At 45.2% G+C, this 144,179-nt stretch overlaps 1 protein-coding gene and 1 long non-coding RNA gene across 2 annotated transcripts; one reads left to right on the forward strand and one right to left on the reverse strand.

The window, feature by feature from the left end:
- Positions 1-26,200: 26,200 nt before the first annotated feature.
- On the reverse strand, positions 26,201-66,409 carry LOC141085555 (uncharacterized). Its single transcript, XR_012231329.1, has 3 exons — positions 66,258-66,409; positions 29,633-29,821; positions 26,201-27,830 (listed from the first exon to the last, which is right to left on the reverse strand). It is a non-coding gene; the product is annotated as an uncharacterized lncRNA (long non-coding RNA).
- Positions 66,410-66,468: 59 nt separating this feature from the next.
- On the forward strand, positions 66,469-98,912 carry LOC141085554 (GTPase KRas-like). Its single transcript, XM_073571002.1, has 7 exons — positions 66,469-66,632; positions 73,253-73,383; positions 78,698-78,876; positions 83,518-83,677; positions 85,773-86,450; positions 95,985-96,144; positions 98,237-98,912. Exons 2-5 carry the CDS (start codon positions 73,273-73,275, stop codon positions 85,881-85,883), a joined length of 561 nt encoding a protein of 186 aa, XP_073427103.1. The 5' UTR covers positions 66,469-66,632; positions 73,253-73,272; the 3' UTR covers positions 85,884-86,450; positions 95,985-96,144; positions 98,237-98,912.
- Positions 98,913-144,179: the final 45,267 nt, after the last annotated feature.

Consider the following 144,179-nt stretch of genomic DNA (forward strand, 5'->3'; position numbering starts at 1 on the left):
TCAATCAAAGAGGTTCAACCGCTAGAACCACCACCGATGTCAAGAGCCAGGACTTTGAGTGGCCCCATATGAAAGCAGCGGTGGTCGATCATACTCTCCAGCACTCCTTTCATTCTTAATGGGAAATAGCTGTGCTCTGTGCTCGGCTAATCTTTAGCAACCCCTAAAGAATTAAAGGTGTTGTTCATGACTTTAACATTAATGACCTATCCTTATGATAGGTCACAAATGTCTGATTGGTAGCGGTGTGACAACCAGCACCCCCGCTGATCAGTTGTTGCCAAAGTCGGCCGGATCTGCTTAGTTGCACTGATCCGTTGATGGAATAGTGGTCACAACCATGTACTGTACATCCTATCCCTATTGATTTGAATTGGGGTGTATATGTAGAACCTGGTGGCGGCCACTTTACAGTCAATGGATCTGTGCTGTGCAGCTCCGTAACTGAGCAGTTACAGCCACCGCCGACACAGGGAACAGCTGATCGGCGGGGGGTAGGGTATCGCACCCACACTGATCAGGCATTGATAATCTACCCTAAGGATAGGCCATTAATGTTAAAGTCATGGACAACCTCATTAATATAGCTGCAGTGAGCATGACTGACCACTGCTCCGTTTACAAGAGCCTCTTCATAGTCCAAGTTCTCGGGACCAGTGGGGTCCCAGTAGTCGATCCCCATCAACTGAGAATTTATCCAACAGACAGCAGATAACTTCAAAAGTTCACAATACCCCTAGTGAATTAGATGATAAAGAAACTAAATGGTGGATTTTATATTAACTACAGAATTTACAGATCTAGGAAAAATTTACCCGACTCAAAGAAAATGGCATTGGAAAAAAACAGCACACAAAAGCTTAATTTGACACCTAACTTAACATCAGGCAATGGTTATGATATCTTATTCCTCTTAAGAGAGATACTCTTCCATGACAAGTTATGAGGATGTGACGTTAGAACCATTAATCCATCTGGTGACATTCAAAATACCCAAGTCAACTTTTTGTACTTTTGCTACCAGCATCCATGAGCTTCACGTGTACAACTGATCAAAGCGAATGGCTATCGGCCAACAATACTTGAGCTATCTTAGTCACACTATGAATCACTTTGGGGGAGGATACCCCTAATTGATTATACACATTACCACATTACATCCTGATTAGTCAAACTGCTAAATTACTATAATTTTACTGCAGTTCAATAGGATTGTAGCTGTCATAATTAGTAAGGATTCGGAACTTAATTAAAAGATGTGCATTGCATGAGATCTATCAATAATGCGCTTCCATTGTGCGGAAATCCAACCATACAACTGAGTGATATAATTGAGAAGGGCTGTTTGTACAAAGCTAATAGAGACAACCAAAAGACATAATTGCTAGATGATACTCTAATATATACTATATATATATATATATATATATATATATATATACACATACATACATACATACACACATGGTATATACAGTGGGGGAAATATGTATTTGATCCCTTGCTGATTTTGTAACTGTGCCCACTGACAAAGGCATGAGCAGTCTATAATTTTAAGGGTAGGTTAATTTTAACATTGAGCGATAGAATATCAAAAATAAAATCAAGAAAATTACATTGTATAAATTATAGAAATTTATTTGCATTTTGCAGTGAGAAATAAGTATTTGATCCCCTACCAACCATTAAGAGTTCTGTCTCCTACAGACCAGAATGTTGCCTATGACCCAAAGAACACCATCCCCACTGTCAAGCACAGAGGTAGAAACATTATGTTTTGGGGGTGTTTCTCTGCTAAGGGCACAGGACTACATCACTGTATCAATGGGAGAATAGATGGAGCAATATACCGTAATTTCTTGAGTGACAACCTCCTTCCCTCCTTAATGATTTAGAGATTATCTGCAAAGAGGAGTGGACCAAAATTCCTCCTGACATGTGAGCAAACCTCATCATCAATTATAAAAAACTTTTGACTGCTGTGCTTGCCAACAAGGGTTTAGCCACCAATTATTAAATCTTGTTTGCCAGTGGGATCAAACACTTATTTCTCACTGCAAAATGCAAATAAATTTATATAATTTATATTACGTGATTTTCTGGATTTTAATTTTTGATATTCTATTTCTCAATGTTAAAATTAACCTACCCTTAAAATTATAGACTGTTCATGTCTATGTCAGTGGGCAAACGTACAAAATCAGCAATGGTTCAAATAAATATTCCCTTCACTGTGTGTGTGTGTGTGTGTGTGTGTATATATATTATATATACATACATACACACTGCCCAAAAATTAAAGGGAGCACTTAAACAACAGAATATAACTCCAAGTAAATCAAACTTCTGTGAAATCAAACTGTCCACTTAGGAAGCAACACTGATTGACAATCAATTTCACATGCTGTTATGCAAATGGAATAAACAACAGATGGAAATTATTGGCAATTATCAAGACACACCCTCAATAAAGGAATGGTTCTGCAGGAGGGGACCACACACCACATCTCAATACCAATGCTTTCTGACTGATGTTTTGGTCACATTTGAATGTTGGTTGTGCTTTCACACTCGTGGTGGCATGAGACGGACTCTAAAACCCACACAAGGGCTCAGGTAGTGCAGCTCATCCATGATGGCACATCAATGCAAGCTGTGGCAAGAAGATTTGCTGTGTCTGTCAGCTTAGTGTCCAGAGGCTAGAGGCGCTACCAGGAGACAGGCCAGTACACCAGGAGATGTGGAGGGGGCCGTAGGAGGGCAACAACCCAGCAGCAGGACCGCTACCTCAGCCTTTGTGCAAGGAGGAACTGGAGAACTGCCAGAGCCCTGCAAAATGACCTCCATCAGGCCACAAATGTGCATGTGTCTACACAAACAGTTAGAAACCGACTCCATGAGGATGGTCTGAGTGCCCGACGTCCACAGATGGGGGTTGTGCTCACAGCCCAACACTGTGCGGCCCGCCAAAGAAATGCCACCCCTCACCATTACTGACCCACTGCCAAACGGGTCAACCTGGAGGATGTTGCAGGCAGCAGATCACTCTCCACGGCGTCTCCAGACTCTGTCACGTCTGTCACATGTGCTCAGTGTGAACCTGCTTTCATCTGTGAAAAGCACAGGGCACCAGTGGCGAATTTGCCAATCCTGGTGTTCTGTGGCAAATGCCAAGTGTCCTGCACGGTGTTGGGCTCTATATATATACAGCTCTGGCAAAAATTAAAAGGCCACTGTAAAATATTCAGCTTGTCCGATTTTTCTCTTTATAGGTATATTTTTGAGTAAAATGCTAATTGTTCTTTTACTCTATAAACTACTGACAAAATGTCTATGATTTTCCAAGCACTACATTTTGTATTTATTTTCAGAAAATGAGAAATGGTCAAAATAACAAAAAAAATGCACTGCTTGCAGACGTCAAATAATGCTAAGAAAACAAGCTCATAATCATTTAGAAACAACAATACTAATGTTTTAACTCAGGAAGAGTTCAGAAATCAATATTTTGTGGACTAACCATGATTTTTAATCACAGCTTTCATGCGTCTTGGCATGCTTTCCACCAGTCTTTCACACTGCTTTTGGGTGACCTTATGCCACTTCTGGTACATAAATTTAAGCAGTTCTTCTTTGGTTTATGGCTTGTGACTATCCATCTTCCTCTTAATTACATTCCAGAGGTTTTCTATGGGGTTCAGGTCTGGAGATTGAGCTGGCCATGACAGGGATTTGATGTGATGGTCCTTCATCCACACATTGACTGACCTAGGTTTGTGGCATGGTGCATTGTCCTGCTGGAAAAACCAGCCTTCGGAGTTGGGGAACATAGCCTGAGCAGAAGGAATCAACTGTTTTTCCAGAATAACCATGTGCGGCTTGATTCATATGGCCTTCGCAAAGATTAACCTGCCTAATTCCAGCTTTGCTGAAGCATCCCCAGATCACCACCGATCCTCCACTAAATTCACAGTGGGTGCAAGACACTGTGGTTTGTACGCCTCTCCCTGTCTCCGTCTAACTATCAGATGACCAGGTGTTGGGCAAAGCTGAAAATTAGACTCATCAGAGAAGATTAACTTACTCCAGTCCTCTACGGTGCAATCCTTATGGTCTTTGGCAAACTTCAGACTGGCTCTCCTTTGCTTCTCATTGATGAAAAGCTTTTTTTTCTAGCTTTACATGACTTGACCCCTTCCTCTAGGAGCCTGTTACAAACTGTTCTTGCCGTGCACTTGACCCCAGCTGCCATTTGCTATTCCTTTTATAGATCACTTGATGTCATCCTGTGGTTGCTGAGTGACATTTGAATAAGATGACGGTCATCATGGTCAGTGGAGAGTCATTTTTGCCCTCTGCCAGTCTGTAGCTTTGTTGTCCCCAATGTCTGCTGCTTGACCTAGTTGTAATGGACTGCCATCTTAGAAATTTTAAGGATGGAGGCAACATGACGCTCACTGTATCCCTCTGCTAGTAAAGCCAGAATTGAGCCCTTCTTTTCCTCACTCAAGACTTTACTTTTCAACTCCTTTAGCATGGTTAAAAGTTATTTTTTCATTCCTATTACTTTTGGGATATTACTAGCACTTGTTTTGCCATCCAGCTTGTGCTATTGCAAGAGGATTGTGAACACCACAGCAGGTTTTTTTTTTATACTTTCCTTCGTTAGATAAGATTTGGTTCAGGTGATCACCTAATCAGAAGCACAGTAAGTAGAATGAGGTGTACTCTGGATGGAATTCAACTGACACTGGAATGGAATGGTTGTCAGACATGTAGGGAAGCTGCCTTTTATAAAACTGTGCAGTGGTCTCTTAATTTTTGCCAGATTATATATATATATATATATATATATATGTACACACATATTTTGCGGATTATAAGACGCACGGGATTATAAGACGCACCCCAAATTTTGAAAAAAATTGGAAAGAAACCTTTTTTTAATAAAATGGTAGTGCTTCTAATAATTCTTCTGTCTTATTGCTTACCAGGGGTGGTGGCTGCGGTGAAGCGGGGTCCCAGAGTCGCTGCTGGAGGAGGCAAGAGTGGAGCGCTGAGTGGAGATGAGGGAGTGTTCCGATGTGCGCCGCTGCGGGTGTTCAGTGGTGACATTTTGTGAAAGCCTAGAGCCCTGGCACTTACACGGTTTACTGTGTGGTGGACTCCGGGAAAATGGGGGCAGCGCATGCGCAGATGGAGATCTCGGCACCTGACCGTAGTTTTATTTTTACAGAGCTCCAGATTTTCCATTGGTTAATCACAGTTTGAACGCTGCTGACTGGCATTATCAATTCATTAGATATCTTTTTGTATCCCTTTCCTGTTTTATACAGTTCAGCTACCTTTTCCCATAGATCCGTTGACAATTCTTTTGCTTTCCAATGAATCACAATCCAGATCCCAAAAACTCACTCAGCTTTTATGCAAACACACTGATTACAAGCAAACAGGTCACAGGTGAAGATGTTACCTTTAGTAGACAGTCAAACCCATTTGTGTCAACTTCTGTGCATGTTATGAGGCCAAAATCACCAGGGTATGTGAACTTTGGGTTTGTCATTATGATTTAAAAAGAGAAAACACAGTAGTTTGATAATAAATGGCTTCACCCAACCACTAACCATGAGTGGAGATAAAGTTTTGGTGTTATCATTCATATTCTCTGGAAAAAGGCCAAGAAAGCAAAAATTCTGCTGGGGTATGTAAACTTTTGAGCATAATTGTATCATAGAGACACATCCGAGCTACAGATAAAAAACATACACACAATCCTATGGGTCCATAAAACAAACAAAAGAATACAGCAGCACTCTTTAACCCCTTTCTGACATGAGATGTACTTTCCCATCGCAGTGTACCGGGGGATTAGGGAAGCATCGGCAGGGAGGGAGCTCCCTCTGTGCTTCCCTGAGACCCTCAGCACAGCGCGATGTGCTGCGCTGCTCAGGGGGCCTCCTTCCCTGCAGGCATCTGGATCCATGAAGGCGGCGGCTTCCTCAGAGCCTGCAGAGAGCTGGCAAGAGGAAGCCCGCAGCAGCGCCTGTTAGATCGCTGATCTGACAAACTGTCAGATGAGCGATCTGACACATTACAGTCATGTCACCCCTGGGACAATAAAAGAAAAAAAAAAGTGTAAAAATAATTTATAAAAAAAAAAAAATCGCTAAATAAATTAAAAACAAAAAAATATTCCCTAATAAATTCATTTTTTGGAAATAAAAAAATAAATAAAAGTACACATATTTAGTATCGCCGCGTCCGTAACGACCCGCCCTATAAAACTGTCCCACTAGTTAACCCTTTCACTGTACCCCTTAAAAAAATAAAAATAAAAAACAATGCTTTATCATCATACCGCTGAACAAAAAGTGCAATAACGTGCGATCAAAAAGACGGATATAAATAGCAGTGGCATCGCTGAAAATGTCATCTTGTCCCGCAAAAAACGAGCCACCACACAGCATCATCACCGAAAAATTAAAAAAGTTATAGCTTGCAGAATAAAGCGATGCAAAAATAATTATTTTTTATATAAAATTGTTTTCATTGCATAAAAACGCCAAAACATAAAAAAAGACAAATGATGTATTGCTGTAATCGTACTGACCCGAAAAATAAAACCGCTTTATCAATTTTACCACACGCGGAACGGTGTAAACGCACCTCCCAAAAGAAATTCATGAAATGCTGGTTTTTGTTCATTCTGCGTTCCAAAAATTGGAATAAAAAGCGATCAAAAAATGTCATGTGCCCGAAAATGGTACCAATAAAAACGTCAACTCGTCCCACAAAAATTAAGACCTCACATGACTCGGTGGGTCAAAATATGGAAAAATTATAGCTCTCAAAATGTGGTGATACAAAAACTATTTTACAATAAAAAGCATCTTTTAGTGTATGACAGCTGCCAAACATAAAAACCCGCTAAAAATAGTATATCAAACCCCCCTTTATCACCCCCTTAATTAGGGAAAAATAATAACATTAAAAAAAGTGTATTTATTTCCATTTTCCCATTAGGGTTAGGGTTAGAGTTAGGGCTACGGCTAGGGTTAGAGATAGGGCTAGGGATGAGATTAGAGTTAGGGGTGTTTTGGGGTTGGGTTGGAGATAGAATTGGGGGGATTCCACTGCTTAGGCACATCAGGTGCTCTCCAAACACAACATGGCGTCTGATCTCAATTCCAGCCAATTCTGCATTGAAAAAGTCAAACGGTGCTCCTTCCCTTCCTTATTTTCACACCTGGGCGTTATAAATTTCTGTGAAGCCCTTGGGGGTTCAAAGTGCTCACCACACATTTAGATAAGTTCCTTGTAGGGTCTAGTTTCCAAAATGGTGTCAGTTGTGGGGAGTTTCCACTGTTTTGGCACATCAGGGGCTTTCCAAACGCGACATGGTGTCCGATCTCAATTCCAGCCAAAAAAGTCAAATGGCGCTGTTTCCCTTCCGAGCTCTGCCATGCGCCCAAATAGTCGTTTACTCCTACATATGGGGTATCAGCGTACTTAGGACAAATTGCACAATAACTTTTGGGGTCCTGTTACCCTTGGAAAAATAAAAATTGGGGGTGAAAAGATAATTTTTGTGGAAAAAATATGATTTTATAATTTTATGGCTGTACGTTATAAACTTCTGTGAAGCCCTTGGGGGTTCAAAGTGCTCACCACACATCTAGATAAGTTCTTTGGGGGATCTAGTTTCCAAAACTGTGTCATTTGTGAGTGTTTCCACTGTTCTGGCACATCAGGGGCTCTCCAAACGTGACATGGCGTCCGATCTGAATTCCAGCCAATTTTGTAGTGAAAAAGTCAAACAGCGCTCCTTCCCTTCCGAGCTCTGCCATGCGCCAAAACAGTGGTTCCCCCCACATATCAGGTATCAGCATACTCAGGACAAATTGCAGAATAACTTTTGCAGTCCAATTTCTCCTGTTAACCTTGGTAAAATAAGAAAAATTAGACCTGAAATAATTTTTTTGTGAAAAAAAGTTAAATGTTCATTTTTTGTAAACATTCAAAAAAATTCCTGTGAAGCACCTGAAGGGTTAATAAACTTCTTGAATGTGGTTTTGAGCACCTTGAGGGGTGCAGTTTTTAGAATGGTGTCACTTTTGGGTATTTTCTATCATATAGACCCCTCAAAGTGACTTCAAATGTGATGTGATCCCTAAAAATAAAATGGAGTTGTAAAAATGAGAAATCGCTGGTCAACTTTTAACCCTTATAACTTCCTAACAAAAAAAAATTTTGTTTCCCAAATTGTGCTGATGTAAAGTAAACATGTGGGAAATGTTACTTATTAAGTTTTTGTGTGCCCTATCTCTGTGATTTAAGGGCATAAAAATTCAAAGTTGGAAAATTGCGAAATTTTCAAAATTTTCACCAAATTTCCGTTTTTTTTCACAAATAAACGCAAGTTATATCAATGAAATTTTAACACTAACATCAAGTACAATGTACAACCAAAGATAAATTCCAAATGGCCAGGTGGAAGAGACCTCTAGACCAAAGACATGAAAACCGAAAAAAACTCAAATGGATCAAGGACAAAGAAATTTCTCAGGTGAATGAAATAATATAGTAACTTATGGGTTAAATGCCCAAAAGGTCTGTATCATTCACCATGGTATTGTCAATAATATAAATAGATTTCAGTAATACTCCTTGATGCAATATAGAGGCTCAATAAAGAGTGCCAGAAATACTATATAGAAATTTTATTGAAAATAGTACAAAAAATGGTGACAACATGCATAACACTACAAGAAAGCAAGGGGTGGCAGTTAAAAGGGAGTACAAGGTGTCATGTTATGTCATACAGTATGGGGAAATTACAACCTCTTTCACACAAAATATATGAGTCAATTCAGCTAACACAAAAAAATGATATTTTAGAAAAATAGATAGTATAGCTGAATATAAATGTCAGATGCGTAGCAGATATACATATTCCCCCTAAAGTGATGGGCAGATGCAGACATAGACATCTAACAGGGAAACAAAAGTCTGCTGAGTCTGGTAGCGTGTGTGGGACACCGGGAGGCTCGACGCGAGTTTCGCCTCCCGACGAAGCCATAGGCGAAACGCGCGTCGAGGCTCCCGGTGTCCCACACGTGCTCTCTGCTTCCAGACTCAGCTGTATTATGACTGAAGGTAACGACCTTACTAACACACCTACCCCTCTTCTGTAGTCACTAACCGACTGGTGATTGAATGGCCACTTCACTCTATTGTGGGTGGAGGATCGTGTCTAACTTTCCTTACTAAGCAGCTGAAGTCATGCAATTATGTGCGTTGTGAGACTTTTTGTTTCCCTGTTAGATGTCTTGGCTTATACTCGAGTCATAGACCTGGGGGTCGGTGGGGGAGGGGGAGAGCGGCTGCCCAATCATACTCACCCCCGCCTGGCACATCTCAGCAGCCCCTGCTTCTCAGATTGTCTCCGGAGCCAAAGCTCTTCCTGTGTTCAGCGGTCACGTGGTACCGTCCCTTAAAGGGAATTTGTCACCCTTTTTTTTGGCTTGCGGCTGCCAGCATAGACATCGGGGGCTTATCTACAGCAGTCTGTAATGCTGTAGATAAGCCTCCGATGTAACCTGAAAGAGAAGAAAAACACGTTATATTATACTCACCGGGGTGGGCGGTCCGGTCCGGTGGGCGTTGTGGTCCGGTCCGACGCCTCCCTTCTTCATGCGATGACGTCCTCTTCTCCCTTCCATTTATATATACATACACACACACACACACAGTACAGACCAAAAGTTTGGACAAACCTCATTCAAAGAGTTTTCTTTATTTTCATGACTATGTAGAATCACTCTAAAGGAATCAAAACTATGAATGAACACATGTGGAATTATATAATTAACAAAAAAGTGTGAAACAACTGAAAATATGTCTTATATTCTAGGTTCTTCAAAGTAGCCACCTTTTGCTTTGATTACTGCTTTGCACACTCTTGGCATTCTCTTGATGAGCTTCAAGAGGTAGTCACCGGAAATGGTTTTCACTTCACAGGTGTGCCCTGTCAGGTTTAATAAGTGTGATTTCTTGCCTTATAAATGGGGTTGGGACCATCAGTTGTGTTGTGCAGAAGTCTGGTGGATACACAGCTGATAGTCCCACTGAATAGACTGTTAGAATTTGTATTATGGCAAGAAAAAAGCAGCTAAGTAAAGAAAAACGAATGTCCATCATTACTTTAAGAAATGAAGGTCAGTCAGTCCGAAAAATTGGGAAAACTTTGAAAGTCATCAAGCGCTACAAAGAAACTGGCTCACATGAGGACTGGCCCAGGAAAAGAAGACCAAGAGTCACCACTGCTGCAGAGGATAAGTTCATCCGAGTCACTAGCCTCAGAAATCGCAGGTTAACAGCAGCTCAGATTAGAGACCAGGTCAATGCCACACAGAGTTCTAGCAGCAGACACATTTCTACAACAACTGTTAAGAGGAGACTTTGTGCAGCAGGCCTTCATGGTAAAATAGCTGCTAGGAAACCACTGCTAAGGACAGACAACAAGCAGAATTTGGGCTAAAGAACACAAGGAATGGACATTAGACCAGTGGAAATCTGTGCTTTGGTCTGATAAGTCCAAATTTGAGATCTTTGGTTCCAAGCATCGTGTCTTTGTGCGACGCGAAAAGGTGAACGGATGGACTCTACATGCCTGGTTCCCACCATGAAGCATGGAGGAGGAGGTGTGATGGTGTGGAGGTGCTTTGCTGGTGACACTGTTGGGGATTTATTCAAAATTGAAGGCATACTGAACCAGCATGGCTACCACAGCATCTTGCAGCGGCATGCTATTCCATCCGGTTTGCATTTAGTTGGACCATCAATTATTTTTCAACAGGACAATGACCCCAAACACACCTCCAGGCTGTGTAAGGGCTATTTGACCAAAGAAGGAGAGTGATGGGGTGAAACGCCAGATGACCTGGCCTCCACAGTCACCAGACCTGAACCCAATCGAGATGGTTTGGGGTAAACTGTACCGCAGAGTGAAGGCAAAAGGGCCAACAAGCGCTAAGCATCTCTGGGAACTTCTTCATGACTGTTGGAAGACCATTTCCAGTGACTACCTCTTGAAGCTCATCAAGAGAATGCCAAGAGTGTGCAAAGCAGTAATCAAAGCAAAAGGTGGCTACTTTAACCTCTTCACTCCCAATGGTGGTTTGCACGTTAATTCCCGAGCCAATTTTTACAATTCTGACCACTGTCCCTTTATGAGGTAATAACTTTAGAACACTTCAACGGATCTAGGCGATTCTGACATTGTGTTCTTGTGACATATTGTACTTCACTTTAGTGATAAAATTTCTTCGCTATAACTTGCGTTTATTTTTGAAAAAAACGGAAATATGGCGAAAATTTAGAAAATTTTGCGATTTTCAAACTTTGAATTTTTATGCCCTTAAACCAGAGAGTTACGTGACACAAAATAGTTAATAAATAACATTTCCCACATGTCTACTTTACATCAGCACAATTTTGGAAACAAAATTTTTTTGTTAGGAAGTTATAAGGGTTAAAAGTTGACCAGCGATTTCTCATTTTTACAACAAAATTTACAAAACCATTTTTTTAGGTACCACCTCACATTTGAAGTCACTTTGAGGGGTCTATATGGCAGAAAATATCCAAAAGTGACACCATTCCACAAACTGCATCCCTCAAGCTACTCAAAACTACATTCAAGAAGATTATTAACCATTCAGGCGCTTCACAGGAGCAGAAGCAACATGGAGGGAAAAAATTAACGTTTAACTTTTTAGTCACAAAAATGATCTGTTAGCAACAATTTTTTAATTTTCCCAAGGGTAACAGGAGAAATTGGACCCCAAAAGTTGTTGTCCAATTTGTCCTGAGTACGCTGATACACTATAGGTGGGGGGACCACTGTTTGGGCGCACAGCAGGGCTCGGAAGGGAAGCAGTGCCATTTGACTTTTTCAACCTAAAATTGACTGGAATTGAGATTGGATGCCATGTTGCATTTGACGAGCCCCCAATGTGCCCAAACAGTGGAAACTCCCCACAAGTGACCCCAAAAGTTGTTGTCCAATTTGTCCTGAGTACGCTGATACCCTATATGTGGGAGAAAACTACTGTTTGGGCACACGTCGGGGCTCAGAAGGGAAGAAGTGACGCTTTGGAATGGAGACTTTGATGGAATGGTCTGCGGGCATCATGTTCCGTTTGCAGAGCCCCTGATGTGGTTAAACAGTAGAAACCCCCCACAAGTGACCCCATTTTGGAAACTAGACCCCCTAAGGAACTTATCTAGATATGTGGTGAGAATTTTGACTCCCCCAAGTGTTTCACTAAAGTTTATACTGCCCAGGCATGAAAATAAAAAATCCTATTTTGTGCCCACAAAAATGATCGTTTAGTCCCCAATTTTTAATTTTCCCAAGGGTAACAGGAGAAATTGGACCCCAAAAGTTGTTGTCCAATTTGTCCTGAGTACGCTGGTACCCCATATATGGGAGATAACTACTGTTTGGGCACACGTTGGGGTTCAGAAGGGAAGTAGTGACGCTTTGGAATGTAGACTTTGAAGGAATGGTCTGCGGGCGTCATGTTCCGTTTGCAGAGCCCCTGAAGTGGTTAAACAGTAGAAACCCCCCACAAGTGACCCCATTTTGGAAACTAGACGCCCTAAGGAACTTATCTAGATATGTGGTGAGAACTTTGACCCCCCAAGTGTTTCACTAAAGTTTATACTGCCCTGGCGTGAAAATAAAAAATCCTATTTTGTGCCCACAAAAATGATCATTTAGTCCCCAATTTTTAATTTTCCCAAGGGTAACAGGAGAAATTGGACTCCAAAAGTTGTTGTCCAATTTGTCCTGAGTACGCTGGTCCCCATATGTGGGAAAAAACTGCTTAGGCACACGTCGGGGATCGGAAGGGAGTGACGTTTTAGAATGCAGACTTAGATGGAATGGTCTGTGGGCGTCATTTTCCATTTGCAGAGCCCCTGATGTGCCTAAACAGTAAAAAAAAAACAAGTGACATTGTTTTGGAAACTAGATCCCCAAAGAACTTATCTAGATGTGCCCCTACTAATCTAATGTTTCCGGTAAAGTAATTTAGTAGTGCATTGAGGTGTGGTACAATTTGAAGCAATCCTTCATACACAGGCCAGGTTTTTCGGGGCAGGGGTCGCATTGATAAATAGTGTCCTTGCGTATTCCGTTTTTGTAACACACTAGGCACCTTTTTGGCGATTTACCTCTTTTTCCAGTTTGCGGGACCTCCCCCGGGAAATGCTGACCTGGTACAATACGAGCACCTTCAGTTCTGGAAGTTCTGGGGCCCACTCCTTCCAGAGTGCCAAACATCAGGGCCTTAACCACTACCTCCTGGATCTCAAGGTACGACATATCAGTGTGGTGTGCACATTGTGACAGCAGAAATGCATTGAGCATTGCCAATTGGACGATGTGCATGGCCAGCTTTTTGTACCACACCTTGGCCTTTCTCAAAGCATTGTACGGTTGGAGGAGTTGATTGGACCGATCAACACACCCCATGTTTTTATTGTACCCCAGCACACCTTCAGGTTTGCTGACCTGTGCAGAGGTACCCCGTACAGTGCTGAGGGCGCTGCCATCACCGTGTATGGTGGTCAAGAGAAGGACATCCCTCTTGTCCTTGTACTTGACCACCAGCAGGTGGTCGCTACATTGGGCCCTGCTCTCACCTTTTTGGAGCATCTGCCCAAGTAGCGTCTTCGGGAGGCCTCTCTGATTTTTGCAGACAGTACCGCAAGCTGCGGTACCTCCGCGCAGAGAGGCATTTGTAGAGTGGGACACTGGTATAAAAGTTATCAGTGTAGAGGTGATAACCTTTATCCAGCAGTGGGTGCACCAAATCCCACACAATTTTCCCACTCACTCCCAGGTCAGGAGGACACTCAGGGGGTTTAATCCTGGTGTCCTTTCCTTCGTACACTCTAAACCTGTGGGTGTACCCTGAGGTACTCTCACACAGCTTATAGAGTTTGATTCCGTACCTGGCCCTCTTACTAGGCAGGTATTGACGGAATCCGAGCCTGCCCTTAAAATGGACCAAGGACTCATCCACGCAGATGTTCCTTTGGGGCACGTACACTTCAGCAAACTTTTTGTTGAAGTGTTCGATGACCGGCCGAACTTTGAACAGACGGTCAAAGTTGGGGTCATCTCGTGCGGGACACTGTGCATTATCGTTATAATGCAGAAACTTGTGGATGGCCTGAAAACGCGTCTGGACCATGACCGGTTCGATGTAAAATATCAACACTCCAATATTGCCGAATTTCAGGCTTCTTCAGGATACCCGTGTGGAGGACCAGGCCCCAAAACTGCGTCATTTCAACTGCGTCCACAGGAAACCAGTTAGTATAGGATGAACGCGGGTTTTGCTTCAAAAATTGCCGAGCGTACAAATTAGTTTGCTCCACCATGAGGTTAACAAAATCCTCAGAGAAAAAGACTTTGAAAAGGTCAATTTCTGTGAGGCCAGTGGTGTCAAACTTGATTCCTGATTCTGCCACAAAATCAGGAATCAGTTGCTCGTAATTTTCGGGGGGCAAATCAGCTGCGGGCATGGTGGGCGCTGCCTCATCTTCTGTCCTGGAGCGTCTGCGTGGCGGTTCCGCAGGACCCGAGGAGGACGATGAGGAGGGGGAAGAGGATGAAGAATCCGAAAAATAAAGAAAAGTCGGATCGTCATCCTCGCTATCAGTGTCGGAGGCAAGTAAAGCATATGCCTCCTCCATTGAATAGCACTGTTGGGAGGAACACGATGGGCGGGGCATTTTTTTGTGTAAATATGGTGCTTGAGTGTACTTTATTTATAACTGTGCATGTGGTGGGGGGCTAGTGATTGGTGCACACTATCCTGTAAGAAAAAGCTAAAAGGAAATGGGGAGCAAAATACCTGTGAAAAAAAGTCTAAAACAGCAGGTCTTAGATATGATAAGTGAACGGCGTCACTTATCAAAATTTAGTGGCTGCTGGATGTGTGCACAGGGGTGGCTCAAAGGAGGGGAAAAAGAAAAATGGAAAACAGCCGGCACGAACTTTGATAAGTGAATTGCGTCACTTATCAAAATTTGTCAGCTGCTAAATGTGCACACGGAAACGGCGCAAAGGGGGGTAAAAAGAGGGGGCTGGGGGATTGGGGTGGATGAAGAGATCGGGCAGGGATCAACAGTTAGGGTTGTAGTTAGGTGGAACAAAAAGGGGTGAAAAAAATGAAAAACGGCAGGCACAAGCTCTGATAAGTGATGTGCGTCACTTATCAAAGTTTTGCGGCTGCGGGATGTGTGTGTGGAGGTGGCACAAAGGGGGCTGAGTGAAGAAAAGTGGGCACGAGTGTTGATTTATGAACTGCGTCACCAATCAAGGCTCGGCGGCTTCGAACGGATGCAGTGCAAAAGGGGGTGGATGGAGGGGGGTAAAAGGGGGGTGAAGGGGGATTGGTGTGGATGTAGAGAGATTGGGCAGGGATCAACAGTTAGGATTGTAGTTAGGTGGCACAAAAAGGGGTGAAAAAAATGAAAAACAGCAGGCACAAGCTCTGATAAGTGATGCGCGTCACTTATCAAAGTTTTGCGGCTGCGGGATGTGTGTGCGGAGGTGGCGCAGAGGGGGCTAAGGAAAAAAAAGCAAGCACGAGTGTTGATTGGTGAACTGCGTCACCGATCAATACTCGGCGGCTGCGCACGGAGGTGGCGCAAAAGTGGGGTGGAGAGGGGGTAAAAATAGGGGGAAGGGGGATTGGGGTGGATGAAGAGAGATTGGGCAGGGATCAGTTAGGGTTGTAGTTAGGTGGCACAAAGGGGGGTGAAAAAATTGAAAAACGGCAGGCCCAAGCTCTGATAAGTGATCTGCGTCACTTATCAAAGTTTTGCAGCTGCGGGATGTGTAGGAGGAGGTAGCGCAAAGGGGGCAGAGTGAAAAAACGCGAGCACGAGTGTTGATCAGTGAACTGCGTCACTGATCAATGCTCGGCGGCTGCGCACGGAGGCGGCACAAAAGGGGGGGTGCAGGGATGAAGATAGATTGGGGGTGAAGATAGATTGGGCAGGGGATCAGGGATCAATTAACACTTACAGTTGTAGTGTTCTTTCTTCTGCAGGGATTGTGATGCTACAAGCTGTGGCACCACAATAACCAGCACAGGAGCTCTTGCTGCGTCCAACCTCTCTGCAGGAATCCTCAGCTAGAGTGAGGACCCCTGCAGACAGGTCAGAGGCAGGTCAGGGGCAGGTCACAGAGCGGAGGATCGGAGCTCACAGCTCCGATTCCTAGGCATGTCATGGCCAGGTCATCAGCAGGGTACAGAGCGGTCACAGCGCCAACCACTTCCTGCAGGCCCTGTTGGGCCTGTCCTAGGCTCCAGCCTAGGATCGGTGCTATTACAGCACCGATCCGGGCCGGTACCAGCAGGGCACAGCGGCGATATTGCGCCGCTGTGCGCTGCGATTGGCGCGATCGATTAGATCGGCGATCGCACCAATCTGGGGGCTTTTCTCCGGTGCCTGGCATTGCCAGGCACCGGTCCTAGGATTGAGAACATCGGTACTCGATCCTAGCCTAGGATCCTGTTGTTTCAGCCAATCTGATTGGCTGAAACAATGAGAAGCGCTGTGTTTGGCTGTTCTGAATTGAACAGCTAATCACAGCTCACAGAGGGGGGGGCCAGGGCGGAGACTGCCCGGGATGCCGAGGCCATCTATCCTGAGGTAAGATGGCGTCGGCATCACCGCGACTTAAGTCGCGATGTCGCATTAAAGGGCATGACGTACTATTCCGTCCATGGGACTTAGGTCCCAGGTTACATGGACGGAATAGTACGTCCATTGTAGGAAAGGGGTTAAAGAACCTTGAATATAAGACATATTTTCAGTTGTTTCACACTTTTTTGTTAATTATATAATTCCACATGTGTTAATTAGAGTTGAGCGACTTTTGGTTTTTTAGGGTCGCGTTTCGTTTCGTGAAACCCGACTTTTCCAAAAGTCGGGTCGAGCAAGATTGTCCGATTATAGGGAAAAGTCGGGGTCGTCCCGAAACACGAAACCCAATGTAAGTCAATGGGGAATAAAAGTCGGCGGTGAGAGGAGGACAGGAAACACACCTACAGTGCCCATTTGAATGCCAAAAGCATCAATTCTTCTTACTTAAACTTGTCAACCTTAATTAACTTTATAATACAAGTTACGCACTGAAAAATGGGGGTTATTTGGCTAAAGTTGTGTGGGGGGGGGAGGGCTGGCTGCAGGTTTTCATGTGCCCTGGGCGAAAGAGCGCTCCTTTAACACATACCACAACTCATCATGCTCCGATACGGCAGATAAATAGCGGTATAGTACAATGAAAAATACCTCACTTTTTACATCTCATGACGAGGCCCATCTGTTTCTCCATACAGAATCATTGGTCCCATATAATGTTTGAAAGTATATGATGATCTCCACATAATGCTACAGTATTTGTTGGTCCCCATGGATGAAGCTCCACTGTCTTATGGGCCCAAATAATGCTCCAAACATAATGGGCCCCATTTCTAATGCTCTAGTGTATAATGGGCCCTGTAAATGCTGCTCCAGTGTCTGATGTCCACCTTTGGAATGTTCCAGTGTATGGTGGGCCCCATCTATCATTCTCCAGAGTATAGTGCTCCCCAAAAATTGCTGTCCCAACATTGAAAACAATCAAATAAGTCTCCTCGCTAGGGAAACCCTGTACTTGTCTGGACAGGTGCTGTAGCTTGCTTAACAGCTCGCCAGCCGTTCTCACGCCCAGTATGGATTGCACGTGATTGCACAAAGGTTAGAAAGGGTACCGTATCCCTGGATAACATGTATGGATAGCGTACACATTCAAAATATATGTCTCAGGAGGCAGGCTCAGACGGTGTCAGGCCCAGTATGGATTGCACGTGATTGCACAAAGGTTAGAAAGGGTACCGTATCCCTGGATAACATGTATGGATAGCGTACACATTCAAAATATATGTCTCAGGAGGCAGGCTCAGACGATATCAGGCCCAGAATGGATTGCACGTGATTGCACAAAGGATAGAAAGGGTACCGTATCCCTGGATAACATGTATGGATAGCGTACACATTCAAAATATATGTCTATACAGCATGAGGCAGGCTCAGACGGTGTTAGGCCCAGTATGGATTGCACGTGATTGCACAAAGGTTAGAAAGGGTACCGTATCCCCGGATAACATGTATGGATAGCGTACACATTCAAAATATATGTCTATACAGCATGAGGCAGACTCAGACAGTGTTAGGCCCAGTATGGATTGCACGTGATTGCACAAAGGTTAGAAAGGGTACCGTATCCCTGGATAACATGTATGGATAGCGTACACATTCAAAATATATGTCTATACAGCATGAGGCAGGCTCAGACGGTGTTAGGCCCAGTATGGATTGCACGTGATTGCACAAAGGTTAGAAAGGGTACCGTATCCCCGGATAACATGTATGGATAGCTTACACATTCAAAATATATGTCTATACAGCATGAGGCAGGCTCAGACGGTGTTAGGCCCAGTATGGATTACACGTGATTGCACAAAGGTTAGAAAGGGTACCGTATCCCTGGATAACATGTATGGATAGCGTACACATTCAAAATATATGTCTATACAGCATGAGGCAGGCTCAGACGGTGTTAGGCCCAGTATGGATTGCACGTGATTGCACAAAGGTTAGAAAGGGTACCGTATCCCCGGATAACATGTATGGATAGCGTACACATTCAAAATATATGTCTATACAGCATGAGGCAGGCTCAGACGGTGTTAGGCCCAGTAACGATTGCACGTGATTGCACAAAGGTTAGAAAGGGTACCGTATCCCTGGATAACATGTATGGATAGCGTACACATTCAAAATATATGTCTATACAGCATGAGGCAGGCTCAGACGGTGTTAGGCCCAGTATGGATTGCACGTGATTGCACAAAGGTTAGAAAGGGTACCGTATCCCCGGATAACATGTATGGATAGCGTACACATTCAAAATATATGTCTCAGGAGGCAGGCTCAGACGGTATCAGGCACAGTATGGATTTGACGGCCCAGATTACACAGCAGAGGAGCAGGGAGAGGTAAAGATTGCAAATGCTGGGGCCCTGCCCAAGCAAGGGGGGCCCACTCGTGGGCGTCGGTACTGGCACTGGGCCCCTCATAGTACAGCGGTGTGTCTGACGGCGGGTGTGCACCACCACCGTCAGACACTTGATTGCACTATGAGGGACCCTGTGCCAGTGCCCGCGCCCAAGAGTCGGCCTACCCACCTGTCCAGGGCAACGGCACTCGCACGGTGTCGTGCGGTAGGTGGTGACCCCGGCCATGGGGGGGAGGCAGCACAGTTAGGGAGTTTTAGAAAGTGGCATATGTTGATGTTGGACATTCAGCTGATGCAAAAGGTGAAATAGGTGAAGTACCAGGAAGAGGTTGACCAAAGCAAGCCATTTTTCTGTCACCCTATGTGTCATCAGGGGAAGGTGGGACAAAATCCTTGGAAACCCATGCGTGGTTCATTTTAATGAAGGTTAGATCATCCACATTTTGGGTTGACAGACGGGTCCTTTTTACTGTCAGGATTGATCCAGCTGCACTGAAGACTCTTTCCGATAGCACACTTGCAGCTGGGCAAGCGAGCTCCTGTAAGGCATATTGGGCCAATTCAGGCCAGGTGTCCAGTTTAGCGGCCCAATAGTCAAAGGGGAATGACCTGTGTGGGAGAACATCGACATGGGAGGAAAAGTAGTTTGTAACCATAGTTGACAACTGCTGTCTCCTGTCACTTTCCATCGATGCAGTATTACCAGTTGTGTGAGCGGTATTTGAAAAATCAGTCCACAACATTGTCATGAAACCCCTGTCTCCAACGCCACTTCTGCTGTGTGCACCACGAACACCTCTGCCAAGCTGCCCCCGGCCCGTACGGCTCGTGTGAGAACCATCACCGCTGCTGTGTGCTGGGAATGCCTCAAGCAACCGATTTACCAGAGTTGCTTGTTTATTAGCGCATATTAGGTCAAGGTTCTCCTGTGGCATGATGTTTTGTAATTTGCCTTTATAGCGTGGATCCAGGATGCTGGCCAACCAGTAGTCGTCATCGTTCATCATTTTGGCAATGCGGGGGTCCCTTTTTAGGATCCGCAAGGCATAATCTGACATGTGGGCCAATGTTCCCGGTGTCAATGATGCACTGCGAGTGCTGGGTGGAGGAGCACTTTCTGGCAAATCCACATCCCTCCAGTCACGCACAAACCCTGTACCAGACCTTGCCACGCCAACATTTTCACTTGCCCCACGAGATGCATCCTCCTCCCCTAAGTAATCATCCCCATCATCCTCCTCCTCCTCCTCTTCTTCCTCCACCTCATCCAGGAGAGGTCCCTGAGCAGACAATGGCTGAATGTCATCAAGGATTCCTTCCTCCTCTTCCTCCTCATCAACATTGGCTGCAGACGCCTGCTCCTTAAGGTGCGTCAAAGTTTGCATGAGCAGACGCATAAGTGGGATGCTCATGCTTAGGATGGCGTCATCTGCGCTTACCAGCCGTGTGCATTCCTCAAAACACTGAAGGACTTTACAAAGGTCTTTCAGCTTCGACCACTGCACGCCTGTCAACTCCATGTCTGCTCTCAAAGTGCCTGGCCGTGTATCCTCCCACAAATGCATTATGGCCTGCCTCTGCTCGCACAGCCGCTCCACCATGTGCAGGGTGGAGTACCACCTTGTTGCAATGTCGATAATGAGGCGGTGGTTGGGAAGGTGGAGCAATCGCTGCAGCTTCTGCATACGAACGGAGTGTACAGGCGACCGGCGGATGTGCGCGCACAGTCTTCGCACCTTCTGGAGCAGGGCTGTTAACTCCAGATAATTTTTGAGGAAGCACTGCACCACCAGGTTCAAGGTTTGAGCCAAGCAAGGTATGTGGCTGAGTTTTGAAAGGGCTATGGCTGCCACAAAATTACGGCCGTTATCACTAACTACCTTGCCTGCCTCAAGATGTACACTGCCCAGCCATGACTCAGTTTGTCGCTTCAAGTACTCGGCCAGCACCTCGGCGGTGTGTCTGTCGCCCAAACACATCATCTGCAACTCAGCCTGCTGACGCTTTCCACTAGCTGCTCGATAGGGGGACACATCGTGTGCAACAGTGGCAGCTGCAGATGGAGTGCTCGTACGACTGCGCTCTGTGGACGAGCTTTCGCTTCTGGAGGAGGAGGAGGAGGAGGGTCGAACGCCTACAGCCAACTGTTTCCTATACCGTGGGCTAGGCAGCACTGTCCCACCACCGCTGTCCCCTGTGGACCCTGCATCCCCCACATTAACCCAGTGCGCAGTGATGGACACGTAACAGCCCTGGCCATGCCGACTGGACCATGCATCAGTTGTGAGGTGCACCTTTCCGCTCACTGACTGCTTGAGTGCATGGACAATGCGGTCTTTCACATGATGGTGGAGGGCTGGGATGGCTTTGCGAGAGAAGAAGTGGCGACTAGGTAGGTCATAGCGTGGTACTGCATAGGCCATGAGTTCCCGAAAGGGCATCATCTCAAACAAGATTAGTTTGGCAATGTGGGCGTTCAAACCCAGTGTACGCGGATGAGAGACTGAGTACTTTCTTGACCTACTCATAGTGTCTGGGAGGGTGAGCTGGACTTGAGAGCTGCATATGGTGGAAGTAGCGGTGGACAGGGCGGACTGAGAGAGGGTTGATGATGGTGATGGAGTTGGTGTTCTTTCTGATGGCCTAGAATCAGTCTTTCGTTGATATAACAGTGGGATTCCCTGACTGCTGTGGTCTTGCAACGACACCTCAACATTTGCTGCTGTGCTAACCGGTGGGCTTACAGTGGGGGAAACAATGTAGCGTTGCTGACTACCTTCGTTGTGATCAGTTGCACATGTGGCACTTGAGGTTTGGTGTTGTGTCCACGCTTGCAAGTGCATGCTGGTTAAATGTCTAAGCATGCAACTGGTATTCAAATTTTTCAGATTTTTCCCTCGGCTAAAGGTCTTTGCGCACTTCTTACAGATAACCTTGGCCTGATCATGAGGATTTTGTTCAAAAAAGTGCCACACTGCACTCTTCCTACTTTGGCAGACATTTTGCGGCCTAGCCCGCTGTGATCTTTTGACCCTCTGGACAAGCTGTCCAGCAACTCTTTTGATGTTTGGAACCTGTCTTTGGAGTGCTCCGGGCCTGCCAGATAACAGCTGTTGCGATGTCGATGTCTGCTGTGGATGCTCCTCATCTGAGCTATTGGAAGCAGCACCCTCTTCCCCCAATGGATGCCAATCTTGGTCAACTACTGGGTCATCCATCACCTCCTCTTCTATGTCATGTGCACCTTTCTCTGTGTCACCGTGTATGGTGGTATAGTGTGCGGGAAGGGGCACCTGAGTCTCATCAGGGTCAAAATCTGGCTCTGTACACTGCGAGGACAATGTAGTGCTCTGAGTGAATGTACCAGCAGAATCATCCATCAGCGGCTGTGCATCAGTGCACTCCATGTCAGATTCATCTTGGCCTGGGTAATTCACCATTTCACTTGATAATCCAGGCATGGTATGTGAAAACAGCTCCATGGAGTAATCAGTAGTATGGCCTGCGTCATCCTTCAATCTTGGTTGGGGTGAAGGACACAAGGAAAGGTGTGGTTCATGAACATGAGCCTCCAATGACGACTCAGTGCTTTTACTTTTTACAACTGAAGAAGAGGAGGCGATAGAGCTGGAGGCTGAGTCAGCAATGTAAGACAAAACTTTTTCCTGATGCTCTGCCTTTAAAAGCGGTTTGCCAACTCCTAGAAAACTAAGCGTTCGAGGCCTTATGTAGCCAGACGATGACGCAGGGTCAGCACCTCCTGCATTCGGTCCTATTTTGCTCTTGCCACTACCATCAGATCCACCACCAACACCATCATTACCAGCTGCCAACCCCCGCCCAATTCCACGGACTCTTCCACCAGCCTTCCTCATTTTTGGTAGAAATGTAGACAAAATCCAACAAACTATATAGTAATGTAAAACAAGGTACAAGGTGTCTATAGGACAGGGGAGATTTAGAATTTCTGCACACACTTGTGGACAGTGGACACTTTTGGATTGTGTGAGGCCCACTGATATCTGAGCGCTATGTGACACGCTTGATGGCACAGCTGCCTGTGACCAAAGTGACGAGAGGATAATGGAGATTTTGAATCTCTGCGCACACTTTTGGACACTGGACACTTGTGGATTGTGTGAGGCCCACTGATATCTGAGCGCTATGTGACAGGCTCGATGGCACAGCTGCCTGTGACCAAAGTGACGAGAGGATAATGGAGATTTTGAATCTCTGCGCACACTTTTGGACACTGGACACTTGTGGATTGTGTGAGGCCCACTGATATCTGAGCACTATGTGACAGGCTCGATGGCACAGCTGCCTGTGACAAAAGTGACGAGAGGATAATGGAGATTTTGAATCTCTGCGCACACTTTTGGACACTGGACACTTGTGGATTGTGTGAGGCCCACTGATATCTGAGCGCTATGTGACAGGCTCGATGGCACAGCTGCCTGTGACCAAAGTGACGAGAGGATAATGGAGATTTTGAATCTCTGCGCACACTTTTGGACACTGGACACTTGTGGATTGTGTGAGGCCCACTGATATCTGAGCGCTATGTGACACGCTCGATGGCACAGCTGCCTGTGACCAAAGTGACGAGAGGATAATGGAGATTTTGAATCTCTGCGCACACTTTTGGACACTGGACACTTGTGGATTGTGTGAGGCCCACTGATATCTGAGCACTATGTGACACGCTCGATGGCACAGCTGCCTGTGACCAAAGTGACGAGAGGATAATGGAGATTTTGAATCTCTGCGCACACTTTTGGACACTGGACACTTGTGGATTGTGTGAGGCCCACTGATATCTGAGCGCTATGTGACACGCTCGATGGCACAGCTGCCTGTGACCAAAGTGACGAGAGGATAATGGAGATTTTGAATCTCTGCGCACACTTTTGGACACTGGACACTTGTGGATTGTGTGAGGCCCACTGATATCTGAGCGCTATGTGACACGCTCGATGGCACAGCTGCCTGTGACCAAAGTGACGAGAGGATAATGGAGATTTTGAATCTCTGCGCACACTTTTGGACACTGGACACTTGTGGATTGTGTGAGGCCCACTGATATCTGAGCGCTATGTGACACGCTCGATGGCACAGCTGCCTGTGACCAAAGTGACGAGAGGATAATGGAGATTTTGAATCTTTGCGCACACTTTAGGACACTGGACACTTGTGGATTGTGTGAGGCCCACTGATATCTGAGCGCTATGTGACAGGCTCGATGGCACAGCTGCCTGTGACAAAAGTGATGAGAGGATAATTGAGATTTTGAATCTCTGCGCACACTTTTGGACACTGGACACTTGTGGATTGTGTGAGGCCCACTGATATCTGAGCGCTATGTGACAGGCTCGATGGCACAGCTGCCTGTGACCAAAGTGACGAGAGGATAATGGAGATTTTGAATCTCTGCGCACACTTTTGGACACTGGACACTTGTGGATTGTGTGAGGCCCACTGATATCTGAGCGCTATGTGACACGCTCGATGGCACAGCTGCCTGTGACCAAAGTGACGAGAGGATAATGGAGATTTTGAATCTCTGCGCACACTTTTGGACACTGGACACTTGTGGATTGTGTGAGGCCCACTGATATCTGAGCGCTATGTGACACGCTCAATGGCACAGCTGCCTGTTACCAAAGTGACGAGAGGATAATGGAGATTTTGAATCTCTGCGCACACTTTTGGACACTGGACACTTGTGGATTGTGTGAGGCCCACTGATATCTGAGCGCTATGTGACACGCTCAATGGCACAGCTGCCTGTTACCAAAGTGACGAGAGGATAATGGAGATTTTGAATCTCTGCGCACACTTTTGGACACTGGACACTTGTGGATTGTGTGAGGCCCACTGATATCTGAGCGCTATGTGACACGCTCGATGGCACAGCTGCCTGTGACCAAAGTGACGAGAGGATAATGGAGATTTTGAATCTCTGCGCACACTTTTGGACACTGGACACTTGTGGATTGTGTGAGGCCCACTGATATCTGAGTGCTATGTGACACGCTCGATGGCACAGCTGTGACAAAAGTGACTAGAGGATAAGGGAGATTGGATTGCTTTTAAAAAAGCAGTTTGCGGAGCAGTGGGTAAACAGCAATGCCAGCGTGTCAGGAAGCCTTAAAAGGCAGCCCAACAACCAACACCACTGATACACCACAATATAGCCTCCCCTTGCACTGCACACACAGTGACTTGTGTGTTGTGCAGGCCAAATCGCTAGCAGCAAAAGCAGTTTTTTTGTCTTCTTCCCTGCCTAACGCTCTCCCTACAGAATCAGCAGCAACCTCTCCCTATACTAAGATCGGCAGAAGTAAGATGGCGGTCGGCGTGCACGCCCTTTTATACCCCCTGTGAGGCCCACCAAAGCAAGCCAATCACTTGCATGCCCTTCTGAAAGATGGTGGTGACCCGTGCCTAGGTCATCACGTTGCCCACAGTGTCCGTGGATCCTGATTGGCTGAAAAAGAGCGCAAAACAAACTTTTGAAACGCGACTTTGGCGCGTAAGTCGCCGACCTCGTGGCCGACCTCATCCTAGGGTCGGGTTTCGTTTCATGAAACCCGACTTTGCCAAAAGTCGGCGACTTTTGAATTTTTTCGACCCGTTTCGCTCAACTCTAGTGTTAATTCATAGTTTTGATGCCTTCAGAGTGAATCTACAATTTTCATAGTCATGAAAATAAAGAAAACTCTTTGAATGAGAAGTTGTGTCCAAACTTTTGGTATGTACTGTATATATCAGTACACACACATATGCAGGTGCTTCTCACAAAATTAGAATATCATCAAAAAGTTTATTTATTTCAGTTCTTCAGTACAAAAATTGAAACTCCTATATTATATAGAGTCATTACAAACAGAGTGATCTATTTCAAGTGTTGATTTCTGTTAATGTTGATAATTATGGCTTACAGCCTATCAAAACCCAAAAGTACAGTGTCCATTTTAAGACATAATCGTATACCAAAGTCAAACATCAGAAATACTCTGATAACTGATTCTGATACATGTCTTTGATACCTGATATCTGATTCTGATACCCGAGTCTGATTACTGACTCTGATACCTGATTCTGATACCTTAAGGCCCCGTTACATTTAGCGATGCACCAGCGATCCCGACCACGATATGACCCGTCAGGATCGCTGGTGCATTGCTAAATGGTCGCTAGTGAGCTGCCAAACAGGCAGATCTCACTAGCTACGCAGCAATGCTCGGCGGTCGTTACTCACCTGTCAGACGTGGTGAGGGTGACGTCTTCTGCCCGCGTCCATGGCTCGCTTGTCGGCGCCAGCAGGAAGCCGACGACGAGAAATGGACCAGGCTGATCTCGCCCGATCAGCGATAGCCAGCGGGGGGGTGGCGGTCGGAGGTGTGTCACATGTACAAAATCGGTGACGCTTTAGCGATATCGCTAGTGATATCGCTATGTGTAACAGGCCTTTTACTCTGATACCCGACTCTGATATCAAAGTCAGGTATCAGAGTCAGGTATAAGTATCATGTATCAGAATAAGGTATCAGAGTATTTCTGATGTTTGACTTTGATATAGGATCATGTCCTAAAATGGACACTGTACTACAGTGTCCATATGGACACTGTACAAAACATTATCTCAGTAAATTAGAATTAACAAGAAACATCTGCAAAGACTTCCTAAGCATTTGAAAAGGTCCTTTAGTCTGTTTCTGTAGCTCCACAATCATAAGGAAGACTGCTGACTTGACAGATGTCCAGAAGGTAGTCATTGAAACACTCCACAAGGAGGCTAAGCCACAAAAAGAAGCTGGCAGTTCACAGAGTGCTGTATCCAAGCATATTAATGGAAAGATGAGTGGAAGGAAAAAGTGTGGTAGAAAAAGGTTATCAAGCAACCAGGATAACCAAAGCCTTGAAAGGATTAAGAAAAGGCCATTCCAAAAATTTTGTGGAGATTCACAAGGAGTGAACTGCTGCTGGAGTCACCGTTTCAAGAGCCACCACACACAGACATATCCAGGACATGGGCTACAAGTGTCGCATTCCTTGTGTCAAGCCACCCATGACCAATAGACGACAGAAGCATCTTACCAGGGCCATGGAGAAAAAGAACTGGACTGTTGCTCAGTTGTCCAAGGTGTTGTTTTCAGATGAAAGTAAATTTTGCATTTCATTTGGAAATCAAGGTCCCAGAGTCTGGAAGAAGAGTGGAGAGGCCCACAATCCAAGCTGCTTGAGCTCTAGTATGAAGTTTCTACAATCAGTGATAATTTGGGGAGCCATGCCATCTGCTGGTGTAGGCCCACTTTGTTTTATCAAAATGGAGAACTTGGAACATTCAGTGAAAAATACAATTCCTCTAAAGTCATTAGAAGATGGAGGAATAAATGATGGACCATTAAAGGATTATGGAAATGATGTACCAATGACAATTCACATCTGGATAATTAAGAGCAAGGTTAGTAGAAGTTTGATTCATGATGGTCTTTGAGCAAAAGGTCAACTGTTCCTCAATCCATCACTGGCCTTTTATTAGAGGCTACTGAAGAGAGTAAGGACAACCACAGAATGAATTAATTGGGTCCATTCTTCACTAAGATCTTTTATCTTAATGGTGCTTTTTCAATAAGTGGCCACTCTGTTCAATTAAAGGCATCTTGTAAGCCTAGAAAAAGGAACAAACACAAATGAAGGACATAATTATCCAGGTAATTTCCCCAATGGCTAGTAATGATGATTAAGAAAGTAGATAAATCTGTTTAAAAACATGTAAGGACAGCAAATCCTACATCAACTGTTATGAAAGAGGTTGCAAGATACAATCCATAAGTGCACAAGGTACAAAGTACAGGGTAGAATCAGGCAGATTACAGGTAACCCAAAAAAGGTATACAGCACTGTGCAAAAGTTTTAGTCAGGTGTCAAAAAAGCACATTTTTCAAAATAAGAAGTGTTAATAGTTTATTAGAAAAATCTAAATTTCATCAATTTTTGGTGTGACCGCCCTTTGCCATGAAAATTTGTAAGCACACAGTTTTACAAGGAACTTAACGGGAGGTTGTTTTTAACATCTTGGCTCTTCCGTGGATGTCACTCATGCAAATCCTTCGGTCTCTTCATGTAATCCCAGACAGACTCGTTGATGCGAGATCGGGAGATCAGTGCTCTGTGGGGGCCGGACCATCACTTCCAGGACTCCTTCATCTTCTTTACGCTGAAGCTAGTTCTCAGGGACATTGGCTGGATGTTTGGGATCGTTGTTATGCCGTAGAATAGATTTAAATCCAATCAGACGCCTTCTCCATGGTATTGCATGAAAGATAAGTATCTGCCAGTATTTCTCAGCATTGAGGACACTATTAATCCGGATCAAATCCCCAATTCAGTTTGCTGAAATGGAACCGTAAATGTGCAGGACCCTCCACCATACTTCATTGTTCCTGCAGACATTCAATGTTGTGCCACTCTCCAGCCATTCAGAGAACAAACTTCCTTCTGGTACAACCAAGTATGTCACATTTAACTAATCAGTCCGAAGCACCTGCTGCCATTTTCTGCACCCCAGTTCCTATGTTTTTTTGTGCATAGTTGTGTGACGTGACCTTGTTTCCATGTCAAATGTATGGCTTTTGGCCGCAATTCCTCCATGAAGACCACATCTGCTCAGACTTCTCAAAAGGTAGATGAGTGTAGCCGAGTCCCACTGGTTGCTGCCAGTTCTGAGTTGATGGCGCTGGTGGACATCTACTGATTTTGGAGGCAACTAAGCATGATGTATGTTTTATTTGCTGCAGTATTTTTCCATGGACGACCACTATGGTCCACAATGTTGTAATTTTCTTGGTGTTACATCAGAAGAGCTTGAACAGAACATCTCGATATCTGATACCTCTGTCTGCTTTGAAATCTTTGCCTGGGAGAGATGTTGCTGATCTGATACACTATAACTACCGTTTGCCTTGCCATGGTATATTACTTGTGACACACAGCTTTCTTGCACAACCTCACCTTTGCAGCAAAGTTTGTCTGTTCCTCGCCCAGTTTTAAGCCTCCAACACAATCGGTAATGACTGTTTCTCAACCTACTATGAATATAATGATTATTATCATCTGATTGGTATAATTGTTTACTCATACAACTGAATATAATTTTACAACATTCCGGACTAAGGTTATTTTGAAAGCAAAGGATGTTATTTAGATTTCTCTTTTGTTCATTCACTTTGCATTTTGTTAACTTATAAAAATAAACTCTTTAACACGTCTATTCTTGAAACTATTCTTACTTTGCAGCATTATTTTCACACCTGCCTAAAAATTTTGCACAGTACTGTATATTCCTGGACCCAGGTTAAAATAATCATAGATCGGAATACAATTTTCCATATATCCCCCCACCCCAATATAACATTCTTATAAATATTTAAGATCAGAAGTTACGTGTATATAAATTATTGCTCTTCTTACCTCTCTAAAGTTCATTAGAAATAATAAAATCGATTTTTCTTCTGTAGGTCCACAAATACTCTATATATATTTGATTCTTCTGGGTGGCATTATGGCGTAGACACAATTGTCACTTTTCTTCTCCCCCTTGAACAAGAACAACTTGAATCCTGATAGTCCTAACCATTATTAGTGGGATGTAACATGGATCTAGGATCACAAATAAACAGGACACAGTGTGGGATATAAGACAAATGTGATGACACAGAATTATTAGTCTTTAACCCCTTAACCCCCAAGGGTGGTTTGCACGTTCATGACCGGGCCAATTTTTACAATTCTGACCACTGTCCCTTTATGAGGTAATAACTCTGAAACTCTTCCATGGATCCCACTGATTCTGACAAAGTTTTCTCGCGACATATAGTACTTCATGTTAATGGTAAAATTTCACTCAAATAACTTGCGTTTATTTTTGAATAAAACGGAGATTTGGCAAAATTTTTAAAAATTTTGCAATTTTCCAACTTTGAATTTTTATGCCCTTAAATCACAGAGATAAGGCACACAAAAACTTAATAAGTAACATTTCCCACATGTTTACTTTACATCAGCACAATTTGGGAAGCAAAATTTTTTTGTTGTTAGGAAGTTATAAGGGTTAAAAGTTGACCAGCGATTTCTCATTTTTGCAACACCATTTTATTTTTACGGACCACATCACATTTGAAGTCTCTTTCAGGGGTCTATATGATAGAAAATACCCAAAAGTGACATCATTCTAAAAACTGCACCCCTCATGGTGCTCAAATCCAGATTCAAGAAGTTTATTAACCCTTCAGGTGCTTCACAGGAATTTTTTGAATGTTTAAAAAAGAACATTTAGCTTTTTTCACAAAAAAATTACTTCAGGTCCAATTTTTTTTATTTTACCAAGGGTAACAGGAGAAATTGGACAGCAAAAGTTATTGTGCAATTTGTCCTGAGTACGCTGATACTTGATATGTGGGGGGAACCACTGTTTCGGCGCATGGCAGAGCTCAGAAGGGAAGGAGCGCCGTTTGACTTTTTCACTGCAAAATTGGCTGGAATTCAGATCGGACGCCATGTCACGTTTGGCGAGCCTCTGACGTACCTAAACAGTGGAAACCTCCCACAAGTAACCCCATTTTGGAAACTAGACCCCCCCCAAGGAACTTATCTAGATATGTGGTGAGCACTTTGAACCCCCAAGGGCTTCACAGAAGTTTATAACGTACAGACGTACCATTAAAAAAATCACAAGAAACGATTTTTTCACCTCCAAGTTTTGCTTTCCCAAGGGTAACAGGACCCCAAAAGTTATTGTGCAATTTGTCCTGAGCATGCTGATACCCAATATGTGGGGGTAAACCACTATTTGGGCGCATGGCAGAGCTCGGAAGGGAAGCAGCGCCATTTGACATTTTTGGCTGGAATTGGGATTGGACGCCATGCCGCATTTGGAAAGCCCCTGATGTACCTAAACAGTGGAATCCCCCCACAAATGACACCATTTTGGAAACTAGACCCCCCAAGGAACTTATCTAGATGTGTGGTGAGCACTTTGAACCCCCCAAGGGCTTCACAGAAGTTTATAACGCCCGGGCGTGAAAATAAAAAATCATATTTTTTCCACAAGCATGATATTTTAGTCCCCAATTTTTTTATTTTCCCAATGGTAACAGGAGAAATTGGACACCAAAAGTTCTTGTCCAATTTGTGCTGAGTACGCTGATACCCCACATGTGGGAGAAAACTACTGTATGGGCACACGTCAGGGCTCGGAAGGGAAGTAGTGACGTTTTGGAATGCAGACTTTGATGGAATGGTCTGCGGGTGTCATGTTGACTTGGAGAGCTCCTGATGTACCTAAACAGTGGAAACCCCCCACAAGTGACACTATTTTGGAAACTAGACCCCCTAAGGAACATATCTAGATGTGTGGTGAGGACTTTGAGCCCCCCAGTGCTTCACAGAAGTTTATAACGTCCGGGCGTGAAAATAAAAAAAATCATTTTTCCACAAAAATGATTTTTGCCCCAAATTTTTTATTTTCCTAAGAGTAACAGGAGAAATTGGACCCCAAAAGTTGTTTTGCAATTTGTCTTGAGTAGGCCGATATCCCATATGTGGGGGTAAAACACTATTTGGGCACATGGCAGAGCTTGGAAGGGAAGGAGCGCCTTTTGACTTTTTCAACGCAGAATTGGCTGGAATTGAGATCAGACGCCATGTTGCGTTTGGAGAGCACCTGATGTGCCCAAACAGTTGAAACCCCCAATTCTAACTCCAGCCCTAACCCCAACACACCCCTAACCCTAATCTCAGCCCTAACCCTAGCCCTAACCCTAATGGGAAAATGGAAATAAATTCATTTTTTTAATTTTATTATTTTTCCCTTACTAAGGGGGTGATAAAGGGGGGTTTGATTTACTATTTATGGTGGGTTTTTATTTTTGGCAGCTGTCGCACGCTAAAAGACGCTTTTTATTGTAAAAATAGTTTTTGCCATCACATTTTGAGAGCTATAATTTTTCCATATTTTGACCCACCGAGTCATGTGAGGTCTTGTTTTTTGCGGGACGAGTTGACGTTTTTATTGGTACCATTTTCGGGCACATGATATTTTTTGATCGCTTTTTATTCTGATTTTTGGGACGCAGAATGAACAAAAACCAGCATTTCAAGAATTTCTTTTGGGGGGGGTGCGTTTACACCGTTCCGCGTGCGGTAAAATTGATAAGGCGGTTTTATTCTTCGGTTCAGTACGGTTACAGCGATACCTCAATTACGTCTTTTTTTATGTTTTGGCGCTTTTATGCAATGAAAACAATTTTATATAAGAAATAATTATTTTTGCATCGCTTTATTCTGTGAGCTATAACTTTTTTATTTTTTCACTGATGACGCTGTAAGGCGGCTCGTTTTTTGAGGGACAACATGACGTTTTCAGCGGTACCATGGTTATTTATATCCGTCTTTTTGATTGCGCGTTATTGCACTTTTTGATCGGCGGTATGATGATATAGTTTATTTTTTGTTTTGTTTTTTATTTTTTAAGGGGTTCACTAAAGGGGTTAACTAATAGGACAGTTTTATAGGGCGGGTCGTTACGGACGCGGTGATACCAAATATGTGTACTTTTATTGTTTTGGTTTTTTTATTTCCAAAAAATGAATTTATTAGGGAATATTTTTTTTTTTTTTATTTATTTAGCGATTTTTTTTATAAATTATTTTTACACTTCTTTTTTTTTTAACTTTATTACAATGTTCCAGGGGGGGGATATAACTGTCATGTGACAGATCGCTGATCTGTCACATCACAGATCGCTGTGACAGGCAGTGCAGAAGGCTTCCTCGTGCCTGCACTTTGCAGGCACTGAGGAAGCCGGCTCCTTGCAGGCCCTCGCCGCCATTTTGGATTCGGGGACCTGCAGGGAAGGAGACCGCCGCAGCAGTGCTGCAAACAGGGAAGGACGGAGGGAGCCCTCTCCCTCCTGATGCCTCCCTAAACCCCCGGTACACTGCGATTGTGTTTGATCGCAGTGTGCCAGGGGTTAACGAGTCGGGAGCGGACCGTGACCGCCCCTGACTCATAGTGCCGGGTGTCAGCTGTGATAATAAGCTGACACCCGGCCGCGATCAGCGGCGCTCACCACGTGGGTGCTGCTGATCGCTATGATGTACTATCCCATCCCTGGGAATTAAGTCCCAGGGCACATGGACGGGATAGTACGTCATATGGCAGAAAGGGGTTAAAGGAGATATCTTTTTTTTTTTTACAATTTTGAAATATACTTAGGATATACTCACACAAAGTTTTTTTACATGGATTTTTCTGGTTGAAAAATCAACATCCCCAAGAAGTTTTTTTGGATAATTTTTTTGGTGTGACTTAAAGCAGTTAAATGCATGTAACGAATGTGCTCCAAAATACACTTCAAAAAGAACTCTGTGCAAACATACACTTAGGAAAAAGGGGGCTACACAATAAAGCTCCCTGTTACATTTAATCTTTGGTGTCTTCAACTATACTAGTGTGGAGCACGAATAACTAATGTTCTTTGCTTTTCTGCATGCTGGCGAGTGATATCAGCAGGATGATCACACGATCTGATCACGCTGCTGACGTCACTATGACCCAGCGGTCACAGCTTCAATTGTAGTCACGCTCACTAGGAGCCGGTGCGCTGCATGTTCTGTAAGCCGGCTGTCAGCTTGACAGCAGGCTCAGAGAATGGCCAACTCACAGTCCGGGGGGGTGGCCAAATGCAGCCACCGGGGAGACACTTTAGACCGCCACATTTGGCAGCCCGACTGCACCCCCCTGCCAGTCGGGTCCAAGGCAAATGCCCAATTGGAGGATTGGTTCCTATACCAAAATCAACCAGATACACAAGTGTCCAGCCAGGGGGCAGTTTTATATGATGAGGGGGAGTAGGAGTATGAGAATAAGGAGGCTGAGGAACAACTGTGTTCACAGCAGGGTGCCACTCAAACCAGTTCACATTCATCAATGGGGCATGGCTGGGGGATAGAGATGATTCAGAGGATCCAGACGATACACCTCCCACCGAGGACAGCTTGCAATTGGGTCTGGACAGCCTGGCACACCTGAAGCAATACATGCTGCTGTGCTACCAAACGGATTGTTACAAGTGCTGATTATCTGGTGGCCACCCTGCTGGATCCCCACTACAAGCACAACGTGCCATCCTTACTAGCGTGAGATTGAATAATGCAGGAGTACAAGCACACGCTCATAGACGTACTACTGACGGTGTCCTCACCTGAGAGCCGGGGCTCAGTGAAAGCAAAAGACAAAGAAAGTTGTCAAAGCAGCTGGAGCACTGGCACCACCTTGGAAGGGATGGTTAGCATGGCAAAAATGTGTAAAACCTTACTTAGCACGTGGCAAAATTCAATTCTACCATCTTATAAGGCCCCTTTTTTCTACAATACAAACAGATGTTTTTTGGTACAGTACTTCCAGAGGCTTTTTGACACAGTACTCCCAGAAGATTTTTGGTAAAGTTGAAACAGACGGTTTTGGGCACAGTACACACAGATGCTTTTTGATAAAGTAGAAACAGGGTTTTTAGGCACATTACAAACGGATGTTTTTGGCACAGTACTCCTAGAGGCATTTTGGCACAGTACTCCTAGAGGCTTTTTGGCACAGTACTCCCAGAGGCTTTATGGTCAAGTAGAAACAGAGGCCTTTGACACTCTGCACACAGAGGCTTTTTTCCAAAATATTCCCAGAGGCTTTTAATTAAAGTCAAAACAGAGGCTTTTTGGCACATTATACATAGAGGCTTTTTGGTAAAGTCGAAACAGGCTATTTGGCACAGATTTCCCAGAGACTTTTTGGTTAAATAGAAACAGAGGCTTTTGGGCACAGTATTCCCATAGGCTTTTTGGTAAAGTCAAAATAGAGGCTTTTTGGCACATTACACAAAGAGGCTTTTTAGCACAGTACTTCCAGATGCTTTGTGATAAAATGGAAACAAAGACTTTTGAGCACAGTATTCCTATAGGCTTTTTGGTGAAGTAGAAACAGAGGCTTTTTAGCACAGCAGCCCAGCACAATGTCTTTTTGACTCACAAATGGGAGATTGCTGCAGAGTAGAAACATTATTTAGATACATTACTGGTATAGACACAGCTGTAGGATAAAATAATTATTTGGGCCCGCAAATGGGAAAAAGACGGCTGCACAGTAGAACATTTTTTAGACACACTGTTTACAAAAAGTCAGCTGGAGGAGAAAAATGTACTGGAAAAAAAACACTGCAGAATACAATTTTTTTCAGACACTCTACTTGCAAAGAGACACTGCAGAATACAATTATTTTTACACACACTACTCATATAGACACAGCGGTACAGTAAAATTATTTTTTTGGCCTACAAATGGCAGAGACGGATGCTGAATTTAGTTATTTGCCACACTACTAGAAAAGACATAGCGGTTCAGAAAAATTATTTGTTTGTCATAGAAATGGCAGAGAGAAGGCTGGTGAGTAGAATAATTTTTTATGCACACTGCTCATATAGATACGCCTGCAGAGTACACTCAGCGGCTCTTGACACAGTTATCCCACAGATATGGGTTGCAGAGTAAACACAGTGGCTTTTGGCACAGTACTATCACAGACAGGGTTGCATAATAGTAGAAAGATTTGTTTAAACGCACATCACTCCCACTTATATGGTTGCAGATTATACACACTTTTGGATATGTACAGTGCTATCATAGACATGGATGCAGAGTACACAGAGTGTTTTTGTAAAACTGCACATACTCAAAACTTAATACCGTCCCTCACTATAGCTGCGTCCTGTCCCTATGCTAAGCAGAGCTGAAACAAAAAAAAATAATATTGACCCCAGAGGAACAGGTCCAAGTGGATGTGAAGGTGGAAGTGGCGGTATAGGTGGAAGAGGAAAGGGAGGAGTAATGGAACTGACTTAAAACAGCCTACAATTAACAAAATTCAAACTTGCAATCTAAAACCAGGAGAAGCAGGTTCAAGTGGAGAAAGTGATTGAAGTGGTGGTATAGGTTGAAGAAGCAATGGAGGAATAATCAAACACTTTCTTTTGCATTGTTTGTATTTTTTTCCCTTTATTCCAATTTTTTTAATTTTATTCTTTAGGGAGCTGACTCAAAAGAACATAGAATGAACCCAACTAGTGGGCAGAGGTCAGACTGGAGGAGGAGGTGGAGTAGGCGGATGTGGCAGTGTAGGTGGAAGAGGCAGAGAAATTAGCCAACACAGTTTTTTTTCTTAATTGGTGAGAAGGCATCCAAATGAAACCAATGGCAAACAGAGTGGAAGGATAACTAGGTGCGGCTGATATAGTTTTCTAGTCATCCAAAGGTACGGACAATTCCTGTGAGATCCATGCCTGGTTAATTTTCAGGAAAGTTAGCTTCCCCACATTTGATGTGCACATTTAGATGCACCTGTCTGTGATCACACCTCCTGCCGTGCTAAAAACGTTCTGACAGTACACTTGCCACAGAGCAGGCCAGAACCTCCAAGGCATAAAGGGCAAGCTCAGGCCATGTGTCCAGTTTGGAGACCCAGAAGATAAATGGGCAGACCCATCAGTTAGTATGTGGAGATGTATGGACATGTACTCTTTCTTCATGTTGTTGTAATGGTGCCTGTTGCTAATACGTACCATATCAGATGGCGTTACCGAATGTTGTAGTGTGCTGAGAATGTCTTGCCACATTTCGGCCATGCTAACCCAGCTTCCGAGGTGCTGGTGACTTCATTCTCTGCCTTCTTCTTCCACTGAGCCCCCTTTGTCAGGTGGGAAAACCAGCAGCAGTTTCTCTACCAGTGTGCTTTTGTAGTCATGCAGTTTGCGATCACACTTCAGTAATGATGGTACGTTGTCCTTGTAGCAGGGATCCAGTAGGGTGGCCACCCAGAGCTCAACACTGGTAACAATACAAGCAATTTGTCAGTCATTTAGCAGGCACAGCAGCATGTATTGGCTCTTGCATGCCAGACTGCCAGGAGGGAATGACAAGTCGTCCTCTGTGGGAGGTGTATTGTGGTGGGCCACTGGGGAGGCACCAGATGCTGCAGAAGGGCCAGCTGGGGCAAGTAGTCCCACTGGCAGCAGATAATGATGTCACGGTAGCTGAAGTGGGTTGCTGGACCCCTCAACACTTCCCTCGTGTCCACAATTGTGAATAGCAGGAGGTGGCACTTGTGGATGATATAGGACCCCCCCGGGGGCACTCCTGTAGCGGTGGTGTCTGGGTGCAGGTTTTGGAGCGCCAGTGGTGTTTGTCCAATCTCAAGCAGCCAGACACGCATATGAACTTGTAAAGATGACAATTTTACTTAAAGAGATCATGGGGTAGTCTCTCTCTTAAAGGCAAAGTTCACAGTATATTGTGCATATGAAAGTAAAGGTTCTCTCCTCATGAGACAAGCGAGGTTATGGCCACTCGGGGTGGCTGGACTCATAGTTCTCTTCACTTGCTATTAAAGGAAATGGTATGCGCAGTCCAATAAATATTACACTGATAGAGGTGCCTTCACAGATTGGCTCTCCGCGTGGAAACACACTAAAGTGTGGAATTACTCACAGTTTGGAGCCCACCATTCAGTATCGCAGAGGTAAGCTAGTCAAAGTTCATGGCGTGGTGGCAGTCACATGGATCTGGTCCTGGCTAGAAGCAAACAGGATAACCAGAGAGCAGGAGAACACATGTGCAGCGTTATCTCTCCTGACTGGATGAGACTTCACTTCCTTGTGGAAGAGATTATGTGGAGAAAGATGTCACTTCAGGGTGGACTCGCATGGAAAAATTTTGCTGGGAGCAGTAGTGTCTGTTTCCTCAAGCAGCTTGAACCACTCAGAAGAACTGGAAGTTACCTGAGGAAGTGTGAGAGCCCTGAGCTGGGAGGCTCCTCCCAGCCGTTTCTATGGCAGCTTGTTGTGAGGATAATCACTTAACTTTCATATACACATTGTAGATGGCAGCAAAGCAGATTTATGCAATGTATTACATCTCCTAACTCACAGTGCCCAACTAATTCTGACACTCTGGAACAAATCTACTGCCACACAACAAATGTCTCATTCAGCAGCAGTAGAATGGGTACTGGGATACCACAGTATGGTCTGTGTTCTCTGCTTCCCACCAGCAATGCTCTAATGATGCCCCTGAGCTGATTTGAGTGCCACCCTGTTGTGAATATGGCTGTTCATCCTCTACTGTTCCCTAGCTGTACAATTGAGTATCTGGCCGCTGTTGGGACAGTAACCCACACTTTGAGTCATGAATGGACGAGAGGTCTGATAACTGTATATTAGCTGTGCTCCTCTTCTTCCTGTGTTACAACATCATCCATCACTGCCTGAATTGTTTTTTCCAGCCGGCATATAATTGGTATGGTAACGCTGATGATGGTGTCATTAGCGCTGGCCATATTGGTGAAATATTTCAAGCAGCACAACATGACACACACGTCACTTATGAAGGCCTACTTATTGATGGTGAAGTAGTGTTGCTCCACTGAGAGATTCAGCCGTGCGTGTTGCAGCTGATATGCCACTATTGCCTGGCCAGTGGACACCGCATCTTGAGGCACGTTTGCCCCTCTCCTATATACTGACAAGCTCATTACCTTAGAGAGATCATTCTCCTCAATGCCTAAAGCACCATCGTCCTTTCTGATAGATGCCTATAAGCTCTACACAATCTATATACCACACGTAACTGAAGAAGGTCACATTGACCGAAACGTCTTTTTTCGTGTACTACAATAAACCGCCTTACAAATACCTTTGAGTTGAGTGCTAGGTTCATATTTGTTGCTTTAACGGTTTGGGAACCTACCCTTAGCACCATTTTGAGTTGTGCTCACGGTGTTCTTTCTATATTATTGCCTGATGCTGCTTGCACAGTCTCTCCAGCATATGCAAGGTGGAGTTCCACCTTGTTGGTACATCGCCTATGAGGTAGTAAGCGGGAAGGCAGAAGTGACAATGCAGCACAGACAGGTGAGCAGCAGCAGGGTGAGGCCGAAAGCGAGCACACTGTCTGCTGTTTGATCCCAGTCCACAGATCCTGTGCATTGTAGGATTTGTTCCCTAAACAGGAGTATAAGAACAACCTTCAGTCCTTTCCTCCTGGCTGTGCTGCAGTTGGTGGAGCAGGTCTGACCGGATGATGAGGCAATGGAGGAAGTAGAGTAGGATGAGGAGGCAAACTGGACAGATAAATGTCCAGTAATCCTAGGTGTTGAGCTAGAACGCCTTCAGCCACTGTCCCAAACACCACAACATTTAGCCAGTGGGCAGTTAGGGAGATGTAATGTCCTTGGTCCTGCTTACTTGTCCATGTATCTGTTGTCATGTGGACCTTGCCACTGATGGCGTTGGGCAGTGCACACCTGATTTGGTTGGCTAAATGTGTGCGCACGGCAGGGTTGGCCTGCTTTGAAAAGTAGTGGCGGCTGGGAACAATGTACTGCAGGAAAGCCACTGTTATCATTTTTTTTAAAAAACTGCCCATCTCCACCAACCGGAATAGCAGTATTTAAAAGGCTAGTAATTTGGAAATTATGTCATTCAGAATCATGACTGATGGATGGCTAGGGGAGTATCTCCTCTCTCTCTTTCTCGGTTTGGGGGATGGAAATCTGAACACTTCCATGGGATGGTGTTGAGATGCTCAGTGACACTGGTGATGGAACTGGAAGCCACTCTCAGCCATCCAATCTAGCACCTTTTCAATACATAACATAACGCATAACGTTCTATTGCCTACGTGCACAAGAGGAAGGTGTTGTATTTGGGCACATAGCAGGTATAGAATGATCACGTCCTCTCCCTGCAGCAGCTACACCAGTACCACAATGGCCATGTTCCCTATTTGATGCCCTCATTTTTGGAAGTAGTTTTTCTGCACACTACTCGCAAAGAGATGACAGCAGAGTAGATTTATTTATTTGCAACAGTACTAGAAAACACACAGTGGTCCTGAAAAATTATATCTTTGGCCTATAAATGGCAACAAGATGGCTGATGCCAATTATTTATTTCTAAGACAACTAGAAAACACACAGCTGTCCTGAAAAATTATATCTTTGGCCTACAAATGGCAACAAGAGAGCGGATGCCAATTATTTATTTGAAACACTAATAGAAAAAATACAGCGACCCTGAAAAGTTATTTCCTTGGATTACAAATGGCAATGAGATGGCTAATGCCAATTATTTATTTCTCAGACTACTAGAAAACACACAGCAGTCCTGAAAAATTATTTCTTTGGCCTGCAAATGGAAGTGAGATGGCTGACGACAATTATTTATTTGCAACATTACTAGAAAACACACAGTGGCTTAAAGGAAAAGTACCCCCACAGGCTGGGGAGTGCAGAGTACAAACAGCAGTTTAAAGGAACAGTGCTCCCACAGAGAGGGGGTGCAAAGTGCACAGAGTGGCTTAAAGGCACAGTACTCCCACAAGTGATGTTGCAGAGTACACACAGCAGCTTTTGGCACAGTACTCCCACAGATATGGGTTGCAGAGTACACAGAGCAGCTTTTGGCACAGTAATCCTACAGATATGGGTTGCAAAGTACACACAGCGGATTTCTTTGCAGAATGCGCAGTCAAAATCTGTCCCTCACTCCAGCTGAGTCCTATCCCTAGACTAATGAGAGATAATGGTGGTGAAAGTCATGATGTCCTTTATACAGGCTGGGACACGTGGTGTGCAAGCCAGTCACAGCTATGCCAATACTTGGCATGACTGTGATGTCTCTGGAAGTACCCAGTCTAAAAGCTTTCTGATTGGCTGTGCTGCAGCCTTTCTACAAGTTTTATTAGACTAGCGAACCAGAACAGGATATCGGACATGCAGTAAAAAGTTGATACTTGGGGTTCGGTACCGGACTCTAGGTGTCCGGTACAGATCCCAAACTTTACCGTTCTGGTTTGCTCATCCCTACTGATGGACTCATTTGTATAGCTACATAATCTTCCTGCACAGTTACTACCCAAATAAAAGATCTTGAGCTAAGAATAAACTATAAATAACAGTGGATGATTTTAAGGGCCATGAATGGCTAGTTGGTCTGAATGCATTCCAAAGTGCACCTTCAATACATCACTCACGTTCAGAGGTCAAGAACACTGAATTTTCTTGAAGCTAAAAAGATTATATGAAATGTCTATGAATTCAGAAATGTGATGCACTAAGAGGGTATTGAATGTGTAAGTGTCCAAATATTTTTACACTATTCTGGTAAATTGATAATGATGACTGGATCGATCAGTAGAGTATCAAGTTCCGAAACTTTCCCAGCTCCATTTCGCACACTGCTGAACCATAGTAAAGTGGGATAATTTCTTTTTGTGTCGCTGTGCATGTATCCCCATAATGCCCTGCAGCTATGACATCTAGCAAATTATCACACCTTGTACAGTGGTGCTCAGTATCGGGGCCACCGCAAATCAAAGGTTCCCAGTGGAGCACAGTTTGTATGCCAGAGTCATTTTCCATCTCCAGAGTCACTGGGTAAGTTTCTCTCCTGTAGAGTGTAAGCTCTTATGGTCAGTGAGATCCTCTCTCTCTCTCCTCTAGAGTGTAAGCTCTTATAGTCAGTGGGTTCCTCTCTATCTCCTGTAGAGTGTAAGCTCTTATGATTTGCGGGGCCTTCTTTCTCTCCTGTAGAGTGTAAGCTCTTATGGTCAGCGGGGTCCTCTCTCTCTCCTGTAGAGTGTAAGCTCTTATGGCCAGTGGGGTCCTCTCTCTCTTGTAGTGTAAACTCTTATTCCTGTAGAGTGTAAGCTCTTATGGTCAGTAGAGTCTCTCCTCTCTTGTAGAGTGCAAGTTCTTTTGATGAGCAGGGTCCTCGCTCTCTCCTCTGTAGAGTGCAAGCTCTTATGATTAGCAGGGTCCTCGCTCTCTCCTCTGTAGAGTGCAACCTCTTATGATTAGCAGGGTCCTTTCTTTTCTGTCCTGTAGAGCGTAAGCTCTTATGATCAGCAGGATGATCTCTCTCTCCTGTAGAGTGTAAGCTCTTATGGTCAGAAAGATCCTATTTCTCCTGTAGAGTGTAAACTCTTATGATTAGAAGGGTCCTCTTTCTCCTGTAGAGTGTAAGCATTTATAATCAGCGGGGTCTTCTTTCTCCTGTAAAGTGTAAGCTCTTATGACCAGTGGGGTCCTCTCTTAACTGTACAGTGTAAGCTCTTATGCTCAGCAGGGTCCTCTCTCTCTTTCCTGTAAAGTGTAAGCTCTTATGTTCAGCGTGGTCCTCTCTCTCCAGTAGAGTGTAAGCTCTTATGGTCAGAGGATCCTCTCTTTCTTCTGTAAAGTGTAAACTCTTATGATTAGAAGGGTCCCCTTTCTCTGTAGAGTGTAAGCTCTTATGGTCAGTGGGGTCCTCTCTGTCTCCTGTAGAGTGTAAGCTCTTATGGTCAGTGGGGTCTCCTCTCTCTCCTGTAGAGTGTTAGCTCTTATGGTCAGCAGGGTCCTCTTTCTCCTGTAGAGTGTAAGCTCTTAAGGTCAGTCAGGTATTCTCTCTCTCCTGTAAAGTGTAAGCTCGTATGGTCAGTGTGGTCCTCTCTCTCCTGTAAAGTGCAAGCTCTTATAGTCAGCGTGGTCCTCTCTCCTGTAGAGTGTAGGCTCTTATGGTCAGCTTAGTTCTCTCTCTCTCCTGTAGAGTGTAATCTCTTATGGTCAGAGGGGTTCTCTCCCCTGTAGCGTGTAAACTCTAATTTTCATCTGGATACTCTCTCTGTCCTATAGAGTGTAAGCGCTTATGGTCAGCAGGGTCTTCTCTCTCCTGTAGAGTGTAAGCTCTTATGACCAGCAGGGTCCTCTCTCTCCCCTGTAGAGTGTAAGCTCTTATGATTAGCAGGGTCCTTTCTCTTCTGTGGAATGTAAGCTCTTATTTTCATTTGGATACTCTCTCTGTCCTGAGAGCTTATGGTCAGCAGGGTTGTCTCTCTCCTGAAGAGTGTAATCTCTTATGGTCGGTGGGGTTCTCTCTACTGTAGAGTGTTAGCCCTTCTTTTCAGCAGGGTCCTCTCTCTCCCCTGTAGAGTGTAAGCTCTTATGATTAGCAGGGTTCTTTCTCTTCTGTAGAGTGTAAGCTCTTACTTTCATCTGGATACTCTCTGTCCTGTAGAGTGTAAGCTCTTGTGATTAGCAGGGTCCTTTCTCTGTAGAGTTCAACCTCTTATGGTCGGTGGGGTTATCTCTACTGTAGAGTGTCATCTCTTTTCAGCAGGGACCTCTCTCTCTCCTGTAGAGTGTAAGCTTTTATTTTCAGCAGGGTTTTCTCTCTCTCCTGTAGAGTATGAGCACTTTTGGTCAGCAGGGTCCTCTCTATCGACTGTAGAGTGTAAGCTCTTATGGTGAGTATTGTCCTTGCTCTCTCGCCTCTCAGCCTTAATTCCCGTAAAGAGGCATAAACTGCTTGGGTTCAATACCTAGGTCATGTTTTTCAAAACAGTCACAACTGGAAGCAGAAGAGATGATGGACTTGTAGCACAGTAGAGCACGTATCCAAAATCCATCAGTGGAACCTTGGCTACATTCCTTGGGTTCCCTACTCTGCTCCTGCTCAAGCTGCATAGTGATCTGAAAGGGAAGAGGCCGACACTATGTGGTAACGAGAGGAGGACTACAATATGCACAGATGTAATGAGGGGATGAGAGCGTTAGATGTAACTGCAAAGACGTAAGTGAAATGGCTTAAAGTTGTGAAAACTGCACTGGAGAATGACATTTTTGCATTTATAAGCTAATAATAATTGTGCGATTTTTTTTGTTTTTAATTTGTTAAACAACCCCTTTAATACACAGGCTGAAGCTCCTCTGATATAGCCTGTCAGGGTGAGATCATGGAGGAGCCATAGGTGACCTGGGAACAGAAATGTGGGCAAAAACAAAAAGAAGAATGGCAGCAGAAGGCATCACTGAAGCGAGGACAAGTGAGCTGAGTACATCGCTGGGACAGGGCAAGGTGAGTAGCACATGGTGTACAAACATGACAAAACACAACAAAAAATATGACCTAAAAAAAATTAGGTTATTAAACATGTGTCTGCTGTTATCCAGCCATGAGCAAAGCCATTGTCATACACTTCTGTCGTCTTCTTCTTTCTTCTCTCTTTATGCAACCGTATGTATCATCTTAACCTTTTCCCTGTTTGCTTGTAAACTAATGTATAAGAGCTAATATTGTGATATTAATTGTCAGCATTGGATGGGTCAGCAGTAGTAAGGTCCCAGAAAATGAAATATGGGGAAGTTAATTGCAGGAAGTGAGCAGGAGTGTGGCTGAAGCCACATGAGAGGTGGATTCCCCAGTTACTGAAAAGAGAAAAGTAGATAGTAGAAACAGACAAATTCTAAAGACCGGAAATACAACAGAACCTTAGAGGAGCATACTGAAGGCTTAATACACATTAGACTGTCAACCAAAGCCATCAATATTTGGAAGTTCATTTGGAGCTAGTCTAATGTGTATGGGGACCCTCTATAGATGATTGATGGTGAACATCAGGATTGGGCATGTCTGATTTTGGAATGCCGATACTTTGGTTCTCGAGAGAGGCGTCACCGGGAAAAGATGTCTGGCAGCATCTCTCTTGGAGAAAAAACAAAAGCGCTTGGCAGAGCAAGTTCAGATAGCTGCTGGACCAAGTGACTGGCTAATCCATCTTTCGGTCGCCAACTATCTAAGATGTATTGGGGATTTAGAGTTCTAATGAAATGCTAACAGCAGGCTATAACTCATTCGCTTTCAGTTGTGACTGAAAACACTAGGAGACTATGTCACAGCAAAGAGGACAGCAGGTTGCTTTAAGACATACTTTTTAACTGGGGACGAGAGGACATTAGCAGTGAAAAGAGTCAAGCAAGTGCTTCACTTCTAGAGACACAAGACTATGTTAAAGAAGCCCTCAACCTCCTCCCAGCAACGTTTTTATCCTCTCAATACATTGTAGTCACCATATTATATAGCACTGTGCACTTACAATTGCTTATTTTGCCTTTCAACCCATTTAATTATTCACTTTGCTCTGCATTCTCTACATAGAAACAGGTAGTCTCTTGTTCCTGCATTTATCATTACTCTCTTCATCTCCTTACCCAACTGCTCCTCTCCTTACCCTGTCAAGGACTTTTGCAGTGATTTAGGACTCATACAGGGAAAATTGACCTCCCGATTCTACATAGAGCTTAGAAGGATTCAACTAGTTTTTAATTACGTGATGTCATAGATATAATGTAAAAGAGAAAAAATGAGCTGGGTAGAAAGGCAAAATAAGCAATTGAGAGTAAACAGTGCTGTATAATATGATGCCTGCAGTATATTAAGAGGATAAAAACTTTGATGGGAGGAGGAGGAGAGCTTCTTTAAACACTGTGGGAGAACCGGGTGCTGGATCTTTACCGATCAGAGACTAATGACCTAGTAAGGGTAGGCGATCAACGCTAAAGTCACAGGCAACTACTTGATAGTTATGAAGCAATATGGCAACAAAGTATTGGGTCGCCCGCCAGGGCAGTGGGGTACTCGGTACCAGGCCGGTATCTCAGAGGAAAGTGTCACAGTGACCCGGTCCGTGGCCCTGGGCGTCCATGTAAAAGGGGTTAAGCGTGGCTGATTAAAGTATAAGTGTATGATACGTGATGCCATCTGTGGTGCTCGGCAATGAAGGGGTTAAGCCGACGCTGCAGGCAGATCCTCTGGGACAGATGGTATAAGGCGGCAAGATGTAATAGCTCCCCACAGGTAGAGCTGTAGTCCCAGGACAGTAGTAATAGGTGTTGAGGAAGAGGGTGCAGTGTTAGGCACAGATGTAGCATTGCTGAAGGGGTTGCAGGAAGAAGGCAATGACACAACAGGGTGCAGTTTCCTTTACCTTTACTTTGCTTGGCAAGTGCAGTCCAGGATCCAGATTACAGATGGAACAGGAGTTGGCCAGTCTGGAAGCAACTCAGGAATCTCTCTATGCAGATAGGTTGTGTAGTCTCCTTTCTAGCGCTTATCTGAGGTATATGTAGTACTGAGTTACACTGAAGTTCCCCCTGCTTGCTCTCGTTTAGAACCCCCTCATATGGCAGACAGCTGTAGCCTCCTTCTTCTGGCTCACACGTTGCTGTTGTGCCTCCGAGTCTTATATGGGAACAGAGCATTTACAGCTTCCTATTCCTCCGGTTTCTGCTGCAGGAACATCAGTATCCATACAACCTCGGAGACCGAACTCGGGATCATGCGCAACGCTAGAAGTGAGCCTGAATTCTACTCAATCCTCCAGCTCTTCTCCTCTCATCCACACCCTTCACCCTCCTCACACAAACTAACTAACTTCCCCTTCCTGGCCCCCAGAGAGCAGCTCCTCCCCCAGCTTTGGTTCAGAGCTCCCTCTGCTGGCCTGGAGTGGGAACCGTGCTGTGTGTTGAATTTACCTGACAGAGAGACCCTTTATTGCTTCCAAGCATGACATCACACTCCCTAGTAGAAAGGTAATGCCACTGTGGCGACCATACTCCTGGGGGTGCCACATTCCCCCCTAGTGCAATTCAGTAATCCCGGACTGAAGAAAACATGTAAAACATATTAACAAATGAACAATTGTAAATGTAACAAGATTTCAAAAATGAAAAATTACAAGAACCAAAGCTCAAAAAATAGACCTGATGACGATTAGTCCATGTGTTAATGTCCATGGTCCATTTCCTGAGCAGTCGGTAACTATGTACAAGTAGAGTTTTGACCACACATAGTCCTGTAGCCCATTTCTCCATCAAAAACAAAATGATATTTCCAAAAGGTTCTTACAGAGTCTCTGTAGGCACATAAGCTTGAAAAGGTTGCATATTTACAGTTTACCATTTACATAACTTATTTATATGCAAAACCTTAGGGGTGGTATACCTTGAGTACTACGGACAGACCTACGTAGCACGGGTGTTGTTGGGGACCTTACTGGATGCCTTGTGTTAACTACTACTGGTGTAGTGCGTGTTGTACTGGCTACACTACTGGTGGTTCTGCGTAGCACAGGAATACTAGATTTCCTAGGACCACTTCTACTCACTGTGGTCATGACAGATTCACCACTGGCAGGGTGAGAATTCTCTTGTTTCACTGCTGGTGTGGCATCCGCTGCCTGTACTTGCTGGTTTTCAGGGTGGTCTTGAGTCACTTCTTCTTGCACTACCAGTTGGGGAAAGGTCAAAACTGGCACCACTATGGCTTGATTCGCTCTAGACCAATTTGCAGGGAATTCTCCGAGTACAGTGCTGACCTTTTCTTCTTCTTCTTCCTCTATGGGCTGAAGGTTGTTTTGCTCTTCCATTCTGTCCTTTAGTTGGTCAGGGCACAGTTTCAGATGATCCCTCGACACTGCTGATGAGGTTTCTCCTCCATCCTTACTGATAAGGCACACTTTGGTGTTGTCAAAATTTGATGGTAGGACGGTGTAGGGTTCAGCTTCAAATTGATCATCCAATTTATGCATCCTTCTTTTTCTCTTTAGGACTTGTTCTCCTGGCGACAAGGGAACTGCAGGTGCATGTTGATTGTAGTTCTTCTCCTGCTTTTGTTTCGCCTGAGCTAGACTCTTTTCCACACACTCTTGTACTTTTCGGTACTGCTGCTGCCGCTCTGTATCCCAGTCAGCATCTGGTGATGTCACCTCTGGTGTACGGACTCCCATATCCAAATCAATAGGCAACTTGCCAGGCCTCGCTCTCATTAGGTAGGCTGGAGTGCAGTGGGTGGAATTCACAGGAATGTGATTGTAGAGATCTACCAGATCTGGCAACTTCTCTGGTCACAGATTCCTCTCTTCCAAAGGCAACGTCTTCAGTAGATCGATCACCACTTGATTCATCTTTTCACATTCATTGGTCTGTGGATGTTACGGTGTTGTCCTGATCTTCTTTCAACCGTACAAGTTACAGAATTCCTGGAACACTTCTGCCTCAAAGGCTGGACCTTGATCTGTAAGCACTCGCTCGGGATATCCGTGTGGACAACAAAAGTGCTGTTGGAATGCTCTGACTGCTGTCTTGGCTGTTTGATCCTTGACAGGCACGACTACCAGGAATCTCGAGTAGTGGTCAGCGATAGTAAGAGCATAAACGTAGCCTGAACGGCTTGGGACCAGCTTCACATGGTCCAGGGCGACCAACTCAAGTGGTTGTTTGGTTATTATTGGCTGCAAAGGAGCTCGCTGGCTGTTACGGTCCTTCCTGCGCAGGTTGCATTGTCCACACTCCCGACACCAATTTTCAATGGCCTTCCTTCATACCAGCCCAATAGAATCTCTCCCGGAGCAAGGCCTCCAACTTCTTCCATCCAAAGTGTCCAGCTCCATTGTGATATGCTTCCAAGACCATTGATGCCTCCCTATTTGGGACTACCACTTGCCAGACCAACTCATGAGTGCGGGCATTGATACTCCTCTGGCACAGCTTTCCCTCATAGAGGAACAGCCTGCCTCTTTCCTTCCACACTGCTGGGTCTCTTCAGGAGCATCTGGACCTGGGCGCGAGTCAGCTTGTGACAGTAGCTCCTTTACCAGGCGGACTGTGGGGTCGCTATCCTGCGTTTCTGCCCAGTCATGATGAGGCAATGGATTTAGGGTGGCCTCTTTCACAATAGATCATCTGTTTCTCACTCCTTAGGCACGTTGGGCCGCAATGGGCCGGGGGAAGGCAGGTAACTATTTCTTCAAGTGTCTCAGGGTCTTCTCCTGCATCTGGCAGATTGGGCATTCTGGACAGCGCATCAGCATTGTCATTCTTGTGCCCCACTTGGTACTTGATGGTGAATTCATAAACAGCTGGGCCATCCATCGCTGCTCCAGTGCACCTAGTTTGGCAGTTTCCAAGTGAGTCAACGGGTTGTTGTCCATGAAGAGGGTAAACTTGGCTGAAGCTAGGTAATGCTTGAATCGTTCAGTCACAGCCCAGACTATGGCGAGGAACTCCAGTTTGAAGGAACTGTAGTTGTCAGGGTTCCTTTCAGTGGGACGAAGCTTCCTGCTGGCGTAGGAGATCACTCTTTCTTTGACATTCTGTACCTGTGACAGTACTGCTCCCAGTCCCACGTTGCTGGCATCAGTATACAAAACAAATGGTAGGTCATAATCTGGGTAGGCCAGAATTTCATCTCCTGTGAGAGCCATCTTCAGTCGAGTGAAGGACCTCTCCAGTTCCTCATTCCATTCAAATGTAGGACTCTTCTTCCTGGCTTTCTTGGGTTTGCCCACCAGAAGATTTTGCATAGGCGTGGCTATCTCAGTGAAGCCTTTGATGAACCTTCGGTAGTAGCCTACCAACCTGAGGAATTGATGTACGTCATGGAGGTTGCTGGGCTTCTGCCAGTCCCGAATGACAGTGACTTTGTCAGGATCTGGTGCCACACCTTCTGCACTCACTACATGACCGAGGTACTGCACCTTGGGCTTCAGGAGGTGGCATTTGCAAGGCTTCACTTTCAGGACAAAGTTGGACAAGGCTTCAAACACCTCAGCCATGTGCTTCAGATGGTCTTCATAAGTCTTGGAGAAAACAATGACATCATCAAGGTACAACAGGACTGTCTCGAAGTTCTTGTGTCCAAGACAGCACTCCATTAGCCGTTGAAATGTCCCTGGGGCTGTGCAGAGCCAGAACGGCATGTAGTTGAACTCGCAGAGACCCATTGGTGTAGTAAACACTGTTTTCTCCTTGTCTGCCTCTGCCACGGGAACCTGCCAATACCCACTAGTGAGATCTAAGGTGGAAAAATAGTTAGCAGTTTTAAGTGCGGCTAATGACTCCTCAATTCTGGGTAATGGGTAGGCATCCTTATGTGTAATGCTGTTAATTTTTCGGTAATCAACACACATTCTCATGGTATTATATTTCTTTTTCACAAAGACTATTGGAGCTGCCCAGGGGCTACAACTGTCTCTGATCACCCCAGCCTCCTTCATTTCCCGCAACATACTTTTGGCACATTGATATTGTGTTGGGGGTATAGGCCTGTACCTTTCTTTAATGGGTGGATGATCTCCAGTGTTGAACCCCTTGTGCCTTCCCAAAGTCTAGAGGATGTTTACTGAATACCCACTCATACTCCTGAGTCACTAGGTAAACCCCACTCTTTTGGTATGAAGGGGTGGAGTCTGTCCCCACCTGCAGCTGCTGACACCACTCCTCCAGCTGCTTTACAGAGCCATTGTCCTCCACCTGGTCGGATGAGACCAAGGGCTCTGCTGCCCATATTGCGTTGTTACTGACAGTCAACAGCTTAGCAACTGTGGCATACCGAGGTATTATGGCCTCCTCCTCACAACAATTCAAGAGGCGTACAGGTACTCTCCCTTTGCGGACATCAACTACCCCTCTGGCTGTAAGGACAGTGGGCCGGCTATCAGAGTACACTGGCTCTACCAATGCTTGGTAATCTTTTACTCTGAGGCCTATGGCTGCCTGACACCAAATTAACATTTCACATCTGGGGGGTATCGCAATGGGAAAAGAATCACTCACTCTGACGCTGCCAATTTCTCCGCCAGACAGTTCTACCTGCTGTCTTTGCATCAGGGCCTTGATCTCCTTCTGCAGGACTCGTTCACTGGAACCAGCAGTTTTGGCTACCTGTTGCAAAAAAACAATAACCTCGGCAAGACAATTTTCAATCACATTAGTACCTAGGGTCATCATTGGGTTGCATTCTCGTCGATCAATGTCTACAACTATCAGACCTTGAGATTTTAACTCTACTCGCCCCACTTTAATGGTAATCTCTTTACATCCTACTTGCGGCAAAGACTGACCATTGCTGGCAACTACTGTTAGTTCATCACTTGGGCCACGGGTAAGTTCGGAGTCAGCCCAATACCGCTTGTAAAGGATATATGGCATAGTTGTCACCTGGGAGCCAGTGTCCAGCAAAGCGTTCATGGGGATGCCGTCAATCACCACTGGTAGGACTAGTCGCCCTCCAACATACTTGGCTCGCCAGTTCTTTGGGCCTTGTGGTCCTACTCCTGGGGGTTGGCCCTCTGCCCCAGGGGTTGCTCGTTTAAATAACAGAATCTTGCGATGTGGCCTGCCTTGTGGCAGTGACGACAGATGGGACGTCCGTCCTGGTCATAGCGATCGTTGTTTCTCCCTCGGAGTGGCGGGATCCTCTTCCTCCATAGCCACGGGACATTCTCTGGACTGGAGGCTAGCTGGATCTTCTCCTTTGAGGACACCTGCATAGACTGCACAGTTTTGGCAAGTGCAGTCATACTTTTGGTCAGCTCTTGGACCTGAAGGCGCAGTTCTGTAGATGGATCATTATCCAGAGTCTGTGCATCAGCCCCCACAGGGCTGGGAGGGAAAGATACTGTTTCTTGGTGGTATGTGACCGCTGGGTGCCTAGGGGCGCTGGACGGCTGACATATGGTTCATGCAGAACCCGGATAGCCCTGTCTTTAAAGTCTGCAAAGTCTAGATCAGGGTTCTGTAGGGCTATGATGCGCAGCTGTGCTCTGTGGGTACTGGATAGGAGTCCCTCAATAAATTGCTCCTTTAACAGTCTGTCTCCATCTTTCACACTGTCTGGGTCAATCTGCTTTATGGCTCGCAGCGCCTCCTGCAGGTTAAGAGCATAGTCCCGTATACTGTCCTGCGCTCTCTACTTACACCCAAAGAATCTCATTTTTATTTCAGCTGCAGTGTGGGTGTCAAAGGTGCTTCTTAGCTTAGCCAGAATCGTTTTAACAGTCTCTTTATCAGTGTCCTGCCAGGCTTTTACTTCTCTTTGCGCTGCACCAGTTAGCTGCCCAATAAGGATGTTCACTTTTTGGTTTTCAGACAGAGGATACACCTCAAACAAACTGCACAGTCTCTCTTTGAATTCACTCAGGGTATGTGACTCCCCTGAGTACTGCGGTAACCAGGCTGCTCCCGGTATATAGGGCATGGACAGCGGCATTATGGGGACTACAGTGATGGGCGCTTGTTCTTGCTGTGTTCTGGAAGCGGCGCTGGCCGCTGGATTCTGCAGTGCCATTGGGGCCGCAGCTGCGCTGGCCCCTGCATCTTGCAGCGCTGTGGGGGGGTGCGGTGGCGTTCACCGCTGCATCTTCTTTTGCCTCAGACATTCTCCTCCCCCCTAGTTAACGTTGGCCAGGCCCTGGGTTGCGCTGGCTTACCGGTTGCCTCTCCGCCGGCTGGATGATCGGGGGACACTGGAACTGCAGGCCTCTGCTTCTCACTTCCCGCGCGCTGGTCTCTTCCCACGCAGCACTTCACTTTTTGCGCTGTCCGGCTGGCTCTGCCCATGACCGCCAGCCCCTTTGGCTTCCCGCACACGCCAAGTGGTGGGGTAATGGTGGCAATGGCGCAATAGGCCTATGGCACACACACAGTCTCTGGCACACAGGACCCGGGGACACCGGGCTTCTTAAATCCTGTTCGTGATGCCAAAATGGGTCGCCCGCCAGGGCAGTGGGGTACTCGGAACCGGGCTTGAGAAAGCCGTGGCGAAACGCGCGTCGGGGTGGAGCGGGACATCTCCCCTACATTACATTTCCATTATGGGTGAGTGATATTAGCGGCTAGATGTCAGGTATTATCCTGGTCAGTTTAAGTGGGACCTCTTAGGATGCACATCTCGCCGTTATTTGTGGCGTTATTTCTGCATGCAGCACTTTCTGGGCCTTCTTTATATGATTATGAGACGTTATTGATGCGCAGTAATTATATTTATCTGTGACCCTTTATCACTCCCTTTACATGTGGGGGGGGGTTACTTGCTCCTTTTATCTGGATGTAATTTTTTGCCTTTTACACCTCATATGTATTGATAAATGTCTGATATTTTTAATGATTTAGTCAATAAAGAATTGATTTTAATTTTTTTCACATTGGTTGTTGTGGTTTATGGTTACTCTGTTTTCTTCTTTTTTCAATGTACAGCTACAGTCCATGTACAGCCACATTCCTATGTACAGCTACAGTACCATGTACAGCCACATTCCTATGTACAGTTACAGTACAATGTACAGCTATATTCTTATGTACAGCTACAGTACAATGTACAGCCACAATCCTATGTACATCTACTGTGCAATGTACAGCCACATTCCTATGTACAGTTACAGTACAATGTACAGCCACATTCCTATGTACAGCTACAATACCATGTACAGCCATATTCTTATGTACAGCTACAGTACCATGTACAGCCATATTCTTATGTACAGCTACTGTACAATGTACAGCCACATTCCTATGTACAGCTACAGTACCATGTACAGCCATATTCTTATGTACAGCTACAGTACCATGTACAGCCATATTCTTATGTACAGCTACTGTACAATGTACAGCCACATTCCTATGTACAGCTACAGTACCATGTACAGCCACATTCCTATGTACAGCTACAGTACAATGTACAGCCACATTCCTATGTACAGCTACAGTACCATGTACAGCCACATTCCTATGTACAGCTACAGTACAATGTACAGCTATATTCTTATGTACAGCTACAGTACAATGTACAGCCACATTCCTATGTACAGCTACTGCATAATGTACAGCCACATTCCTATGTACAGCTACAGTACCATGTACAGCCACATTCCTATGTACAGCTACTGTATAATGTACAGCTATAATCTTATGTACAGTGTTATGATTGAGTCACCGTAGGAGGCAAAAACAGAAATGCTAGCTAAGTCCAGAAAACCAGAGAGGTTGGCAGCTATCGGATTGCAGACCCCTGATCCTATCCACAACAACTAACAGTAGCCGTGGGGGGTTCCTACGATGCCCTAGACCCCTCGATCACAGCCGGAGAATTAAATAGGCCTAAAGAAAGAAAGGGGAAATCTAAACTGCCCCAGAGCAGACCCCAAAGCAATAGGCAGCCCCCAACATATAATGACGGTGAAGCAAGATGAAAACACAAACACAGACAGAAAGATAGACTGAGCAAAGACGGGGCCCAAGCTAACTAGATAGGAAAGGACAGGAAGGCTGCTGTCTGCAATCCGTGAAAAACCCTATGAAAATAAGAGCCAACAGACTGACAGTGAAAAAGGCCCTGAAGACGCTAGGCTTCAAAAAAGCTATGTCAGTACTCAGGAATATTCTGAAGACAGAGCAACCGGCAAAAGGAGATTCAGCTCACCCCAGCAGGAAATGGCAGAATCCAGAAAAGCAAGGAAAACAAAAACAAAACACCAATGCTAACAGGCAAAGCAGAAAACTTAGCTTTAGAGGAGCAGGAATCAGACTGGTGTCCTAGAAGTCCACAGAGAAATCACCCGCAGGGCAGAAGGGCGTCGGCAGCCTTATATCCAGTCCGTGACTCCACTCAGCCAGTCATCCTCATTAGGCTCAGGTGCCTGATAATCAGGCTCATTACCTTCCTTTACCAGAATAGGGAGTTCACCAGACCTCAGTGACGAAGGGGAAAATGAACTCACAACAGTACAGCTACAGTACAATGTATAGCCACATTACTATGTACAGATACAGTACAATGTATAGCCACATTCCTATGTACAGCTACAATACAATGTACAGCCACATTCCTATGTACAGCTACAGTACCATGTACAGCCACATTCCTATGTACAGCTACAGTACAATGTACAGCTATATTCTTATGTACAGCTACAGTACAATGTACAGCCACGATCCTATGTACAGCTACAGTACAATGTACAGCCACGATCCTATGTACAGCTACAGTACCATGTACAGCCACATTCCTATGTACAGCTACAGTACAATGTACAGCTATATTCTTATGTACAGCTACGGTACAATGTACAGCTTTATTCTTATGTACAGCTACTGTACAATGTACAGCTACAGTACAATGTACAGCCACGTTCCTATGTACAGCTACAGTACCATGTACAGCTACAGTAAAATGTACAGCTATATTCTTATGTACAGCTACAGTACAATGTACAGCCACATTCCTATGTACAGCTACAGTACAATGTACAGCTTTATTCTTATGTACAGCTACTGTACAATGTACAGCCACGTTCCTATGTACAGCTACAGTACCATGTACAGTCACATTCCTATGTACAGCTACAGTACAATGTACAGCTATATTCTTATGTACAGCTACAGTACAATGTACAGCCACATTCCTATGTACAGCTACAGTACAATGTACAGCTATATTCTTATGTACAGCTACAGTACAATGTACAGCTTTATTCTTATGTACAGCTACTGTACAATGTACAGCCACGTTCCTATGTACAGCTACAGTACCATGTACAGTCACATTCCTATGTACAGCTACAGTACAATGTACAGCTATATTCTTATGTACAGCTACAGTACAATGTACAGCCACATTCCTATGTACAGCTACTGTGCAATGTACAGCCACATTCCTATGTACAGTTACAGTACAATGTACAGCCACATTCCTATGTACAGCTACAGTACCATGTACAGCCATATTCTTATGTACAGCTACAGTACCATGTACAGCCATATTCTTGTGTACAGCTACTGTACAATGTACAGCCACATTCCTATGTACAGCTACAGTACCATGTACAGCCATATTCTTATGTACAGCTACAGTACCATGTACTGCCATATTCTTATGTACAGCTACAGTACAATGTACAGCTATATTCTTATGTACAGCTACAGTACCATGTACAGCCACATTCCTATGTACAGCTACAGTACAATGTACAGCCACATTCCTATGTACAGATACAGTACCATGTACAGCCACATTCCTATGTACAGTTACAGTACAATGTACAGCTATATTCTTATGTACAGTTACAGTAAAATGTACAGCCACATTCCTATGTACAGCTACTGTGCAATGTACAGCCACATTCCTATGTACAGCTACTGTATAATGTACAGCCATAATCTTATGTACAGCTACAGTACCATGTACAGCCACATTCCTATGTACAGCTACTGTATAATGTACAGCTATATTCTTATGTACAGCTACAGTACAATGTACAGCCACATTCCTATGTACAGCTACAGTACAATGTACAGCTATATTCTTATGTACAGCTACAGTACAATGTACAGCTATATTCTTATGTACAGCTACAGTACAATGTACAGCTATATTCTTATGTACAGCTACAGTGCAATGTACAGCCACATTCCTATGTACAGCTACTGTACAATGTACAGCTATATTCTTATGTACAGCTACAGTACCATGTACAGCCACATTCCTATGTATAGCTACAGTACAATGTACCACCACATTTCTATGTATAACACTACAGTACAATGTACAGCCACATTCCTATGTACAGCTACAGTGTCATGCACAGCAACATTACTATGTACAGCCACATTTATATGTACAGCCACATTCATATGTACAGTGCACTGATCCCTACATTGTGCTGAAGGCTGGAATATTATATTTTCTCCAAGGTGGTGGTGTATGGGCGTTCAGAATACCGCTCATTTCTGCAATATATTAAGAGGATAAAACATTTGAAGGGAGTGCTTGTTTTAGGGATTTACCAGAGATGATGGGACTATTAAAAATTTTATTTATTTATTATGCTTTACTTATATAGCGCTATCATATTCCGCAGCGCTTTACACACATCATCATCACTGTCTCCAATGGGGCTAAATTGCCTATTAGTATGTCTTTGGAGTAAGTGGACAACCCAATTAAAAAGCCACTGATTCAATGAGTTCAGTTTTTGAGTTCACCAAAAAGATTTGTGGATTTATAGCAGGAGGAATCTTAGGTAACAGACTGTACTTTACAAATGCTATTAAAGGTCTTGCAGTTTGGATGACATATATCTCATAGTATGTTATTTTCTCTAGTGGTAAATCATAGATCTGGCATTAACAGGTCTTTTCTTATGGAAACTATGTTCTTTTTTGTTAAATATAGATGGTTCCTTAGAAAGAAAGATGGGGCATTCACTGATGTTATTTGTCATTTAGATGCAATTTTTGATAATCTTTTTACTCTGGTAGTAATTCACATTTTTCTTTTTCTCATCTATAATTTAAGGAAGATACACAGTTGAAGTTATTTCCTGAAATCTCTTTTCAATGTCAGAAGATATCATTTGAGTGGGTCCAGCAGCTCCTATCACCACCATTTCGATGAACATGTTGACTATAGTGCTCAAATACTTTCATTATAGTGATTTGTATGTAGGAATATGGTGTCAATGTTACCTCCTGCAGCATGTCCGACATGGCATTAAAGGAGGTGGCCGGGTTATTTATTGACATGACCACCTCCAAAGTTGTCTGCTCGTGAGCGCATGCGAGGATACTTAGTTTGGTGCACTGCATTTTTCCCCATCCTGTTGCATTCATTCTGGATGGTGTTCTTTATTTGATTAACTCACATAACAGCCACCATGGCTGTCATACGTGAGTACTTAATTTACTGGGCTGTATTTCTAAGACCTCTTGTAACCCTTGGATCAGATTTGATCCCATCCTTGCTTCTCTAAATAGCATTGGCTATATAATTTACCAAGTTGACCTCTTCCATGGCTACTTGTTCCTGAGTGCATGCAAGGATACTTTTTTTTTTTTAGAGCAGTGCAAGCTTGCACCAAAAATTATATATATTTAATATATAAACATTCTAGTATAGACTGTAGGTGGCGCTAGTAACTGTAGAAAAGAGAGAGGAACGCTTGCTGCAAATTAGGAACACACACCGCCAATGTGATCAATAAAACAGAAATATATAATTAAAATCTGCGCTTAATAATGAACCCCTTTAGCTTGTAGTGAAAAAAATACACAAATGAATTGGATTGCTCCAAGCTGGTAGTTATTACCTTAAGGCCTGTTTCACATTTCCGTTTTTTGACGTCAGTCAAAATCCGCCACTTTTAGAAAAAAACGGATCCGCCACTTTTTTGGCGGATCTGTTTTTTCCCCCATAGACTTACATTAGCAGCGGATTTTGACTGACGGTCATCCGTCTCTTGACGGATCCGTCAGAATTGTAGCGGCTCCCGGGCGGAGGAGACGGACTTTGAAACGTTTTTTCAGAGTGATGGTCCGCTATTTTGTATTGCGCATGCCCGGTAGACTTGCTCTGGCAGGGATCTTAACCCTGAATAGCGTTCCGGAAAGGCCTTGGAAAAAAAAAATCTCTCTCTCGTTTTTCCGGGTTGCGGTTGCTTTAAATTTCACCCTCTTCCCAGCTGCAGCGGATCTGTATACATAACGGATCCAGTGGCATCAGTTTGGCCCATGACGGAGGGGGATCCGTTTTTTAACCGCCTGGCAGATTTTGACTGACCGTTAAAAACGGAAATGTGAAACATTTCCTAAGGTGTAATCTGAGTGAGTGTCTGGACTACAGAGGACCAGTAAAGAGCGCTATGTGTCTTGATGTGAAGTCAAATTGAATGATATTTGCCAGATAAACGTGGGTTAATACCACGGCTCTTCAGGAGTGCTGTCCCGGCCGGTGACAGACACTCCATGCTCCCCTCTTCCAGCGGCGCCCCGGCGTGCAGTGTGCACGATGTGAAGCTGTGGCGTGAGATGAGCCAACAGGACCTTCGTGATGTCACCAGTCACGTGATAGATTACAGGGAGCACAGTGGACCAATTCCTCTCCAACTAGTTTTGGAAAAAACACGGTTTCCTTCATCAGGGATGCTCCAATGGAGGAATTGGTCACCTTAAATATTACCAATGGAACAAAAATTCATTTATAGAAAGGCAAGAAATTTCGGGAATCTGGAGGCACCAACAGTACCTAAAGCCAATCCAAGAAAAGTACCCCAATCTGGTCCCTTTGGTCAGAGACTCGGCTTTTACCCATGCCGCGATTGCAGGATTTGTAAAACATTAAAAACAGAAAAACAGTTTATCATATCCAACGGAAATGAAATATTTAAAATCCGGGATTTCATTACGTGTAATACAGCAGGGGTTATTTAATCATTGAGATGCCCCTGTGATAAACTATATATAGGACGCACAAAGCCTCCATTACGAGTAAGGGTGAATGAGCACCTTAGGTGTTAGGCGCCGGATTCCTGCAGCTGCACAGCGGGAATCCAGAGCCTTGCATCCAGCGGTTTCCCATTCTCCACCGACCACTCAGGAGTCTGCACAGCAATCTCGGCGTCCCAGATGCTCTGCTCAGACCAGCTCTGTAGGACTGGTTGTTGCTGTCACCTCTGGGTCAGCAATAGCAACGGAGGCTGTCCTGCAGCAAGCCACTCCAGAGGCTAAGTCCTCTCATCGCGCTACTGGGCATGCTCACGAGACGATCTCTCATTGGAGATCGGGAGTCACGTGCTCAGGTCCTTCTCCGGATTTGATTGGTCCATCTCAGAGATCTGGAAGGTCCCGGAAGCGCACGGCTATAAAAGGCCCGCATGGCCGCTCGGCCATGCGCTAGTATAGACTCTAATTGCTATCTGTGTGAATGATGAGGAATGCATGTGCCTGCGAATGACTCATTAAGATCCCCTCCCTCTGATATTATGTGTGTGGATAGGGACTTAGTCATAGAGTCAGCGCCAGTCAGTGGCGCGCTACAGGCCACAGTTCACATCTTACAGCACTAGCGTCTGACAGTGCGCCCCCTCTTGGGCATTGTCGTGTGGCAGCTGGGTCGGTCGCCGAGCTGCAGTCAGCAGCACTTGTTGGCGTCCGTGGTAACGACGCCGCACGCACGGTAGGTCTAGATGGACATTGACCCTGAGTCTTGGGCCTAGTCCTGTGACCGTATACCGTGTGTGCACACCGCTGAGACCTGTGAGGTCAACAGGCTCGGCATTTATGCTTATACCTTAGGTGTCTCTGTGAGATTAACAGAGCTTGCCAGCGCACATCGGGTGACGTATAACCCGCGTGTGCTATACCTCCATATAGCGCGTCTGCCATTATATAGCAGCAGTTTAACACCTCTGCACGGTGGACCCCAGGCGGCGAACACACTTTCTGTTATTTAATATTTAGTGCGTTCCGCCGTCCCTAACATTAGGAAGATAAATAAAAAATTCCTAGGACATCCCTTGTCTAAACACTATTGCAAATATCATGGGGGATCCCCTATGGGAACGACAATCACAGGTCTCCAAGTTGTGCGCAAAAGTTGGAGAAAAGGAGACTATATTAAGCAAGGAGAGTCAGTGGATTTTTAATATGGACAGTCTTGCACCTAAGGGGTTAAACTGTGAGGTTGAATTATTTGGATTCAATTAAGGGTTGTACCAGAAGATATTTAAGGTGACCAATTCCTCCACGTTTATCTGGCAAACATCATTCAATCTGACTTCACATCAAGACACACAGCGCTCTTTACTGGTCTTCTGGCGTCCAGACACTCACTCAGATTACACCTTAAGGTAATAACTACCTAACTTGGAGCAATCCAATTTATTTGTGTGTATTTTTTTTACTACAAGCTAAAGGGGTTCATTATTAAGCGAAAACTTTAATATATAAACATTGACTGGAGTTTTTCTTTAAGGGATTGTCCAGGACATTAACACTCATGGCCTATCCTTTGATATGTCATCAATGTCTGATCGGTGGGGGGGTGACAACTGGCACTTTTGCCAATCAGTTGTTCCCGGTGTTGTCCTGAACTACTCAGTTGCGGTTCTGCACAGCAGAGCTCCGCTGACGGAATGGTGGCTTTGGTCGGATTCCACCACCAATTGATTTGAAGAGGGAGTGGATTTTCAGTACCCTGCCACGACCAATATACAGTAAACATAGCTATGCAACTGAGCAGTTCCTGCCAACAGTGGGAACAGCTGATTGGCTGGAGTGTGTCATGGATGTGTCAGAGGCTGCAGACCGTTGCACTGCATTTATCTGCAGAAGGTCTCAGACTTAAGCTTGGTCCTTCTGACGCTAGGACCCAGTGGCAACCTCCCCCTGCTCTAATGTTCACAGCTGGATCTGGATATTTATATCTCCCAACTTTCTGTTGGGAGTGGTGGGTAATATTTTAATTTGCATTTCCCTGTTGAGGCTTGGAGTTGTAGCAGTCAGCTATGGTCCTCTTTGGAGTTTGGAGGACGTTAGGTGTCTCTGAGTCTTCTCAAACTAAGTGTTCCCTTATTTAGTCTGTCTATCCCAGTTGTCTTTAGTGGTAGTGGGGATTGACTAGCGCTTATCCAGTCCTTCCCAGTGCAGTGCTTATTACCAGGGTCAGGCAGGGATTAGGAATCCTGCTCGGCGATAGGGGTGGAACCTATATAGGGATGATAGGGCAGACAGGGTGACGTTAGATCTGTCTAGGCGTCTCCACTCCCCCCCTTCCTAGTGTTTGGTTCCTTTTCCTTTATCCCTTCATTGTGCACTTAGCCTTTCCTTCACGTTGCATGACAGAGTGCCGTATCCTTACCGATCAGACATTAATGACTTATACTAAGAGTAGGCCATCAACGCTAAAGTTACAGGCAACCTCCTTAATATAATATTGGGGTTTAGTTTTGCATATATCTCCCCAGCTTACTGTTTTATTACAGATTTGGGTCCTTTTCATCTAACCGTTTCATTGCTGATTATTTTTCTACTTTAGGCTTCTCATAAAGAACTAATTGAAATTTTTATTATGAAAAAGAAAGTCAAATAGTACTATTTTATGCCACAACAACTGCTCAGTTTGGCCACATACTCTACAATTCAAATGGAAAGACACACATTTTTCTGGATAGACAATTTGCAAATTAAATAGAAGACAGAATTTACAAACACATTTATTGGATATAATGTAAATAAGAATCTGAAAAAACTGATTTGTAAGCAGCTGTAGTTCAGAGCAATTTTATAAAGTCTCCAAGGTTATTTAGGGGCTTTAGTAAAGATCGATTTTGAACATAATTTTAAAACCATTCTGAAGAAGAACAGGCATCTCTATTCCAGTCGTTTACATCAAACTCCGAATATGTAGCTGCACTACAATTAAGCAATTCTCAGCCCTGAGAGCACTTATGTATTAAGAGTAGGCCATTCAGCACTAATTCAGTTAATTTGATACAACATTATATTTCTTTAGCCATTGAGAAGAGAAGAAAATGAAGAGCAGTTAGTAAAGAAAAGTGGAACAATATGAGAAAAGAACTTACGTTATTTGGAGAAAAAAAATGTATAAAAGAACTTCAAAACTCAACAACATAGGCAATTGAATGGATCTTTACATTAGAACCAGCGTATGTAAAATGCTCCAACACAAATATTTATGTTGGAGACGAATCAGGATAATTGATAACTTTTAGTCTTAATGATTGTCTCTCAGCTCTCTGTAACTGTTCTTTACTTATCTGAAGCTGAATTTTTCAAATACTGAACTTCTTGTGTTTCCATCTCCTACCTTCCTAACTAAACCTGATATTTCCATTACAGTGAATTACTGCTATAGCTTCTAGTTAGCAAACTCATTATTTTCGGGTTATATTTGTCTCTGATCTACCGTTTGCTCCTAATGTTGAATCACAAATAAAAGTAACCTGTAAATTGCCAAAACTTATTGTTAGTCTAATTCATTCTTATCTTCCTCATGGAAAGTCACTACTAATCTGCCTTGTCCCCACAAAACTCTCCTTCCTGATTGATCCTGAATGCAACAGCGAGGTTAATATTTCTGTCCAGCCACAACACTGATGTCTCCACTATGTTCCAGTCATTGCACTGGTTGCCCCTCTACTTCAGAATACAATGGTAAAATTATCACTGTTATCCACAAAAGCTGTACTGCCTACTGCTGTTAACCTCTTTAATGTTACTGTCAACATTTCACGGGCGCCAACTGGGGTGCACACCATCCCATGTTCCCTAAGAATAGGCTATCAATAAAGTACCAGAAAACCCCTTTAAGTATTGACTTGGCTATTTAGATTAGATTATTAGGCTATATTGTAGTATTCGTTAGTCTGGTAGCTGTTGAACAAGAAAAAAAACAATGATTTTCTTCTACTTATTACTTGAGATGAGCTAATCTTTCGAGGTTCGGTTCAGTTCCCCAAACGTACCCAAACACTATGAAATTCAATGGGAGGCCAAACCAAACGTATATACAACACCTTAAGGGGTGACAAAAAGCTGCCTAATCAGCTAAAATTAGGAACAGACAACATGAAAAGTGACATCAATTGACCCACAGTAAAACATTTTACAATCGTACAGATGCAGTCGGCAATGGGCCATACGTGAGGTATCAGGGTCTGCGCCAGCATTTACAGCTTTGAATTGAAGTCTCAATGAAGACCTGATGGTTAAGGGAACGGTGTAAGCCTTCTTTGCTGGGAGCCCTGACACCTCATGCAACAGTTTTTTTTCTCCCAGCCACACTCACATGGCACAAACTTTAGTTTCATAGGGTACTATTGGTTGAAAAATGTAAGGAAAGTAACACAGGTAGTTGAGTGAAAGTAAGTGGAGGCCTGCCTGTCTGGGAGACGTACTTACACAGGCAGCCCACGAGATGGAGATCCAACTTGAATTCTCCATATTCTAAAAATTATTGTCACATACCACTAAAGCGGCATCAATTTCTATAGAGTGGAAACAGTGTAATAAGACTCTGACACACCTTCCACTACAGGCAACCCACCAGATGGAGACCCAACTTCAAGTCTCCAGATTTCTGATACTTGTTTGAAACATCAGTAGCGACAGCAGGCATAGAAGCTACAACAAACAAAGGTGTCACAGATTGCAATACTGCAAGATCAATGAATGACACTAAAAACGACACCGTCGCCTTGTCTGTCCAGTCTGCAACTGGGGTGCAAAAGTCATTGGAGATCCATGGCTTGTTCATTTTGATGAAAGTTAGGTGGTCTACATTTTCAGGAGATAGCCAGATACATTTATCTGTCAGGACACTACCAGCAGCGGTGAAGACATGTTTTGAGAAAACGCTGGCTGCCAGGCATGACAAAACCTTCAAGGCGTGACAGGCGAGCTCAGGCCACCCTCCATTTATGAAGTCCAAGATGCAAAATGGTCCAACATCCCCACCTTGATAGCTTAAAGATTGAGCTCAAGATACTCCTGCACCATCCTCTCCAGTCGTTCACAGTGTGTCAGACTTGTACTCTGTTCTGCTGGTGCACAGGCTGCTAATGTTTTTGCAATGATGCCTTGACGTTCCCAGGGTTGGAAGTCTAGAATCGCAATGCAAACTGTGTGCCTCATGGCGGTCTTGGGGAAAACCACTCTTAAGATTGTCTACGAGCGTGTTTCAATACTCCATCATGCGCGTGTCCCTTTCCAGGGGGGAAGCAGCTTCCTAAATTTACTCTTGTACCATGAATCTAACAGAGTGGCAACCTAGTACTCAGCACTATTTCTGACCCTAATAATACAGCTATCATTGTAATGATAGTGCAACAAGAAGGCGCTCATGTGTGGGGCGCTCCATAGGATCCAAGTCCATAGTGTGTGGGGAGGTAACGCTCAAGGTTGCTTCCCCTGTCCCCTCCTGCCAACCACTGACAACAGAGAGGGGATTATCCTCTTCATCTCACCGTATTCTTATCTTTCCTCGCTCTCTTGCAAGCAGAGAACTCTTCCCCTTCCATAGCCAGCGCGGTGGGGAAAGGTGGTGTATGGCAGTGACATCATGCTCCGCCAGCAACAGGCACACAATCAGCTGCCACTATAGCTATTGTGGAGCAAGGAGCTGGTGGATCTCTGCCCCGCAGTACATTCCAGATGAATATGTGCCCGAGGATGCACAGTCAGCTGAAAACAGGACTGATGTTGTTAGACCCCTTGGTTCTACTGAGAGAGTTTTTTGCTCTGCTCTACTAAGTGTAGCAAAGTCCTGTATTTCACCGACTTCAAGTCCGGCTCATAGGCGCCGGTGCATTACGGGATTTTGCTACATTTAGTAGAGAAGAGCAAAAAACGCCAGGTTCACAGTGATCTGTGAATGATGTAGGATGTGCCATTCACGTAAATTAAGGCAGGAGGACGATTCCGCCAATAGGCAACGCCCATCGGACCGTGCTGACAAGCATTCGGCGCGGAAGACTTTGAAAAGGTATTTTTTGGGATATGCTTGGGGCTTATATACAGGCTGATGGACGGCAGTAATAGAGCAATTAAAGGTGGTGGCGTTAGTGTACATAGGGAAAACCTGGTGACAGGTACCCTTTAACTATTTAAATGCCACAATCCCAGTGAGGGATCTTTTCTGGCGACCGCAGGATGCCTACTGAAGGCATCCATCGCAGCCTTCTTGTTCCTCCCGTGAAACTGGGCCATAGGCCGAGCCGGGCAGAAAGTCATTTACAGTATATACTGCTGTATAATGAATAAGCCATCAGATTCATGTCCCTAAAGGTGACTAATAAAAATAAATAAAATTATAAAAAAAATTAAAAATATAGATTTTTTTAAAAAAATATAAAAAGTTCGAATCACCCCCTTTTCTCAGTTAAAAAAAATAAAATAAAAAATACTAAACTCCACTAAATTCCAAAATTAATTAACAATATAGTAAATAAAAAAACGAAGACTTATTTTTTTTTTCTATTAATATATTAATTCATTCATCGTATTTACTCCAAAATGGTACCTCTAAAAACTTATCCAGGCACTAAAAAAAAAGTATTAAAAAATTGGAATAAGTAAAAAGTTATGGGTCCCAGAAAACGGTGACAAACCATTTTTTTTAGAAATATATAGGCACAAAAATTGTAAAAAATAAATAAATGTTTGGCATTGCTGTAAATCGCACTGAGCGGGAGGATCAGGGTTACTCATTTTTACAGCACAATGTACAATTTAATATATATATATATTTAATGCGCAATTGATTTTTGTCACACTTTTGCAGCACTTTTTTTTAACGGTAAAATGGTAAAATGAATGGTTCAAAACTACAACTTGTCTCATAATTAAAGAAAAGTCATAAAAAATATTGACGGAAAAATAAAAAAAAATTAAAAAATTTACGGCTTCAGGAAGCGAGGCTGAAGTTGTCTTCAGGAAGGAGACCAAAGAAAAGGAATGTGCCAAAATGACAATGGCATCAGACGGGAAGGGGTTAATGCTCCAGTTCTTTTCCTGCACGGGCTGATAACAGCAGACAATAGCTCTCACCTCCCTCCAGTGACTGCATCCTCTCCCCTCACTAACTGACTGTCACTGCCTCGTAGGTGACTCTGCGCTGCAGACTCTCTCATAGGGGCTGGGCCAAGGGATGTCAATCAACAGAGAAGCCGCCGCTGATTGGTTGCCGCCACTAACAGGAAGTGGCCTCTAGCGTCAGCCTGTGATTGGGCGCGTCCATGCAGTCGGGGCTGTGGGCACTTCCGGATCCCTGGGTGTCAGCTCTGCGGGAGGAGAGGTATAATGATGGGAGAGGGTGTTCCAGAGACGCTCTGACCCCGGGGGGAGAAACGCTGGGAGTGCGGCGACTGAGCGGAGCATAAGCGGCAGCGGACGGACGGAGACCCCCGGGACTGCAGCAGTCCGGTAAGAGCCGCCTTCTCTGCGCTGGGATGACTCCCCCACTCTAGTCTCCATCGTCCTGACCCAGTCACCTGACCATCAGCTGTTCCCTGGATCATCTTCTGGGACGTACCATTGTGGGAGAGAGAGGGGGGGAGGACTGCAGTGCCTGCTGGGAATTAGCTGGGAGCTCCCCCTCCACCCACCTGGCTGCAGCTATAAACATAGAGTAATGTCAGGCGCCTCTGGTATTACATGGCCTTCAGGGAATTGCATTGTTAGCAGTTGTCCCATACATATGTGACAATCAGCGTTTAGTTTGGGGTAAAACGAGGACCCCCGACCTGTTATGTTCCACGGATTGTTCAGGTGAGACAATTGCTAGTAATGCAATCTAAAGAGGATGGGTGACATGAGCAGAGACTCTCAAGAAATGAATGGATAAAAGGGGCTGTCTACCACTTGACAAGCCCCAGGCAGCTGGATAAAGTATTAAAAAAAGCTGCTTCCAGGACCCCTGCAGTCGATATGATATTTAGGAAGCTTGGTGCACCCTGGGTGTTTCCGAAAGGCTCGGTGCACCTGTCTGCCCCTGGCTTTACTGTCACCGCCTCCCTCACTGTTGATGACCAGCAGCGGTTTGTTTGGAGCGACCACTGTTTGTAGGGAAATTTCAGGTAAGCGCCAATGAGGGAGGCGGAGCTTGTAAGCCAGTGGGCGGAACTATACGCTGAGTCCCTTGGCCACACCCAGGGTGCACTAAGAGCCTAATTAACATATTTGAATACGCCTCAGTTTCTGCAGGATGGAGGCAGCGATTTAGATCACTAAAGGTGCGGTTTTTCTATAGGCAATGTGCTTAGGCACATAGTGGGAGTATTACATGGTTATTAGTGATCTGCTCAAGTAAGGTGTTATCTGAGCATGTTTGGGTGGTAGCAGAGGGGCTTCGGCGTGCTCGAATAATGTGTTTGAGTACCCGCAGCTCCATGTCCCGCGGCTGTTCGACAAGCGCAACACATGCAGGGGTCGTCTAACAAACAGGTAATCCCTGCATGTGTTGCGCCTGTCAACCAGCTGCGAGATATGCAAGTGCAGGGACTTGGAACTTATTTTTCAAGCGTGCGGAAGACACTCGGTTAGCACTCAAGCATGCGCAGATAACATCTAATCCCAGCATGTTCGCTCATCATTAATTGTTATTTTACATGGTCATATCAAATCCTCCAGATCTCCCCTCCAGAGAGGGCAACACTACTAATAAAGGGTGCTTCTACTCTGCTGTTTAAATAAAATAGATCCTTACCTCTCACATCAATGCTGTTTCAGCAATATTGGTTCTGGTTCTCCCGATGCTCACTGAAACATGAATCCGCTCCGGTGTGGGATCCTGGTAAGGATATGGTCTTTTAATTTTTTATAATAATAATAATAATCTTTATTTTTATATAGCGCTAACATATTCCGCAGCGCTTTACAGTTTGCACACATTTTCATCACTGTCCCCGATGGGGGCTCACAATCTAAATTCCCTATCAGTATGTCTTTGAAGTGTGGGAGGAAACCGGAGTACCCGGAGGAAACCCACGCAAACACGGGTAGAACATACAAACTCCTTGCAGATGTTGTCCTTGGTGGGATTCGAACCCAGGACCCCAGCCACACTGAGCCACCGTGCCCATTTAAAAAAGGGTTGTTCAGGTACTAGACAACCCCTTTAACCAGCCCTTATGAGGGTTTATGAATCTATTAGGCATATGAATGGATTGCACATGGCACTCTATGGTGTCGTATATTTAGTGCCAAGAAGAGGATTGGATCCCGTAAGGAGTTTTGGAAGAGTATCTCTGTTTCATCCATTTTCTGGTGTATAGATGTGGCAACCCTTCCTCAACCCTCAATCTACTAAAATGCTTGTGCATGCCCTCATCATCTCCTGCCTCAACTACTGCAACCTTTCCAGTTCATCCTCAACTCTGCCGCCCGACTAATTCATCTCTCTCCTCGCTACTCCTCCGCTTCTCCCCTCTGCAAATCTCTTCACTGGCTCCTATTCCTTCAGCGTATCCAGATAAAAATTACTAATACTGACCTACAAGACCATCTATAACCTGTCTCCTCCATACATCTCTGAACTAATCTCCCGATACCTTCCCTCTCCGGTCCTCCCAAGACCTCCTTCTCTCCTCCACACTTATTCGCTCCTCATCCAGCCGCCTCCAAGACTTCTCCCGAATATCCCCCATTCTCTGGAATTCTTTGCCCCAACACGTCCGACTATCATCCACACTCGGATCCTTCAGACGGAACCTGAAAACCCATCTCTTCAGGAAAGCCTACAGCCTGCAATTACCCCCGCTGCCTCCTCACCACTACTGGAGCTACCGCCTCACCATCACTGGAGCTGCTGCAACCCCCCAACCTACTGTCTCCTCCCCACCATCCTGTAGCATGTAAGCCCGAAAGAGCAGGGTCCTCTCCCCTCTATATCAGTCTGTCATTGTTAGTTTGTTTACTGTAAGTGATATCTGTAATTTGTATGTAGCCCCTTCTCATGTACAGCACCATGGAACCAATGGTGCTTATAAATAAATAATAATAATAACATTGCTTTAGGTTATGTGCACACAGGGTTTTTTTTTTTTTTGGATGCCACCGAAAAATGTGAACATGATGCACAGCAGTGTAAAAACATTATTGTGCACTTGTTCATTTTTTTTTTTGGAGGGGGGGTAACCACTTCTGAGTTCAGAAACTGGTTAAGAGTAACATGTTAATTCTCTGCTTCCTAGTTATAGTTGAACCATAGCAAAACGAGAGGAAGTATATGAACCACCACCACAGAGTATAGTCCATAAAATCAATTTTATTATTCCATTAAAAATTAATACAACACTGCTGGACACCAATATGAACAGGAACACAGTGTTTATCCTGAACAATATAATATTGTGGACAGAAAAAGAGCCAAATAAATCAGCCTGTGCAAATATCATAAGCTAATGTGCTGAATTACTGATGCATGAATTGCACACAGGCTGCTAATGAAGAGGAGAAGAAGAAGTTTGTTACGAAGCGTGCGTTGGGGCAGCAGGACACTTGTGTTATCCTACACAGCCAGTAAGTTCATCTCTATGCCCTTATGTGTGCAATATCTTCCTCTTCATTAGTGGCCTGTGTGCAATTCATGCATCAGTAATTCAGCACTTTAGCTTATGATATTTGCACAGGTTGATTTATCTATAGGCACATTACCTTTTTCCTTTTATTCTATAGTATATTTGGATATTAATAGGGTGTACTTTTTCTGGTTTAATTTATTTTTGTGGCAACTTTGAAAACTTTTTTTATTTTTATAGATACCCTAAAGCCCCCGTCACACACAGTGATCTCGCTAGCGAGATCGCTGCTGAGTCACAAGTTTTGTGGCGCAACAGCGATCTCACCATCGAGATCACTGTGTGTGACAGCTATCAGCGACCGGACCCCCTGCCGGGTATCGCTGATCGTTCATGAAAGGTCAGGACTTTTTTTGGGTCGTTGGTCTCCCGCTGGCCTGCACGCATCGCTGCATGTGGCAGGCGGGAGAGCAATGACCAGCGATCAGCTAGCTAGTAACCAAGGTAAACGTCGGGTTTCTAAGAGGTGTGCGGTGCTTAGAAATCCGATCTGTACCTTGGTTACCAGCGTGCTGGTGCAGGGAGCTGGTAACCAAGGTACGCATCGGGTTTCTAAGTGCCGCGTGCCACTTAGAAACCCGATGTTTACCTTGTTTACCAGCTCCCTGCACCAGCGCGCTGGTAACTAACGTACACAACGACGCGCCCTCTCAGCGTCGCTGGTGTTGATCGCTGGTGAAGCTGCCTGTTTGACAGCTCACCAGCGATCATGTAGCGACACACGAGCGATCCTGACAAGTTCATATCGTTGTCGGGATCACTGGTGAGTCGCTATGTGTGACGGGGGCCTTAAGTGGGCTTTACACATAGCGATATCGCTAGCGCGTCACCGACTTTGTGACGCAGCAGCGATATCGCTTGCGATCTCGCTACATGTGATACCTCCGACCGACTCCCCCGTTGGCTATTGCTGATCACGCGAGATCGTCCACATTCATTTCTCGTCGTCGGCTTCCTGCTGGCGCCGATGAGCGAGCTATGCACGCGGGCTGAAGACGGCAGTCATCGCTTTGTCTGAAAGGTAAGTACGACCGCCGAGCATCGCTACATCGCTGGTGAGATCTGCCTGTGTGGCAGCTCACTAGCAACCATTTAGCGATGCACCAGCGATCCTGACCGGGTCGTATCGTGGTCAGGATCGCTGGTGCATCGCTAAATGTAAAGGGGCCTTTAGTCAGTTTATACTGCTATATGAGCACACTGTGTACTTTAAATCTATGCCCTGAATGAACTTTTTATAATTAGCACCTGATGTGTAATTAGCATTTAGCACTACAGCACTTTATTTGTCTATTGTTTACACAGTCTGGTCCATTTATTAGCATATTGCACTTATTTGGTTCTTTTTCTATCCACAATATTATATTGTTGAGGATAAACACTGTGTTCCTGTTCATATTGGTGTCCAGCAGTGTTGTATGAATTTTTAATTTTTGATGGAATAATAAAATTGATTTTATGGACTATACTCTGTGGTGGTGGTTCATATACTTCCTCTCATTATGCTGTGGTTCAGTTGTATTGAGTTTTTGTCCTTGGAAATATTATTTTGGGACTTTTTGTGTTTCAATTCCTAGTTATAGTGTAAACTTCAGGAATAAGCCCACCGGCAGCGCAACTGCCACAAAAACGATGGCAAAAATGCTGTTGAAGCCTCTGCAGGAAAAAGACTTCTGGTGGGTGTAAAACCTCGTCAGGTTCGCCGACGTCGCGTTATGCCATACTTTTCTGATCAGTGAGGGATTAATCCCAGTATCAAATATTGTAGCCCTTTATAGTCTTTCCTTGCACAACAGCGCCACAGCCACCCACTGCGCAGGGGAACTGAAGCAAAGCTCTGGTAAAGTTAGGGATACGCAGAGATACACGTGTGGCCAAAGATGACTTGCTTGTCACTTTCATTAAGGGGTTTGGCAACAAATTTGATATTGATTACCTATTTTTAAACGGATTTGTCATGATTGTTTATCACCAGTATTGGTTCAGTTGAGTTCATTGGAACAAGAGCTGAGCTACAGGCTCTTGGCAGCGGCCGCTGCAGGTGTTAATGGATCTGTCTTAGGGATAAGGATAATATCATACCAGTGGAAAAACCCTTTATGCACTCTGCTCTAATGTCTATAAATGTACAGTACAGAGATGGTACAAACAGCAGGTGTCGGTTTATTACAGCTGACGCTTTGCCGCCACAGTCAAGATTGCAGATTACTTCTCAGAAGTTTAACAACCCCTTGGACGCCTTGGTCAGTGGCCGCTGTGACATCTAAGAGGTTAGCTAGAAGGCAGGGCTTCCATCTGTCATCACTTCAGTTACTGTTGATTTCCACAACAATGAAGATTTCTAGGTATGCCTTCTGCGTTTGCCTGTTAGTTTTATGGTGACAAGCACAACGTCCTGCATACAGTAGTATATTGGTGTACATTTCCCTAGCAGGCCATAAAAAGATTAAAAAAATGTCAAATAAAAAAGTCAAATGAAATTACTTTCCCTTGCAACATGCTTTAAGTTGAAATATAAAGTATGCATAGTTATCGCTGCAACTGTAGTAATCCGTGCCATAAAATGATTTATCGCTGTCATCTGGTTATACTTCTAGAATGTCATTTTGGCCCCCTTCTCTCTAAAACAAATAAAAGTAAAAACTGACTTGTCTTGCAAAAAAAAAAAATCTGTAAAGCTCCAACCACAGAAAAATAGAAAAACATAAATTGCTCCAATCACTACTTAACCGCTTAAAAGCTGCTGTCAATCACTTATTTAAATGGCATGTTAGGTGGCTTCCATCAGCAGGAGGGCCGATGGATTGTCTTGACAGCTTGGAGCCCATAGCTTCCTTTGAGTCCTCCGATGAAGTCCAAATGGAGAACTTGGTGCATAATTTACACCAGTCTTATTGAATGGGCTCACTGGAGTATGATGCCGCAAACTGCAGCCCATCTTTGTCATGTGGCAGGTTGGATGCTTAACTGCCTCTGTGTTCACTCTACTGGACTGCAGAGTTCTGCGGTTAGCATTTTGTCGGCAGCCCCGTAGAGAATGAGTGGAGTGGTGGTCCGGCATCCAATATGCCACTCCATTCTAAAGGGGATAAAAATTACCAGTTATCGGACCCTCATCGATTAAGTTATCAACCCCACGGACAGGTAAGGACTTGTGTTCACTGGACAACCTCCATCTAGACAGTGTACTGCAAAATATGGAAAAAAAGTAAAACACTGTCGTTATCCTTTACAATGGAAATGACTGGTTGGACGGTTATGTTGGATTGATGTATACCTCAGCAAGCTATACGTGTGATGTGAAAAAGGCCTAGAATGCAAATTTCCACCTGGTTTGGCCCCTTTAACACTTAGACCCCTGTTTGGTTGCACAGGCGGCACCAATGGTGTGTTCGCCCCTGATCTAGATTGGTCTCCATTTTTCGTGATTCACACTTGCTCATCTTTCTTTACTTGTTTTCCCAGGCAGGATCTGTGCAAGTGAAATGACTGAATATAAGCTTGTCGTGGTCGGTGCTGGAGGCGTGGGCAAGAGCGCTCTGACCATCCAACTCATCCAGAACCACTTTGTAGACGAGTACGATCCCACCATTGAGGTACGCAGCGTGTTATGTGGCTGTACATCAGGGTTTATTAAAGGGACACATCGGCCTTGACATAATGCCCTCCTTATTATTTCTCAGCCTTGTAAATAGTTGGGATTCTTCTGGCTTATGTAAGAAGACCTCGCTATCTTTTGGAACCAAAAACTATCTTTTGACACTGGGGCCATAGCTTGCTCTCTGCTGTCCAGTCAGAAGCGCAGGTTAAAATGGATCAGGTTAGATTTTATGGTGTCTCCAGAGTAGTGCCTGACTTCACCTCCCACCACCCGCTGTGGGAGATTAAGAGGGTTGTCTCTTCAAGATGTCCTTTCGGATCCCTCTGAGCCAAAACAGAGTTTCCCAGCAGACGTCTGGGTAAGTTGGAGGGCAGGCAGCGACAGGTGTCCCTGGCCATAACAGCTGATTGCTTGTAGTTAAAGAAGCCAAATATCTGTCTGTTATATAAAATATTTTATCATGACTATGCGGCTTAGAGAGGGTTCTTTAAGAATGTGATAAAAATGGTCTCTGTGACATATTTCCTCTGCAGCCCATCTTTGCCTTGTGTCAGGACAGGATGCAGACTGAAGAAACACATCTTGAGATGAGTGTCTCACCTAACAGGAGCATCATAGTAAACATACCTCACCCAGCCTCTGGAGCAAGGCTGTGACATGGGAAGAAATAAATCTTCTGTATTTTTTTTTTTTTATCATCCACTTTCATGCCCATTTATGTACTCAATTCTGCTCAGTTAATCTCTATTTCTTGCTATAAAGCAGTCAGACTGACAGATCAGAGCATGTACACAAATAAGAATGGAGGAGAAATAGGAAGCTAGAGGAAAAAAAAAACTGTGCTCAGTCAGTGAGGAGAAGATTTATCTCTCCTTGTGTCACAGCCCAACTCTGAAGGCTAAATGAGTTTTATGTAATTTAAGATACTGTTCGTCAGTTGAGACAGATGTCTGAAGCTGTGTTACTCCAGTCTGCAACCCATCCTGACATGTGATTGGATGGATTTCAACTTGAAATACGGTATGTCATGGGGGCCATTTGTATTACACCTTTAAGCTGAGCATCATTTATTTCAAGAAAAATCCAGGTTTGTCTCTGTTTATCTTGGGATTTTCAGAAGAGAATAAGAGGCTGAAAGACACCAGTCACCGCTTATGTTAGGAGGGAACAGTAGGGTGAGTTGTAGCCACCATATTTATACTATGTTTTTTTTTTTTTCTTCAGAAAATATTTTAATATTTTCTTGGTCCTTTCTGCTGTTTTAAACAAATATATATTTTATTTTTTAAAGCAATTTTTTTAAGCTTTTTACACTTTTTTTTAAACCCATTATACAATGTATAAAATGCTAGAATTTTCTTTTTGGTGAATACTCTGAGAAAATGCTCAAGATTCATCTGTTTTCATTTATTTATTTTTTTTTTTTTTCTTCCCATTGATTTGTATTATAAAGTGTGGAATGTCTTCATAGTGGAAATCTCTTAAAGAAAGGTCACATGACTTGTACTAAACACTGTCTTTGGTGGTTTAAAATAAAAAAAAAGCTAATTTGAAATTAATAGAAAATATCCATATTGTTATCCATATTTGCATTATTTTTTTTTTTTTTTCACATCCGTGGCATTGGTTTTATACATCAGCAATTTTAAGGCTAAGTGCACATGTAGATTTTCCTCCTGCGGATTTTTCCGCACAGATTTGAAGAAATCCGCAGGTCAAATGACCTGCATTTTTCCCGCAGATTTCTTCCTGTTTTTGTGCGGTTTTCCCCCTGCGGATTTGGAGGATGGAGCAGGTGGAAAACCGCACAAAAGAAGTGACATGCTGCATTTTTTGTACTGCGCGGAAAAAAACGCAGCGTCTGCACAGCGGGTTTTTTTTTTTTTTTTTTTTAATTGTTTTACATTGTACTGTAAATCACTTTGCGGTAAAAAGAAAAAACAATCCAGCTCACCGTACTGCCCTGCTGGCAGAATCCAAATCCTTGCGCACGGACTTGACCAGGCAGTCAATCAACAGTGAAAAAGAAAGAAGAGAAATTCCAGCGCCAGAAATGAAAAATTAAAAATCCATTTTATTGTGCCAATGCATATTAAAATTCCAGCAGGTACAGCATACTAGTCGGATGACTGCAGAACAACGCGTTTCGACGCCTCAGGTCTTAATCATGTTCTGATTAAGTAAATCACTTTGCGGATCCGCAGCGTTTCTGTGCGGTAAAATCCGCTGCGGATCCGCAGGAAAAATGCATCGTGTGCACATGGCCTTAAACTAATAGTCCAAATAGTTTTCCACGTTAATCGCAATTGATCCATAAAAAATTATGCCATACTGATTGTGTCCATATGGCATTTGTATTATTTAACCCCTTCCTGACCAAGCCTATTATGACCTTAATGACCTGGCCATTTTTTGCAATTCTGACCAAATTGTTAACCCTTCAGGTGCTTCACAGGAACTAAAGCAACGTGGAAGGAAAAAATGGCCATTTTAATTTTTCCAACAAATATTTTCTTTTAGTATTAATTTTTTTCATTTTCACATGGGCAACAGGATAAAATGGATCCTAAAATGTGTTGGGCAATTCCTCCTGAGTACACCGATACCTCATATGTGGTCATAAACCACTGTTTGAGCGCACGGCAGGGTCCGGAAGGGAAGGAGCGCCATTTGACTTTTTGAATAGAAAATTAGCTCCAATCGTTATCGGACACCATGTCGCGTTTGGAGAGCCCCTGTGTGCCTAAACAGTGAAAACCCCCCATGTGACACCATTTTGGAAACTAGACCCCTTAAGGAACTTATCTAGATGTGTAGTGAGCACTTTGAACCCCCAAGTGCTTCACAAAAGTTTATAACGCAGAGCAGAGAAAATAAAAAATCATTTTTTTTGCACATGGCTAACAGGAGAAATTGGACCACAAAAGTTGTTTTCCAGTTTGTCCTGAGTACGCTGGTACCCCATATGTGGGGGGGAACCACTGTTTGGGCGCACGGCAGGGCTCAGAAGGGAAGGAGCGCCATTTGACTTTTTGAAATGAAAATTAGCTGCAATCATTAGCGGACACCATGTCATGTTTGGAGAGCCCCTGTGTGCCTAAACTTTGAAGCTCCCACACAATTGACCCCATTTTGGAAACTAGACCCCCTAAGGAACTTATCTAGATGCATAGTGAGCACTTTGAACCCCCAGGTGCTTCACAGAAGTTTATAATGCAGAACCGTGAAAATAAAAAATATTTTTTTTCCTCCAAAAATATTTTTTTTCTCAAATTATTTTTTAGTCCTCAATTTTTTATTTTCACAAGGGTAACAGGAGAAATTGGACCCCAAAAGTTGTTGTACAGTTTGTCCTGAGTACACTGGTACCCCATATGTGGGGGGGGGATCACTGTTTGGGCACACGTCGGGGCTCGGAAGGGAAGTAGTGACATTTTGAAATGCTGACTTTGATGGAATGGTCTGCGGTCGTCGTTATGTTTGCAGAGCCCCCGATGTGCCTAAACAGTAGAAACTCCCTACAAGTGACCCCATTTTGGAAACTAGATCTTCCAAGGAACTTATGTAGATGTGTTGTGAGCACTTTGAACCCCCAAGTGCTTCACAGACGTTTATAACGCAGAGACGTGAAAATAAAAAAATCATTTTTCCACAAAAATATTTTAGCTCCCAATTTTTTATTTCCCAAGGGTAACAGGAGAAATTAGACCCTGAAAGTTGTTGTGCAATTTTTCCTGAGTACGCTGATACTCCATATGTTAGGGTAAACCACTGTTTGAGCTTGGAAGGGAGGGAGCACCGTTTGACTTTTTGAACGCAAAATTGGCTGGAATCAATGGTGGCACCATGTCGCGTTTGGAGACCCCCTGATGTGCCTAAACAGTTCTAACGCCACAACCCCAACCCCAACACACTCCTAACCCTAATCCCAACCCTAACGATAACCCTAAACACACCCCTAACCCTAATCTTAATCCTAGTTCCAACCCTAGCCCTAGTTCCAACCCTACCCTTAATGGAAAAATAAAAATATTTTCTTTATTATTTGTGCCTACCTATGGGGGTGATAAAGTGGGCGGTTTACTTTTTTTATTTTGATTCCTGTGAGAGTTTATCACAGTGACCAAAATGAATGGAATCTGCAGCCATTTTCCAAGATGGCGGCACCCATGATCCGGGATCGCGGGACATCGGGAGCGACAGCGGCACTCGGAAGGTGATCAGAAGCTGGGGGGGAGCGGAGGAAAGGCGGGGGGAGCAGATGATGACAGCGGCGGCAGATTGCCGCTGTCATTCAGTTGCGGGGGCAGATCGCCCCCGTTAGCCAGTGGGTGGGTCGGATCGGTGTCTCCAGCCGTGTCCGATGCTACTGTAGCATCGGCCATGGCTGGTTTGTAATATTTCATCAAATTTCATTGATGAAATATTACTATCGCTCTGATTTGCTGTTGAAAGTGAAATAGCCAATCAGAGCGATCGTAGCCATGTGGGGACTAAGCCACCCCCCCTGTGGTGAAGTACAAAGCCCCCTGTATCTGCGGGTCGGGTGACCTTTCATTGACCCCGGTCACCCAACCCGCAGGGGGGCTTTAAAGTCATGACACAGCATATGCGTCATTCGTCAGATTATCACCGACTTTCAAGACGCATACGCTGTGTCACTGGTCGGGAAGGGGTTAATACACCCATTGAGGAAAAATTGATCAAAGCAGCACATGCTACTTGTTTTTTTTGTTTTCTCCATAATATCTGTTTTGCATAAGTACAGCACACAGACAGATTATACACGTCTGAGGGCTCATTCACACATCCGATTTGTCAATGTATGAGACAATTATTTTGGTTCGATCATTGTCGGGAGTGTGGTGTGTGGTTTGTCGTGTTTTTTTTTTTTTTCTTTTTTTTTTTTTCCTCCATACCTGGAGAAATTAAAAAAAAAAAAAAAAAAAAATTCTTCTCTCTAACTGTCTGTTAAAATGGGACTGGACTCAGATGTCCTCAATGTGTGGGCTGATATTTTCACATACCCATATACTTGCATTGTTGATTTTCATCCTACATGTCGCCTATGTTTTCTGCGGACCACTCAGTACAAGACTACGAGGAAAAAAGTGGACATAGTACTCGTACCACGGATTGCACTCATACAAGAAAATTGGACGTGTTAATGAGCCCTAAGTCTGTGCACTGTAGATCAGTATGGCACTTGTCCTACAGGAATTGTGGACAGGGTATGCCTGAGTATCTCAGTATTTCACATAAATGACGTATCACCGTGTACTTTGTGTTGATCTCTCCCGTTACTACAGGACTCGTACAGGAAGCAGGTTGTCATAGATGGTGAAACATGTCTCTTGGACATTCTCGACACTGCAGGTCAAGAGGAGTATAGTGCCATGAGGGATCAGTACATGCGGACCGGAGAAGGCTTTCTGTGTGTTTTTGCTATTAATAATACAAAATCCTTTGAGGATGTCCACCATTACAGGTCAGAGGCCTTATTAATGCAAGCCTGTGTCTAGCTTGGTTAATTATGCATTTCTTAAATGGGGCTTAGCCATACGAGACAAAGTCTGTGGACCAAAGCGGTGCTATTTTGGGACACCTTTTCCTTTAATCCCCCTTGGTCACATTTACTGGAGCCAGTGCTATGTAGTTAGTTTTCAGCACAGGATGATATAAGGGCTATAAACAACAGCAATATAGTTCAAGTGAATCATATGAGTGATCAGAAGATTGCACTGTCAAATCAAGGAAAAAAAAATCATGCAATTTTTTTCTCCCATTTCAAAATACCCACACAGTGCAAAAATCTTAAATTGTTATTTATAGCAAAAAGTTAACCTAGAAAAACAATGTAGGAAGGTGTATGCGTGCCCCAAAATGGTTCTGATTGAAGAATATAGCAACGAGCTATGTGGACAAAAATAAAATAAATCGATGCCTCTGGTGCCTTTTCTTTTTGTTCTCAATAAAGAAATATCTGCTAAAGAGAGAACCTATAAATATTATATATACAGTTGTGCTCAAGAATTGATAATGCCAGTCAGCAGCATTCAAACTGTGATTAACAAATGGAAAATCAGGGGCTCTGTAAAAACAAAACCACGGTCAGGTAGACCCAAAAAAATTTCATCCACAACTGCCAGGAAAATTGATCGGGATGCAAAGAAAAACCCACAAATAACATCAGCTGAAATACTGGACTCTCTGAAAACTAGCGCTGTGGCTGTTTCAACATGCACAATAAGGAGACACTTGAAGAAAAATGGGCTGCATGGTCGAGTCGCCAGAAGAAAGCCATTACTGCACAAATGCCACAAAGTATCTCTCATACAATGCGCGAAACAGCACACAGACAAGCCTCAAAACTTATGGAACAAGGTAATTTGGAGTGATGAGACCAAAATTGAACTTTTTGGCCACAACCATAGCGGTCAATGAGGCCTATGATGAAAGGAACACCATGCCTACTGTAAAGCATGGAGGTGGATCGCTGATGTTTTAGAGATGTGTGAGCTACAGAGACACAGAAAACTTGGTCAAAGTTGAAGGAAAGATGAATGCAGCACATTATCAGCAAATCCTGGAAACAAATTTGTAATCAGAAGCTGCACATGGGACCTACTTGGACGTTCCAACATGACAGCAATCCAGACACAAGGTTAATTATCAAGCGGTCATTGGCTACAGCTGAACGAACAAAGTGAAGGTTCTGGAGTGGCCATCTCAGTCTCCTGACCTCAAGATCGTTGAGCCACTTTGGGGAGATCTCAAGCGCGCAGTTCATGCTAGACAGCCCAGGAATTTACAGGAACAGGAGGCTTTTTGCCAAGAAGAGTGGGCAGCTTTTTACCATCTGAGAAAATAATGAACCTCATCCACAACTACCACAAAGGACTTCAAGCTGTCATTGATCTTAGAGAGGACAATACATGGTATTAGGAAATGTGGTATGTAAACTTTTGATCTGTCATTTGGATATTTTGGATTGTCATTATGATTTCAAAAGAGAAAACACAGTAGTTTGACAATAAATGATTTCACCCAACCTCTAACCATGAGTGGAGAAAAAGTATTGGTGTTATTAATCATATTCTCTGAAAAAAGGCCAAGAAAGCAAAAATTCTGCCGGGATATGTAAACTTTTGAGTACAACTGTACCTTTAGTATAAGTGTCTTTAAAAATATATTTTTATGTTTTACTTTCTTTACACCACCAAATAAAATAAGTGAATGAAATATACCTGCTCCAAAATGGTACAAATTGAATAAAAAAAAACTTGACCCTTAGAAAAACAAGCCCTCTTATAGCTAAGTCAACAACAAGATAAAGGTATAGCTCTCTGATTTTGAGGATCTAAGGATCAAAAAAGAATTGTTGCTTATGTTTCAGATTCCTGCATCCCTTTCAGTGCCCAAATTTCTTCCAGTTTTTCGGCATTCTGGATTCCATTGCACGTGACATTGATTGTAAGGGTATGTGCACACGTATGCAGAAAATTCCTGACAGAAAACCGGACTCCTTCCCAGAAAACACGCGTTTTTTTTTTTTTTTTGCTCGTTTTTTATGCGTTTTTTTCTGGAGCGTCCCCAGTCTCATAGAAAATAGTTAGAAATGCAGATTTTTCCTCAATTAATGAGCATGCTGCGTTTTTTACCGCAATGCGTTTTTTTCGCATCAATATGCACAAAAAGTGCTGAAGTAATTTTAAATGAATGGGATGCTTCTTGTAAGCGTTTTGCCGGTAAAAACGCTTAAACGCGAAAAAACGCTTACGTGTGCACATACCCAAAAGAGTCTGGTTTGGTTTTACTGCAGCAGTCATTTGAAACATTGCAATTGCAGCACCAAGAAGGAAAAGTTGTGAAATTATGGAAATGATAGGATGGATAGACAGGTTACTGATGGAAAAAATGGAAGGAACATTTTCCAAACCTCTCGATTTTATTCAGTCTGGAGTATGAGCGTCACGTGCAAAAATCCCTGCACTTACTGCCTTGGCTGTTATTAATGATGTTGTTAGTGGTCGTCTGAGGAATGATCTGCCACACTGAATGCACTTGGGCAAATCAAGATCCGCAGCTGGCAGCTCCTGTGTAATCACCGACCAATGATGTCCTAGATGTGCTCGATGGGAGACCAGTCTGGAGACGCCGCAGCCATGGGAGCACATTTAGGCCATGCAGAGTACTCACAGCAGCACAAGCCACATGCGGCCTGGCATTGTCTTACTGAAAAGCGTCTCCTGGGAGACTTTAGAGAAATGGCCGCCCACTGGTTCCACAACTAAATCAAAGTGACAGAGTTGTTAGTGCATCTGGAATGAAGACTAGAGGGGTTCGGCTACTGTACATTAAACCACCCCACTCCATAATCCTGGGAGTAGGACTGGTGTGATGACTTTTCCCTCTTGGTGGTGCAACTTCAATGTTAATGAGTAGGACTGTGTGTATACAGTGGGGCAAAAAAGTATTTAGTCAGTCAGCAATAGTGCAAGTTCCACCACTTAAAAAGATGAGAGGCGTCTGTAATTTACATCATAGGTAGACCTCAACTATGGGAGACAAACTGAGAAAAAAAAATCCAGAAAATCACATTGTCTGTTTTTTTTTTTCATTTTATTTGCATATTATGGTGGAAAATAAGTATTTGGTCAGAAACAAGCAATCAAGATTTCTGGCTCTCACAGACCTGTAACTTCTTCTTTAAGAGTCTCCTCTTTCCTCCACTCATTACCTGTAGTAATGGCACCTGTTTAAACTTGTTATCAGTATAAAAAGACACCTGTGCACACCCTCAAACAGTCTGACTCCAAACTCCACTATGGTGAAGACCAAAGAGCTGTCAAAGGACACCAGAAACAAAATTGTAGCCCTGCACCAGGCTGGGAAGACTGAATCTGCAATAGCCAACCAGCTTGGAGTGAAGAAATCAACTGTGGGAGCAATAATTAGAAAATGGAAGACATACAAGACCACTGATAATCTCCCTCGATCTGGTGCTCCACGCAAAATCCCACCCCGTGGGGTCAGAATGATCACAAGAACGGTGAGCAAAAATCCCAGAACCACGCGGGGGGACCTAGTGAATGAACTGCAGAGAGCTGGGACCAATGTAACAAGGCCTACCATAAGTAACACACTACGCCACCATGGACTCAGATCCTGCAGTGCCAGACGTGTCCCACTGCTTAAGCCTGTACATGTCCGGGCCCGTCTGAAGTTTGCTAGAGAGCATTTGGGAGAATGTCCTATGGTCTGATGAAACCAAACTGGAACTGTTTGGTAGAAACACAACTTGTCGTGTTTGGAGGAAAAAGAATACTGAATTGCATCCATCAAACACCATACCTACTGTAAAGCATGGTGGTGGAAACATCATGCTTTGTGGCTGTTTCTCTGCAAAGGGGCCAGGACGACTGATCCGGGTACATGAAAGAATGAATGGGGCCATGTATCGTGAGATTTTGAGTGCAAACCTCCTTCCATCAGCAAGGGCATTGAAGATGAAACGTGGCTGGGTCTTTCAACATGACAATGATCCAAAGCACACCGCCAGGGCAACGAAGGAGTGGCTTCGTAAGAAGCATTTCAAGGTCCTGGAGTGGCCTAGCCAGTCTCCAGATCTCAACCCTATAGAAAACCTTTGGAGGGAGTTGAAAGTCCGTGTTGCCAAGCGAAAAGCCAAAAACATCACTGCTCTAGAGGAGATCTGCATGGAGGAATGGGCCAACATACCAACAACAGTGTGTGGCAACCTTGTGAAGACTTACAGAAAACGTTTGACCTCTGTCATTGCCAACAAAGGATATATCACAAAGTATTGAGATGAAATTTTGTTTCTGACCAAATACTTATTTTCCACCATAATATGCAAATAAAATGAAAAAAAAACAGACAATGTGATTTTCTGGATTTTTTTTTCTCAGTTTGTCTCCCATAGTTGAGGTCTACCTATGATGTAAATTACAGACGCCTCTCATCTTTTTAAGTGGTGGAACTTGCACTATTGCTTGCTGACTAAATACTTTTTTGCCCCACTGTATGTATATTTTTTTCACCTCTTTACATTATTTAAATATCTTTAATATTTATCAAATTGCATGTCTCCTTTCAATTTCTCCAGAGAACAGATTAACAGGGTAAAAGATTCGGATGATGTCCCCATGGTTTTAGTTGGTAACAAATGTGACCTCCCTTCACGGACAGTGGACACAAAGCAGGCACAGGATCTAGCAAAGAGTTACGGGATTCCCTTCATAGAAACATCTGCCAAAACAAGACAGGTAAGCCTGCTTGCAGACCTATAGTGTGGAAGTAATGGATTGTACTCGGAGGATTTATGTATACCATCCTGTACACGTTTATTTGTAACGTGATGCCATAGTACCTGATTTTTCTGGACTAGGACGATCTGGCTACATAGCTTGTGGATTGAATTTCACTGTACTGTCACATCTACTTTATGACTATTACTAATGATGAGCGTACGTGCTGGGATAAGATGTTATCTGAGCGTGCTCGTGTGCTAACCGAGTGTCTTCGGCGTGCTTGAAAAATATGTTGAGTCTCTGCGGCTGCATGTGTCGCAGCTGTTTGACAGCCGCAACACAATGCAAGGATTGCCTGTTAGGAAATCCCTGCATGTGTTGCGCCTGTTGAACAGCCATGAGACATGCAGCCACGGGGACTTAAACATATTATTAAAGCACGCCAAAGGCCCTGGGCACACCAGCATGCTCAGATAACACCTTATCTGAGCACATTTGCTTATCACTAATGATTACCAGTTCTCTGGAGGTTTTAGAACTTCCATAGATATTTGTCCTTTTGGCACAAGTAGATCCTATACTAATTTAGCCCAGGGCCCAAATGTTTAGAAAGCCTTTGAAATTGGACTAAAAAATCCATTCTGATCTGATCCTAAAACATTTTTTTTAATTTCTGCCTTCTGATAGCCACACATTTATTATTTTTCTTATTATTATTGTTATTTATATATTTTTTCCCATCACTTCCAGGGTTATTCCTACCTCTGCCTTTTATGGCTGAGACAGGAATTTTGGCTGGGGCTTCACAGTCTCTCTCTGTGATGTAACTATTGTCTGGTGGGCCCTGATGCAAAATTTGGATCTGGGCCCCCACCTACATGTTGGTCAGATGTATGGGCCCTTGTAGCATTCTAGATCTTATGAAGACATGCATGTTCGCCTCCATGTAATAATATCAGCTTCCTGGGCCCTTCTAGTAATAAAGCCTCCCAACCTGGGCCCCATGCCATAACCATGTCCCCCATCCTAGGCCTGTTCCTGGTATAATGTTTCCCATCATGTAATGTGCCCCTTCTTAGTATAATGCCCCCATCCTGGTCTAATGCCCTCCTTCCTGTGTTCCTTCCTGGTACAAGTCCTTTTCTGGACTCTTTCTGTTCTTTCCCAGCACATTTTAAAAAGAAATAAACGATTATTGTTAACTTACCTTGCTCCTACAACGTGCGGCTTTCTCATCTATAGCCAGCAGCTGACTTGGGCTTGAATCCATGGGCAGCGCATGACGTCACGGGAAAGCCATTAGTTGCTGGCTTCTGATTGGCCGGCGGTGGGTCTCTACGTCGCAATAGATTTCAGCTGAATATGTATCCAAGGATGCACATCCAGGTGAAATTGTCTCTGGCGTTGGACGGTCTCCCACAGTGGCCCAGTCACGGTCGCACCCTCTGTGAACATAATTGTTACACCCTTGGTTACTTTGTCCAGACTAAGGCTATGCTGCCAAAGGGCTCTGCATGTCGCAGTATAAATGCAAGTGAATTTGGTCGCAATGAAACCTGGAAAGGTCCTTGACCATGAAGTTCAAAATATTGGAATCACTTGGATTTTTAGTGACTTGCATGTCATGGTACCTTACAAATTGCAATGCGACACCATTGACTTGCACTTTGCAGTCATCTTTCCCTATACAACGTGCATTGTGGCCTAAGATCGGAGAGGCCACAGGTGGGGCTATGGAAACTGTTGATTATATAAACTGCACGTTCACATTTTGCTATAAAATTTGTATGACCAGTGTAACCTATAAGCAGATCTGTATTGCAACCCCCTGATCTATTTGCATCATGCGAGGCTCACATTAGTATTGTAAATGAATGCTACAAGGCAAAACGAATGGCTCTGCATTGTTTGGTGGCTTCAAGTGTTTATAGAAAGGGAAAAGATTGTGTAAGCAGACATGACTTTCCCATCCTGTTGTTACTGCAGTCAGGGATCTAGTCTGGGGGGGGGGGGGGGGGGATTCCTATCTATGGTTAACCTACTTTTCATTCTGCATCTTTCCTCCAATTTTTCATTATTTTATTAATTTTTCTTTTTTTCTTACACCAAGGGAGTTGAAGACGCTTTCTACACTCTCGTCCGCGAAATCCGCAAGCACAAAGAGAAGATCAACAATGGGAAAAAGAAGAAATCCTCCAAAAGGAAGTGTGTAATTCTTTAAGACAAGTGCCATCCTTCCCGAGGAACGCCAGTGAAGCCACAGCCTGTGTGCCAACTCAAACCCAGCAAATTGTGTGGACTTTAGTATTGCAGTGGTGGGAACCGATTGCCAGGAAATTCCAAATTCCTTTCGTACATTTTTGTCTTTTATTATAGGAAATACATACACATACAATTTTTGGAACGGGAGGGGAATGGCGATCTTCAAAGATACTACTTTTCAAAGCCCCGCTTTCTTGTATAGAAATTAAATAAAAAAAAATGTAAACTTTTCATGAAGACTATTGAGGCACCCACCGGAATCTCAACCACCAAGGACCTCTGCCACCAAATTCAAATTTTTCTTTTTTTTTTTTTTTTACCCCCATGGGAGAAGTTAGTGTGTCAGATCTGCCTTGGCTTTGAGAGTAAACCAGTCTGTAAGCCGCTCACCAGTACTGTAAAAATCATCTAAACGGAGGAAACCTAGGAATTTACTATGAGGAGTAAAGCCTTAGTCGTGAACATAGTCTGACAATGAGGAAACGTACTAGAATGAAATAAAGGAAGAACGTCTTTCAAAATTAGTGTGAGTTTTTATTTTGCCTTTTACTTTACTTATGAGAGTAGCGTTAGATTTAATGAGTTTAACCACTTCCCAGCATGACGTACCGGTACATCATATGTCTGGTGTCTTCAGCAGCTGAGCCTATGGTTTTCCCGGCAGGTGATTGCTGTTATTCAGCCATCTTCTGCCTCTATCAGCCACGAGTGTAGTGGATCACCACCTGCTGCTGTTAAATGTTGCTTTTAACAGTGGCATTTATGGCGTGTGGCCCGGAGGGATGTGCCTTTCAAAGTACGTATCAACGGCAACACCAATGAGGGGCGCTGATGGGTACAATGACAGCTGGGGGTCTGCTGAAGACCCCAGTGTCTGTCATGCCTTTGACTGGCATTCATAGGAGACACATGAGATGGGATATTTGCCATGTACAGCAATACTTTGGTATTGCTATATATCAGGGAAACTACAAAATACAGTTAAAAAAAAAAAGGAATAATTAAAAAAATATTCCTTTGTTGTATCTCTTAAGTCCATAAAAGTCTGATATAACAAAAAATTTTTTTTAGCCAAATTGGTAAACCCTGTCTTGACAAAACAAAAATGTAAAATGCCAGAATTTTGTTTTTTCAGCAGCCGCAATCCCACAAAAAGGGAATACAAGAAGCGATCAAAGTGTTGTATGCATCTCAAAATGGTGTCAATAAAAATGTCAGCTCATGGAGTAAGTCTTGGAAAATGACGGCTTTTTTTTTTTTTTTTTTACAAATTTTTATTTTACATTCATTTTTTTCAAAACTTAAAATCAGAACTATGCTTGTTTTGGTATGGCTGTAATCGCGCTGACCTGGAGAATGGTATGGCCGAGTCTTTTTTACTATGTAAAGAATGCTGTAAAATCAAAGCACAATTGTGAAATTGAGCTTTTTTTTTTTTTTTTTTCTGTAATTTCACCGCGTTTGGAATTTTTTTTCCCCCCCGTTTTCCAGTACATCACATAATAAAATAAATGATGTAATTCAAAGCTACAACTCGGCCTACAAAAAAACAAGCCCTCACACAGCTATGTCGAGGGAAAACTTACAAAAAATATATATGGCTATTGCAGGGAAAAATGAGAGCGCAAAAGGCAATGGGTTTTTTTTTTTTTTTTGGAAGGTCCGTGGGCCACTGACCACGAACAGACCGAATATATTTGTGTGAACATATCCTAACTTTTACACCTGTCTTGTACACCGTCTTAAAAGGAATTTATCAGATACAAATGAAGGAAGTGGTTAAAGTAAAAAAAAAAGTAATCTTTATCATGTTCTGGTCTTTGGGGGATATTGCTTCTCTGGTGATTTAGTTCCACCCAAAGTTCCTCTCTCACTGAACAAAAAATTCAGAGACATATATTTTACATAATTTGGGAGAAATTTTGCAGCGGAATATTCTTGCTGTATAGTTAGTTCTACACCGAAATCATTAATCCTGTTGCAGAATATTCCATGTATAATGTTTTTTCGTCTGCACTGATGTTGTAAAAAGCTGTGCATGCAAGACTAGATATTTCCATATAGAACCCAAGTGGACTGGCAATGCCCATATACTACTGAGTACCTATGTCATTTGCCATAGGTAAAAAAAAAAAAAGAGAAATTGGTGTCACTGGTGTAATAACAATCATTGGAAACTCCCCCCAAAAATTTAAACTTAATGTAATAAAGAAAAAAAAACATCTGACAATCCCCAAACAGGCTTGTATGGTCTGCAGAGCATTGATCCTCCTAAATTTATTAATAGGGCTCTTCATCCAATTAAATCTGATTATTATGAATGCCCTTCATGTAGCGAGGTGTAACAGTATTTTGAGCTTAGAAGCCACTTCCCAGAACTCTTTGCTGCACTTATATTACAGCTTTCTGATGAGTTTTCTCATTTGGATAGGACTTATTTTACTTTCAAAACGTAGTCCCAGACCAATATACTGTGCAACCTCCGTGGCGGCACTGCTTACATGGAGCTAGGTAGGAGGTTCCAAACCTTGTGCTGTTGGTCGTGCATAGGTAAAGAATCAGCTCACAGGACTGGGACTGTCCTCCGCGATGCCCCCGCACCTCCCTTTCTGATGCTTGCCAGGTGCCCGCAGGTCTTGGCACTCCAGAAATGAAACTCCGGAAAATCTGGTTGAGGTGTATCATGATCGTGGGCAATAACTCTTGAAGCACAGACTTTTCTTGACTGTAAGATTGGTGTGGGATTTGTTTTTTTTGTTTTTTTAAGCAGGCTAAGCCTTGTTTTTTCACATTTAGAATAAAGGTTGTCTGGCCCGATGTGGTTTGGGGAAAAAAAAAAACCCTGTACTCTCCTTCCTGAGATGCACACTGTCGCCCACTGGACTGCTGGAATCGAAATTTGTCTGGAGGCGTCACGTGGCTGATGCAGCCACAGCCTTCTTTTACATTCATGTCCCAAATTTCTTGAGGGCATGTGCAATGAATTTTTGGGAGCAGGTCTGCTCCAAAAAAAAAAAAATTCTATAAAATCGTTAAGAGGGAGTCTTTGTACTCACCGTAAAATTTTTCTTGGAGCCTTCATTGGGGGACACGGGTAACCATGGGTGTATGCTGCTGACACGAGGCAAAAGTAAAAATAGCTCCTCCCCAGCAGTATACACCCGCCGACTGCCACAAAGCAGCTCAGTGTAAAAGCAGTAGGAGAAGCAACCAAAACTCGACCTATGTACCAAACCCACAACAAAGGCACATAGGCCCAATCTAGGTTCAAATGGCTAGGGAGGGTGCTGTGTCCCCCAGTGAAGGCTCCAAGAAAGAGACTTTACAGTGAGTACCAAAAATGCCTCTATTGCTTCATTTGGGGACACAGGTAACCAAGGGATGTCCCAAAGCAGACCCTAGGGTGAGAAACAGAATGCAAAGAAAAGCGGCCTCTGGTCGGATGGTGCGTGACTGCCGCCTGCAGCACATTCCTCCCTAGGCCTGCATCAGATGAGGAGTGGTTATGAACACTAAAACCTTGCAAAGGTGTGCAAAGAAGCCGAGGAGTGGAGTGGGGAAAAGGCTAGGACCAGCCACCGGGAATCACACTGAACACCTGTGAACTTAATAGGGTTTAGGTCTTGCCTTGCGAGTCCGAGAATGGGTAATGTTGGTGACACCACGCTGCTGTCTCGGTCGCATAAGTGTGGGCAAACAGGGTGAGAAATTACCCTGAAAACAAAGAAAAACCTGAAAGACAAAGGAAAAAGGTTAATAAAAACACAACAGGTGACCTGAAAAGGAAAACTGAGGATCTGGGATCAGATCCAGGTCTGCCTCCCACTGACTAAGCTTAAACTGAGCTGCTTTGTGCAAGTCAGTGGGTGTATATTGCTGGGGAGGAGATATTTTTACTTTATTTGCCTAGTGTCAGCCTCCTAGCGACAGCAGCATACACCCACTGACTGGAGGAGAGAAGGTTTTTCCACCAACATAGAAGAGGATTCTTTACTGTTAGGGCAGTGAGAATCTGGAATTCCCTGCCTGAGGAGGTGGTGATGGCGAACTCAGTCGAAGGGTTCAAGAGAGGCCTGGATGTCTACCTGGAGCGTAACAATATTCTGTCTTACAGTTGTTAGGTTTTTTTAGAACGAAGTAGATCTGTGGATTTATTCTGACGGAATATGGGCTGAACTGGATGGACAAATGTCTTTTTTTCGGCCTTGCTAACTGTTACCCATGGTTACTGGTGTCCCCAAATGAAGCGATAAACAAAAATGCTTTCAAACCACTTTGCTGCTCATATGTGAAATCTTTTGAGTATTGTTTTTTTTCCTTTGTTTCCAAAAATTTGAAAAATTACAGCTGGGAACAAAGAACGAGCACGTCACTTCTTCAAAATACCTCCTGATAGAATCCGCTCCTAACTATTGTCCAATCAAAAGGCTTTAAAAAAAATGCTCCAGGGGGGGAAAAAAAAAACCTCTCTAAAACATGAGTAACTGTAAAAACTCATCGAACAACACCAAAAAATAGCTTTTCTGAAGGAGTTTCCACCAGAAAATCGTTTTTTTACTGACTCAAAAAAAAAAAAAAAAACTTTCTCGTTCGCCTTATTGGGGGACACAGAGACCATGGGTGTATGCTGCTGCCACTAGGAGCCTGACACTATGCACTAAAAAATGTTAGCTCCTCCTCCGCAGTGTACACCCCACCGACCGGCAGGGAATTCCTCAGTTTTAGCTTAGTGTCAGTAGGAGGTGGACACGGGTCTTTCATTAGACCCATATCTACCTCGATGTGCGTCGTTCCTTTTCAGGTTCCGGAGGGATACAGTGTGAAGAGTCACAGCTGTACTCCCACAAAGAGACTATGAGTACGGCGTGTACTGCCACCCCGTATCCTCATAGGTCTCTACGGCGGGACCAAGAGCTCAGCACGGATGCGTGCCAGCGATCCAGATGGTCCTCGCTCCCCGTCTCCCACCCACTCGCCCACCAGAGCCTGTCGGTCTGGATGAGACGCGGACACTACAGAAGACAGACAGCGTGGGATATTGAGGTACCTTTATTGATTGCCAGACGGAGGTAAGTATGGGGGCCGAGTCACGTCCTCCTCATCCCTAGATGGGCATCTCGGCGGCTCCAATCTTATTCAAAGCGGCCACTGCGGCCGCCGCAATTACTCCTGGCCCTGGCGTCAGAAGGGGCCTTTCCCGGCGTTCTCCCGTTGCCGCGGCAGCGCTGCCCCGCCTTCAGTCCTGGGCCCAGCAGATGGCAACGGCGCTCTGCAGAGCGGTTGCGGCAGCGCTGCAGGACCTCCGCGCCGCCCCGCACTGACAGGCGGCCGCCGCTATTAATTTAGGCCCCGGCTTCATTTCGGGCCTTCTTCTGCGTCGCGGCCACGCCCCCCGCCCCTTTCTTCTAAGCGGGCTTCTCTCCCGCCCATCCCAGGCCCTCCCACCGCCTCCTTCTTGCACCACAGCCTATTCTTGGCCAGCGGTCGGTGCCTCCTTCAGCCAGGCAGTTAACGCCACCCTTCTTCTTCCCCTGGAAGCGCGCGTTCTCCCATTCCTCTCAGGCGGTCGCCATCTTCCCAGCCTGTCAGCCGGACGCAGTTCTGTCAGCCGGATATCGCTCTCTGGGCCCGTCAGCCGGATTTCGCTCTGCCCTGCAGACAAGCCGGATAGCATTGTCTCTGGGGACACCGGACTGTGAGTAGCGCTGCATCTGCAGACTGACACCCTCCTCTGCCTTCTGTCCCCCAACCTTCCGGCACTACCTCAGTTATCACTATGTCTAACTCTAAATCTGATCGTGCCCGCTCTACGGCTCCCCCCTGCACTCTAGTCAAGTACTTTGCGTGCTCTTCTTGCAATCGCAAACTTCCCTGAGGTCAGTCCACTCCCCTCTGCCTGGACTGTAGCAATCCAATTCAGCCTGACGCCGCGCAGGAGCCATCTATGGCCCCATGTGAGAGTGAACCCCCCCATTCCTGGCTGGGCTTCATCTCTTTCTCAATCAGTGGCAGACCTCACCAGGGTGTCTCAGTCCCTGGTAGCCGCTCTGGATAAGTTGCCCCTGGACACTTCTGCAGGGTCCAGCAGGCCTCAAGAGATTCCGTCTGAGTCAGCCAGCGTTAGTCGCAAAAGACCCAGGCAGGATCTCCAGCCGGAATCCTCCCCTCGTCCCATCTCACCGCATAGTCCGTCTCAGCAGCCTCCTTCCCGGGCCTCCTCTCCCGAGTCAGGTGAAGCGTTCTCGGACTGGTCTTCTGAGGGGATTTTAGAGCTGGATTCGGACCAGGATGCGAACATGATGGTTACGGTGCAGAACCTCATTGCAGCGATTCACCAGACCTTCGAGATTGCTTACCCCCCTGCGAAATCCTCAGATCAGGATGTTTCGTTCAGACGGGCGGAAACACCCTCCAGGGTATTTCCTTTCCATTCCGTGTTTGGAAAGATTTTTACGAGGGAAAGACAAGATCCGACCAGACGCTTTCAAAGAGGAAAGCGTCTCGGCGTACTGTACCTTTTGCTAAAGAGCTCACGGACAACTGGGCTGCTTCTCCCTCGGTGGACCCACCCGTGTCCAGACTTTCTAATAACACGGTTCTCCCGCTTTCATGCGTGGCGGCTCTAAAGGATTCTAATGATAGGATTATAGGATCCCTAGCTAAGGCTGGTTTCACATTAGCGCATTTTCAGCGCGCGCACGGCCGGGGGTAGCTCCGCCCCCGAGCCGGCTCTCTGCCCGGCGTGCCCGCCCCTTGCTTGTAGCGCCGCCTACTAGCGGACAGCGGCGCCTGCGATCGGCGCACCCTATCTTTAGCATAGGGTGCGCAGATCGTGCGCAGGCCGTGCGCTAGTTGCGCTTTGACCTGCGCTGCGCACTTTTGACGGTGCGCCGTGCGCGCCAAAATCCGAAAAGTTTGATTTTGGCGCGCACGGCGCACCGTCAAAAGTGCGCAGCGCAGGTCAAAGCGCAACTAGCGCACGACCTGCGCACGATCTGCGCACCCTATGCTAAAGATAGGGTGCGCCGATCGCAGGCGCCGCTGTCCGCTAGTAGGCGGCGCTACAAGCAAGGGGCGGGCACGCCGGGCAGAGAGCCGGCTCGGGGGCGGAGCTACCCCCGGCCGTGCGTGCGCTGAAAATGCGCTAATGTGAAACCAGCCTAAGTCCGCCTTCGAAGCGGTTTCAGCGGCAGTATGTCCAAGCTTTGCTTCGTCTTGGGCAGCAAAAGCCATAGCGACTTGGGCAGAGGATCTTCGTCAGGGCATCCTAGATAAAGCACAACCAGAGCGATTGGCCGATCTCACCAATCAGATTTCCCATGCGGGGGATTATCTGCTTTCTGCTTCTTTGGATGCCGCATCCTGCGCTGTTCAGGCGGCAAGCAACGTTGATTGTAAGGGTATGTGCACACGTATGCAGAAAATTCCTGACAGAAAACCGGACTCCTTCCCAGAAAACACGCGTTTTGTTTTTTTTTTGCACGATTTTTGCTCGTTTTTTATGCGTTTTTTTCTGGAGCGTCCCCAGTCTCATAGAAAATAGTTAGAAATGCAGATTTTTCCTCAATTAATGAGCATGCTGCGTTTTTTACCGCAATGCGTTTTTTTCGCATCAATATGCACAAAAAGTGCTGAAGTAATTTTAAATGAATGGGATGCTTCTTGTAAGCGTTTTGCCGGTAAAAACGCTTAAACGCGAAAAAACGCTTACGTGTGCACATACCCAAAAGAGTCTGGTTTGGTTTTACTGCAGCAGTCATTTGAAACATTGCAATTGCAGCACCAAGAAGGAAAAGTTGTGAAATTATGGAAATGATAGGATGGATAGACAGGTTACTGATGGAAAAAATGGAAGGAACATTTTCCAAACCTCTCGATTTTATTCAGTCTGGAGTATGAGCGTCACGTGCAAAAATCCCTGCACTTACTGCCTTGGCTGTTATTAATGATGTTGTTAGTGGTCGTCTGAGGAATGATCTGCCACACTGAATGCACTTGGGCAAATCAAGATCCGCAGCTGGCAGCTCCTGTGTAATCACCGACCAATGATGTCCTAGATGTGCTCGATGGGAGACCAGTCTGGAGACGCCGCAGCCATGGGAGCACATTTAGGCCATGCAGAGTACTCACAGCAGCACAAGCCACATGCGGCCTGGCATTGTCTTACTGAAAAGCGTCTCCTGGGAGACTTTAGAGAAATGGCCGCCCACTGGTTCCACAACTAAATCAAAGTGACAGAGTTGTTAGTGCATCTGGAATGAAGACTAGAGGGGTTCGGCTACTGTACATTAAACCACCCCACTCCATAATCCTGGGAGTAGGACTGGTGTGATGACTTTTCCCTCTTGGTGGTGCAACTTCAATGTTAATGAGTAGGACTGTGTGTATACAGTGGGGCAAAAAAGTATTTAGTCAGTCAGCAATAGTGCAAGTTCCACCACTTAAAAAGATGAGAGGCGTCTGTAATTTACATCATAGGTAGACCTCAACTATGGGAGACAAACTGAGAAAAAAAAATCCAGAAAATCACATTGTCTGTTTTTTTTTTTCATTTTATTTGCATATTATGGTGGAAAATAAGTATTTGGTCAGAAACAAGCAATCAAGATTTCTGGCTCTCACAGACCTGTAACTTCTTCTTTAAGAGTCTCCTCTTTCCTCCACTCATTACCTGTAGTAATGGCACCTGTTTAAACTTGTTATCAGTATAAAAAGACACCTGTGCACACCCTCAAACAGTCTGACTCCAAACTCCACTATGGTGAAGACCAAAGAGCTGTCAAAGGACACCAGAAACAAAATTGTAGCCCTGCACCAGGCTGGGAAGACTGAATCTGCAATAGCCAACCAGCTTGGAGTGAAGAAATCAACTGTGGGAGCAATAATTAGAAAATGGAAGACATACAAGACCACTGATAATCTCCCTCGATCTGGTGCTCCACGCAAAATCCCACCCCGTGGGGTCAGAATGATCACAAGAACGGTGAGCAAAAATCCCAGAACCATGCGGGGGGACCTAGTGAATGAACTGCAGAGAGCTGGGACCAATGTAACAAGGCCTACCATAAGTAACACACTACGCCACCATGGACTCAGATCCTGCAGTGCCAGACGTGTCCCACTGCTTAAGCCTGTACATGTCCGGGCCCGTCTGAAGTTTGCTAGAGAGCATTTGGGAGAATGTCCTATGGTCTGATGAAACCAAACTGGAACTGTTTGGTAGAAACACAACTTGTCGTGTTTGGAGGAAAAAGAATACTGAATTGCATCCATCAAACACCATACCTACTGTAAAGCATGGTGGTGGAAACATCATGCTTTGTGGCTGTTTCTCTGCAAAGGGGCCAGGACGACTGATCCGGGTACATGAAAGAATGAATGGGGCCATGTATCGTGAGATTTTGAGTGCAAACCTCCTTCCATCAGCAAGGGCATTGAAGATGAAACGTGGCTGGGTCTTTCAACATGACAATGATCCAAAGCACACCGCCAGGGCAACGAAGGAGTGGCTTCGTAAGAAGCATTTCAAGGTCCTGGAGTGGCCTAGCCAGTCTCCAGATCTCAACCCTATAGAAAACCTTTGGAGGGAGTTGAAAGTCCGTGTTGCCAAGCGAAAAGCCAAAAACATCACTGCTCTAGAGGAGATCTGCATGGAGGAATGGGCCAACATACCAACAACAGTGTGTGGCAACCTTGTGAAGACTTACAGAAAACGTTTGACCTCTGTCATTGCCAACAAAGGATATATCACAAAGTATTGAGATGAAATTTTGTTTCTGACCAAATACTTATTTTCCACCATAATATGCAAATAAAATGAAAAAAAAACAGACAATGTGATTTTCTGGATTTTTTTTTCTCAGTTTGTCTCCCATAGTTGAGGTCTACCTATGATGTAAATTACAGACGCCTCTCATCTTTTTAAGTGGTGGAACTTGCACTATTGCTTGCTGACTAAATACTTTTTTGCCCCACTGTATGTATATTTTTTTCACCTCTTTACATTATTTAAATATCTTTAATATTTATCAAATTGCATGTCTCCTTTCAATTTCTCCAGAGAACAGATTAACAGGGTAAAAGATTCGGATGATGTCCCCATGGTTTTAGTTGGTAACAAATGTGACCTCCCTTCACGGACAGTGGACACAAAGCAGGCACAGGATCTAGCAAAGAGTTACGGGATTCCCTTCATAGAAACATCTGCCAAAACAAGACAGGTAAGCCTGCTTGCAGACCTATAGTGTGGAAGTAATGGATTGTACTCGGAGGATTTATGTATACCATCCTGTACACGTTTATTTGTAACGTGATGCCATAGTACCTGATTTTTCTGGACTAGGACGATCTGGCTACATAGCTTGTGGATTGAATTTCACTGTACTGTCACATCTACTTTATGACTATTACTAATGATGAGCGTACGTGCTGGGATAAGATGTTATCTGAGCGTGCTCGTGTGCTAACCGAGTGTCTTCGGCGTGCTTGAAAAATATGTTGAGTCTCTGCGGCTGCATGTGTCGCAGCTGTTTGACAGCCGCAACACAATGCAAGGATTGCCTGTTAGGAAATCCCTGCATGTGTTGCGCCTGTTGAACAGCCATGAGACATGCAGCCACGGGGACTTAAACATATTATTAAAGCACGCCAAAGGCCCTGGGCACACCAGCATGCTCAGATAACACCTTATCTGAGCACATTTGCTTATCACTAATGATTACCAGTTCTCTGGAGGTTTTAGAACTTCCATAGATATTTGTCCTTTTGGCACAAGTAGATCCTATACTAATTTAGCCCAGGGCCCAAATGTTTAGAAAGCCTTTGAAATTGGACTAAAAAATCCATTCTGATCTGATCCTAAAACATTTTTTTTAATTTCTGCCTTCTGATAGCCACACATTTATTATTTTTCTTATTATTATTGTTATTTATATATTTTTTCCCATCACTTCCAGGGTTATTCCTACCTCTGCCTTTTATGGCTGAGACAGGAATTTTGGCTGGGGCTTCACAGTCTCTCTCTGTGATGTAACTATTGTCTGGTGGGCCCTGATGCAAAATTTGGATCTGGGCCCCCACCTACATGTTGGTCAGATGTATGGGCCCTTGTAGCATTCTAGATCTTATGAAGACATGCATGTTCGCCTCCATGTAATAATATCAGCTTCCTGGGCCCTTCTAGTAATAAAGCCTCCCAACCTGGGCCCCATGCCATAACCATGTCCCCCATCCTAGGCCTGTTCCTGGTATAATGTTTCCCATCATGTAATGTGCCCCTTCTTAGTATAATGCCCCCATCCTGGTCTAATGCCCTCCTTCCTGTGTTCCTTCCTGGTACAAGTCCTTTTCTGGACTCTTTCTGTTCTTTCCCAGCACATTTTAAAAAGAAATAAACGATTATTGTTAACTTACCTTGCTCCTACAACGTGCGGCTTTCTCATCTATAGCCAGCAGCTGACTTGGGCTTGAATCCATGGGCAGCGCATGACGTCACGGGAAAGCCATTAGTTGCTGGCTTCTGATTGGCCGGCGGTGGGTCTCTACGTCGCAATAGATTTCAGCTGAATATGTATCCAAGGATGCACATCCAGGTGAAATTGTCTCTGGCGTTGGACGGTCTCCCACAGTGGCCCAGTCACGGTCGCACCCTCTGTGAACATAATTGTTACACCCTTGGTTACTTTGTCCAGACTAAGGCTATGCTGCCAAAGGGCTCTGCATGTCGCAGTATAAATGCAAGTGAATTTGGTCGCAATGAAACCTGGAAAGGTCCTTGACCATGAAGTTCAAAATATTGGAATCACTTGGATTTTTAGTGACTTGCATATCATGGTACCTTACAAATTGCAATGCGACACCATTGACTTGCACTTTGCAGTCATCTTTCCCTATACAACGTGCATTGTGGCCTAAGATCGGAGAGGCCACAGGTGGGGCTATGGAAACTGTTGATTATATAAACTGCACGTTCACATTTTGCTATAAAATTTGTATGACCAGTGTAACCTATAAGCAGATCTGTATTGCAACCCCCTGATCTATTTGCATCATGCGAGGCTCACATTAGTATTGTAAATGAATGCTACAAGGCAAAACGAATGGCTCTGCATTGTTTGGTGGCTTCAAGTGTTTATAGAAAGGGAAAAGATTGTGTAAGCAGACATGACTTTCCCATCCTGTTGTTACTGCAGTCAGGGATCTAGTCTGGGGGGGGGGGGGGGATTCCTATCTATGGTTAACCTACTTTTCATTCTGCATCTTTCCTCCAATTTTTCATTATTTTATTAATTTTTCTTTTTTTCTTACACCAAGGGAGTTGAAGACGCTTTCTACACTCTCGTCCGCGAAATCCGCAAGCACAAAGAGAAGATCAACAATGGGAAAAAGAAGAAATCCTCCAAAAGGAAGTGTGTAATTCTTTAAGACAAGTGCCATCCTTCCCGAGGAACGCCAGTGAAGCCACAGCCTGTGTGCCAACTCAAACCCAGCAAATTGTGTGGACTTTAGTATTGCAGTGGTGGGAACCGATTGCCAGGAAATTCCAAATTCCTTTCGTACATTTTTGTCTTTTATTATAGGAAATACATACACATACAATTTTTGGAACGGGAGGGGAATGGCGATCTTCAAAGATACTACTTTTCAAAGCCCCGCTTTCTTGTATAGAAATTAAATAAAAAAAAATGTAAACTTTTCATGAAGACTATTGAGGCACCCACCGGAATCTCAACCACCAAGGACCTCTGCCACCAAATTCAAATTTTTCTTTTTTTTTTTTTTTTACCCCCATGGGAGAAGTTAGTGTGTCAGATCTGCCTTGGCTTTGAGAGTAAACCAGTCTGTAAGCCGCTCACCAGTACTGTAAAAATCATCTAAACGGAGGAAACCTAGGAATTTACTATGAGGAGTAAAGCCTTAGTCGTGAACATAGTCTGACAATGAGGAAACGTACTAGAATGAAATAAAGGAAGAACGTCTTTCAAAATTAGTGTGAGTTTTTATTTTGCCTTTTACTTTACTTATGAGAGTAGCGTTAGATTTAATGAGTTTAACCACTTCCCAGCATGACGTACCGGTACATCATATGTCTGGTGTCTTCAGCAGCTGAGCCTATGGTTTTCCCGGCAGGTGATTGCTGTTATTCAGCCATCTTCTGCCTCTATCAGCCACGAGTGTAGTGGATCACCACCTGCTGCTGTTAAATGTTGCTTTTAACAGTGGCATTTATGGCGTGTGGCCCGGAGGGATGTGCCTTTCAAAGTACGTATCAACGGCAACACCAATGAGGGGCGCTGATGGGTACAATGACAGCTGGGGGTCTGCTGAAGACCCCAGTGTCTGTCATGCCTTTGACTGGCATTCATAGGAGACACATGAGATGGGATATTTGCCATGTACAGCAATACTTTGGTATTGCTATATATCAGGGAAACTACAAAATACAGTTAAAAAAAAAAAAAGGAATAATTAAAAAAATATTCCTTTGTTGTATCTCTTAAGTCCATAAAAGTCTGATATAACAAAAAATTTTTTTTAGCCAAATTGGTAAACCCTGTCTTGACAAAACAAAAATGTAAAATGCCAGAATTTTGTTTTTTCAGCAGCCGCAATCCCACAAAAAGGGAATACAAGAAGCGATCAAAGTGTTGTATGCATCTCAAAATGGTGTCAATAAAAATGTCAGCTCATGGAGTAAGTCTTGGAAAATGACGGCTTTTTTTTTTTTTTTTTTTTTTTTACAAATTTTTATTTTACATTCATTTTTTTCAAAACTTAAAATCAGAACTATGCTTGTTTTGGTATGGCTGTAATCGCGCTGACCTGGAGAATGGTATGGCCGAGTCTTTTTTACTATGTAAAGAATGCTGTAAAATCAAAGCACAATTGTGAAATTGAGCTTTTTTTTTTTTTTTTCTGTAATTTCACCGCGTTTGGAATTTTTTTTCCCCCCCGTTTTCCAGTACATCACATAATAAAATAAATGATGTAATTCAAAGCTACAACTCGGCCTACAAAAAAACAAGCCCTCACACAGCTATGTCGAGGGAAAACTTACAAAAAATATATATGGCTATTGCAGGGAAAAATGAGAGCGCAAAAGGCAATGGGTTTTTTTTTTTTTTTTGGAAGGTCCGTGGGCCACTGACCACGAACAGACCGAATATATTTGTGTGAACATATCCTAACTTTTACACCTGTCTTGTACACCGTCTTAAAAGGAATTTATCAGATACAAATGAAGGAAGTGGTTAAAGTAAAAAAAAAAGTAATCTTTATCATGTTCTGGTCTTTGGGGGATATTGCTTCTCTGGTGATTTAGTTCCACCCAAAGTTCCTCTCTCACTGAACAAAAAATTCAGAGACATATATTTTACATAATTTGGGAGAAATTTTGCAGCGGAATATTCTTGCTGTATAGTTAGTTCTACACCGAAATCATTAATCCTGTTGCAGAATATTCCATGTATAATGTTTTTTCGTCTGCACTGATGTTGTAAAAAGCTGTGCATGCAAGACTAGATATTTCCATATAGAACCCAAGTGGACTGGCAATGCCCATATATTACTGAGTACCTATGTCATTTGCCATAGGTAAAAAAAAAAAAAGAGAAATTGGTGTCACTGGTGTAATAACAATCATTGGAAACTCCCCCCAAAAATTTAAACTTAATGTAATAAAGAAAAAAAAACATCTGACAATCCCCAAACAGGCTTGTATGGTCTGCAGAGCATTGATCCTCCTAAATTTATTAATAGGGCTCTTCATCCAATTAAATCTGATTATTATGAATGCCCTTCATGTAGCGAGGTGTAACAGTATTTTGAGCTTAGAAGCCACTTCCCAGAACTCTTTGCTGCACTTATATTACAGCTTTCTGATGAGTTTTCTCATTTGGATAGGACTTATTTTACTTTCAAAACGTAGTCCCAGACCAATATACTGTGCAACCTCCGTGGCGGCACTGCTTACATGGAGCTAGGTAGGAGGTTCCAAACCTTGTGCTGTTGGTCGTGCATAGGTAAAGAATCAGCTCACAGGACTGGGACTGTCCTCCGCGATGCCCCCGCACCTCCCTTTCTGATGCTTGCCAGGTGCCCGCAGGTCTTGGCACTCCAGAAATGAAACTCCGGAAAATCTGGTTGAGGTGTATCATGATCGTGGGCAATAACTCTTGAAGCACAGACTTTTCTTGACTGTAAGATTGGTGTGGGATTTGTTTTTTTTGTTTTTTTAAGCAGGCTAAGCCTTGTTTTTTCACATTTAGAATAAAGGTTGTCTGGCCCGATGTGGTTTGGGGAAAAAAAAAAACCCTGTACTCTCCTTCCTGAGATGCACACTGTCGCCCACTGGACTGCTGGAATCGAAATTTGTCTGGAGGCGTCACGTGGCTGATGCAGCCACAGCCTTCTTTTACATTCATGTCCCAAATTTCTTGAGGGCATGTGCAATGAATTTTTGGGAGCAGGTCTGCTCCAAAAAAAAAAAAATTCTATAAAATCGTTAAGAGGGAGTCTTTGTACTCACCGTAAAATTTTTCTTGGAGCCTTCATTGGGGGACACGGGTAACCATGGGTGTATGCTGCTGACACGAGGCAAAAGTAAAAATAGCTCCTCCCCAGCAGTATACACCCGCCGACTGCCACAAAGCAGCTCAGTGTAAAAGCAGTAGGAGAAGCAACCAAAACTCGACCTATGTACCAAACCCACAACAAAGGCACATAGGCCCAATCTAGGTTCAAATGGCTAGGGAGGGTGCTGTGTCCCCCAGTGAAGGCTCCAAGAAAGAGACTTTACAGTGAGTACCAAAAATGCCTCTATTGCTTCATTTGGGGACACAGGTAACCAAGGGATGTCCCAAAGCAGACCCTAGGGTGAGAAACAGAATGCAAAGAAAAGCGGCCTCTGGTCGGATGGTGCGTGACTGCCGCCTGCAGCACATTCCTCCCTAGGCCTGCATCAGATGAGGAGTGGTTATGAACACTAAAACCTTGCAAAGGTGTGCAAAGAAGCCGAGGAGTGGAGTGGGGAAAAGGCTAGGACCAGCCACCGGGAATCACACTGAACACCTGTGAACTTAATAGGGTTTAGGTCTTGCCTTGCGAGTCCGAGAATGGGTAATGTTGGTGACACCACACTGCTGTCTCGGTCGCATAAGTGTGGGCAAACAGGGTGAGAAATTACCCTGAAAACAAAGAAAAACCTGAAAGACAAAGGAAAAAGGTTAATAAAAACACAACAGGTGACCTGAAAAGGAAAACTGAGGATCTGGGATCAGATCCAGGTCTGCCTCCCACTGACTAAGCTTAAACTGAGCTGCTTTGTGCAAGTCAGTGGGTGTATATTGCTGGGGAGGAGATATTTTTACTTTATTTGCCTAGTGTCAGCCTCCTAGCGACAGCAGCATACACCCACTGACTGGAGGAGAGAAGGTTTTTCCACCAACATAGAAGAGGATTCTTTACTGTTAGGGCAGTGAGAATCTGGAATTCCCTGCCTGAGGAGGTGGTGATGGCGAACTCAGTCGAAGGGTTCAAGAGAGGCCTGGATGTCTACCTGGAGCGTAACAATATTCTGTCTTACAGTTGTTAGGTTTTTTTAGAACGAAGTAGATCTGTGGATTTATTCTGACGGAATATGGGCTGAACTGGATGGACAAATGTCTTTTTTTCGGCCTTGCTAACTGTTACCCATGGTTACTGGTGTCCCCAAATGAAGCGATAAACAAAAATGCTTTCAAACCACTTTGCTGCTCATATGTGAAATCTTTTGAGTATTGTTTTTTTTCCTTTGTTTCCAAAAATTTGAAAAAATACAGCTGGGAACAAAGAACGAGCACGTCACTTCTTCAAAATACCTCCTGATAGAATCCGCTCCTAACTATTGTCCAATCAAAAGGCTTTAAAAAAAATGCTCCAGGGGGGAAAAAAAAAACCTCTCTAAAACATGAGTAACTGTAAAAACTCATCGAACAACACCAAAAAATAGCTTTTCTGAAGGAGTTTCCACCAGAAAATCGTTTTTTTACTGACTCAAAAAAAAAAAAAAAAACTTTCTCGTTCGCCTTATTGGGGGACACAGAGACCATGGGTGTATGCTGCTGCCACTAGGAGCCTGACACAATGCACTAAAAAATGTTAGCTCCTCCTCCGCAGTGTACACCCCACCGACCGGCAGGGAATTCCTCAGTTTTAGCTTAGTGTCAGTAGGAGGTGGACACGGGTCTTTCATTAGACCCATATCTACCTCGATGTGCGTCGTTCCTTTTCAGGTTCCGGAGGGATACAGTGTGAAGAGTCACAGCTGTACTCCCACAAAGAGACTATGAGTACGGCGTGTACTGCCACCCCGTATCCTCATAGGTCTCTACGGCGGGACCAAGAGCTCAGCACGGATGCGTGCCAGCGATCCAGATGGTCCTCGCTCCCCGTCTCCCACCCACTCGCCCACCAGAGCCTGTCGGTCTGGATGAGACGCGGACACTACAGAAGACAGACAGCGTGGGATATTGAGGTACCTTTATTGATTGCCAGACGGAGGTAAGTATGGGGGCCGAGTCACGTCCTCCTCATCCCTAGATGGGCATCTCGGCGGCTCCAATCTTATTCAAAGCGGCCACTGCGGCCGCCGCAATTACTCCTGGCCCTGGCGTCAGAAGGGGCCTTTCCCGACGTTCTCCCGTTGCCGCGGCAGCGCTGCCCCGCCTTCAGTCCTGGGCCCAGCAGATGGCAACGGCGCTCTGCAGAGCGGTTGCGGCAGCGCTGCAGGACCTCCGCGCCGCCCCGCACTGACAGGCGGCCGCCGCTATTAATTTAGGCCCCGGCTTCATTTCGGGCCTTCTTCTGCGTCGCGGCCACGCCCCCCGCCCCTTTCTTCTAAGCGGGCTTCTCTCCCGCCCATCCCAGGCCCTCCCACCGCCTCCTTCTTGCACCCCAGCCTATTCTTGGCCAGCGGTCGGTGCCTCCTTCAGCCAGGCAGTTAACGCCACCCTTCTTCTTCCCCTGGAAGCGCGCGTTCTCCCATTCCTCTCAGGCGGTCGCCATCTTCCCAGCCTGTCAGCCGGACGCAGTTCTGTCAGCCGGATATCGCTCTCTGGGCCCGTCAGCCGGATTTCGCTCTGCCCTGCAGACAAGCCGGATAGCATTGTCTCTGGGGACACCGGACTGTGAGTAGCGCTGCATCTGCAGACTGACACCCTCCTCTGCCTTCTGTCCCCCAACCTTCCGGCACTACCTCAGTTATCACTATGTCTAACTCTAAATCTGATCGTGCCCGCTCTACGGCTCCCCCCTGCACTCTAGTCAAGTACTTTGCGTGCTCTTCTTGCAATCGCAAACTTCCCTGAGGTCAGTCCACTCCCCTCTGCCTGGACTGTAGCAATCCAATTCAGCCTGACGCCGCGCAGGAGCCATCTATGGCCCCATGTGAGAGTGAACCCCCCCATTCCTGGCTGGGCTTCATCTCTTTCTCAATCAGTGGCAGACCTCACCAGGGTGTCTCAGTCCCTGGTAGCCGCTCTGGATAAGTTGCCCCTGGACACTTCTGCAGGGTCCAGCAGGCCTCAAGAGATTCCGTCTGAGTCAGCCAGCGTTAGTCGCAAAAGACCCAGGCAGGATCTCCAGCCGGAATCCTCCCCTCGTCCCATCTCACCGCATAGTCCGTCTCAGCAGCCTCCTTCCCGGGCCTCCTCTCCCGAGTCAGGTGAAGCGTTCTCGGACTGGTCTTCTGAGGGGATTTTAGAGCTGGATTCGGACCAGGATGCGAACATGATGGTTACGGTGCAGAACCTCATTGCAGCGATTCACCAGACCTTCGAGATTGCTTACCCCCCTGCGAAATCCTCAGATCAGGATGTTTCGTTCAGACGGGCGGAAACACCCTCCAGGGTATTTCCTTTCCATTCCGTGTTTGGAAAGATTTTTACGAGGGAAAGACAAGATCCGACCAGACGCTTTCAAAGAGGAAAGCGTCTCGGCGTACTGTACCTTTTGCTAAAGAGCTCACGGACAACTGGGCTGCTTCTCCCTCGGTGGACCCACCCGTGTCCAGACTTTCTAATAACACGGTTCTCCCGCTTTCATGCGTGGCGGCTCTAAAGGATTCTAATGATAGGATTATAGGATCCCTAGCTAAGGCTGGTTTCACATTAGCGCATTTTCAGCGCGCGCACGGCCGGGGGTAGCTCCGCCCCCGAGCCGGCTCTCTGCCCGGCGTGCCCGCCCCTTGCTTGTAGCGCCGCCTACTAGCGGACAGCGGCGCCTGCGATCGGCGCACCCTATCTTTAGCATAGGGTGCGCAGATCGTGCGCAGGCCGTGCGCTAGTTGCGCTTTGACCTGCGCTGCGCACTTTTGACGGTGCGCCGTGCGCGCCAAAATCCGAAAAGTTTGATTTTGGCGCGCACGGCGCACCGTCAAAAGTGCGCAGCGCAGGTCAAAGCGCAACTAGCGCACGACCTGCGCACGATCTGCGCACCCTATGCTAAAGATAGGGTGCGCCGATCGCAGGCGCCGCTGTCCGCTAGTAGGCGGCGCTACAAGCAAGGGGCGGGCACGCCGGGCAGAGAGCCGGCTCGGGGGCGGAGCTACCCCCGGCCGTGCGTGCGCTGAAAATGCGCTAATGTGAAACCAGCCTAAGTCCGCCTTCGAAGCGGTTTCAGCGGCAGTATGTCCAAGCTTTGCTTCGTCTTGGGCAGCAAAAGCCATAGCGACTTGGGCAGAGGATCTTCGTCAGGGCATCCTAGATAAAGCACAACCAGAGCGATTGGCCGATCTCACCAATCAGATTTCCCATGCGGGGGATTATCTGCTTTCTGCTTCTTTGGATGCCGCATCCTGCGCTGTTCAGGCGGCAAGCAACGTTGTGGCAATCCGACGTACAATTTGGCTCAAGGCCTGGCAGGCGGACTTGTCTTCTAAGAAGTCTCTTACTAATCTGCCTTTTCAGGGAGTACGCCTCTTTGGATCCCAATTGGATCAGATTATTAAGGACGCCACCAGAGGCATGAGTTCCCTTCTCCCTCAGTCTAAGCCTCGCAGACCTCCACTAAGGCGTCAGTTTCGACCCTTTCGGGCTTTCCGCCGTTTCAATACGGCGGAGAACCCATCCAACCAACAAAGACCGCAGGCGCGCCAAGATAGAAAGTTTCCTTCAGACCCACTCCTTCCTGGCGATCCCACTCTTCCCAGGGCAGACCATCCAGATTCAGGTCTGGATGGTCTACATCTGCATGACTATCGTCAGACTCCCGAGGGTCCCTTCCGATTGGGAGGTCGACTTCTCTTCTTCAGGGACGTTTGGCTGGCCTCAGTAGAGGACGCTTGGGTCAGGGAGGTTGTATCGTCAGGATACAAGATAGAGTTTGTTTCTCTTCCACCGAATCGTTTCTTCGAATCCCGTCCTCCAAAGGATCCAGCCTTGATTCCGGGGTTCTTTACGGCCATCACCTCTCTCCTCAGTTCCGGGGTGATTGTGCCCGTTCCCGTCTCGGAGCGGTTCACAGGATTTTATTCAAACCTTTTTGTGGTGCCGAAAAAAGGCGGGGCAGTCCGACCCATCTTGGATCTCAAGCTTCTCAACAAGAGAGTACGCCTTCGCCACTTCCGGATGGAGTCGGTTCGTTCGGTAATCGCTTCCATGGAGGAGCAGGAATTCATGTGTTCAATAGGGATGGGCGAATCCTGAAATACTCGGAATCGCTAGACTCTAACGAGTCCGACTCGGAAACTCGCTACTCGTTGCGAGTCTAGCGAGTCCAATGTTAATGAATGGGGATGCGAGTATTGCAGCGATTCCTGTGCTGCCCTTTTTTTGTTCCGCTTACTTCCCGCATGTGGCTGTGCACACCATGCGGAAAGTAAGCAGAACAATTGCGGATGGTACCCACGGTCCGGAGGAGAGGAGACTGTCCTCCGGGCTTTGGTACCATATCCCTGTAAAAAATAGAATTTAAAAATAAAAAATATTGTTATTCTCACCCTCCGACGTCCCGCGCAGCCTTCCCGCCTCGCCACGCATCCGTTCCCAGTAGTCCTTTGCAAAAATGCCCGCGATGGCGTCCGTTCTCGCGGGATCGCGAAGTCTCGCGGTCATTCGCGCGACGTCATCGTTACCGCGAGACATCGCGATCCCGCGAGAACAGACGTCATCGCGGGCATTTTCGCAAAGGATTACTGGGAACGGATGCGTGGAGAGGTGGGAAGGCTGCGCGGGACGTCGGAGGGTAAGAATAACACCATTTTTTTTTTTTTTTTACATTCTATCTTTTACTACTGAGGCCGCATAGGCGGCCTCAGTAGTAAAAAGTTGGTCACACTTGTCAAACACTATGTGTTATGCTACAGATCGCTTGGAAAACGCTAGCATTTTGCAAGCTAAATACGCTTGCAAATCGCTAGTTTTCCGCAGGAAAATCGCGGGAATTTAAAATGCGATTTTCCCGCGGAATGGAATTCCGGAATTCTCGCCGTAATTTCCGCGAGAGTTCCGGTACGTGTGCACTTAGCCTTATTTGCATTGGACTCGTTACTGTGCGAGTAATCGCATGGAAACTCGCAGAGTACCGACTCCTGCGAGTCCCCTACTACTCGCAGAGTAACGAGTCCTAACGAGTAGATTCGCCCATCCCTAGTGTTCAATAGACATCCAAGACGCCTATCTACTTGTTCCCATATTCTCCGGACATCAGAAGTTCCTGCGGTTTGCGATTCGCCAGGAACATTACCAGTTCGTCGCGCTGCCCTTCGGTCTCGCCACAGCACCCAGAGTCTTCACGAAGATCATGGCTGCGCTGATGGCCTTGTTGAGGATCAGAGGTCTCGTTCTTTTTCCATACCTCGACGATATTCTGATCAAAGCTTCCTCTTTTCAACAGGCTCGCCTAAGTTTGATGATCGTCCTAGACACCCTTTCCAATTTCGGGTGGATCGTCAACAGGAAAAAGTCTTGTCTGATTCCTTCTCAACGTCTTGTGTTTCTGGGCTTACTGTTTGACACGCGTCGGATAAGGGTCTTTCTTCCACGAGAGAAGATTCTTTCCCTGCAGCAGGATGTACGATCGCTGCAGACCACACGATTTCCGTCCCTCCGAACAGCTATGAGGGTCCTGGGAAAGATGGTGGCGGCGATAGAGGCAGTTCCCTTTGCCCAATTTCACGCCAGACCTCTCCAGCACGCCATTCTGTGGAGGTGGAAAAGGTCGGCTCTGTCCCTGGATCGCCCTGTACGTCTTTCATGCCGGGTCAAGCGGTCACTCAACTGGTGGTTGACGTCACCTCTTATCCACTTGGGTCGGTCTTTTCTTCCCATTCACTGGCAGATTGTAACAACGGATGCCAGCCTCCTCGGCTGGGGTGCAGTGTTCCGCCATCACACTGTTCAGGGTCGTTGGTCGACTCAGGAATCAGCCCTGCAGATCAACGTCCTAGAGATACGAGCGATCCATCTGGCTCTCGTCCACTGGGAGAGGCTCCTCAGGGGCCTGCCAGTCCGGATTCAGAGAGACAATGCCACAGCGGTGGCATATGTCAACCGCCAAGGAGGGACACGGAGTGTCTCAGCCCTGGCAGAAGTGTCCAAGATCCTTCAGTGGGCAGAGATTTCGGTACCGACAATCTCCGCGGTACACATTCCCGGCGTAGACAACTGGGCCGCCGACTTTCTCAGCCGCGAGGGTCTCGCGGCAGGAGAGTGGTCCCTACATCCGGAGGTCTTTCTTCTGCTCTGCAGTCGTTGGGGAACCCCGAACGTAGATCTGCTAGCTTCTCGCCTCAACAGGAAGGTCCCACAGTTTGTATCCAGAGCTCGAGATCCTCTCGCAGTGGGCGCCAAAGCTCTGGCCATTCCTTGGTCACAGTTCGAGCTCCCCTACCTGTTTCCTCCCCTGCCTCTTCTTCCCAAGCTGTTGAAGAAGATCAAAGCAGAAGGAATTCCAGTCATTCTCATCGCCCCGAATTTGCCCAGAAGGTCTTGGTTCGCGGACATTGTCAACCTTCTCGCGGACGCCCCCTGGAAGCTTCCAGACAGGGCAGATCTGCTGTCTCAAGGTCCGATTTGCCACCCCAATTCTAGGCCGCTCAATTTAACGGCGTGGCTGTTGAGACCGAGGTTTTGAAACGAGCAGGATTCTCCGGTCGTGTAATTCATTCCATGATCCGAGCCAGGAAGACATCATCTTCCAAAATTTACTACCGTACTTGGAAGGCCTATTTCACTTGGTGTGAGGCCAATAACATCGCGCCTATGTGCTTTTCGCTCCCTTCCGTTCTGGCGTTTCTTCAGGCAGGGCTGGATGCGGGGCTTGCTCTCAGTTCCTTGAAGGGTCAAGTTTCGGCGCTGTCCATTTTATTTCAGAAGACTTTGGCCTCCCGCCCTCAGGTCAAAACCTTTCTTCAGGGCGTGGCTCACACGGCTCCTCCGTATCGAGCGCCCGTGGATCCATGGGATCTTAATCTGGTTCTTGAGGCTCTGCAAGGTTCTCCCTTTGAACCACTCAGAGAAGTCTCCCTTTCCCTTCTCTCCTGGAAGGTAGCCTTTCTGGTGGCCATCACCTCCATCCGGCGCGTGTCGGAATTGGCGGCTCTTTCTTGCCGCTCTCCTTTTCTGGTACTTCACCAGGACAAGGTAGTGCTGCGGCCTCCGCCCTTTTTTCTTCCGAAGGTGGTGTCCTCCTTTCACCTCAATGAGGATATTGTTCTGCCGTCCTTCTGTCCGAGTCCAACTCATCCTCGGGAGCGGTCCCTGAACAAGCTGGATCTGGTCAGGGCGATGAGAGTCTATCTGTCTAGGACGTCTTCCTTGTGAAAGACAGACTCTCTTTTCGTCATTCCAGATGGGGCGCGGAAAGGTCACCTGGCTTCCAAAGCTACTATTGCTCGCTGGATCAGATCGGCAATTTTGGAGGCCTACCGGGTTAAGCAAGCATCGAGTGGCCCCTCCGGGGATCAGAGCGCACTCTCTACCCGGGCAGTGGGTGCTTCCTGGGCGGTACGTCACAGAGCCTCCGCGCTGCAGCTTTGCAAAGCGGCAACCTGGTCTTCGGTTCACACGTTTGTGAAATTCTACAGGGTCCACACCTACGCTTCGGCGGATGCCAGCCTAGGTAGAAGGATTCTGCAGGCAGCGGTGCTGAGTCCACTGGCCTGATGGAAGTTTGTTTCCCACCCCAGGGACTGCTTTGGGACGTCCCATGGTCTCTGTGTCCCCCAATAAGGCGAACGAGAAAACAGGATTTTTGGGTTGCTTACCGTAAAATCTGTTTCTCGGAGCCTTCATTGGGGGACACAGCACCCTCCCATGTTCTACAACTCCTGTTCTTACTTTGGTTGATTTGGTTACAGTTGAGTTGTTTGTTCTGTTTTCAATCTATTCTGTTACTTCTCCTACTGCTTTCTCACTAACTGAGGAATTCCCTGCCGGTCGGTGGGGTGTACACTGTGGAGGAGGAGCTAACCTTTTTTTGTGCATAGTGTCAGCCTCCTAGTGGCAGCAGCATACACCCATGGTCTCTGTGTCCCCCAATGAAGGCTCCGAGAAACAGATTTTACGGTAAGCAACCCAAAAATCCTGTTTTTGTGTACATATGGTGATACCTGCCACGAGATCTTGATGTTGGAAGTCCAGCAGCGAAGTACACCGCTCTGAGTGGAGCTCCTTACAAAGGCGAGTACAAGTTTTTTTCATTTCAATACATGCTTTTAGTTAAAATGTAGTGCTGGAAACACTATTTTACACCCACTGGAAAACCCTTCAAGTGGTTGCCCACCACTTGGACAACCCCTACTCACTTGTTATATTCCCCCTTAAAAAATAACAGCCTATACTCTCCTCCTTGTCTGGGTCAATTCCAGCGATGTTGGCGCCTGGTTCCCCGGGACTTGCATGACATTATAACATGTGAACCCTGCAACCAATCAGCTATTGCTTCACTCTAACAACCGGAAGAAGTGAGAGCTGCGGCTTTTCTGTGATTTGTTGAGAGTGAAGCGGCTGCTGGCTGACTGCAGGGTCATTAAAAAATTCCCATGTGTGCAAAAGCTAATAGCCATTTGTTAAAATCTGTTAATACTGGGAAAACTTCAAATCCAAATAATGTGAAAGAGGAAATTAAAAAAAAATACCAGAGATTACACATGAAAGGCTATGGAATAGGAATGTATTTAAGCTTCTTATCCAACAATTTTTTTTTAGTTTAACTTCTACAATTTAGGATCTAAGTGCAGTACATTAGGTAGAGGGATTGTCCGCGAACGATTGTATGATCGTGATCGGTTATTCGTATGAGATCAGTGGCAATCATTGATAAGCTGAAATCTACTCTTGTAGTGACAGGATATAAGCAATGGGAGATAAACAGCAATAATCAGTAGCAGCCACCAAACAATGTACTGAACTGTGGGGTAGATTTCAGCTCATCTTTGGTGGTACTGGATGTCAGATTCCCACTGATCTCATGTTGATGACCTATTATACGGTTAAGTTTGTTGAGCCCTGCACGAACCCTTTTATAGTATTTATCTCTCTTACTACAACCTAGATCAAGACACTACATTGGTGGAGGCTTCAGATGTAGCAGTTTGAGGTGAGGCCATAGAGTCATTGATACGATAGGGCTGATGTTTTCTCCAGACCACATGAAAATGATCAAGATGTAGAGAGAAATCGTCAGGAGAAGTTTCCGAGAGGAGAAGTAAGGTCTTAACTTTCTCAAGAGTGAAGCCAGCAAGCATCCTATCTCTGGAAATAACCTAAATGTAATGGAATAAAGGAAAAAAAGATGAGAATCGGGGTGAAGCCATCCTCTATAATAACTAATGGCATAGCTATGAGTAAGGGCGCAGTTAGACAGCCGTATAAATCAGTCCAAGATCATAGCATGGTGCAGACTGGCTGGCAGCTCTCCCGACCATGACCGCTTCATGTATTTCTATGCAGCTGTCACGCTCGGTTCTGGTGAGCTGCCGGCAAGTCCAAGCATTGCATTCCGATCTCAGCCCAAATTGTACAGCCATGCGACTGCCCCCTCAGAGTGTTTTCAGAGCCACTTGCTATTATAGGACACATCACATGATATTTTGTTAATGTGTTTAGACTGCCATATGAGAACAGTGGGACAAATTTATCAAAACTGGTTTGAAGGCTATGGACACCTTTCTCTTACATGTTAGTGGTTAACTTTAGTTAATATTATTTTATTACAGTAAGTTTCACTCTGAAATCGTCATCACGTCATTCTGTTCTCTTTTTTATGCAGTTTGCAGTCTGATATAAGATTCAATCTTTTCTCTTGTGGGAGTGTCTCTCTCAGTAATTTAGGCTGGATGCGACCTCTGTGTGTACACAGGATACGGTTATCTCTATTACCTAGTATACCGGCACCGGAACATACACATGCAATTCTGTGTGTGATAAATGATTGGGAAATGACTAACCACTAGGACACCCATCCATGTAGCCTGGCCCACCATTTTTGGAACACAGTTGACTATTTTGCATAGTAATTTACCATTGAACTATTTTGGAGAGTTAAACTTTCCATCAAGCTCCATGTGGGGAAGTTTCTAATTGGATACTCATGTAGCTTATAACAGAGATATTGAAAGAAAGCTATGAAATACTGAATAAATATTACAGATAGTACAGGTGCATCTCACAAAATTATAATATCATCAAAAAGTTAATTTATTTCAGTTCTTCAATACAAAAAGTGAAACTCCTATACTATATAGAATCATCACAGAGTGATCTATTTCAAGTGTTTGTGTTTTAGGTGTTGATGATTATGGCTTATAGCCAGTGAAAACCCAAAAGTCATTATCTCAGTAAATTAGAATACTTTATAAGAGCAGCTTGAAAAATGATTTTAAAATCTGAAATGTTGGCCTACTGAAATGTATGCTCAGTAAATGCACTCAATACTTGGTCGGGGCTCCTTTCGCATCAAATACTGCTTCAACGCGGCATGGCATAGAGGTGATCAGTCTCTGGCACTGCTGAGGTGTTATGGAATCCCAGGATGCTTTGATAGCAGCATTCAGCTCGTCTGCATTGTTGGGTCTTGTGTCTCTCATCTTTCTCTTGACCAAGGGTGGGCAATTAATTATAATTAATCTTAATATAATTAATAATATATCACTTAATACTGAGCAGAATTAAGTATGCTAATATCCCTCTATATACCATTTGAACCCGAATACAGCCCTTTAATATATCGTATTAGGCCCACGCAGCCTCCCCATGTCCAGCATCTGAGGCCCGTATAGCCTCCACATGTCCAGCATCTGATGCCCACACAGCCTCCCCAGGGCCAGCATCTGAGGCCCACACAGCCTCCCCATGTTCAGCATCTGAGACCCACACAGCCTCCCCAGGGCCAGCATCTGAGACCCACACAGCCTCCCAGGGCCAGCATCTGAGGCCCACACAGCCTCCCCAGGGCCAGCATCTGAGGTCCACACAGCCTCCCCAGGGCCAGCATCTGAGGTCCACACAGCCTCCCCAGGGCCAGCATCTGAGGCCCACACAGCCTCCCCAGGGTCAGCATCTGAGGCCCACACAGCATCCCCAGGGTCAGCATCTGAGGCCCACACAGCCTCCCCAGAGCCAACATCTGAGGTCCTCAGAGCCTCCCCAGGGCCAGCATCTGTGGCCCACACCGCCTCCCCAGTGCCAGCATCTGAGGCCCACACAGCATCTCCAGAGCCAGCATCTGAGGCCCACACAGCCTCCCAATGTCCAGCATCTGAGGCCCACACAACCTCCGAATGATCACTATATGAGGCCCACACAGCCTCCCCATGTTTACCATATGAGCCCCAAACAGCCTCCCTATGTTCATGTTAAGACTCCCATCACCTACCCATGTCCATGTTTATACCCCCATAACCTCCCCATGTCAAGATCCCCATTCCCTCCTCATGTCCATAAGACCCATATAGCCTCCCCATGTCTATGATAAGACCCATATAGCCTCCCCATATGCAGCCAAACATCCCATACATATAAATTAAAAAAAAACACATACCTTTCTCGGATTTCCATAGCGCTCTGCTTCTGATGCGCTGACTCTCCGCAGTACACAGCTGACGCGATGATATGACGTCATCACGCCATCTGTTTCACATGCTGATTGGTGGTGAAAGTGGCCGGAGGCCCCTCCTCCACCAATGCAGTCAGCGTGGAAGGAGAGTGATTGCGGAGACAGCGAGTGGGCGTGCGGAGACAACAAGCGGGCGGGCAGAGACAAAAAGGGGGCGGGCAGGCTTTTTGAGACGAGCGGCAGGCACAGTGCGGCCCGTGGGTCACTGTTTTCAGCCCCTCGGTTGTCTCTGGAACAGCCAGAGGGTCGGATGTGGCCCGCAGGTGGCACTTTGCCCAGGTCTGCTCTTGACAATACCCCATAGATTCTATGGGGTTAAGGTCAGGTGAGTTTGCTTGCCAATCAAGCACAGTGATACTGTTGTTTTTTAAACCAGGTATTGGTACTTTTGGCAGTGTGGACAGGTGCCAAGTCCTGCTAGAGAATAAAATTTCCATCTCCAAAAAGCTTGATTGTGGAAACTTCACACTAGACCTCAAGCAACTTGGACTGTCTGTTTCTCCACTCTTCCTCCAGTCTCTGGGATCTTGATTTCCAAGGTCTAGTGTGAATTATCCACAATCAATGATGGTTTAGGGAGCCATGTCATCTGCTATTGTAGGTCCACTGTGTTTTATCAAGACGAAAGTCAGCGCAGCCATCTACCAGGAAATTTTAGAGCACTTCATGCTTCCCCTGCCGACAAGCTTTTTGGAGATGGAAATGTCATTCTCCAGCTGGACTTGGCATCTGTCCACACTGCCAAAAGTACCAATACCTGGTTTATAAACAACAGTATCACTGTGCTTGATTGGCTAGCAAACTCGCCTGACCTTAACACCATAGAAAATCTATGGGGTATTGTCAAGAGGAAGATGAGAGACACCAGACCCAACAATGCAGACAAGCTGAAGGCTGCTATCAAAGCAACCTGGGCTTCCATAATACCTTAAGCAGTGCCTGAGACTGATCGCCTCCATGCCACGCCGCATTGATGCAGTAATTGATGCAAAAGGAGCCCCGACCCAGTATTGAGTGCATTTACTGAACATACATTTCAGTAGGCCAACATTTCGGATTTTAAAATTATTTTTCAAGCTGGTGTTATAAAATATTCTAATTTACTGAGATAATGACTTTTGACTTTTCATTGGCTGTAAGCTATAATCATCAACATTAACATTAACAGAAATAAACACTTGAAATAGATCACTCTGTTTGTATTGACTATATAATATGAGTTTCACTTTTTGTATTGAAGAACTGAAATAAATTAACTTTTTGATGATATTCTAATTTTGTGAGATGCACCTGTATGTGCCAGTACAGCAAAGTTTTCTCAACTACAAAGAATGGAGAGGTCTGTAATTTTTATCGTATGTACACTTCACCTGTGAGAGACAGAATCTAAAAAGAAAAACCACATCGTATAATTTTTACATAATTTTTATTTTATTGCATGAAATAAGTACCGTATATACTCGTGTATAAGCCGACCCAAGTAGTCATATGTAAAAGTTTGGGCACCCCTATTAATATTAACCTTTTTTCTTTATAACAATTTTGGTTTTTGCAACAGGTATTTCAGTTTCATATATCTAATAACTGATGGACTCAGTTATATTTCTGGATTCAAATGAGGTTTATTGTACTAACAGAAAATGTGCAATCTGCATTTAAACAAAATTTGACCGGTGCAAAAGTATGGGCACCCTTATCATTTTCTTGATTTGAACACTCCTAACTACTTTTTACTGACTTCCTGAAGCACTAAATTGGTTTTGTAACCTCATTGAGCTTTGAACTTCATAGCCAGGTGTATCAAATCATGAGAAAAGGTATTTAAAGTGGCCACTTGCAAGTAGTTCTCCTATTTGATTCTCCTATGAAGAGTGGCATCAAGGGCTCCTCAAAACAACTCTCAAATGATCTGAAAACAAAGATTATTCAACATAGCTTTTCAGGGGAAGGATACAAAAAGTTGTCTCTGAGATTTAACCTGTCAGTTTCCACTGTGAGGAACATAGTAAGGAAATGGAAGAACACAGGTACAGTTCTTGTTAAGCCCAGAAGTGGCAGGCCAAGAAAAATATCAGAAAGACAGAGAAGAAGAATGGTGAGAACAGTCAAGGACAATCCACAGACCACCTCCAAAGACCTGCAGCATCATCTTGCTGCAGATGGTGTCACTGTGCATCGGTCAACAATACAGCGCACTTTGCACAAGGAGAAGCTGTATGGGAGAGTAATGCGAAAGAAGCCGTTTCTGCAAGCACGCCACAAACAGAGTCGTCTGAGGTATGCAAAAGCACATTTGGACAAGCCAGTTACATTTTTGAAGAAGGTCCTGTGAACTGATGAAACAAAGATTGAGTTGTTTGGTCATACAAAAAGGCGTTATGCATGCGCTGTATTGTTGACCGATGCACAGTGACACCATCTGCAGCAAGATGATGCTGCAGGTCTTTGGAGGTGGTCTGTGGATTGTCCTTGACTGTTCTCACCATTCTTCTTCTCTGCCTTTCTGATATTTTTCTTGGCCTGCCACTTCTGGGCTTAACAAGAACTGTACCTGTGTTCTTCCATTTCCTTACTATGTTCCTCACAGTGGAAACTGACTGGTTAAATCTCTGAGACAACTTTTTGTATCCTTCCCCTGAAAAGCTATGTTGAATAATCTTTGTTTTCAGATCATTTGAGAGTTGTTTTGAGGAGCCAATGATGCCACTCTTCATAGGAGAATCAAATAGGAGAACTACTTGCAAGTGGCCACCTTAAATACCTTTTCTCATGATTTGATACACCTGGCTATGAAGTTCAAAGCTCAATGAGGTTACAAAACCAATTTAGTGCTTCAGGAAGTCAGTAAAAAGTAGTTAGGAGTGTTCAAATCAAGAAAATGATAAGGGTGCCCATACTTTTGCACCAGTCAAATTTTGTTTAAATGCAGATTGCACATTTTCTGTTAGTACAATAAACCTCATTTGAATCCAGAAATATAACTGAGTCCATCAGTTATTAGATATATGAAACTGAAATACCTGTTGCAAAAACCAAAATTGTTATAAAGAAAAAAGGTTAATATTAATAGGGGTGCCCAAACTTTTACATATGACTGTATAAGCTAACCCCCTTAATTTTGCCACAAAAAAACTGGGAAAACTGATTGACTCGCGTATAAGCCTAGGGTGGAAAATGCAGCAGCTACTGGTAAATTTCAAAAATAAAAATAGATACCAATAAAAGTAAAATTAATTGAGACATCAGTAGGTTAAATGTTTTTGAATATCCATATTGAATCATGAGCCCCATATAATGCTCCATACAGTTCATGATGTGCCCCATAAGATGCTCCATGCAAAATACACCCCATATAATGCTGCACAAAGGTTAATAATGGCCCCAGTAGATGCTCCATAAAATAATATGCACCAAATGCTGCTCCATAAAGGTTATGGCCCCATATGATGTTCTATAGATTATGCCCCATAAGATGGTCCATAGATTATGTCCCCATATGATGCTCCATAGAATAGGCCCCATAAGATGCTCCATAGAATAGGCCCCATATGATGCTCCATAGATTATGCCCCCATATGCTGCCCCATAATATGTTCCATAAAGGTTATGGACCCATATGCTGCTCCATAGAATAGGCCCCATATGCTGCTGCAAATAAAAAATTGACATACCTCTCGTCGCTGGGGGCCAGGTGTCGGTGTCCTGAGCAGGCGGGTACACTGGCACACTATGGGGGACAGGTGCCGGTGTCACCGCTGGCTCAGGGCCCCGGCACCTGAGATATTCACCTGTCCCCGGTCCACCGCTGAGCGCCGCTCTGTGTTCTGGGTCCTCTGCAGTGACGTTCAGCAGAGGGCACGCACTGACTGCATCATCGCGCCCTCTGACCTGAACATCACAGTCAGAGGATGCGGAGGATAGAGCGGCGCACAGCGGTAGACCAGAGACAGGTGAACATCGCATATACTTACCCCCTCCTGGCACGGTCTCTGCAGCCCCGCTTCTCCCACAGTCTCCGGCAGCTCTTCCTTCAGCGGTCACGTGGTACCGCTCATTAAAGTCATGAATATGCGCGTATTCATGACTTTAATGAGTGGAACCACGTGACCGCTGAAGGAAGGAGCCTGAGACCATGGGTTAAGCAGGGGGGCTGCAGAGACGCACCAGGGGGTGTAAGTATGATCTGACACCCCCGCTCCCCCACCGACCCTCTGGCATGTATGACTCGCGTATAAGCCGAGAGGGGGACTTTCAGCCCCAAAAAATGGGCTGAAAATCTGGGCTTATACGTGAGTATATACAGTATTTGATCACCTACCAACCAAGAAGAATTCTGGCTCTCACAGACCTGTTAGTATTTCTTTAAGAAGCCCTCCTACTCTGCACTCATTACCTGTATTAATTGCACCTGTTTGAACTTGTTGCCTGTATAAAAGACACCTGTCCACACACTCAGTCACACTCCAACCTCTCCACCATGGATAAGATCAAAGAGCTTTCTAAGGACACCAGCGACAAAGTAGTAGACCTGCACAAGGCTGGGATGGGCTACAGGACAATAGGCAAGCAGCTTGGTGAGAAGGCAACAACTGTTGTCACAATTATTAGAAAATGGAAGAAACACAAGATGACTATCAATCTTCCTCGGTCTGGGGCTCCATGCATGTTCTTGCCTTGTGGGGTAATGATGATGTGGCTCCATGCACGTTCTTGCCTTGTGGGGTAATGATTCTGAGAAACATCAGGAATCTGCCCAAAAATACACAGAAGGACCTGGCTAATAATCTGAAGAGAGCTAAGTCTACAGTCTCAAACATTACCGTTTGTAACACACTACGCCGTCATGGATTAAAACCCTGCAGGTCACGAAAGGTCCCCCTGCTCACACCAGCACAAGTCCAGGCCTGTTTGAAGTTCACTAACTACCATCTGGATGATCCAGACGAGGCATGGGGAGAAGGTCATGTGGTCACTCAGATGAGACAAAAAATAACTTTTTTCCAAACTCCGCTTGCTGTGTTTGGAAGAAGAAAGATGAGTACAACCCCAAGAACACCAACCCAACCATAAAGCATAGTGGGAGAAACATCATACTTTGGGGGGTGCTTTTCTGCAAAGGGGACAGGACAACTGCACTGTATTAAAGGGAGGATGGATGCCGTCATGTATAACTAGATTTAGGCCAACAACCTCCTCTCAGTAAGGCTAGTTTCACATTAGCGTATGGAGAGCTGTAGACGGCTGCAGGCTTCCTCCGTGAAGCTCCGCCCCTGGCCGCACCTCCTCCAGTCAGCCCCGCCTCTGTCAGCATGCGGCCTGCGTACCCTATTTTTAGCATTAGGTAAGCAGGCCGTGCTGATGAATGCAGATGCCTCCGCATGCGTCTTTTTGATGGTGTGGCAAGCGCGCCAAAATGCAACATGCTGCGTTTGGCGCAGGTCACCGCACAGTCAAAAAGGCGCATGTGGAGGCATATGCATTCATCAGCACGGCCTGTGTACCTAATACTAAGGATAGAGTACGCAGGCCGCATGCCCACAAAGGCGGAGCTGACCGGAGGAGGTGCGGTGGGGCGCAGCTTCACGGAGGAAGCACGCCGCCATCTGCAGCTCCTCCATATGCTAGTATGAAACTAGCCTAAGCACATTGAACATGGGCCGTGGCTGAGTCTTCCACAAGACAATGACCCAAAACACACAGCCAACGCAAGTAAGAAGTTGTTCCGTAAGAAACATTTCAAGGTCCTGGACCTGAACCTAATAGAAAATCTTTGGAGGTAGCTGAAATGCAATGTTGCCCAGTGACAGCCCCAAAACCTGAAAGATCTGGTGAAGATTTGTATGGAGGAGTAGACCAAAATCCCTGCTGCAGTGTGTGCAAACTTGGTCAAGAACTACGGGAAACTTTTGACCTTTGTAATTGCAAACAAAGGTTTCTGTACCAATTATTAAGTTCTGTTTTTTATTGTATCAAATACTTATTTCATGAAATAAAATGCAAATTAATTATGTAAAAATCATACAATGGGAGTTTCTGTTTATTTTTTGATTCTGTCTTTCACAGTTGACGTGTACCCTACGATAAAAATTGCAGACCTCTCCATTCTTTGTAGGTGGGAAAACTTGCAAAATCGGCATTGTATCAAATACTTATTTTCCCCACTGTGTGTATATATAAATGCCTAAGATACAAAGGAAATGTGTCATCTTTAACTTTAAACCTTATAGAGATCATTTCATCTTCAACTTTGTTGAAATGTTCACAATAACATAATAACAGTAATGTTGACAGGGGTGCCTAAACTTTTACATGCCACTGTATGTTCCGTATTTTGTGAAACGTTTGTCACAGGGTAACTCCTTCAGGATCCACTTCAATTGCTGGCTAAAAACTGCAACTGAGACTGTAAAGTGTTTTCCAAAAACATACAGTGAGTTAAAAATGAAAAAAATTAAATCTTCACATCGAAGCTGACGTATCACAACTCTCAATGTAAACTTTCACTTACCAAGTGATACAGTCTCCAGATGATACGGCATCTTGTATTCTCTGCCGCTGTCTCTGGTGCACAGCAAGTTGGTTGTTCACAGGCAACAATGACCACTCGGTAGACAACCTGTTTGTTAATAGAATGGTTTACTGCTTGTCTTACACTTTTACTATAATGATGCTTGCTGATGATACCAATAAAGTTGTCAGTTGTCACTGATGCACTAGAAAGTATGGAAGCGGACACAGTATATAAAATGCAAACCGATTTCACAAGAATCAATTTCTGTATTCCAACCCATACTACATACAAAATCTGGGACATGTGAAGGTACAATGGAGGCCATATATCTGCCCTAGTACTTCTCCTTACAAAAGGCCTAAAGGTGCTAGAACTAGATTTATTGTAAGACACCTGCTAGGTCACAGCTAGGTGATTTTTTTTACAGCTAGTCCTGTAGTGATAATGTCCTTCTAACAAAACACTGATTTTATTGAAACAGCAACACACACAGCCCAGTAAGTGACACATCTCTGGAATAGGACTCTCAGCCCCGACATCATGCTGCTCTATGATTACTTAGCAAACACCTGCTGACAGCTTTCCTTTAGCAGTAGAATAATCAAATTTATTCGAGTGGTATTGACCTCTATTCAAATATCCAAAAATGAATGGTACCCTATAGAAATTGGATAAAGGGAATGATATACTGCAGGATGATATCATATATACTGTAGAGGGCTTGAGAGGAGAGGAGTGATCTACTGCAGTATGGTACAGTATATAGAGGGGCAGAGAGAAGCAATGCACTGCAGGATGATACCCTATAAAGAAGGTACTGCAAGATGGTACAGTATATGGAGGGTCTGAGATGAGAGAAGTACTAAAGAAGTACTACAGGATGATATTGTACTTAGTGGGGCTGAGAGGAGCAATATACGGCAGGATGGCACTGTGAATAGAGTGACTGAGAAGCGCTATGTACTGCAGGATGGGGCTGTACAACAGATGAGAGGAGTGATGTGTTGTGGCATGAAGATGTTTACAGAGGGACATAGAGGAACAATGTATTGCAGGATGGGACTTTAGATTGGCTGGGATGAGCAATGTACTGCAGGATTGGTCTGACTGTCAAAGGCAGAAAAAAAAAGTGTAAAACAGCAGGCAACTGAGCAAAGCAGACTGTGGTTGAATTGAAACCTACATTTAAGATAACAGCTGATAGTTGCAGATACTTTAAAGCGAACCAGGTTTCACCGATATGACATATGGTTACGACTAGGGATCAGCGAATAGCTTCGGATAAGTCCTTATCCAAATAGCTATAGCGCTTACCGAATAACTACATCGGGAACCCAGATACCTGGAGCGCTCCCAATAATCAGATGTTTGGCGCCGCAGCTGCATGTGTTGCGGCTGTGTGACAGTCACAACACTGCAGGGAGAGCCTGTTTGTAGGGCTCTTCATGCATGTGTTGTGACGGTCATACAGCCAATACACATGCAGCTGTGGCACCGAACAGTTTATTATCGGGAGCGCTCCAGGTATCTGGGTTCCCGATGCAGTTATTCGGTAAGCTCTATAGCTATTCTGATAAGGACTTATCTGAAGCTATTCGCTCATCCCTAGTCACCACCTTTCAGGGCTGATATACAGAATTCTAGAATACTGTATATCTGCTCCCAACCAGACCTGCAAGAGAAGACAAAGACCTTTTAGTATACTTGCCTGCGGGTGTTCCGGTCTGAGGGGTGTCACTGGTCTTGGTCTGGCGCCTCTCTTCTACTTGCGATGCCTTCCTCCTTCTTGCTTCCTGTGGATGACGCGTCCCTACGTCATCCACACAGTCTTCCCGGAATTGCACAGGCGAACTTCTCTGCGCTGACTAGGTCAGAGTAAAGTCCTGCAGTGTGCAGATGCCAGGAAAGGTCAAAGAGCCCCAGCGCCTCCGTTCTACAGTACTTTGCTCTGCCCTGGTCAGAGAAGAGAAGTACGACTGCGCGGTAGCGCAATGTTGGGAAACAATATGTGGATGATGTAGGGACGAGTCATCCACACGAAGCAAGAAGGAGGATGATATCGAAAGAAGAAGGGAAATGCCAGACCAAGAAAAGCAACACCCCTCAAACTCGACCGCCCCGCCTGTGAGTATAATGAAAGCTCTTTTCCTTCTCATGCAGGTTGGGTTGAGGGCATATATCATTATATCAGGCCTGAAAAGTGGTGGCCGTGTCTCATATCGGTCAAACCTGATGACAGGTTCCCTTTAAGACCATTTCATGGCATTGCCCACATTGTCTACAGACCAAGCTCCAGCTATCATTACATTCAAGACAAAAGCAAGATTAATCGCTGAATAGAATCAACCTCTATCCCATCCTTCATTGCTGTCTTGCTCTGCATTATAATAGTGTCATATGAGCACTGTTAATAGTGCTTAGCACTAGTCACTCCATCTACTAGATTCCAGGGGCTGCCTTGGCCTTCAACCTTTTTCCTGTACAGACTTTACATAGGACCCTTGAGTTGGGGCCAAGTAATAGGCTAATGGCTGATGGAGCAAGTTGGCAGAAAAAAGGTCATTACCAGGAGGTCAAAGTGAGAAACAAAATGTGAAGTCAGAAGAATTGTCAGAAAACAGACTGAGATCAGAACGAGAATCAAACAGGCAGAACAGAAGATGAGCAACAATAGTGAACCAGAAGTAGTGTAGACTATATCTGGAAACTCCTTGCAGTCCCATTAACAGTTGGGAGAGAATTACTCCAGCCGTTACACACACACCCATATTTCCTGACTGGATTGCACCACTAGTCTATGTGGCTGGACCAAGCCTCAAAACCCAGAGTCTTGACATCATCTCCTTTATCATCTCTGTCCACAGAATGAACATAGCAGCGCCTGGTGACAGAAGCATACATCGTACGAGAAGGTGCAGGAGATGTGACAGAGAACCTTTGACAGCAGTAGCAGGATGTCTTGAAGAGACTTTCATGAGGGAGCATTACAAGATGCTACTCCCGGGATTATGGAGTAAGGTGGCATAATGTACAGTACCCGGGATCCCTCTAGTCTTCATTCCAAGTACATTAACAGCTCGGCATTACATTGATTTGGTTGTGCAGCCAGTGGTATGGTCATTTCTCCAAAGTGTCCCAGGAGCTGTTTTTCAACACGACACCAGGCCGCATGTTGCTCTTGTTACTGTGTGCAGCCTGCGTGGCTTAAACGTGCACCCATGGCCTGAGGGGGTTCCGGACTTGTCTCTCTTCAAGTACATGTGGGTCGTTATTGGTCGGCAATTGCACAGGAGCTGCCAGCAGTAAATATTAATGATTTTACCAATTACTTTCCTCAGACAATGATTAATAACGTCATTGATAGTGACAAGGCTGTAAGTGTGGGAACTTGGTGGCGCTCATGCTCCATAAGGAATAAATTGAGATGTTTGGTAAATTTTGTTTTCTTTTTTCCATTTATTGCAGATCAGTAATGTCTCTGGGTCGCCCTCCCAGGGCTGTGGGGTACTCGGTACCGGGTCGGTCTCAATGGGAGATGTCACAGCAGCTGAGACCCGGTCCGTGGCCCTGGGCACCCATTGTAAAAGGGGGATGTCGAGCTTGTGGGTGATGATTAAAGTTTGTGAATAAATGAGTCGTGACGCCACCTGTGGTGTTCGGCAAGGGAGATGTTAAGCCGACGCTGCAAGCAGATCCTCTGGGACAGATGGTATAGTGCAGCAATGATGGTGTAGCCCTCCACAGGTAGGGCTGTAGTCCCAGGGCAGAGTAGGTGAAGTGACTGTGAGGGGAGACGTAGATGGTGCAGTGTCAGGCGCAGAGATGTAGCAGTGCTGAGTAGGTTAACACGGGAATAAGTGGAGGACACCAGGGCATGTACAGTAGTTCCAAAGCTTTACTCACAGTCTGTTGTGGTACAGGGGCCTGCATCGGTGCCGTGTCCTCCAGGTCAGGAGCTCAGCCAACTTCCAGGCAAGATGAAGTACTCCTTTCCAGCACTCCGCCAACATATGTCTTTTCTGAACGTCTCCCTTCTTGCGCCTATAGTGAAGTACTGTCAGATGTTCCTATGAACTCTACTTGTACGGCAGACAGCTGTAGGCTTCTTCGGGGACTCCTTACTACCTAGTCCCGGCTCACTCACGTTGCTGTTGTGCCCCCAAGTCTTCTGTGGGAATAAAGTGGTGACAACTTCTATTCCTTCAGTGTCTGCTGCAGGACCATTAGTATCCATACAACCTCGGGGACCGGACCGCGGCCTTGCGCTGTGAACTTGGGAAGGGTTCTGCTCTAACCCTGATCCTTAGTCCTCCTCTCCTTACGTTCCGTACTAATCCTTCTTTCTGATGGAGAGAGTCAGGCTTTCTATCAATGTCTCTTTCCTGTGCCAGCGGACCCAGGTCACTGAGGTCGGCTGCAGCACTTCCTTCCATCCATCCCACTCAGGGGATCTTCTATCTTCCACTGACTCTGTCAGACTCACCCATCCTAAACTCTTCCCGCTCTTTTGATGCCAACTAAGCTCCACCCGCCTCCCAGCACGCTTCGTGTTCCAAGCAGGGAGCCACCAAAGGGTGCTTTGCTACACTACTGTGTTGTGTGGGATGCAGGTGTTGGAGTGTGGTCAGGTGTCTCCACCTTACCTGGATGGTGGGGTACCACACCTCAGGAGGAGGTGCAGTACCTCTGTGGCGACTGAACCCTCAGGGGCGCCACATCTCATCCTGTGAATTCCATCATTCCGCAACTTTTCCTTCTTGGTGTTGCTAGACTTGTTATATAGTCGATATTGACTAGAGTTGAGCGACTTTTGGTTTTTTAGGGTCGCGTTTCGTTTCGTGAAACCCGACTTTTCCAAAAGTCGGGTCGAGCAAGATCGTCCGATTATAGGGAAAAGTCGGGGTCGTCCCGAAACACGAAACCCAATGTAAGTCAATGGGGAATAAAAGTCGGCAGTGAGAGGAGGACAGGAAACACACCTACAGTGCCCATTTGAATGCCAAAAGCATCAATTCTTCTTTCTTAAGCTTGTCAACCTTAATTAACTTCATAATACAAGTTACGCACTGAAAAATGGGGGTTATTTGGCTACAAACTGTGGGGGGGGGTGGGCTGGCTCCAGGTTTTCATGTGCCCTGGGCGAAAGAGCGCCCCTTTAACACATACCACAACTCATCATGCTCCGATACGGCAGAGAAAGAGCGGTATAGTACAATGAAAAATACCTCACTTTTTACATCTCATGACGAGGCCCATCTATTTCTCCATACAGAATCATTGGTCCCATATAATGTTTGAAACAGTATATGATGAGCTCCACATAATGCTACAGTATATGTTGGTCCCCATGGATGAAGCTCCACTGTCTTATGGGCCCAAATAATGCTCCAAACATAATGGGCCCCATTTCTAATGCTCTAGTGTATAATGGGCCCTGTAAATGCTGCTCCAGTGTCTGATGTCCACCTTTGGAATGTTCCAGTGTATGGTGGGCCCCATCTATCATTCTCCAGAGTATAGTGCTCCCCAAAAATTGCTGTCCCAACATTGAAAACAATCAAATAAGTCTCCTCGCTAGGGAATCCCTGTACTTGTCTGGACAGGTGCTGTAGCTTGCTTAACAGCTCGCCAGCCGTTCTCACGCCCAGTATGGATTACACGTGATTGCACAAAGGTGAGAAAGGGTACCGTATCCCCAGATAACATGTATGGATAGCGTACACATTCAAAATATATGTCTCAGGAGGCAGGCTCAGACGGTGTTAGGCCCAGTATGGATTGCACGTGATTGCACAAAGGTTAGAAAGGGTACCGTATCCCCGGATAACATGTATGGATAGCGTACACATTCAAAATATATGTCTATACAGCATGAGGCAGGCTCAGACGGTGTTAGGCCCAGTATGGATTGCACGTGATTGCACAAAGGTTAGAAAGGGTACCGTATCCCTGGATAACATGTATGGATAGCGTACACATTCAAAATATATGTCTCAGGAGGCAGGCTCAGACGGTGTTAGGCCCAGTATGGATTGCACGTGATTGCACAAAGGTTAGAAAGGGCACCGTATCCCCGGATAACATGTATGGATAGCGTACACATTCAAAATATATGTCTATACAGCATGAGGCAGGCTCAGACGGTGTTAGGCCCAGTATGGATTGCACGTGATTGCACAAAGGTTAGAAAGGGTACCGTATCCCTGGATAACATGTATGGATAGCGTACACATTCAAAATATATGTCTCAGGAGGCAGGCTCAGACGGTGTTAGGCCCAGTATGGATTGCACGTGATTGCACAAAGGTTAGAAAGAGTACCGTATCCCTGGATAACATGTATGGATAGCGTACACATTCAAAATATATGTCTCAGGAGGCAGGCTCAGACGGTGTTAGGCCCAGTATGGATTGCACGTGATTGCACAAAGGTTAGAAAGGGTACCGTATCCCCGGATAACATGTATGGATAGCGTACACATTCAAAATATATGTCTATACAGCATGAGGCAGGCTCAGACGGTGTTAGGCCCAGTATGGATTGCATGTGATTGCACAAAGGTTAGAAAGGGTACCGTATCCCCGGATAACATGTATGGATAGCGTACACATTCAAAATATATGTCTATACAGCATGAGGCAGGCTCAGACGGTGTTAGGCCCAGTATGGATTGCACGTGATTGCACAAAGGTTAGAAAGGGTACCGTATCCCTGGATAACATGTATGGATAGCGTACACATTCAAAATATATGTCTATACAGCATGAGGCAGGCTCAGACGGTGTTAGGCCCAGTATGGATTGCACGTGATTGCACAAAGGTTAGAAAGGGTACCGTATACCTGGATAACATGTATGGATAGCGTACACATTCAAAATATATGTCTCAGGAGGCAGGCTCAGACGGTGTTAGGCCCAGTATGGATTGCACGTGATTGCACAAAGGTTAGAAAGGGTACCGTATCCCCGGATAACATGTATGGATAGCGTACACATTCAAAATATATGTCTATACAGCATGAGGCAGGCTCAGACGGTGTTAGGCCCAGTATGGATTGCACGTGATTGCACAAAGGTTAGAAAGGGTACCGTATCCCCGGATAACATGTATGGATAGCGTACACATTCAAAATATATGTCTCAGGAGGCAGGCTCAGACGGTGTTAGGCCCATTATGGATTGCACGTGATTGCACAAAGGTTAGAAAGGGTACCGTATCCCTGGATAACATGTATGGATAGCGTACACATTCAAAATATATGTCTCAGGAGGCAGGCTCAGACGGTGTCAGGCACAGTATGGATTTGACGGCCCAGATTACACAGCGGAGGAGCAGGGAGAGGTAAAGATTGCAAATGCTGGGGCCCTGCCCAAGCAAGGGGGGCCCACTCGTGGGCGTCGGTACTGGCACTGGGCCCCTCATAGTACAGCGGTGTGTCTGACGGCGGGTGTGCACCACCACCGTCAGAGACACTTGATTGCACTATGAGGGACCCTGTGCCAGTGCCCGCGCCCAAGAGTCGGCCTACCCACCTGTCCAGGGCAACGGTAGGTGGTGACCCCGGCCATGGGGGGGGAGGCAGCACAGTTAGGGAGTTTTAGAAAGTGGCATATGTTGATGTTGGACATTCAGCTGATGCAAAAGGCGAAATAGGTGAAGTACCAGGAAGAGGTGGACCAAAGCAAGCCATTTTTCTGTCACCCTATGTGTCATCAGGGGAAGGTGGGACAAAATCCTTGGAAACCCATGCGTGGTTCATTTTAATGAAGGTTAGATCATCCACATTTTGGGTTGACAGACGGGTCCTTTTTTCTGTCAGGATTGATCCAGCTGCACTGAAGACTCTTTCCGATAGCACACTTGCAGCTGGGCAAGCGAGCTCCTGTAAGGCATATTGGGCCAATTCAGGCCAGGTGTCCAGTTTAGCGGCCCAATAGTCAAAGGGGAATGACCTGTGTGGGAGAACATCGATATGGGAGGAAAAGTAGTTTGTTACCATAGTTGACAACTGCTTTCTCCTGTCACTTTCCATGGATGCAGTATTACCAGTTGTGTGAGCGGTATTTGAAAAATCAGTCCACAACATTGTCATGAAACCCCTGTCTCCAACGCCACTTCTGCTGTGTGCACCACGAACACCTCTGCCAAGCTGCCCCCGGCCCGTACGGCTCGTGTGAGAACCATCACCGCTGCTGTGTGCTGGGAATGCCTCAAGCAACCGGTTTACCAGAGTTGCTTGTTTATTAGCCAATATTAGGTCAAGGTTCTCCTGTGGCATGATGTTTTGTAATTTGCCTTTATAGCGTGGATCCAGGATGCTGGCCAACCAGTAGTCGTCATCGATCATCATTTTGGCAATGCGGGGGTCCCTTTTTAGGATCCGCAAGGCATAATCTGACATGTGGGCCAATGTTCCCGGTGTCAATGATGCACTGCGAGTGCTGGGTGGAGGAGCACTTTCTGGCAAATCCACATCCCTCCAGTCACGCACAAACCCTGTACCAGACCTTGCCACGCCAACATTTTCACTTGCCCCATGAGATGCATCCTCCTCCCCTAAGTAATCATCCCCATCATCCTCCTCCTCCTCCTCTTCTTCCTCCACCTCGTCCAGGAGAGGTCCCTGAGCAGACAATGGCTGAATGTCATCAAGGATTCCCTCCTCCTCTTCCTCCTCATCAACATTGGCTGCAGACGCCTGCTCCTTAAGGTGCGTCAAAGTTTGCATGAGCAGACGCATAAGTGGGATGCTCATGCTTAGGATGGCGTCGTCTGCGCTTACCAGCCTTGTGCATTCCTCAAAACACTGAAGGACTTTACAAAGGTCTTTCAGCTTCGACCACTGCACGCCTGTCAACTCCATGTCTGCTCTCAAAGTGCCTGGCCGTGTATCCTCCCACAAATGCATTATGGCCTGCCTCTGCTCGCACAGCCGCTCCACCATGTGCAGGGTGGAGTTCCACCTTGTTGCAATGTCGAAAATGAGGCAGTGGTTGGGAAGGTGGAGCAATTGCTGCAGCTTCTGCATACGAACGGAGTGTACAGGCGACCGGCGGATGTGCGCGCACAGTCTTCGCACCTTCTGGAGCAGGGCTGTTAACTCCGGATAATTTTTGAGGAAGCACTGCACCACCAGGTTCAAGGTGTGAGCCAAGCAAGGTATGTGGCTGAGTTTTGAAAGGGCTATGGCTGCCACAAAATTACGGCCGTTATCACTAACTACCTTGCCTGCCTCAAGATGTACACTGCCCAGCCATGACTCAGTTTGTCGCTTCAAGTACTCGGCCAGCACCTCGGCGGTGTGTCTGTCGCCCAAACACACAGGGGTGGATTAAGGGTAGCCAGGGCCCGGGGCAGTTCAGACTCTGTGGGCCCCCCTCGTCACGTGACGGGGGTCACGAATCGTAGAGCCACACTCTACATAGAGAATAATGGGGCCTCCAGCACCGACCTCCACCCGCAGAGCCACACTCCACATAGAGAATAATGGGGCCTCCAGCACCGACCTCCACCCGCAGAGCCGCACTCCACATAGAGAATAATGGAGCCTCCAGCACCGACCTCCACCCGCAGAGCCGCACTCCACATAGAGAATAATGGGGCCTCCAGCACCTACCTCCACCCGCAGAGCTGCACTCCACATAGAGAATAATGGAGCCTCCAGCACCGACCTCCACCCGCAGAGCCGCACTCCACATAGAGAATAATGGGGCCTCCAGCACCGACCTCCACCCGCAGAGCCGCACTCCACATAGAGAATGGAGCCTCCAGCACCGACCTCCACCCGCAGAGCCGCACTCCACATAGAGAATAATGGGGCCTCCAGCACCGACCTCCACCCGCAGAGCTGCACTCCACATAGAGAATAATGGGGCCTCCAGCACCGACCTCCACCCGCAGAGCCGCACTCCACATACATGGCTGCTCTCAGTGCTCTGTGCTGTGCGCACAGGACCTGTGATGAGGTCACAGGAGGGGAGGAGACAGGGGTCACATGATCGGGGGCCCTGATACCTTACCTCCTGTGATCTCATCACAAGCCTTTGCACGCTACCAGCAGCATCAGCGTTCAGGCTACTTGTAGATGCTGCTGGTAGCAGAGCACATAATGCCGCCCCCACGGTCACTCACTTTTAGGTGGGGAGAAGATGGAGTGCCATTGCAGCAGCCAGCAGGAATGTGGTGGGGGCCCCCTTAGAAGCTCTTGTGGTGGGGGCCCCGGGGCTGAAGCCCCGCCTGCCCTGCCTATAATCCGGCCCTGCGCGGTGGCGGATTATAATGGGGCAATTTACTGGCCTGGGCTGTGGGCCCCTTAACCCCACTGGGCCCGGGGCAACTGCCCAAATTGACCTCATTATAATCCGCCACTGCAAACACATCATCTGCAACACAGCCTGCTGACGCTTTCCACTAGCTGCTCGATAGGGGGACACATCGTGTGCAACAGTGGCAGCTGCAGATGGAGTGCTCGTACGACTGCGCTCTGTGGACGAGCTTTCGCTTCTGGAGGAGGTGGAGGAGGAGGAGGGTCGAACGCCTACAGCCAACTGTTTCCTATACCGTGGGCTAGGCAGCACTGTCCCACCACCGCTGTCCCCTGTGGACCCTGCATCCACCACATTAACCCAGTGCACAGTGATGGACACGTAACGGCCCTGGCCATGCCGACTGGACCATGCATCAGTTGTGAGGTGCACCTTTCCGCTCACTGACTGCTTGAGTGCATGGACAATGCGGTCTTTCACATGATGGTGGAGGGCTGGGATGGCTTTGCGAGAGAAGAAGTGGCGACTGGGTAGGTCATAGCGTGGTACTGCATAGGCCATGACTTCGCGGAAAGCTGTGCTTTCCACCAACCGAAAGGGCATCATCTCAAACGAGATTAGTTTGGCAATGTGGGCGTTCAAACCCAGTGTACGCGATTGAGAGGCTGAGTACTTTCTTGACCTACTCATAGTGTCTGGGAGGGTGAGCTGGACTTGAGAGCTGCATATGGTGGAAGTAGCGGTGGACAGGGCGGACTGAGAGAGGGTTGATGATGGTGATGGAGTTGGTGTTCTTTCTGATGGCCTAGAATCAGTATTTCGTTGATATAACAGTGGGATTCCCTGACTGCTGTGGTCTTGCAACGACACCTCAACATTTGCTGCTGTGCTAACCGGTGGGCTTACAGTGGGGGAAACAATGTAGCGTTGCTGACTACCTTCGTTGTGATCAGTTGCACATGTGGCACTTGAGGTTTGGTGTTGTGTCCACGCTTGCAAGTGCATGCTGGTTAAATGTCTAAGCATGCAACTGGTATTCAAATTTTTCAGATTTTTCCCTCGGCTAAAGGTCTTTGCGCACTTCTTACAGATAACCTTGGCCTGATCATGAGGATTTTGTTCAAAAAAGTGCCACACTGCACTCTTCCTACTTTGGCAGACATTTTGCGGCCTAGCACGCTGTGATCTTTTGACCCTCTGGACAAGCTGTCCAGCAACTCTTTTGATGTTTGGAACCTGTCTTTGGAGTGCTCCGGGCCTGCCAGATAACAGCTGTTGCGATGTCGATGTCTGCTGTGTATGCTCCTCATCTGAGCTATTGGAAGCAGCACCCTCTTCCCCCAATGGATGCCAATCTGGGTCAACAACTGGGTCATCCATCACCTCCTCTTCTATGTCATGTGCACCTTCCTCTGTGTCACCGTGTATGGTGGTATAGTGTGCGGGAAGGGGCACCTGAGTCTCATCAGGGTCAGAATCTGGCTCTGTACACTGCGAGGACAATGTAGTGCTCTGAGTGAATGTACCAGCAAAATCATCCATCAGCGGCTGTGCATCAGTGCACTCCATGTCAGATTCATCTTGGCCTGGGTAATTCACCATTTGACTTGATAATCCAGGCATGGTATGTGAAAACAGCTCCATGGAGTAATCAGTAGTATGGCCTGCGTCATCCTTCAATCTTGGTTGGGGTGAAGGACACAAGGAAAGGTGTGGTTCATGAACATGAGCCTCCAATGACGACTCAGTGCTTTTACTTTTTACAACTGAAGAAGAGGAGGCGATAGAGCTGGAGGCTGAGTCAGCAATGTAAGACAAAACTTTTTCCTGATGCTCTGGCTTTAAAAGCGGTTTGCCAACTCCTAGAAAACTAAGCGTTCGAGGCCTTATGTAGCCAGACGATGACGCAGGGTCAGCACCTCCTGCATTCGGTCCTATTTTGCTCTTGCCACTACCATCAGATCCACCACCAACACCATCATTACCAGCTGCCAACCCCCGCCCAATTCCACGGCCTCTTCCACCAGCCTTCCTCATTTTTGGTAGAAATGTAGACAAAATCCAACAAACTATATAGTAATGTAAAACAAGGTACAAGGTGTCTATAGGGCAGGGGAGATTTTGAATTTCTGCACACACTTGTGGACAGTGGACACTTTTGGATTGTGTGAGGCCCACTGATATCTGAGCGCTATGTGACAGGCTCGATGGCACTGCTGTGACAAAAGTGACTAGAGGATAAGGGAGATTTTGAATATCTGCACACACTTTTGGACACTGGACACTTTTGGATTGTGTGAGGCCCACTGATATCTGAGCGCTATGTGACAGGCTCGATGGCACTGCTGTGACAAAAGTGACTAGAGGATAAGGGAGATTTTGAATATCTGCACACACTTTTGGACACTGGACACTTTTGGATTGTGTGAGGCCCACTGATATCTGAGCGCTATGTGACAGGCTCGATGGCACTGCTGTGACAAAAGTGACTAGAGGATAAGGGAGATTTTGAATATCTGCACACACTTTTGGACACTGGACACTTTTGGATTGTGTGAGGCCCACTGATATCTGAGCGCTATGTGACAGGCTCGATGGCACAGCTGTGACAAAAGTGACTAGAGGATAAGGGAGATTTTGAATTTCTGCACACACTTGTGGACAGTGGACACTTTTGGATTGTGTGAGGCCCACTGATATCTGAGCGCTATGTGACAGGCTCGATGGCACTGCTGTGACAAAAGTGACTAGAGGGTAAGGGAGATTTTGAATATCTGCACACACTTTTGGACACTGGACACTTTGGGATTGTGTGAGGCCCACTGATATCTGAGCGCTATGTGACAGGCTCGATGGCACTGCTGTGACAAAAGTGACTAGAGGATAAGGGAGATTTTGAATATCTGCACACACTTTTGGACACTGGACACTTTTGGATTGTGTGAGGCCCACTGATATCTGAGCGCTATGTGACAGGCTCGATGGCACTGCTGTGACAAAAGTGACTAGAGGATAAGGAAGATTTTGAATCTCTGCACACACTTTTGGACACTGGACACTTTTGGATTGTGTGAGGCCCAATGAATATCTGAGCGCTATGTGACAGGCTCGATGGCACAGCTGTGACAAAAGTGACTAGAGGATAAGGGAGATTGGATTGCTTTTAAAAACGCAGTTTGCGGAGCAGTGGGTAAACAGCAATGCCAGCCTGTCAGGAAGCCTTAGAAGGCAGCCCAACAGCCAACACCACTGATACACCACTATATAGCCTCCCCTTGCACTGCACACACAGTGACTGGTGTGTTGTGCAGGCCAAATTGCTAGCAGCAGAAGCAGTTTTTTTTTCTTCTCAGCAGGACAAAAAAAAAAAAATTGGGATTGCTTTTAAAAAAGCAGTTTGCGGAGCAGTGGGTAAACAGCAATGCCAGCCTGTCAGGAAGCCTTAAAAGGCAGCCCAACAACCAACACCACTGATACACCACTATATAGCCTCCCCTTGCACTGCACACACAGTGACTGGTGTGTTGTGCAGGCCAAATCGCTAGCAGCAGAAGCAGTTTTTTTGTCTTCTTCCCTGCCTAACGCTCTCCCTACAGAATCAGCAGCAACCTCTCCCTATACTAAGATCGGCAGAAGATGGCGGTCGGCGTGCACGCCCTTTTATACCCCCTGTGACGCCCACCAAAGCAAGCCAATCACTTGCATGCCCTTCTGAAAGATGGTGGTGACCCGTGCCTATGTCATCACGTTGCCCACAGTGTCCGTGGATCCTGATTGGCTGAAAAAGAGCGCAAAACAAACTTTTGAAACGCGACTTTGGCGCGTAAGTCGCCGACCTCGTGGCCGACCTCATCCTAGGGTCAGGTTTCGTTACATGAAACCCGACTTTGCCAAAAGTCGGCGACTTTTGAATTTTTTCAACCCGTTTCGCTCAACTCTAATATTGACTGTTAGGGTATGTGCACACGTTGCAGAAAATTTCTGCACAAAAACCTGAATCCCTTCCCAGAAACCGCACCTATTTTTCCGCGGCGTTTTTTGCGCGTTTTTGATGCATTTTTTACCGCAGCGGTTTCTAAAAGCATGGGAGAAGCCTAAACCGCGGAAAAAAACGCAAAATTAATGTGCATGCTGCGTTTTTTACCGCGATGCGGTTTTTTTGCGGTAAAAAACGCATCAATGTGCACAGAAAGTGCAAAATGCATAGAAATGACTGTGCAACTTATTTTCAGCGGTTTTATAGTGAAAACCGTGGTAAAAACTACTAAAAAAATACTGTGTGTGAACACAGCCTTACGATTGCTGCTTCCAGTAGGTGACACAAGAGTGTAACGGACACCGTGACAGACTTACCTCCTGAGACTGTACAAGTGTCCGGGGATGTACTGGGAAAGCCGGGAACTTCTGCTGTAATGTGGGATGCTGCTGTGAGCACGCCTGCAGGTGAACAGGACCTGCAGCACGTGACCACCATGGGCGTGGTTTGGAGACGGGGCTAGGACCTGAACTCCCAGGGATGATGACAGGAGCCGGGGAATCACAGAGAAGTGTCAGGCAAGCCGAGGTCAGACCAGAGAACAGCGTGGTAGCCAAGGGGACAGACAAATAGCGTGGTAAGAGACAAGCCGAGGTCAGAAGCCAGAGAGAGATACGAGGTACCAGAGGGAATAACAAGCAGACAGTCGGGGGACAAAGCAGAGATCAAAACCTGGAGTATCACGAGAAGTACTGAATCAGGAAACAAATGCAAAACGGGGAACAGACCAGGTCATATACAAGCACGCAAACAGATATAAGCAATACACACAGGTATTCACAGGGTCAGCTGCTCAGCCAATGTTGGATGCATAACTAACAACGGGCACAGCACAGAGGTGGGTAAATATAGCCCTCACCCAACCAAAGAGAGGCCACATGGTGTTAACCCTAGAAACACTGCCAAAGAACTCTTGAGAAAACCATGACAAAGAGTTCTACTCCTCTTCCTCTCTAAAGAGACAATTTGCATATTTAATTTCCCAGAGGAGCATGCATGGCATATAAGTCCCCTCACTCTGACATGCCAGGCCTGGCTTGTCACTCTCCTCAAGGAGAAACGTTACCCCTACACCTCAGTCCAGAGCCTCTTACATAGCAAAATCAAATCTAATACTTTGCAGTGATGGGGAACAGCACCCTGAAACATGGTGTCTGCAAATTGAGATTCTGGTTTGGTTTTATACAAAGTCATATTGCAAGACTCACTAAAGAGTCGAAAGTGACTTGCAGGATCACTGCTTCCAATAGGTGGTGCTATAAAGTTCTAGTCTTCTTTCTCTCTAAAAAGACAATTTGCTTATTTCATTTCCCAGAGGAGCATTGCATGGCGTATACGTCTCCTCACTGCAACATGCTAGGCTTGGCTTGTTATTCTCATCTAGCCAAATCCAAACTCATACTTTGCACTGATGAGGGAGAACACCACAAAACACCATGTCTGCAAATTGAGATTCTGATTTGGCTTTCATTCTAACACATATTGCAAGGTTCGTTATAAAGTCAGTATTGACTTTTAGGATTGCTACTTCCAATAGATTGCACTAGATTTCTAGTCCTCTTCCGTTTTGAAGAGACAATTTGCATATTTAATTAGTAAATAAACAGATCTAGCCTCTACAAAAACTTTAAAGAACCTAATGAACCAGAATGAAGAACGTTGGAGATGATACCTCGTGTTCTGCGGGAGGGACAGCTTGTTTTTAGTATTGATCTTCTTTGCTCCATTTATCTTGCTTACGTAGGTTTCCCACGCACACTTAAGATGGGTCAAGCAGCTGAGGCCTTTTAGCAAGATAGCGCTCTCCTCTTCCAGCTGCACTTTCAGAAAAAGAGGCATAAACATGAACAATTCATTGAGCTACTGACCATATTATACTGATATCTTCTCCATAAATACTCAGCCAGCGCAATAGTCACTTATTGTACGTACAATCACATTTTTCCACATCATTTATCCTACAGCCCACGAATCTTTATATTCCATAAGGACAATTCTTTATTATTTGCAATATCTTACTGATCTTTACTGTAAATTTATAAAACAAAAGTTAAATTCTCTAACAGGATTGCAGAGACGCGTGGGCAAACATGCTGGATTTCCAGTTGTCTATGCAGATCCAAGGAACGTTAACACTGCGCTTTGGGCACTGTTAAATGATCACCGTCTGGGTGCTGCGTCCAGGTCAGTAGACCGACGGCTGCTCCGTGCATCACAATTAGTGATGGGCGAACCCCCCGATGATCGGGATCGGAGGGTTCCACCGAGATTTTTGTAAAGTCCGGGGCCTGAGATGATGCCCACTTGTGTCCGAACCCCGACCTTGGACTTTACTGATATGGGTTGGGGAGCGGGGGAGGGCTGTAAAAAAAAGCAGAAAATTAATAATAAACATTATAATTATACTTACCTATCCAGCGACGAGTCCTCCCGTCCCACTGTCTCCCGGCTGCATCTGCTTCTGGGGCCACTCATAAACTGCACTCGCCATGGGTTAATAGTGGGTTAATGTCACCTTGCTATTGAAAGGCGACATTAAGCCGGATTAATAATGGAGAAGTGTCAATAAGACACATATCCATTATTAACCCTAGAATAGGAAAGGGTTAAAAAACAGACATTAATTAAAAATTCTTTTAATGAAATAAAGACACCAAGTTTTTGACCAAATTTATTAAACTGCTAACCCATAAAAAAACATGGTCCTGTAAAAAAATAAAACAAAAAAGCAACAATATACATACCTCTCCGCTGGTCAGTCAGGTCCCTCGCTGCAATCCATCAGAAGGGGTTAACTGGTTTACAACGGGACTGGTGCTAATGCGACCAGCCCTGCTGTAAACCACTGCCAGAATGAATTAGTTCATCTCTGCGCAACCTCCCCGGCTGACCGGAAGTGAACTAATGAGCGTGGGAAAGTTTCTGAACTTTTTCCCATGCTCATCAGTTCACCTCAGGTCAGCCAGGGGACTCTGAGCAGCCTTACTGATTACCGCTGTCTTATTGACACCTCGCCATTATTAATCCGGCTTAAAGTCACCTTCCAATAGCAAGGTGACATTAACCCATTATTATTAACCCATTAGCCACCGCTACAGGGCAATGGGAATAGAGAGGTTAAGTGTCAGAAAAGGTGCATCTTATAGATGCACCTTTTCTGGGGTGTCTGGGGGCAGATTTTTGTAGCGGGGGGGCCAAAAACAATGGTCTCTCTCAAGGCTATTAATATCTGCCCTCACTCATTGGCTTTCCCTCTCTGGTTCAGAATTTACCGCGGGAGCCCACGCATTTTTTTCAACTAATTAACCCCTTAATTTAACACCTAGATGTCCAAAATTTTACACACATACCCTAATCTAATTATAAGTCAAAGACATATAAAAAGCTAAATGAAATGAAATGGTTTACTGTACTGTATGTAAACCATGTGTCATTTCATGTTAGGTTTTGGAATGATTTTACAGAAGCCGGCAATTGATTAGCAGCAATTCTGCTATGTAGAACTCTATAAAATATAAATATATATATGTGTGTCTCAATGACATGTGTGTATATATATATATATATATATATATATATATATATGTATTCCATGTCTATATATCTATTCTTTCGTTTCTTTATTAAACATGTCAGTGTGATTTTACTGTATCGCAAAATGAATTGACGGCTTTTGTTAAAGGACACGGTGCGTATTTCTCGCAAGTCACACGTCTGGTCCGTGTGTAATCCGTATTTTTCTCGCATCCCATTGACTTGCATTGGCGTATTTTTGGAGGAATATGCTGACAATCGCAGCATGCTGCGATTTTCTCAGCCCATAAAATACAGCCAAGAAATATTCGGCTGATGGGAGCTGCCCCATAGAGAAACATTGGTCCATGTGCAATGCGTGGTTTTAGCGCCTCTCACTCGCCTCTCTCTAGTGTGACGTCGGCCTAAGAGAAAATAAAGACAGTCACTGTTGTGTTCTCAGACGTCTTTTCGGCTACATTGCCTTATTCTTTTTCTCCTACTTATCCAACAATAACTAAGGTGTAAAAGAAGGGCTTGTTGTGTTGACTCCATAACACTTGCATACATCCCTGCCGAGGGTTGACAAACATGGGGTGCTGTTAATTGCTGCAAATTTTTAATGTTGTTTTCTATCTGGTCCAGAAGACTTCTTCCAACCTTGACTTGCGGCAGCTTTTTTTTTTTATATAAACTTACGTAAGTAGCTTGCTGACCGGAAGAAGTGATTTGATGCAAGTTGGTCAGTAACATATCAACTTCTTGCTTTAGTTGAATAAGCTGTAAGGAATAAAAAATAAATACATCTGAATCTGTTCTATATGTAAATGATAATATTTCATTAAGATCTTAAGGGTTAAATCATACTATAGGTAGATAGATAGATAGATAGATAGATAGATAGATAGATAGATAGATAGATAGATAGAAAAATATAGGTGCAGCACTAGCAAGGCAAAAGATTATAAGAGGGTGAAAACCTTCCAGGCAAAACCAAACCTCAATATATCCAAAAAAGATGAAGGCGGCACTCCAAAGTCCAAAGTATAGTGTTTTTTTACCCATCATGTCAGGGCAACATTTTGTTCAAAGTGTGGAACTTTTTCAAGTTGCACATTTGGTACGAAACGTCGCCTTGACATGATGGGTCAATAAACTAATATATTGTGGACTTTTGGAGTGCTGCCTTCATCTTTTTTGAATAGATAGATGATTAGATAGATAGATGTGAGATAGATGGATAAATAGATATGAGATAGATAATTATTAAATAGATACCATCTAGCAACATATCTTAATGTGCCTGCTAAATCATTAGTATAATTCATTTGTTGCATTGTGCTTAATACTCACTGTTGTATATCCATGACTGGGGTCACTCTAGATGTTTTCTGGTGGAAGGTGCAATAGCATATAGATGTAGCCAGGCCCAGTGTCTTTAATCATCTAACCACCCTCTGGTGTGCTGACCCCAGCTGCCAAATTATCCCAAACCAGCTCCCACAATCCATCTCTCCTGACCCTGTAGTGTGGGCTATATATTTAGAAACATTCTAAGGGGTGCATGCATGTGTGGGGTTGCACGCATCCCATAAGCAAAGCATCACAGAAGCTAAGCATCAAGAAAAAGCAGTTATTCCATGGCAGTTAGTAAGAGCAGGAATCAGGTAACCCACACTTTGTACTCCCTTTTATCTATGTGCTTAATTTCTATCCTCCTATGTTCCCTTGCCATACACATTCACTGCCCCATCCCCCTCCATCACGACTCATACACATCATCCCCTCTATACTTCCCTCTCCCATGTACAGCTCCCATGCACTTCTCACTTTCCTAAAAGAAACCTCAATCCATCTTGCCCAAACACATCACACAAAAAAACTTACACTTTCAATAACTACTTGCTCTTTATCTTCCTACTCCTACTGATCTCAGGGGACATCTCCCCCAACCCTGGTCCACCATCCCCCAACCTCAACCCCTACCCCACCTCACATCGAAACCTTACTAACCTTATTAATATTAGTTGCACTCCTTCATCTCCTTCTTTTAAGTGTGTCCTCTGGAATTCACAGTCTGCATGAAACAAACTTCCTTTCCTACACTATTACTTTCTGAACAATTTTCTCAATCTGTTGGCCTTCACAGAAACCTGGATTCAGGATTCTGTCACTGTTTCCCCTGCTGCCATTTCCCATGGTGGCTTACAATTCTCCCATTCCCCGAGACCCACAAACAGACATGGTGGTGGAGTTGGCATACTCCTGTCTCCACAATGCACTTTCAAGGTCATCCCCCCAGTCCCATCAATCTCATTCCCTTCTTTTGAGGTCCACACCATCAGGCTCTTCCGCCCTCTCTCCCTCAGAGTAGCGGTCATATACCGACTCACAGACTCACCCACCCACTTCCTTGACCATTTCTCTGCCTGGCTGCTGCACTTCATGTCCTCAGAACTCCCAAACCTTATCCTGGGAGACTTCACCATCCCCATTAACAGCCCCACTTCCACATCTGCCTCCCAGCTTCTATCAATAACCACTTCCCTCGGCCTCTCACCAATCTTTCCTTCATCTCCCATATACAATCTCTTGCCCACTCTTGCTGCTTACACCTAAAGAACATCTCTAGAATCCACCCTTTTATCACCATGGAAACAACAAAAACCCTCGCTGTCGCCCTGATCCACTACCATCTGGACTACTGTAACGCTCTGTTAATTGGCCTCCCCCTCACTCGACTTTCCTCTCTCCAGTCCATCCTTAATGCAGCAGCCAGGGTCATCCACCTGGCTAATCGGTACTCGGACGCTTCCGCTCTTCACCAGTCATTACACTGGCTGCCTATTCACTTCAGTATCCAATTCAAAGTACTTGTTCTCACCCACAAAGCTTTCCACAGTGAGGCACCCCTTTACATCTCATCCCTCATTTCTGTCTTTCGGCCTAGCTGATTGCTGCCCTCTGCAAACGAATTTCGACTAAACTCTGCACTAATCCGTACCTCCAACACCAGTCTCCAAGACTTCTCTCGCATTGCGTCAATTCTCTGGAATGTTCTACCCCAAGAAATTAGGACCAGCCACAACTTGCACAGTTTTAGGCGCTCCCTCAAAACACATTTGTTCAGAGCAGCCTATCACGTTCCCTAATCAAAGGCATTTTATGTGAAAGTGTGCATGTGTAGCCCATTCACTATCTCTATTTATCCCCCACCCCCTCAAGATGGCTGGTCCATCTTTGTAAATACATCATTGTAAATACACACCTGTACTTTGTATCTCCCCCACCTCATTGTAGATTGTAAGCTCTCAAGAGCAGGCTTGTTTAATTTTGCTTCAATAATTACATTATTGTTAACGTTGTTACTTATGACTGTTGTGTTTGAAACTGTTTAACTGTAAAGTGCTGCGGAATATGTTGGCGCTATATAAATAAAAGATTATTATAGATATGAGATAGATAGGGCGCATGCGCCGAGGCTCTTTGACCTTTCCCGGCGCCTGCGCACTGCAGTGCTTTACTTTGCCCTAGTCAGGGCAGAGAAGTTCACCTGCGCAGGAGCACAATGGCAGGGAAACTGTGTGGATGACATAGGGATGCATCATCCACACAAAACAAGAAGGGGGACGTCATCGTAAGAAGAATGGGAGGCACTGGACCAAGACCAGTGACATCCCTCAGACCGGGCCACCTCGCAGGTGAGTATAATAAAAGCTCTTTTTCTTGTCTTGGAGGTCAGGTTGGGGGTATACACACAGCATTTTAGAATGCTGTATATCATGCCTGAAAGTTGGTGGCCTTATCTCATATCGGTCAAACCTGGTGACAGGTTACCTTTAAGCACAAGGGAAATCATGAATAAGGTGGAGACACAAGGTGTGAAAGAGGATATAGAGGATGAAAATTGCTTAAAAAAATAAAATAATTTATTAAAAAATACAGAAAGCATTTTGGCTGTACCCAACCATCCTCAGGTGACATCTAAGGTAGGCTGGATATAGCTAAAACGTGCTGTGTTTTTTAATATATTTTATTTTTTGGTACAAGTTTCATCTGCTATATGCGCTTCCACCCTAATTACACACTAATGAAACACCCTTAAAGGATTTTCCAACAGCACACCAGGTCTGCTGCAACTATTGAGTCTAGATTATGTGTTTTTGCAGTTGTGCCCTAATATGCAAACTTTCATCAGGTGAGAAATGACCCTATCTTTAGTTTTAACATTTTTTATTATATTTCACTCAGAAATCACTGTTTTTTTTCTTCTTCTTCCCTCAAGGGAACTCCACTATTGGGAGATCATGAAGTCAGATGTAGTCAGGATTAGAGATGGGCAAATCCGAACAGTGACTTATCCAGGAAGTTCGTGTTACTGCTCGGGTTTGGCTGCCTGAACACCGGTTGTTTGTCACATTGTCATGTGCATGGCAGCACGAGAACCACCGCTTCTGATCGGCGGGGAAATCATCCCTGCCGGTCAGAGAGCCGCAGTTCCTACGCTGTCAGAAGACAGCATGAGCGTTCAGCTGTGATCAGAGGTGTAAAGCTTACCTCCGGTCGCTGGTGTCAGCTGATGGGACAACTGCTCCCATCATCCAACACCTGCTGTCCCAAATAACAGTCAGAGCAGGAGTGGCAGATGGGAGTATTCATCAGCTGCTCCTGCGCTGTTAATAATTTTTTTTTTTAAACGGCGTGGGTTTCCCTGTATTTTTGCTAACCAGCCAGGCAAATCTCACAGCTGGGGGCTGCAACCCTCAGCTGTCAGCTTCAACAAAGCTGGTTATCAAGAATGGAGGAGTCCCCACACTGTTTTTTTTTTTTTAATTATTTAAATAAATAATTTAAAAAAATGGTGTAGGGTCCCCCCCATTTTTGACAACCAACCTTGCTAAAGCAGACAGCTGGGGGCTGGTATTCTTAGGCTGGTAAGGGGCCATGGATATTGGCCCCTCCCAGCCTAAAAATAGCAACCCGCAGCTGCCCAGAAAAGGCACATCTATTAGATGCGTCAATTCTGGTGCTTTGCCCGGCTCTTTCCACTTGCCCTGTAGCAGTGGCAAGTGGGGTTCATATTTGTGGGGTTGATGTCACCTTTTTTTTGTGAAAAACTCTCACGGTACTAGCGGGGATGTCACCGAGGTCACTCCAGTTCAGCCCGGCTGGGAACGTAGCCCCAGTGGCCGGACATAACCTCTATGACGTCACCACCAGTATCTGAGGCTAAGCTCGCAGCAGTTCAGTCACCAGTGGTTTTCAGCCTGGACGGACGCATCTTGGCACTGTCCAAGTTGAAAACTGTTTATACCCCAGACGTGGATAACGGCGTGGGACAGAATGACAGACAAGTATGGTATATTGTTGTTTTTTTTATTTTACTTTTATTACAGGAGATAGAGGGCTTCGCTGGAATTAGGCATTTAAATAAAAATGTAAAACTGTGTTTAGTCTTATTTCTAATAAAGGACTTTATTCTGGCTGTGTCTTTATTTACCATACAACTAAAGGATTAGTAATGGATAGGTGTCTTATAGACGCTTCTCTATTACTAAGCTGTGGGCTTGATGTCACTTGACAATACAAAGGTGACATCAACCCCACCAATATGAACTCCACTTGCCAGAATTGGTGCATCTAACAGATGTGCCTTTTCTGGGCAGCTGCGGGCTGCTATTTTTAGGCTATGGGGGTCAATATCCATGGCCCTTTACTAGCCTGAGAATACTAGACCACAGCTGTCTACTTTAGCAAGGTTGGTTGTCAAAAATGGAGGGTACCCCATGCAGGTTTTTTTTAATTATTTATTTAAATAATTAAAAAAACAGCATCAGG

The sequence above is a fragment of the Dendrobates tinctorius genome, unplaced genomic scaffold (assembly GCF_039654945.1).
Source record: "Dendrobates tinctorius isolate UK_male_01 unplaced genomic scaffold, ASM3965494v1 ptg000028l, whole genome shotgun sequence".
Lineage (NCBI taxonomy): Eukaryota > Metazoa > Chordata > Amphibia > Anura > Dendrobatidae > Dendrobates > Dendrobates tinctorius.

Excerpts from the sequence above, each read along its gene's own strand:
- LOC141085554 (XM_073571002.1), top strand. The coding sequence starts at position 73,273 with ATGACTGAATATAAGCTTGTCGTGGTCGGTGCTGGAGGCGTGGGCAAG. Across the intron at positions 78,877-83,517 it reads GAGGATGTCCACCATTACAG|AGAACAGATTAACAGGGTAA; the intron begins GTCAGAGGCCTT and ends CAATTTCTCCAG. Across the intron at positions 83,678-85,772 it reads CATCTGCCAAAACAAGACAG|GGAGTTGAAGACGCTTTCTA; the intron begins GTAAGCCTGCTT and ends TCTTACACCAAG.